Source organism: Pelodiscus sinensis, chromosome 19, assembly GCF_052426305.1.
Source record: "Pelodiscus sinensis isolate ZL-2025 chromosome 19, ASM5242630v1, whole genome shotgun sequence".
NCBI classification, from domain to species: Eukaryota; Metazoa; Chordata; order Testudines; family Trionychidae; genus Pelodiscus; species Pelodiscus sinensis.
In genome coordinates, this window is record NC_143070.1 from 5,760,897 (window position 1) to 5,889,396 (window position 128,500).

Genomic DNA, 128,500 nt, shown 5'->3' on the forward strand with positions numbered 1-128,500 from the left:
CAGAGAAGAGCAACAAGAATGATTAAAGGTCTAGAGAACATGAGCTAGGAGGGAAGACTGAAAGAACTGGGCTTGTTTAGTTTGGAAAGGAAAAGACTGAGAGGGGACATGAGAGCAGTTTTCAAGGATCTAAAAGGGTGTCACAAGGAGGAGAGAGAAAAATTGTTCTCCTCGGCCTCTGATGATAGAACAGGAAGCAATGGGCTTAAACTGCAGCACAGGAGGTTTAGGTTGGACATTCGGAAAAACTTCCTATTGAGATGGTTAAACACTGGAATTAACTGCGTCCCCAGCCCCACTCCAAAGCAAAGATTTACCCAAAGCATGGACATTTTCATTTTATTTTCCAAATAACAAAAATTAATGAAGGATCCAAGCAACGCTGGGTCAATAGTCTGGTTGTTCTAGGTGTTAACGGTTTCCTTCTGATCTCTGGATGAAGAGAATACAGCCCTAGACAGGGACAGCGTTAAACTCTAACAAGATATAAGTCAACACAGACTACAGGGTGGACCTCTCTGGTCCGGCACCCTTGGACCTCATTGGTTCCAGATGAGGAATTTTCCTGGACCAGGGTAGGTCATTTTTGCCCCCCTTCATCCGCACTGCTGGCCCATCCCCTACACTGCTCTGCCACCGGGCTTCCCTGTTAACTTCGCCCACTCCTGCAGTCCAGCTGAGGACGCTGTGGGCCGTCCTTCCTTCCCCCGCCCCCCAAATCCATCAAACCAGGTACCAGGCCTCCCAATCCCTTGCAGCGTTCTGGAACATCTGTGGTTCGGCACTTTCAGTTTATAGACGTGCAACCTGTATTACTCTCTTCTTCCCATTTTTTCACAACAAGGCTGTGTCTACACTGGGCCCTTATTCCGGAAAAGCAGCTGCTTTTCCGGAATAAGCTGCGAGCTGTCTACACTGGCCGCTTGCTTTTCTGGAAAAGCACTGACGATCTACTGTAAGAAATCAGCTGCTTTTCCGGAAAAACTATGCTGCTCCCGCTCGGGCAAAAGTCCTTTTTCGGGAAAACTGTTCTGGAAAAGGGCCAGTGTAGACAGCACAGTAGTCTTTTCCGCAAAAAAGCCCCGATTGCAAAAATGACAATCGGGGCTTTTTTCCGGAAAAGCGCGTCTACATTGGCCACGGACGCTTTTCTGGAAAAAGGGCTTTTCCGGAAAAGCATCCTGCCAATGGAGATGCTCTTTTTCCGGAAATACTTATAACGGAAAACGGTTCTGTTTTAAGCATTTCCGGAAAAGGGTGCCAGTGTAGATGTAGCCCAAAAGTTTACATTTTAAAGCTCTAGCTTATCTAATGTGGACTGGAACCTAATTACCATTTACACACATTTCTAACATGTCTCTAAGGATGAATCAGAGTCAATCAGTCTGCAAATTGCTGACCCCTTTCTTGGGAATTGTCACGGAATTTTTGATCCTTGGTGGATTCTTCCATGTACAAGGAGGTCTGACTTCTGTATGAAACATTTCCCACAGTCCATGCATTTATGGGGTTTCCGTCCCGTGTGGATTCTCTGATGCCTAACAAGGTCTGACCTCCGCATGAAACTTTTTCTACACTTAAAGCACTTATGGGGTCTTCTTCTTGTGTGCAATATCTGATGGCTAACAAGCTCCGACCTCCATATGAAACTTTTCCCACAGACTAAGCACTTATGGGGTCTCTCTCCTGTGTGGTTTGCCTGATGTTTGTCAAGGGCGGACTTTACCCTGAAATTTTTCTCACAGTACAAGCACTTGTGGGGTCGCTCCCCTGTGTGGAGTGTCTGATGATTTATAAGAGCTGATCTCTGTGTGAAACTTTTCCCGCAGTCTAAGCACTTATGGGGTTTCTCTCCTGTGTGGATTCTCTGATGTCTAACAAGGTCTGAGCGTGACATGAAACTTTTCCCACAGTCTAAACATTTGTGGAATCTTTCTCCTGTGTGGACTGCCAGATGTCTAACTAGTTCAGACCTCCACATAAAACTCTTCCCGCAGTCCAAGCACTTATGGAGTCTCTCCCCAGTGTGCATGCTTTGATGATTTTTAAGACCTGATTTCTGTGTGAAACATTTTCCACATTGCAAACACTTATGGGGTCTCTCTGCTGTATGGATTACCTGATGTTTATTGAGGTCTGAACTCTGTATGTGACTTTTCCCACAGTCCACATACTTGTGTGGTCTCTCTGCAGTATGGGTGTTTTGATGATTTATTAGACATGATCCCTGTATGGAACTCTTTGCACAGTCCAAGTATTTATGGGTGCTCGCTCTACTGTGGATTCTCTGATGTCTAACAAGGTCTGACCTCTGCATGAAACTTTTTCCACATTCCAAACACTTATGGGGTTTCTCCCCTGTGTGGGTTCTCTGATGTCTAACAAGGTCTGACTTCTGCATGAAACTTTTCCCACATTCCACGCACTTGTGGGGTCTCTCTCCTGTGTGGACTGCCTGATGTGAAACAAGGACTGACCTCTGTATGAAACTTTTCCCACAGACTAAGCATTTGTGGGGTCTCTCTTCAGTGTGCATTGCCTGATGTTTGTCATGGGCTATCTTTTCCTTGAAATGTTTCTCACAGTACAAGCACTTGTAGGGTCTCTCTCCTGTGTGGATTACCTGATGTCTAACAAGGTCTGACCTCCATCTGAAACTTTTCCCACAGTCCAAGCACTTATAGGGTCTCTCTCCTGTGTGGACTCTCTGATGTAAAACAAGGACTGACCTCCGAACGAAATTTTTCCCACACACTAAGCATCTGTGGGGTTTCTCTCCCGTGTGGATTGCCTGATGTTTCTGAAGAGCTGACTTTTCCTTGAAAGTTTTCTCACAGTGCAAGCATTTGTAAGGTCTCTCTCCTGTGTGGATTACCAGATGCCTAACAAGATCTGACCTCCATCTGAAACTTTTCCCACAGTCCACGCACTGATAGGGTCTCTCTCCTCCATGGATTGCTTGATGTCTAACAAGGTCTGACCTCCATCGGAAACTTTTCCCACACTCTAAGCACTTATAGGGTCTCTCTCTTATGGGGCTTTTCTGATGTGTAAGTGCTGTCGACTTCCAATTGAAACTGTTTTCACAGTCCAGGCATTGGCAGGGTTTGTCTCCTATGTGGCTTTTCCCATGGCTATTGAAGTCTGAGCAGTTATTGAAGCTTTCTTCATGGTCCAAGCATTGAAGGGGTTTCTCTCCGGAAGGGATTGTCCCGGGTGTCACAAGCTGTAATCTTAGAATGAAGCCTTTCCCACACTGCAGACACTGGAAGGGTTTCTCTCCCTTGGCATTTATGTGCTGGGCCGTGGGATCCTTGTCTCCTCCCTCACATTTAATAGATTCATCCACTTGCCTCTCTGAGTAGTTTCCCGGCAGCCTCTCTGAGCTGGGCCAGTTCAAAAAGGCTTCTCCTTGTTCCCAGCAGAGAGAAAAATTCCCTTTAGCTCGTCCCACAGAGGTCCCCTGTGATTCCATTTCCACTAGAACTTCCTGATGGGCATTCTCTTCCTCCTTCACACTCAGTGTCTCATCACCTGCTGGGAGAGAGAGACAATCCAGGCAGGAGTCACTGAGCTGGGGAGAAAGAGGAACAGCACCCAGGGAAAACCCAACACACTGAAATTGCACAGGACGAGCAATGGGATTCCGTCTTCACTTCCCACAGAAGCACACACAGGGAAGGAAACTCCTGCCTCTGTGCATGCTATCTGCTGATTACAGCCTTACACTGAGTATGGGGAAGCAGATTTCACGGAACATACTTACACCACATTTGGGGGATTTTCAAGTTTTCCCTTCATTCCCCAGCGGGTTTCTGTGTCAGTCCTCACCTGTGCGGGTGCCTCCTGGGATCTCTCCTTCCTCGTCGAGCACCCAGGGCTCTTCCCCTCGTTCCAGCCGGGCGATCAGCTCAGGTTTGGGAACGGGAAACTCTGCGCAGGGGGTGAAAGCAGAGCAGATCAGGAAACACGAAGGGTGGGGAGAACATCTGTCCCAAGGGACATTCCGTGAGTGGAAGCTATCCCCGGGCTCTGCTGGGGAATGCAAATTTCAAGAGGACGGGAACATGGTCACTGAGTCCTCTAGGGAGAGGCAAATAGCTTTGGAGAGACGTGGGATTTTTACACCCTCGCTAGGCGTTCCCAGGATCTGGCCAGTATGTGGGGGCTCACATAGCTCTGCAGTTAAACCCCTGCTTGTTTATAAATCTGCAGAGCCCAGAGCTCTTCCCACAGGTGGAGGTAGTCCCAAGAAGCGAGGTATGTAAGGATTCTGTGTGTGGCAGAATAATGACTCACTTCTGCCCCTTGAAAGCAGGAAGGGTGGGGAGGTGTGAGGAGACGGAGACCTCTCCCCCTGCACTGGCTAACAAGGGGTTAAAACAGGCCTTGGAGAGGGCTGTGGCAGGAACCAATTGGGAGAAGGCTTGAGGCAGCCAATCAGGGCCTGGCTGAGGGATATAAAACTGGGGGCACTCAAGTCTCTCTTGGACTCCAGAGGGAGAAGGACTTGCTGCCTAGAGAGAGAAATAGTGAGATGGAGCAGCCAGGGAGCCAGCAGGGTTCCACCTGAGCTACCTCACTGGCCATGCAGCTCAGAGAGGAGTGAGGACCCCAGAGTGTGGACACAGCCAGGGGGTAGGACCCATGGGAGGGAGAATCATAGAATACTAGCACTGGAAGGGACCTCAAGAGGTCATCGAGTCCAGTCCTCTGCCCTCACGGCAGGACTCAGCACTGTCTAGACCATCCCTGATAGATATTTATTTAACCTGCTCTTAAATATCTCCAGAGATGGAGATTCCACAACCTCCCTGGGTAATTTATTCCAATGTTTAACCACCCTGAGATTAGGACTTTTTCCTAATGTCCAACCGAAACCTCCCTTGCTGCAGTTTAAGCCCATTGCTTCTTGTTCTATCCTCAGAGGCCAAGATGAACAAGTTTTCTCCCTCGTCCTTGTGACACCCTGTTAGATACCTGAAAACTGCTCTCATGTCCCCTCTCAGTCTTCTCTTTTCCAAACTAAACAAGCCCAATTCTTTCAGTCTTCCTTCATAAGTTATGTTCTCTAGACCTTTCATCATTCTTGTTGCTCTTCTCTGGACCTTCTCCAATTTCTCCACATCTTTCTTGAAATGCGGCGCCCAGAACTGAACACAATACTCCAACTGAGGCCTAATCAGTGCAGGGTAGAGTGGAAGAATGACTTCTTGTGTCTTGCTCACAACACTCCTGTTAATGCATCCTAGAATCATGTTGGCTTTTTTTACAACAGTGTCACACTGTTGACTCATATTTAGCTTGTGATCCACTATAACCACTACATCTCTTTCTGCCATGCTCCTTCCTAGACAGTCGCTTCCCATTCTGTATGTGTGAAACTGATTGTTCCTTCCTAAGTGGAGCACTTTGCATTTGTCCTTATTAAGCTTCATCCTGTGTACCTCAGACCATTTCTTCAATTTGTCCATATCATTTTGAATTATGACCCTATCCTCCAAAGCAGTCGCAACCCCTCCCAGCTTGGTATCATCTGCAAACTTACTGGCTGTGTCTAGACTGGCAAGTTTTTCCAGAAAATCAGCCGCTTTTCCGGAAAAACTTGCCAGCTGTCTACACTGGCCGCTTGAATTTCTGGAAAAGCACCGAAGATCTACTGTAAAATCATCAGTGCTTTTCTGGAAAAACTATGCTGCTCCCGTTCGGGCAAAAGTCCTTTTCCGAACGACTTTTGCGCAAAAGGGCCAGTGTAGACAGCACAGTAGTGTTTTCCGCAAAAAAGCCCCAATCGCGAAAATGGCAATCGAGGCTTTTTTGCGGAAAAGCGCGTCTAGATTGGCCACGGACACTTTTCTGCTAAAAGTGCTTTTCCAGAAAAGCATCCTGCCAATCTAGACGTGCTTTTCCGAAAATGCTTTTAACGGAAAACATTTCCGTTAAAAGCATTTCCGGAAAATCATGCCAGTGTAGACGTAGCGAATAAGTGTACTCTCTATGCCGATATCTAAATCATTGATGACGATATTAAACAGAACCGATCCCAAAACAGACGGCTTCAGAACCCCACTTGTTATGCCTTTCCAGCAGGATTGTGAACTGTTAATAACTACTCTCTGGAGGCTGCCTTCTGGGAGGGATTTAGGGCCTGGCATGGTGGAGAGGGGAAGGTTTGGAAATAGCAGATGGGACATGGCTGGAGAAGGGCTCCCCAGAGCTGGAAAGAGCTAATTCTTGGGCCGGCTGCAGCGCTGGGTGTGCTTGTATTACACGTGTGCTCAGCACGTCCATTAGGCTTTGACACCGTGTCCCATTGGAAAGGGAACAGAGATGCAAGTCTCTCTCGCAGGGCAGCTGTGCCCTGGGTAACCCAGTCCCCTCATTTCTCTGAGCAGGGAAGAACCTGACCCGTGTCGGACACGCAGACCCCACGGCTCCTAATCCCCGAGGGGCCAGGACGCCCTTACCCAGCGAGGTCACCGCCTCGTAGTTCTCCTGCATGACGTCCCTGTAGAGGGCTCTCTGAGCGGGGCCCAGCAGCGCCCCCTGCCCCGGGGTGAAATACACAGCCACCTCCTCGAAAGTCACCCGCATCTGCAACAACAAGAGTCCCTCACCCACTGCCTGCGGCCCCAGCCACCATCCTGCTAATCATGCGGGGGAGGCTCCTAGAAAAGCAGGATCCCCATCACCCTGCTCAGAGCAGCCAGGAGGTGGGAGAAGGGGAGAGCTTCTTGTGCCCCCAGCAGACAGGGCATGGCAGGGTCTTCTCATTCCCCACACCCCTCCTAGCCACAGGCTGATGGGAAGCTGAGCTCACAGCCAGGGACAGGAATCCCGACAGCTTCCCTTGGTATTTCACAGCAGCCTCTGCCCAGTGGGGTCAGGTTCCAGCCCTGGGCATCTGGAAAATATTCCCAACTCTGCCCAGGTTGACTGTGTCCTGTTTGAGAACATGGGAACGTCCCTTCCTTCCCTGCTGCCAATGGGCCTGCTCAGAAACTCAGCGGGTTTTCCCCCACCTGCCCAGAAGTTCCCTGACATTCCCCTACCTGAGCTGGCTCCATCACAGCCATTGCCTGGCCCTGACCCCTGGCCGATGGGACGCTCTGGAGTGAAATGTGGACGTGATTCCTCAGCCTGTTGGGATGAGAGGGGTGATTGGGGAGGTTACAGAAGGGGCTGGAGTCCCAGTCACAGCCCTGTTTCCCCTTCCCAAAACTAGCATCTCTGAGCCAAATGCCAGAAAAAGAGCAGAATCAAAGGAACCACTAAGGAGGATTCTGCCTGATACTGTCGTGTGACCCTCTAGCCCCCTCTCATCACCCAGCTCTTGTCCCCCGCACCAACCCCCTGCCCTGAAGGAGCTGGGCATCATTGAGTAAGTCTGCTTGTGTTACATGTTTTAATTTGCTCTCCATGATGCCCCTATAGATGGGAGCAAACCGGCGCAGTCCCTGGGGATGGAGCTGGAGTAGCAGCCACACAAGCAGAACCAGAGTTTTCAGCCCTTGTACAATAATGGGCCATTGAACATGGGAGACAGCAGCACAGTCGGTGTCTGTAAGAAAAGGGGGGGGGGGAGTCGCCATGGGGCAACTCACCTGCATTAGGTATCCCGCTGCGACAACACAAAGGGTGAGGCCAGGCCTGTGTCCCCCTGCCTGAGCAACGCCAGGCAGAAGCCGAAAATGATTTGACTTTGGCAGCGCAGATCAGCACCTTGGGCAGAACGAAGAGCAGCCCTGAAATGCATCACAATACAGCGTCCATCAGAGGCTGGGAACTTAGCACGGGCAAGGAGAAGTGGAAACAGAGCAGCTGACAAATGAAGTCCCCGAAAAGCAGGAGGTACATGTGGGTGTGTGCAATGGGGGTGGCTCATGGGTGACCCTGTAACCCAGTGGTCACCAACCAGTCGATCGGGATCGACTGGTAGATCTTGGAGCCTCTGACAGGTGATCCTGACTGGTTTGGCCAAGAGGCTGTCAAGTGCAGGGGTGGATATAGGGCGGGGCAAGCGGGGCGGCCACCCTAGGCCCCGCGCTTCAAGAAGCCCCGCACATGTGCTGTGGTGCCACCGTGCATGCGCAAAATGGTCATCTGCCCCTGATCAAGTGCCAGCATTTCAGCTGCCCTCCCCACTAACGCTCATCTCCTGCCCTTTGCCTTGGAACTGCCCCTCCCCTGGGGAGCTTCCTGCTTTCTGGACAGGGCACGGGAGGGGTGCTGATGTCAGGGTGCCTCCTGCCACTTTGTAGCCTTTCTCCACAAAGCAGAGAGGGGGCACAAGAGGACTTGGGATGGAGGGAGTTTGCTGGCTGCTTTAGGGAGCGGGCCAGGGCAGGGGTAAGCATGCCTTAGCCCCACTGCATCACCAACCAGGAGCCACCTGAGGTAAGCAGGGCCCAGATGGAGCCCACATCCCAAACTTCTACCCCAATCATGAACCCCCCTCAAACAGCCCAAGCCCAGAGCACGCCTGCAGCCCAACTGCCTGTCCCAAGAGCAGCTCAGAGCTCTCACAGTCCAGATCCCTGAATCCAAGACCAGAGCCTGCAGCCCAAACCTCTACCCCAGCCTGATGAAAGTGAGTGAGGCTAGGCAAGAGAGGGAGGATGGAGTGAGCAGGGGCGGGGCCTTGGAGAAGGGGTGGAAAGGAGGCGGGGCCACGGTATTTATATTTGAGGTAGCTCTTAGATCGCACGTAACACTCAAAAAGTGACCTTGTGCTTAAAATGCTGGCGATCACTGCTGCAACCAACCCGTCTAGAGCTACGGATCCTTTGGACGGGAAAAGCCTGAGGCTAGAAGGCCGGGAAGGCAGGACACACTGGGACAGAGAAATTCCTTTTCTTTGTTTTTTTATTAGAATTCTAGAATTGCGGGGGAGGATGACGGCACAATGACGTCCCTCCGCGCAGTGACAATGCGCCTTAGAATGGAGAGCTCCGAGTCAGAACAATGGGAGCCAAGACCCTGGGCAAGCGGGGAAGCCCCTCTGCCCCCCTCCCTCTAGTTTTGCAACCCCAGCAGCTGGCTCAGCCCATGGGGGAACTTTCACCCCTTTTGCCCCCCTACTCCTGGGTTTTACCCTCTGCGCTGCCTGGCAGGGTCTGTGCCCCGGCTCACCCCACACTCTGTACAGGCGGGCGGCAGCTGCCCCGGGCGGGGACTCGCAGCCAGCTCCGCTGGGAGCAGCCCGGGGCCAACCCCTCCCCCTGCAGCCCGGGGGCACCGGGGCGCCGCTCCCGGGGGGTCTCTCTTACCTGCCCCCCAAGCGCTGCCCGCCCTGGGGCAGGGGCTGGGCCGGGCCGGGCTGGGGGCGCTGCCCGGGGAGAGGCTCCTGGGGAGGGAGCAGCGGGACTGGCCCGGCCGGAGATTCCCCCTCCCGGCTGCAGCCCGGGCTCCGGGGCCCCGCAGCAGCCCCCGCCGGGGCTCGGGGATCCGGCCCGGAGCCTGGCCCCAGAGTCCCCGCGAGCAGCGGCGGCGAGTCGCTTCCTGCGGCCGGGCCGGAGCCAGCGATCGCTCCCCCCGCGCCTGCTGCTGCTGCTGGGTCCTAGCGAGACACCCGCCATCCGCGCCGCGCCGCCCAGCGGCCCCAGCCCCAATCTCACTCCCCAGAGATGTTGGGATGTAGCCCGAGCCCGTTGAGGCTGCTGGCTGGGGACCCCTCTCCGGTGAGCTCTGCTCAGGTTCTTTCAGCCTCACCCTGGCTGAGTCCCAGGAGACGGGATGGGACAGGCCCCTGTCAAACAGGGATCCCCAAACTTATCATGCCCAAGATCTTTGGCTTTTAAGGGGTGCCCAGAATCTACCCTGCTCGATCCCTGAGGCCCCAGCTGTTCCCCAATGCCCCCCCTGTCACTGGCTCTGCTCCCCTTCACTGTTACTGGGCTGGGGCAGGGGGTGGCGTTTAGCAGGGGGATTAGGTGCTGACTTTAGGAAGGGGTTCAGGTTTGGAACTTGGCGTACAAGTGGGGGGTTGGGGTTCAGGAAGGGGTATGTAGCGCTGGTTCTGGCAGGAGGGGTCCGTGGTGCAGGAGAGGGTTTCGGCAGGAAGGTGAGTATGAGATCCTGACTCCAAGATAGGGTTCAGGGTTGGGATGGTATTTTGGGGTGCTGGCTCTGGGAGGAGGGTCAGGGTTGGGGCAGGAGTGCAGGAGGGGCTGCTGGATCTGGGAGGGGGCAGGAGTCCAGGAGGGGGTTGGGGGTGCAGGAAGGGGTTCTGGATCTGGGAGGGGGCAGGGATGCAGGAGGGGGTGCTGGTTCTGTGAGAAGATGCTTGGGTGCAGAGGGGGTGCTGGACCTGGGTGGGGAGTAGGGGGGGATGCTGGCTCTGGGAGGGGGCAGGAGTCCAGGAGGGGGGGAAGGAGTCCAGGAGGGGGTTGGGGGTGCAGGAAGGGGTTCTGGATCTGGGAGGGGGCAGGGATGCAGGAGGGGGTGCTGGTTCTGTGAGAAGATGCTTGGGTGCAGAGGGGGTGCTGGACCTGGGTGGGGAGTAGGGGGGGGATGCTGGCTCTGGGAGGGGGCAGGAGTCCAGGAGGGGGGGAAGGAGTCCAGGAGGGGGTTGGGGGTGCAGGAAGGGGTTCTGGATCTGGGAGGGGGCAGGGATGCAGGAGGGGGTGCTGGTTCTGTGAGAAGATGCTTGGGTGCAGAGGGGGTGCTGGACCTGGGTGGGGAGTAGGGGGGGATGCTGGCTCTGGGAGGGTATGTGATGGCACGTCAGGGACCCCCCCGATCCTGCACCCCATCTGCAACATGATGAGACTCCACCAGCCAGTAGAATAAAGAGGGTTTATTGCTTCTGCAAGGTACAGCACAGCCCGGGTTCTATGTGGGCATCAAAGTGAGGGGCCAGGTAGCTTCAGACCCCATGGGGTAGGGGTCTATAGCCCCCCCTTCCCCAAGTACTCCACTTAGTCTCTTCTCTTCCAGCCAAGACTGACCAGCACCCGGCCCCAAGCTGCTGCAATGAGAGAAGGCTGGGGTACTCCTCACTTCCCGGCACAGCCTGCATACCGAGCCCCATATCCCCAACCCCACACCAGACCAATGATGTACACAAAGCATGGACATTTGCATTTTATTTTCCAAAAAAACAATTAATTAAGGACCCGAGCAACGGTGGGACAATATTCTAGTTATCTACATGTTAACTATTTCCTTTTAATCTCTGAATGAAGAGAATGCAGCCCTAGACAGGAACAGTTTGAATACAGTGTTAAACTCTAACAAGATGTAAGTAAACATAGGCTATTACAAGTACTATGTTCCTCCAGTTCTTTAACAATAAAAGTTTATATTTCAAAGGTCTAGCTTATCTAATGTGGACTGGAACCTAATTACCGTTTACACACACATCTAACATGTCTCTAACGGATGAGTCGGGATAAATCAGTTGGCAAGTTGTTTAACCCTTTCTTGGCTAGTGTCACAGGATTTTAGATCCTGTATGAATTCTTCCATGTAAAATGAGGTGTGCCTTCTGTATGAAACTTTTTCCACAGTCCAAGCATGTATAGGGTCTCTCCCCAGTGTGGAGTCTCTGATGATTTATAAGAGTAGATCTCTGTATGAAACATTTCCCACAGTCCATGCATTTATGGGGTTTCTCTCCTGTGTGGATTCTCTGATGCCTAACAAGGTCTGACCTCCATACGAAACACTTTTCACATTTTAAGCACTGATGGGGTCTCGCTCTTGAGTGCAATTTCTGATGTTTAACAAGGTCTGACCTCCATATGAAACTTTTTCCACAGTCTAAGCACTTGTGGGGTCTCTCTCCTGTGTGGACTGTCTGATGTGAAATAAGGGCTGACTTGACCCTGAATTTTTTCTCACAGTACAAGCACTGGTGGGGTCTCTCTCCTGTGTGGATTGTCTGATGAGTAACAAGATCTGACCTCCGCATAAACCTTTTCCCACAGTCTAAGCATTTGTGGGGTCTCTCTCCTGTGTGTCTTGCCAGATGTCTAACAAGGTCTGACCTTCGTGCAAACTTTTTCCCACAGTCCAAGCATTTATGGGGTTTCTCCCCATTGTGGATAGTTTGATGATTTCTAAGAGATGATCTCAGCGTGAAACATTTTCCACATTCCAAACACTTGTAGGGTCTCTCTGCTGTGTGCATTCCCTGATGCTTAATAAGGGTTGAACTCTGTGTGTAACTTTTCTCACCGTCCACATATTTGTGGGGTCTCTCCCCCATGTGGACCTTTTGATGATTCATAAGAGTTGATCTCTGTATGAAACTTTTTCCACAGTCCAAGCACTTGTGGGGTCTCTCTCCAGTGTGGAGTCTCTGATGATTTATCAGAATTGATTTCTGTATGAAACATTTCCCACAGTCTAAGCATTTATGGGGTCTCTCGCCCGTATGGACTGGCTGATGTCTAACAAGGTCCGCCCTCCATTTGAAACCTTTCCCACAGTTTAAGCATTTATGGGGTCTCTCTCCTGTGTGGACTGCCTGATGTCTAATAATGTCTGACCTCCATTTGAAACTTTTCCCACAGTCTAAGCACTTATAGGGTCTCTCTCCTGTGTGGCTCATCTGGTGTGTAACTGGTGTCAACGTCCAATTCAAACAGTTCCCGCAATCCAGGCATCGATAGGGATCCTCTCCTGTGTGGCTTCTCCCTTGGTGATTAAGGTCTGAGCAGTGACTGAAGCTTTCTCCACGGTCCAAGCATTGAAGGGGTTTCTCTCCAGAAGGGATTGTCCCAAGTGTCACAAGGTGTGAGCTCAGAATGAAGCCTTTCCCACACTGCAGGCACTGGAAGGGTTTCTCTCCCGTGGCATTTATGTGCTGGGCCGTGGGATCCTTGTCTCCTCCCTCACATTTAATAGATTCCTCCACTTGCCTCTCTGAGTAGTTTCCCAGCAGCCTCTCTGAGCGGGGCCAGTTCAAAAAGGCTTCTCCTTGTTCCCAGCAGAGAGAAAAATTCCCTTTATCTCGTCCCACAGAGGACCCCTGTGATTCCATTTCCCCTGGAACTTCCTGATGGGCATTCTCTTCCTCCTTTACACTCGCTGTCTCATCACCTGCTGGGAGAGAGAGACAATCCAGGCAGGAGTCACTGAGCTAGGGAGAAAGAGGAACAGCACCCAGGGAAAACCCAACACACTGACATTGCACAGGATGAGCAATGGGATTCCGTCTTCATTCCCCACACAACTACACACGAGGAGGGAAAACGGGAATGAAACTCCTGCCCTCTGAGTGATATCTGCTGGTGACAGCCCTGCTCTGTGTGAGAGGAGGGAGCACTCAGGACACTTGCTTGCGCCACATTTTTGGGATTCTCAAGTTTCCCCTTCATTCCCCAGTGGGTTTCTGTGTGAGTCCTCACCTGTGCAGGTGCCTCTCCGGATCTCTCTTTCCTCCCCAGCCTGGAGGTCGGGCACCCAGGGCTCTTCCCCTCTTTCCAGCCTGGCGATCAGCTCAGGTTTGGGAACGGGAAACCCTGCGCAGGGGGTGAAATCAGAGCAGATCAGGGTGCATGGAGGGTGGGGAAAGCGTTTGTCCCAAGGGACATTCCGTGAGTGGAACCTGTCCCCGGTCTCTGCTGGGGAATGTGCAATCCAAGAGGACGGGAACATGGTCACTAAGCCCCCGGGAAGGGGCAAATGGCTTTGGAGAAAAGTGGAATTTTTACATCCTCACTAGGAGTTCCCAGGATCGGGGCAGTCTGGGGCCCTTGCTGACACTCACAGCTCTGCAGTTACACCCCTGCCTGTTTCTAAACCTGGAGAGCCCAGGTTCCCTTCATGGCTGGAGCTACTTCCAAGAATGGAGGTAAATAAGGATTCTCTGTGTGAATGAGAACCAACACAGACTGGACAATGAATGACTTAGGGGTGTTACATTTTGATTAGTCAATAAGGGGTGGGGCAGGGCACTCACTCTCCCAGCTGGGCCTCTGATATTTAAATGTAGTAGGTGCCGCCCAGGGCTCTTACTACATTTAAAAGGCAGGGGTGCAACAGGGAACCCAGGATGAGTGGGTTCTGCTTGAGTCCCTGCTTGCCCGGGGTTCCCTACTGCACTGCCTCTGCCTTTGAAATGTAGGAGAGCTCTTTGAAATGTAGGGCTCTTACTACATTTCAAAGGGAGAGATACAGCAGTGGGACCGGTGCGAGCAGGGACTGCTTACGTCTCCCTTGTGCTGTTTCCCACTGTGCCTCTGCCTTCCCTTTCGCTCGGAAACAGTACTAGGGGGAACTGGCTTTTAAGCCAGTTCCCCCCAGCACTGGTTCTTGCTTCCCCCTCCTTGCTGCCTCTGATACAGAGGCAGCAAGGGGGGGGGGGGAGGAAAGCGACTAGTCAACTAGATGCTTATATCCCTAGAATGACTTCTGCCCCTTTGAAGGATGGAAGGGGGGAAGATGTGACAGGGTGGGACCAGTGAACTGGCTAAGAAGGAGTTAAAACAGGCCTGGAAGAGAGATGGAGCCAATTGGGCGAAGGCTTGAGGCAGCCAATCAGGGCCTGGCTGGGGGATATAAAACTGAAGGAAGTGGGTGCTCACTCTCTTTCCAACTCCAGAGGGAGAAGGACTTGCTGCCTAGAGAGATAAACAGGAAGATGGAGCAGCTAGCTTCCAGGCTCAGGCCCTGAGCTACTACTGCACTGGCCCTACAGCTCAGAGGGAGGTGAGTGAGGACCCGAGAGTGGACACAGCCATGGGGCAGTACCTGTGGAAAGGGAGGCTGCCATCTGGGAGTGATGCAGGGCCTGGAATTGTGGAGAGGGGAAAGTCAGGAAATAGTAAGTGGGACACTGCGAAAGGAGGAGGTTCCAGAGCTGCAAGAGCTAATTCTTGGACCGGCCAGCAGGAGGTGCTGCAGCGCTGTGTGTGATTGCATTATACGTGGGCTCAGCACATTCATTAGGGTTTGACACCCTGGTCTCACTGCACAGGGCATGGAGATGCAAGTCGCTCTCCCCCGGCAGCTGTGCCCAGGGAACCCATTCCTGTCCAGGCCACCTGAGCAGGGAAGAACCTGACCCGTGTCGGACACGCAGACCCCACGGCTCCTAATCCCCGAGGGGCCAGGACGCCCTTACCCAGCGAGGTCACTGCCTCGTAGTTCTCCTGCATGACGTCCCTGTAGAGGGCTCTCTGAGCGGGTCCCAGCAGCGCCCCCTGCCCCTGGGTGAAATACACAGCCACCTCCTCGAAGGTCACCCGCATCTGCAACAACAAGAGTCCCCTGCTCAGCCCCTGCGGCTCCAGCCACAATCCTGCTAGTCATGGGGGAGCAGTCCTAGAAAAGTACAAGCTCCCTACACCCTGCTCAGAGCAGCCAGGGGGCTGCAGGTTTGAGAGAAGGGGAGAGCTCCTTGTGTCCACAGCAGACAGAGCGGTGCTGGGTTTTCTCATTCCCCATCCACTTGACAGGCTGAGAGGGGAAGCCGAGCTCTGAGTCGGGGACAGGAATCCCGACGGCCTCCCTTTGTATTTCACAGCAGCCTCTGCCCAGTGGGGTCAGACTCCGGCATGGGGAGTCTGAAAAATGTTCCCAGCCCTGCCCAGGATGGTTGTGTCCTGCTTGGAAAAAATGGGAACGTCCCCTCCTTCCCTGTCGCCACGAAACCTGCATAGAAACTCTGCAGGTTTGTCACATTCTGTCCCCTCCTTGCCTCTCCCTCCCCCTGCCCAGCAGCTCCCTGAAACCCCCTACCTGAGCGGGCTCCATCCCGGCCCTGGCCCCTGGCAGACGGGCGCTCTGGAGCGATCTCTCGACGTGTCTCCTCAGCCTGTCGGGGCGAGAGAGGTGCCTGGGGTTACAGAAGGGCCTGGAGTCCATTTCACACCCTGACTTCCCCCATCCCCAGGCTCCTTAGACTAGAATCAAAGCAAGGAGATGGGGGCGGGGGGGTCCTGCTATTGTAGAGTGATCCCCTCCAGCTTGCCTTCTCCCCCAGGTGTGCTGCATTTAGCAGCATGAGCCATTGGTCTTTCCTCCCTCAGCACCTCCCATTGTACCCAGAAGAGTCAGGCTTCCCAGGGGCTGCAGGGATAGATCGAGGCAGGGCTGGGAGCTGGGAACCTTCCTCCTCACTTGTCACTCCTCCTGCCCCTTCCAGTCTCTCCGTTTCCATCCTCCTCCCACTCCCTAAGACAGTGGTTCTCAACTCGTTTCAGTCCACGGACCACCAGGCCAATCAAACAATTTTCGTGGACCACCTCCTTTTTGAGGCATGATAAAAAAGAGCAGACAATGAACATTTTTGGTTTGAAATCCATTTTTTACTAACAGATTTTTTTTTATGCCTGCCCATGCCGTGTGACTTTGGACAATGTTCCTGTGGACCACCGAAAAACTCACCATGGACCACCAGGTGAGCACCACGGCCCTGGGAGAAGCGGGGGCTTTCCCATTGCCAGGGGCCTCTGTTCTCACTGGGCAGGTCCAACCACTGCCAGCAGGAGTGCGAACCTGGCGGTGTTTGAAAAGGGAGTTCTGGGACTCTCAGCCACACTGGGAGAGCCCCCCCTCCCCAACACACCTCGGGTGGACTCACTTGCAGACCCTTAGTGCAGAAGTTTAGGCAGGGCCAGTCTGCTCATTCCCTGGCGACGTCTACACTGGTATGATTTTCCAGAAATGCTTTTAACTGTCATTCATGTTAAAATTCGACACTCTCCGAGAAGGAATGAACAAACAGTCAAACTATCTTACCCATTACCAAGATAGCTTCCCCAATTATCACCTCTAATACCATTAGCTCACAAACATCCCACTCTCCCCAACTCTAATATCATCAATTCACAGACACTTACCTTCCTTCCTTCCCCCTCCCCCCCCCCGCATCCCCCTCCTGTTCTGAAATGTGATTTGTCCTTTTCATATGTGTTCATTTTTTTAATTGTATCCTTTGGTATATATGGTTGTGACTATTTTCTTCCACTATTTGATCTGAGGAAGTGGGTCTGGCCCACGAAAGCTCATCATCTAATAAATCATCTTGTTAGTCTTTAAAGTGCTACATTGTCCTGCATTTTGCTTTAATGGAAAAGTTTTCCGTTAAAAGCATTTTTGGAAAAGCACGTCTAGATTGGCAGGACGCTTTTCTGGAAAAGCACTTTTTTGCGGAAAAGCGTCCATGGCTAATCTAGACGTACTTTTCCGCAAAAAAGCCCCGATCGCCATTTTCTCGATCAGGGCTTTTTTGCAGAAAACAAATCTTTGCTGTCTACACTGGCCCTTTTGCGCAAAAGTTTTTCGGAAAAAGACTTTTGCCTGAACAGGAGCAGCATAGTATTTCTGCAAAAGCACTGACAATCTTACATGAGATCGTCAGTGCTTTTGCAGAAATTCAAGCGGCCAGTGTAGACAGCTGGCAAGTTTTTCCGCAAAAGCAGATGATTTTGCGGAAAAACTTGCAAGTCTAGACACAGCCCCTGTGTGTTAAATGTTTTAATTTGCTTTCCATCATTCCCCCATGCATGGGAGCAAACCGGGGCAGTCCTTGGGAACAGAGCTGGAAGAGCAGCCACCCAAGCAGAACCAGAGTTTTTAGCCCATGTACAAAAATGGGTCTTTTACCATACAAGTCAGCAGTACAGTCGCTGTCTATAAGAAAATGGGGGGTTTCACCATGGGGCAACTAACCTGCCTTTTGCTGTCCCACTACGACAACATAAAGGGTGAAGCTAGGTCTGTGCCCCCCTGCCTGGCCAATGCAAAGGCGAAATCAAGTAACTCGTTTTCAAAATGATTTCACTCTGGCCATGCAGATCAGTGCATTTGCCAGAGGGAAGAACAGCCCCAAAACGTATTGCCAGAAAGAAAGTAGCATGCAGAAAAGGCTGGGAACGGAATACAGGCAACGAGAAGTGGAAACAGATCCATTGAAAAATGAAATCATAGAAAATTAGTGCGCACAGTGTGGGGGGGGTAGGAGGTTTACTCATGTTACAAGATTATACAATCATTCTATATCTACAGATTCTTTGGAAGGTAAAAGTATGGATGCTGGTGCACCCCAAAGGCTGAGTCACATAAAGAAATAAAGACAAGGGTTTTTTGGTTTTGTTTGATTTAAATTCTAGATTTTTGGGGTGTGTGAGTTATGGGGGTTTAAACTTTTGGGGTTCACACAGAATCACAGAACTGGAAGGGACCTCAAGAGGTCATCAACTCCAGTCCCTGACCCTCATGGCAGGACCAAGCACTGTCTAGAGATCATCCCTGACAGCTCTCTGTCTAATATGCTCTTAAATATCTCCCATGATGGAGATTCCGCAACCTCTCTGGGCAATTTATTCCAGTGTTTCACCACCCGGATAGGTAGGAAGTTTTTCCTAGTGTCCAACCTAAACCTCCCTTGCTGCAGTTTAAGCCCATTGCTCCTTGTCCTATCCTCAGAGGCTAAGGAGAACAATTTGTCTCCCTCCTCCTTGTGACACCCTTTTAGATACTTGAAAACTGCTCTCCTGTCCCCTCTCAATCTTCTCCTTTCCAAACTAAACAAGCCCAGTTCTTTCAGATGCCTAGCTCATGTTTTCTAGACATTTCATCATTTTTGTTGCTCTACTTTGGACTTTCTCCAATTTCTCCACATCTTTCTTGAAATGCGGTGCCCAGAACTGGACACAATACTCTAGCTGAGGCCTAATCAGTGCAGAGTGGAGCAGAAAAATGACTTCGCGTGTCTTGCTCACAACACTCCTGTTAATTGTGTATTTCTGCTTATTGTAGGGTAAAAATTTCTGAGGTAGGCTATGATATTCTGTTAAGAACCCCTATTCTAAATTTCAAGTCTGGAACAGGCACATGAACACCTATGCCAAAGGCACAGTACATGAAGGTTACCCTTCCCCACCCCCCTGCTTAGCTCATCAGAAGAAGGTCATCATAAAGATAACTACCCAGACAATTACATCCCAGGGAAAGGCCCTACGGGACATAACACATTCAACGGAACTAGGAATAAATGCGCAATTGTCATGTACCCTTACTGCATCTGCTTTAATCCCCCAGGTGCAACACCAATGGGTCACATCTGTGCAAAGATACCTTCCTGACACTAACAGACACATCGCCACTTAATATATAATTGACAATTGATGTCTGCTTTGTTGAAGTACTTGTTTAACTTGATGTAAGTGTTCTTTAAGCTATGGGCGGAAAACACTATGCACTACCATTTTGCTTCACGGTTAGCACCGATCCAGAGGGGTCTGGGATCTCTCCCCCACAGTTACTTCCTCTGCCCATCAGCATCTTATATAATCCATTGTAACCTATTGTCTGGCAGTGTCCACCAAGCCTAACAAGCGAAGGGACACGCCACCCACGCTGTGTGTAATACACCCTCCTGCTTGCTTCCAACACTTATTACAATAAATAAATACCATAGAAATTGCCTTTTGAGGATCATTTCATGCCAGACACTACTATGCCCCTAGGGACAGATATTTAGGATTTATAACAGGGTTTCCCAACCTAGGGGTCTGGACCCAAATACGGGACAGCATGACAGTTCAAAGGGGTTGCCAGCTGTCTCCACAGGTGGCTCTTAAGGAGCCATTCACATATTTTTTTGAATTGCCCTGGGTCACCAAGTCTTCCTGAATTGCTGCAGAGACAGACCAAATAACTGGCTGCAGCAAGCCCCATGGGTGGCTGAAAGGAAATTGTAGAAGATCTGAGGGAAGCCCAGGAAGTCACTCAGCACTGCACGCCTATGACAGCAGCGCCACAGAAACAGAAATGGTCCCAGCACAACCGTGTGGGGGGGGGGGAAGGGGGGGGAGGGTATTGAAGCCACGGGCTACGATGTCTATTTTTCAATCAAAACTATGAATTCTCCGGCACCCAGACGTCCCTCCACGCAATGATAATGAGGATTAGGAAGAGTCCAGCGTCAAAACAATGGGAACTGAAATTCTGGGAAAGGGGGGAGGAAAAGCCCCCTGCCCCCCTCCCTCTAGTTTTGCCACCACTGCAGCTGGCTCAGCCAATCGAAGGTAACTTTTATCCGCTCTGCCCCCTATTCCTGCGATCCCCTCTGCCGTGTCTAGCAGGGGCCGTACCCAGCTCCCCATCCAGGCTGGGGGGCTGGCGGCAGCTGCCTTGGGCCCAGGCGGGGACTCGCAGCCAGCTGGGCTGAGAGCAGCCTGGGGCCAAACCTTCCCCCTGCAGCCCAGGGGCACCGGGGCGCCGCTCCCGGGGGGTCTCTCTTACCTGCCCCCCAAGCGCTGCCCGCCCTGGGGCAGGGGCTGGGCCGGGCAGGGCCGGGCTGGGGGCGCTGCCCGGGGAGAGGCTCCTGGGGAGGGAGCAGCGGGACTGGCCCGGCCGGAGATTCCCCCTCCCGGCTGCAGCCCGGGCTCCGGGGCCCCGCAGCAGCCCCCGCCGGGGCTCGGGGATCCGGCCCGGAGCCTGGCCCCAGAGTCCCCGCGAGCAGCGGCGGCGAGTCGCTTCCTGCGGCCGGGCCGGAGCCAGCGATCGCTCCCCCCGCGCCTGCTGCTGCTGCTGCTGCTGGGTCCTAGCGAGACACCCGCCATCCGCGCTGCGCTGCGCTGCGCCTGGCTCCGCGCTTCCATCAATGCGGGCGCACCTGGGCGGGCAGAACCTGCGCCAGGCCTGGACCTTCCAGGCAGCGGGGCGGGGGCAGACCTGGGGGTTTTGCCTGGAAGCCGGGGGTGGGCAGGTCTGGACCCACAAGGGAGGGGCAGGCGAGGGGAGCAAAGCGGGTAGCTCGGCCCACACCTGGCAGCCGGGGGGGGGGGGGGGGGGGACGCCGACTAAGACCCGGCTCTGGCCAGCTGCTCCCTGCGCCCGGCTGTGCCCAGAGCGGGTCCCCGTCGGAGTGTCTCGGCTCCCAGCGCCCCCGTGTCTCTGGTGGCCTCGGGGGTCTCCCCATAGAAACCCCCCTTCTGCCCCTCCCGGGATCTGGGTGTTTGCTTTCCGTCCCCCCACGGACCCTCCGGCTTCTCTGCAGGCTGCGCCCAGGGGAGGAGCAGCCGCCAGGGGGCAGGGTGTGGGGCAGGAGGGGGGGCGCAAGCAAGTTAGTGTCTCGCTAGGACCCAGCAGCAGCAGCAGCAGCAGGCGCGGGGGGAGCGATCGCTGGCTCCGGCCCGGCCGCAGGAAGCGACTCGCCGCCGCTGCTCGCGGGGACTCTGGGGCCAGGCTCCGGGCCGGATCCCCGAGCCCCGGCGGGGGCTGCTGCGGGGCCCCGGAGCCCGGGCTGCAGCCGGGAGGGGGAATCTCCGGCCGGGCCAGTCCCGCTGCTCCCTCCCCAGGAGCCTCTCCCCGGGCAGCGCCCCCAGCCCGGCCAGGCCCTGCCCGGCCCAGCCCCTGCCCCAGGGCGGGCAGCGCTTGGGGGGCAGGTAAGAGAGACCCCCCGGGAGCGGCGCCCCGGTGCCCCCGGGCTGCAGGGGGAGGGGTTGGCCCCGGGCTGGGCGGGGCAGCTGCAGTGGTTGTAAAAATAGGGTTGTAGAGGGGTTTTCCATGCCCCCTTTCCCAGGCTCTTAGCTCCCATTTCCCTCCAGGCCCGGTGCATGGCGGGGCCCTCATAGGGTCGCTCGCCCCGCCTGTGTCATGTTAAAGGAGCCACGGGCCAGTGCTACCCCCTCCCGCAGACAAAAATGCTCCTCCCCGTGTTAGTGTTTGAAACAATCCGGATCTCAGCTCCTTTGTCAGCATCCCCCACCCCAGCGTTTCATCCACGTGCCCTGTTCTGGTCCCAGGCAGTGTTTGCCTCCTCTTGTCACCCCATTGTTATTTCGTCTGCCCAGCGGCCCCCTGTCTTTTCTCATGCCCCCTTTGTGTGTATAACCCAAATATTCGCTCATGGCCACTTAGATACTTTTTAAATAGGGAACCAGTGGCCGAAATCCTTGTAAACACCTGTCCCTATGGGCTTTAGAGCAACTTGGATGAACTGCTTCTGAGAAGGAATTTTTTGTGGTATTTTGTCGTATGCCCCGATAGATGGAGAACCACAAGAATTCAAACCCCATGAGTTACGCACCCCAAAGCCTGGAACTGAAATAAAAGAAAAAAGATTTTTTTTTCTTTTTATTAGTTTTTGGGGCTGAGCCTTTCGGGCATCCTAACTTCATACTTGTACTGCTCTCCCTTCCAAAGGAGCAAAATGCAGGACAATGTAGCACTTTAAAGACTAACAAGATGGTTTATTAGATGATGAGCTTTCGTGGGCCAGACCCACTTCCTCAGATCAAAGGAAGTGGGTCTGGCCCACGAAAGCTCATCATCTAATAAACCATCTTGTTAGTCTTTAAAGTGCTACATTGTCCTGCATTTTGCTTCAACTACCCCAGACTAACACGGCTACATTTCTATCACTATCCTTCCAAAGGAGGCATAGAACCGCAGTGGTTGTACAGTCCTGTAACACGCGATGTCATTTGGCACTTCTGGGACCATGCGTTTGATTGCCCTCCACCACTTGCAATTGAAAATTGATTTTAAAACCATGTTTCTCCAAGTAGCTCCCCATTCGGCACATGCTGAGGGGCACACTTGACTTTTCTAGGACTTCCTGTGTGTTGAAAAGCTTCAGAGGGATAGCCGAGTTAGTCGGTCACTGGAAAAACTTGAAACCCCCCCCCCACAAATGGTCTAGGTCAGGCATGTCCAAAGTTCGGCTCGCGGGCCAATTGCGGCCCGTGTTCCGGTTTAATACGGCCCCCCAGGTAATTTGGCAATATCTATCTTTTATGGCCCCCAACGAATCCATATGTATTGAGATGAATACATTGTAAAATCTCAGTTAATGTCAGTTGGTCTAAATCAGTTATAAATATATTTGGACACAACATGTATACTTGGTGTTATGTTCCTGTTCATATTTTTTGAACTTAAAAGTTGACAGACAACCTTTATTACCAATAATATGTCATGTACTTTACAATGTTCCTGACATATATTTCAGCTTCCTGGATTTTTTTTTTCATCTGGCCTTCAGATATGAAAGGCAGAGTGATTTAACACCTGTTTAGATTTGTCATCCATGTGACGAAATGAAAAGTATGCCGTTTGCAATAAACTTTGCATAAAATAGTTAATTTGCATTTAATTTTAATGGTTCAAAGAATGTCAGGCAAAACGGTCGGCCCTCACGCATGTTCACTTCATCAAATCTGGCCCTCTTTGAAAAAAGTTTGGACACCCCTGGTCTAGGTTAAGGTGCTGCTAGCTAGACCATTCATTTATGTTGTTTTTTTTTACCGTGTTGTTTATACTAGCTTGCCTATTTTCAGTTCACTGCCTTTTATGGACGCTAACTTTACCTGATCCAGAATGCGGCTGCTCGAGTTTTAACTAATGCTTGTTATATGGAGCATGTTATGCCAGTGCTCCGATAGCTGCACTGGCTTCCAGTATGTTTCTAGGCACATTTTAAGGTCTTGGTTATGACCTATAAAGCCTTAAACGGGTTGAGTCTGGGGTATCTGAAGGACCGTCTTCTCCCACGTGAACCTGCCCCAGGGATTGAGATCAGCTTGGGAGACTGCTCCCTGTTCCTCTACTTTTAGAGATAAGATTAACATCTACATAGACCAGGGCCTTCTCAGCTTTTGCTCCCAGGCTGTGGAATTCTCTTCCCTGGGATATTTTGTGTGTGTGTGTGTCCCTCCTCTTATGATGTCTTAGCAGGTTTCTCTTCCCTGGGATATTTTTTGTGTGTGTGTGTGTGTGTGTGTGTGTCCCTCCTCTTGCGGTGTGTGTGTGTCCCTCCCTCCTCTTACGATGTCTTAGCAGGTTTTATGTCCCCCTGGGATCTCGATTTTTAATTTGTGTGTGTATATATATATATATGTTGCATTTTAAAAATTGTGTAAGCTGCCTCGAATATTTTAAATAAAGAGGAGGAGTAAAAATATTGTAACTAACTAACTAATATCTTTTTTGCTGTGATAAGAACCTAAGCATGGCCAGACTGGGTTGGATCTAAGGTCCATCTAGCCCTGTGTCCTGTCTTCTGATCAAACCCAGGTGCCCAAGTGGAAGTGAACAGAATAGGGAATCGTCAAGCAATCTGTCCCCTGTTGCCCATTCCTAGCTTTTGACAAAAGATGCATTTCAGGAATGTTCTTCATTGTGATATACGCACTGATTGTACGGCCAGAGTCAGAGTTTTTAAAATGGATTGCTCTGATCTCCGCAGCGATCAGGTGCGTGGACTGAGGAGGAGGGGAGGAGCAGAGCACATGGTTCTGATCTCACCTCATTTACATTTTGGTGGAATTCAAGTGCTTTGCCTCCGTTCTGCTTTTGCAGGGGGGCAGCGAATGTGGGTTGGTGACCCCATGGAAAACCCTCCCCTCCCATTTTCTTAGCGATCCAGGCTGTGCTGCCGAACTCTCTTTTAAAACAACCTATGAGTGTTTATGGCCTGGCAATTCTGGTTGTGTGGCTGCTGCTTCAGCTCCTTGGCCAGGCGCTGCATCTGAGCACCTGCCCCCAGCTGGGTGGGTTTCATGGGAAACAAAATAAACCAAAGGAGTTAGCAGAGACGACGACTCTGCCTCGCTTCACCCACTTGTACACACGGGGTGTTAAAATACGTGGAACTCAGTAACTGCGTCACTGCTGGAAAATGTCAGTGGTTACGTGGGAGGCGTGTCCTGGCTCCACCCTGCGGTGGGGTGGCAGGTGGCTTAGCCAGCTCCCCACATATACCCGGAGCCTGCGTGTAAGCAATGACATGGTTACACTTTCCCATCACACACATCCGCTCCCCTTTTCATTTTCTTCTTCACGGCTTCTGTGCCTGGTCTGATGCTTAGGGTGTGAAATTACTGTGTATAAATTCCCGGGCTATAGCCCCCCTGTGTGGATGCTCTCAAAGAGGAGTAAGGGGGCTGTAGTCATCACGCCCGTCTCCTGAGTGTTCAGGGCTGCCTGGAGCCCTGCTCTCATTTCTGGATACGTTTCAGATTTCGGCCAGACCAGCGTCACTGCTGGTTCTGATGGAGGGGCGGGGCGCGGATGCGCCAATGGAATCGGACTCTGCCTGCCTGTCCCAGGAGGATGCTGGGGGAGTCCAGGCAGCTCGTTCATCAGGTGTTGCCACCAGAGCAAGGAGAAGACAGTCACACCGCAAAATAGAGCAAGCCGCAAAACAGGCTCCTTTGATTCTGCTCTTTCTCTGGCATTTGGTTGAGAGATTCTGTTCCTGGAAGGGTGGAGGGAAGCTGGGTGGGAACTGGATCCAGCTCCTTCTATAACCTCCCCCATCACCCCTCTCGCCCTGACAGGCTGAGGAATCGCATCCAGATTTTGCTCCAGATTTTCCTGTCTTCCAGGGCAATGGCCGGGATGGAGCCAGCTCAGGTAGGGGATTTCCAGGGAGCTGCTGGGCAGGGGGAGACGGCAAGGCTAAAAGGAGACAGGGTGGGATAAACCGGCTCATTTTCTGAGCAGGCCTGTTAGTCACATGGGAGGAGAGCATGTTAGAAGATTTGTGCATTGCTTTGGGATGTGCTCATTTATTAAGGTTACTCTTTGCGGGGAGGGGAAGGGGTTCTGTAATTGTATCAGTGTGCCGCTTGTGGTCTTACATGGAGCTCTGCTTCTCCCTTCTCTCCAATGGAGCACGTTCTCCAGGGCTCCTGAGCTCTTCCTACCCTAGAACCAGGTAGACACACACACCCATGAACAGAGCACGTCTGAGACAACCGGGTTAATCAGCACTCCCTTATATGAGTCTGGACTCAGCCGAAACAGCCATTTCAAGCTGCCTCCCTCTCGTGCCCCCAGCATAGGGATGTTAGCAACCAATCGACTAGTCGGCTAACCCATAAGCAGGAGTTTATCGATGAGCACTGTCGATTAGTTGCATCCCCCCAGCGGCCCCTGTGCATTGCACAACTGAGAGTAGCCAGCGCACGAAGGCGCAGAGTCGGTCCCTGTTCTACGCGTTTCTTTTCCTTCATCACCACACACGGACACCAGCTGCCGTTCTGCATTGCACAGCCTAGGGAAGCCACATGTGACGGCGCTGAGTCAGTCCCTGCGTCACACGTTTCTTTTCATTCATCATCCATCACCTGTGGAACTCCTTGCCAGGGGATGCGGTGAAGGCTAGAACTTTAGCAGGGTTCAAAAAAGAGCTAGATAGATTCATGGAGGTGAGGTCCATCAATGGCTATTAGCCAGGATGGGTAGGAATAGTGTCCCTAGCCTCTGTTTCTCTGGAAGTGGGTGACGGAAGGGATCACATGAGGATTCCCTGTTGTGATCCTTCCCTCTGGGGCATCTGGCATCAGCCGCTGTGGGCAGACAGGACAATTCTTATGAGGTTTACCACGTGCACGCACGCACACCAGCTGCTGCTCTGCATTGCACGGCCTACGGGAGCTGCGTGCGAAGTTGCTACCTCGGTCCCTGCTCCACTCTTTCCGTGTGTGTCTGTCTGTCTGTCTGGTGATGAATGAAAAGAAACGCATGGAGCAGGGACAGACTCAGCGCCTTTGCGTGTGGCTTCCCTAGGCCGTACAATGAAGAGCAGCCACTGGGGAGGTTTATGCTCTGAACTGGCGCTAGCCAGATTGAGCACTAGAACTGCCTACCCTTATCGACTAGTCAACAGATAATCTGCCAACCAATCGATTAGGAACGCAATCGCATTTTAACACCCCTAGATCAGCACATCCCTCTCCCTCCTTTCCCCTTACAATTGTTCTGGTCGTAACCCACCTGCTTTTTGGGTGCTTTAGCTTAGGTACAAGGAGCAAAGCGAATGGGGAGGAAGAGCTCTCACCTTCCCCCTCCACCTCCTGAAAGTCTCCAAGTCCCTCTGAAGGGTGTGGGTGGGAAGCTTTGAGCTTTTTTTTTTTCTTTCCCACCACTAGTGGGATTGTGGCTGGGGCTGCAGTGGCTGAGTGCAGGACTCTTATTTCAGATGTGGGTCACCTTTGAGGAGGTGGCTGTGTATTTCACCCAGGGGCAGGGGGCGCTGTTGGATGCTCGTCAGAAAGCCCTCTACCGGGACGTCATGCTGGAGAACTACGAGGCGGTGACCTCGCTGGGTAAGGGAGTCCTGGCCCCTCGGGGATTAGGAGCCGCGGGGTCTGCGTGTCTGACACGGGTCTGGTTCTTCCTTGATCAGGTCGCCTGGACAGGCCTGGGTGTCACGGGGCACAGCTGTGTGACACACACTTGTATCTCCATTCCCTCTCCAATGGGATGTGGATGAGAAAAACTAATGCGCAAGCTAAACTATCTCACCTCTCCATCTTTCAACGAAGCATAAGTCCTACATTGTCCTGCCTGGGTTGTTTGACATTCAGAAACCAAATCCCTGCTCACCTCCCTCCTTAGGACGAGCTCCAGTCGTGGGAAGGGATCTGGGCTTTGCAGATATAGAAAGAGGTGCAGGGGTTAAACTGCAGAGGTGGGAGTGTGTCACCAAGGCCCCAGAGTGAGGACATACCATTTCTCCTCACCTCCCTGGTCACCTCCCTAGTGACCATGTTCCCGTCCTCTTGGATTGCACATTCCCCAGCAGAGCCCGGGGACAGGTTCCACGCACGGAATGTCCCTTGGGACAGACGCTCTCCCCACCCTCCTTGCGCCCTGATCTGCTCTGATTTCACCCCCTGCACAGGGTTCCCCGTTCCCAAACCTGAACTGATCGCCCGGCTGGAACGAGGGGAAGAGCCCTGGGTGCCCGACCCCCAGGCCGGGGAGGAAAGAGAGATCCCAAGAGGCACCTGCACAGGTGAGGACTGATACAGAAACCCACCAATGAATGAATGCACAAGCTGAGAATTCCTAAAATGTTGTTTTACTAATTGTCCTCGGTTCTTCCTCCTCTCCCTCTGGACAGTGAGTGTTTGGATGGGAGGTGGAGGTACCATTCAGTCACTCGGGCTATGTCTACACTGGCGCGATCCTGTGCCAGAATTATGCAAATGAGGCTAAGCGTGGACTATCGCCGAGCCTCATTTGCATATCTAATGAGCCGCCATTTTTGCAGAAAAGGCTCTTGCGCCAGAAGGAGCTGTCTACACTGCCCCTTCTTGCACAATGCTGTTACGCTCATTATTTTCAGGAATAATGGCATTGCGCAAGAGGGTTTTTCTTGTAGACAGTGTAGACAGCTCCTTCTGGCGCAAGAGCCTTTTCCGCAAAAATGGCACCTCATTAGATATGCAAATGAGGCTCGGCGATATGCCACACTTAGCCTCATTTGCATACTTCTGGCGCAAGATCGCGCCAGTGTAGACATAGCCTCAGTGTTCACAACTTTATTGTCTCGGATTTTCCCTGGGGGCTGTTCTTCTTTGCCCCAACATACTGACTCCTGCCTGGATTGTTTCTCTCTCCCACCAGGTGACGACGCACTGAGGGATAACGAGGCCTGGGATTGGCATGAGGATGTCCCTGGGGAAATGGAACCACGGGGGAGCTTTGTGGGAAGAGCAGAAAGGAATTTTTTCCAGTGCTTGGAACAGGGAGAAGCCTGCGGAAATTGGCAGGAGTCGGAGAGGCTGCTGGGAACCCACTCGAAGGAGCAAATAGTTGAGTCTATTATATGTGTGGAAGGATACAATAGTCCCGCATCCCAGCAGTCAAACTCCAAGGAAGAGAAGCCGTACCTCTGCCTCCAGGATGGGAAAGGCTTAATTCTCAGTTTGCACTTTGTAACACCTCAAACAATCCACGCGGGAGACGAAACCCTTCAATACCTGGACTGTGGGGAAAGTGTCAGTAACGCCTCAGACTTCAGTAACCCTGGGAGAAGCCACATGGGTGAGACAGCAATTCAATACCCTGAGTATGGGAACTGTTTGAATTGGAAGCTCGTACTAAATACACATCAGATGAGCCACACAGGAGAGAGACCATGTACGTGCTTGGACTGTCAGGGAAATTTCAGAAACCATCCAGCCTTTATGAAACATCCGGCAGTCCTCCCAAGAGAGAGACCCCACAAATGTTTGGTCTGTGGAAAGAGTTTCATACAGAAGTCAGATCTTGTTAGACATCTGAGAATCCACACAGGAGAGCGACCCCATCAATGCTTAACTTGTGGGAAATGTTTTATTCGGAAGTCACACCTTGTAGCCCATGAGGCAATCCACACAGGAGAGCGACCCTATAAGTGCTTGATTTGTGGGAAAAGTTTCATACGAAGGTTTCAGCTGATTATACATCAGGCCATCCACACAGGAGAGAGACCCCATAAGTGCTTAGATTGTGGGAAACTTTTCAAACGGAGGCCAGATCTCACTAAACATCAGGCAATCCACACAGGAAAGAGACCCCATAAGTGCCCAGACTGTGAGAAATGTTTCATACGCAGGTCAGATCTCACTAAACATCAGGCAACCCACACGGGAGAGAGACCCCATAAGTGCTTAGACTGCGGAAAGAGTTTCATACATACATCAGATCTTGCTAAACATCAGGCAATCCACACAGGAGAGAGACCCCATAAGTGCTTAGACTGTGGAAAGAGATTCATATGGAGGTCAGAGCTTGTAAAACATGAGGCAGTCCACACAGGAGAGAGACGTCATAAGTGTGTGCACTGTGGAAAATGTTTTATTTGGAGGTCACACCTTGCAGCACATCAGAGAATCCACACGGGAGAGAGACCCCATAAGTGCCTAGAGTGTGGGAAAAGTTTCATACGGAGGTCAGACCTTGCTAAGCATGAGGCAATTCACACAGGACAGAGACCTCAAAAGTCCTTGGACTGTGAGGAAAATTTCAAAAGCGGATCAGATCTTATTAATCACCAGACCATCCACTCAGGAGAAAGTTCCCATAAGTGCTTGGACTGTGGGAAATCCTTCAAAAGGAGATCAAGCCTTCTTAAACATCAGGCAATTCACACTGGAAAGAGACCCCATAAGTGCTTTGACTGTGGAAAGAGTTTCATATGGAGGTCAGACCTTGTCAACCATCAGGCCATCCATATAGGAGAGAAACCCCATAAGTGCATGAACTGTGTGAAAAGTTTCATAGAGTTGTCAGAACTTGTTAAACATCAGGCCGTTCACACAGGAGAGCGACCCCATAAATGCTTGGAATGTGGGAAAAGTTTTATACGGAAGTCAGACCTTGTGAAGCATCAGGCAATCCACACAGGAGAGCGACCCCATAAGTGCTTGGACTGCGGGAAAAGTTTCATAGAGAAGGCAAAGCTTGTTAGACATCAGGCCATCCACACAGAAGAGAAACCCCACATGTGCTTGGACTGCGGGAAAAGTTTTGCACAGAGATCATACCTTATTAAACATGAGAGAATCCACACAATAGCAAAATTTCTGTAACACATTAAGAGAGTTAAGCAGCTTTCAGGCTAATTGACTCAGATTCAACTTTTAGAAATGTTAGATAAGCGTGTAAATAGTAATTAGGGTCAGTATTCCAAGTCAGATAAGTGAGAGGCTGCAAAAACTCATAGCAATACTCTTGGTACGGTACCTGAACCTTGCATCTTAGATCTTCTTAAGCTTTATTTGGAATGGAGGCATTTGAATCGACAGCCACATCTGGACCATCCTGACAATGAATATTTGGACACTGGATGAATCACTGGATGAAATGATTCTGAAAAGAATCCTTTCTCAATTCCAAAGCACCATCTCTGCTACGAAGCTAACCTAAGGACTCTATTCACGTCCGTATGAGTAGTGATCTTTTAACCAAATCTCCTTCTCTTTTCTTCTTGTAAGGAAATTGAGTTAATGAGAATCAGCTATGAGCATGTAAGAGTTGAAGAATTCATGAACTTGTGGGAGGTAAGAGGGCCGATCCTTTGGAACTGGTCGAACATTTTGTTCCAGATTTTCAGGAAACCCCATGAACCAGATTTTCAGGAAACCCCATCACATTTTACTGGGAAGCCAGTAAGGTTTTATAGAATCTCTTTGTTGCTGTCTTGCCGAAATGAAGTACAGTAATTCCTCATTTAACACGGTAGATAAGTTTCAGAAAATGATCGTATTAAGTGAAAATGTGTAATGCGGGAGCAATTTTCCCATTGAAAATAATGGAAAAGGTGGGGGTTGCGTTTCAAGCGTTGGGGAATGGGGAAACCCAGCCGCCAGCCTGCAAGCTGGGTTGGAGGAGAGGGAGCAAGGCGTCCGGTGAGAGGGGGTGTCCAGGGAATGGAACCCTCCGCTGCTTTGAAGGGAGGCGGTGGAAGCCCCGCGCAGCCGCCGGCAACCGGCCGGCTGGGGAAACCGTGTTATTTCGGGGACGGTCCTGTTGTTCAAAAAACGTTCCACCCAAAAAATCGTGCTATCGCGAAAACATGTTAAGCGGGCACGTGTTAAGTGAGTAATTACTGTGCAGGCAGGACCACAGATGTTTTTGGACCAGAGAGTCCCGCAGCGGCCAGGACTGGCAGTGGGGCCAGTGGCCTGAGGACAGGGGGTCTGGCTGGCAATCGAGCCTGGCATCTGAGACCAGCAGAAGAAGGGGCATGGAGCCTGGCAAGGAGTCTGGAAGCCAGGATTGGTGACCAGGGCTGGTGGCCTTGGCCAGCACAAAGTCCTGTGGCCAGGAGGAGAACCTGGCCCCTCCGTGAGCCAGGGTCTGTGAGCGCAGCGGCTGGATGTGACCCCCTCTGGTCCAGCAAACCCCCTTGTTCAGGACCGGTTAGGTTTTAAAGGTGCTGGACCAGGGAGGTCCAACCTGTGTCCACCCAGTTTGGAAAATTGTCGGCCCCCTGATTTGCAGTTTGCTAATTGAGCAATTGTAGTGTGGGAAAAAGTGTGGAAGATGGAGGCCGGGGGGGACCAGGGAGTCCAGAGTAAAGGTGGGTCCTTGTTCAAGCATCTTCCTCATTTCTCTGGAAAAGTGGGAGAAGTTAGGGAGCCGTCACACCTCATTAAACATCAGAGAATCCAAAAGTGAGGGACCCAAGCAACAGCTTGAGCGCCGGGAAAGACTCAATCCGCCCTCACACATCAGTGACCCACACTGTGGAGACGTGAAATATGGAGGACGATTCGTCTGGGGTGCCCGTAATATCAACCATCCCGAACGCTGCACGCGGGATGTAACTTCTGAGCTGTTCCCGGTATGGAAAACGCTCCAAGTGGAGCTCACACCATGTGAGACATCAGAGACTCCCCCTCCCTTCCCTTTGCGGGCAGTGTTACCCTTCCATAGGAACGAGAACACATTTGGACCGGACCACACCTTTATTCCATTCACCTGCTCACATCTCCTGCCAGCCCCTAGGCTATCCCGCCCCCCCCACTGACCTGGGGCTGTTCCCTTCAGGGAGAGTGTCCCTGAGGTTGGTCATTCCTTCCCTTCCCTTCCCTTCCCTTCCCTTCCCTTCCCTTCCCTTCCCTTCCCTTCCCTTCCCTTCCCTCATCCTCCACAGGCCTGTGTTCTGGGGGGATGAAATATGGAGGGAGCAGGGGGTTGGTTTCTGGGGAGGAAACAGGGTTGAATAGTGGGGGCTGCGAATCGGGGAATTGGGTGTGGGGGCTATTGAGTGGGGATCATGGGATAAGAGGTGAGGGAGAGCAGAGGGGCAGAGAGGTGCTGCCTCTCCTCATTCACCCACTCTACCCCCTCAGCATTCAGACAGCACCACTGAGGCTGTGTGATTCCCACAGGTCCTGTTCCCTCTGCCCATACCGCATCAGTCTCCACAGTTCCCTCTGGCTGCGTCTAGACTGGCATGATGTTCTGCAAATGCTTTTAACGGAAAAGTTTTCCGTTAAAAGCATTTGCGGAAAAGAGTGTTTAGATTGGCACGGACGCTTTTCCTCAAAAGCACTTTTGCGGAAAAGCGTCCATGGCCAATCTAGATGCGCTTTTGCGCAAAAAAGCCCCGATCGCCATTTTCGCAATCGGGGCTTTTTTGCGCAGAACAAATCTCTGCTCTCTACACTGGCCCTTTTGCGCAAAACTTTTGCGCAAAAGGACTTTTGCGCGAATGGGAGCAGCGTAGTATTTCCGCAAGAAGCGCTGATTTCTTACATGAGATTGTCAGTGTTCTTGTGGAAATTCAAGCGGCCAGTGTAGACAGTTGGCAAGTTTTTCCGCAAAAGCAGGTGCTTTTGCGGAAAAACTTGCCAGGCTAGACACAGCTTCTGTGTTTAGGCCATGTGGTCAGGATTAGCTGGGCCCATCTCTTTACCCTGTCACCAGATTTCCTGCTGTAAAGTGTGTGACTGACAGACCATGTTCCAGCGCATGCCAGAGCTGTAGGCCACATGTGGGTTAGGAGCAGGGTTCCCTCTAAGTTGGGTAGCCCTGAGCCTCTGACTGCGAGGGGCTGATTAATCTTCTGTGAAGCTGTGTTTCCCCTCAACTTAGAGAGACAACTGGTTAGGAGATGTCAGTGACTAGTAGTTTGTGTTTAAACTTCATGAAAACTAATGAGATGTTACTAGCATTGTTTTCCCTGAACCATATCTTCTTATAATGTAGTTCCCTGCGTCTCCATTGTGTATAGCCCTGTAACTAAATATCCCCTCAATGGAGGAAGCCACCCCGTGGCATGCAAATGAAGAACTTTTAATAGAAAATCGCTCACTTCAAAGCCAGCAGGCATTGTGCCGGGTGACCAGATGTCAGAGACTCAAAATGCATCCCTCCCGCTCTGTCATCAGAAGAAAAGCCCACATGAGTAGTGACCCCGTCAGCCTGTTTTCTCTGAGACAAGGCCATGAGTGTGGTTTGAAAGAGGATTCTTCATCTCCGGGCTGTTTGGACTCTCTCAGGAAGGTATAACAGGGACAAAGAAAGACCCCCAGGGACAATATGGGTACCATGAAATGACTTCTTGGAAACTGACCGTTAAATAATTCCACCATTTGGAATTACAAACTGTGACTCATCTGTGCATATATTTTACCTGTTGTACCCTCTCTAGAACTCTCACGTCCTTTTCTTCGCTGATTAACTTTTAGTCGATTTGGCTACTTGCATCGGCGTGGGTGTGGGATCTAGGGTACTCACTGATGTAGGATAAGTAACTGCTCTCTTGGGACTGGGAGTCATCTGCAGAAGTGGGTTTTGCCCACACAAGCCCACGATGCTACATACATTTTTGTTAGTCTCTAAGCCAGGGCATGTCTGCACTAGGAAATTTCAAAATAGCTACATTCAGAATAATAACTCCTGAAATAACAATGTCAAAATAGTGTTATTCCCTGAGGAAAGCAGGAGTACAGATTTCAGAATAACCCGCCTGTTATTTTGAAACAACAGGCTTGGGAGTGTGGACGCTCTGCTTATTTCAAAATAAGGGGGGAGCTATTCCGAAATAACTCTCTAGTGTAGACCAGGGTTGAGGAGCCACAGTACTCCCCATTGTTTTTAAAGTTACAGACTAACAAGGCTCCCCCTCTTACATTTTTTATTTAAGAAGTTGTCAGCCGATGGTCAGGGCAGTGCGTGGTGTGTGTGTTATACACCCAAGTCTTCAACTGCTGGGACACAAGGTCCTGTCGCAGCAGGCGGCCTTAGGGGAGGCTGACGGGCGCCCCTACGGATCTGTCCCCTGGAGGCAACACGATCCAAACTCCCAGCTCTGCTTGCATCTGCTCCCTATGACTGTCGGGAGTTCTTTTAAATTGTGCTTGGTTCTGTTACAGCAACTGAAGGAGTCCGGTTAAAGCTTAAACAGTTACAGGTTTATTAAAGAAGCTTATAAATCATATGGTTACAATGGCTATTTCTTAACTGCTAGCAAATACAGATCTTAAAATGGTTACAAAGAAAATAAAGATAGAAAATAGAAATAATGGTACCAAGTGACAGCTTTCTTTAAAGAGCTCTAAGTCTATGTGTATACTTAAGACAAAGGACTCATCCAGGTACAATTTTTACCCCCTTCTGTGCCTCTCGACTCCAGTGTATCAGGCCAGGGCCAGTCCCTGAATTCCTAGGAACGACGAATACGAGGTGGGCGTCCCCGTGGAACCTCGGGAGGCCAATCACCTAACCCGACCAGCAGATAGATGGTAGATTGACGCTCAGAGTAAGTGTGCTGCTGGACCCATCTTTATACCCATAGGAGCCCCTATCCTCTTTCTTATCTAAGATGCTAAATTATGTTGGTCCGTCTTTGTGATGTCAGTTCTTACAAGGGAGTTTCAACTTAATTTACACTTGCAAGAGAGAGAACTAAATTGTGAGTACTGGACATTCTTTACTGGGCGGGAGATTCCTTCTCTCCCCCCTCTCCCCCCCGGACGAGTGTGTGTTCGTATCAACATAGGTTTCAGTCAAGAAAGTTCTCGCAGCCTCCAGGTCAACAATTGGCATATCTCTGTTTACAGCCATCCAGGGTCACAGCAGCCAGCATATCCGGGCCTTCTGTCAAGGCTTCAAAGACTGCTAATTTTACTGCTCTGTCTATGCCCTGTATGCTCCAGGCATCTCAGTGAGAGGCAAGCAAGATGTTACAGTGGAGGGTTCCTGCATGGCTACAGAAATACTAATCATCTTTAACTCAAAATAGAAATGTGAGACCAACTGCTTCACGCTACAAAACGACCAATATTCAAAACTTGAGTTTTACTATTATTGTCCATTGGTTTTTCCTAGGTTGATGGGACCCTCGGATAACCAGAATTTTTAGATAACTAGAATGCTCTAATCCCCAAGCATGCCGGATAACGCAGGTTTTACTGTAATGGTCTTCTGTTGCTATGTGTTTTAGTAGTTAAATTCCTGGACTGTCTTTGCTCATGAAAAGTGCTGTCATATGGGTGGAAATAGGGTAACTATTGCATGTTATTAATATCAGCAGAACTGACTTAAATGGGGCCTGCATGTTGTGTAATCATGCCTTAATCTTTGTATTCATGCCCATCAGTGTGAAAGAAGCTATTTGCATGTCTATGCCACCACACTTGGGGTACGTCTAGACTACAGGCTTTTGTCGACAGAAGTTTTGTCGACAGATACTGTCGACAAAGCTTCTGTCGACAAAGAGCGTCTAGACTACATTCAGTTCTGTCGACAAAGCAAGCTGCTTTGTCGACAAAACCCTGTAGTCTAGACACAACCCTAGATGCAATAACACCTTCTGTCGACAGAACTCTGTCGACAAAAGGCGTTATGCCTCGTAAAATGAGGTTTACCAGCGTTGACAAAACTGCTGAGTTCTATCGACGTTATGTCGACAGAACTCAGCGGTAGTATAGACGCAGGTATAGTTTTGTCGACAAAAGTCCACTTTTGTCGACAAAACTCTGTAGTCTAGACACACCCTTAAGTTGCAGCTCTCGGCATGTGCTGTGAGTATCATTGTGGCCCCCAGGGCTTCCAAAGTTGAGTAGCCCTGGTCTACACTGATGTGTGAGCACAATGTCTGTATTTCAGTTGCTTTGGTTTGGTTTGGTTTTATATGGCAAAAATGAGAAAGCAAACAATTTCTCAGTAACAGCGGGCAAAGCTTTGACACGTGTGTGTTATGTCAGATTTTGGTGAGCAAATTGGCTTGAAATGAAGTGACCGTTGGTGCTAGGCAAGATAAATCGGACTCCTCAAAGGGGCACAGGTGGCTGTAAAGTGGCAAGCTGCTCATTTAGTGCAGTGCATCATTGTGCAAAAGCTTTTAGAGCAGATGGAGAGCAAGTGGGAGAAACAGCGGCCGAGACGGCTAAGAAGTCTAACCCATCAGCATCACTGTCTCGTGTTGTAAGGGAGCCTGAGGCACCGCAGAGTCAGGAAGTTAAAGCAAGAGATTTTGATTGGCTGCCCAGTGCTCCACATGCTAAGCAGAAGGCGTGTCTGATAACTGTCATGTGAAGGAGAGCCCAAGATGTGTTTCTGTAACATAGGGACGTGGCGCATAGTCTAATATGCAGATTTCTAAATCTGGCCGAGTGCACTTTAATGAGACGAGCACTTCGTTAAGATTATTTCTGTTCTCTAGTTTTCTAAGGGGTGGATGAAAACATTCCCCATGAGAAGAAAGCGTGTGCACGTTAGCGTGGGTGTGTACCCCAGGGATCGTTTTTGTCGTTTGTAACTGGAGACGTGGTTGGTCTCGCTAACCACGAGGATGTGAGCCGACAGTGTCACTTTAATGCAGCGGCTGTCTGTTACTGACGACTGTTGGAGGGAGAGAGCACAGGCGGAGCGATTCGCTCTTACAAACAAGTTTAAAAATAGTTTTGTGGTCTAGAGGGGGGCAACGATTTCACTTTTTTTTTTTTTTTTAATTCCTAGCTTCAGTTGCACTGCTCTGATCCCAGTCCTGATGTCTTCATACCTTCCCTGAGTTGGTGCATCTTCTGGCCCTGGCTCGTTTCCATGTGCTCCTCACATTGTACATAGCCAGCGCCTTGAGTCTGCCTCATGCTTTGTGCCCCATCTGCTCCCTATTAGCCCTGGGCGGGTGCCACATGAGCATGGGGATGATCTTTTCCTAGGCAGAGTGGGGTGGCCCACCTCGCCGCTCGCGCACTTAGCCCCCTCCGTTGTCCTCCCCAGCCGGTGCCTCTATTTCTGCCTAGGAGTCTGTTCTCTCTCTCTGCCTTCAAGCCACCCAGCTCGATTTAAAGCTCACCCCTACTGACAGGACAACCCTATAGTCCCCTAAGTGACCCAAGGGTCGAAGTCCAATGCTCATCCTCTTTTGTCAGGGCAGCACAGTTCAAAAGTCCCACAGTAACCCCAAGGTAGAAGTCTGTTGAAGAGTTAGCAGACAGGGGAAAGGTTCATATTCCCCCAGCGGGGGAGGAGAGGGTCCAGGATCTCTCACTCCACTGGACCCTAGCCCAGGGCCCTGTTAGTGACTTGCTCTCACCACTGAGTCAGCAAGGAAATCCAAACCACAACACGCTGACTCCTCAACAGCGGCTCACTCACCTGGTAGCCGTTGCTACTCCTGGGCTGCCTCCTACTCCCCCGGGTCTCAGCTCACTGCTGAGTCTAGGGCTGTGTCTAGACTACATGCCTCTGTCGTCAGAGGCATGTAGATTAGACACATAGGCAAAGGCAAATGAAGCCGCGATTTAAATGATCGCGGCTTCATTTAAATTTACATGGCTGCCGCGCTGAGCCGACAAACAGCTGATCAGCTGTTTGTCCTCGTGGGATGAGGTTTACCGGGGCTGCCGACAAAGGGCTTTGATGTCGGCAGGGGAGCGTCCAGACTAGCACGCTGAGCCGACAAACAGCTGATCAGCTGTTTGTCGGCTCAGCGCGGCAGCCATGTAAATTTAAATGAAGCCGCGATCATTTAAATCGCGGCTTCATTTGCCTTTGCCTATGTGTCTAATCTACATGCCTCTGACGACAGAGGCATGTAGTCTAGACACAGCCTCTGTTTCACCACCTCCCTCTGCGTCCTGGCTACTTCCCCTTATTTCCAAATCCAGCAAGGTCTCTAGAGGCGTCTGGTCTCCCGCCCATGTGGTAGCATCCCAGCCTTTAGGTAGTCACTGGGGCTTGCTGGGAGCTGGCTCCACACGTCTTCTCTCTCTGGCTGCCAGTGCCAACGGAGTTGAGCTGCTCCCTTTTATAGTAGTGCAGCCCGAGCATGCCCAGTATGGTACAGGGGGTGTGGCCTCCTCTGCTTTCAGGGCTGAGTTAACCCCTTCCTCCTCAGTGCGGGGGGTGGGGTGGTACACCCCATCACAAGGGGGCAGAGAATTAGGGATGTAAGCGACTAGCCGACTACCTGGTATGTATACGCTTATGGGATAGTCGAGTAAGAACTCGACTAGTCGCTTTCCCCCTCCCCTTGCTGCCTCTATCAGAGAGAGACAGCATGAGCTGGTCCTGAGGGGAGCCAGGTTTGAAGTTGGCTCCCCCCCCAGCACTGTCTCCGTGGGGGGGGGGAACAGGGGAAGCAGAGGGCAGTGGGAAAATGGCGTGAGTGGGGATTGAAACAGTCCTGCTTGTAACATCCTGACTGATACTCCTCCCCCCTTTGAAATGTACAAGAGCTGCCTGCGGGTTTTGTACATTTCAAGGGGAGAGGCACAGCTGGATAGCAAGCACCTCCCTTATCGACTAATCGAGTAATTCCATCAACTACTCAATTAATTGATTAATCAAAATTTAACATCCCCACAGAGAATAGCCACAGCACAGTGTTAATTAACCCTTGTTTTAGTATTCTTTCTTCCATAACATGTAGCTAAGATATTGGTTAGTAACTGGTGGGTGCCCCGGTGACACACATCCGATCGAGAGGGCACGATGTCAGTATTGGTGCGCAAGACAAAACTCATTCCACTCGTGGATGGAAAATCTTAGAAGGAACAGTGATCCCAACCCCACCTGAAATGTTTCCCCCCTTACTTTCCTTGTCTAATCTTGTATATAATTATATAGAGGACTTACAAATTTCCAGTTGAGGGCTGATAGGTCCTTTATCCCAGGATCAGGCCCAGTATTTCAGTCAGTGAATGGCTGGGAACCCTGATGCGCACGGTTTCAATGCTCACACTATCAGAACTCTTGTATATTTACAAATGAGGTTTTTTAATACACTTAACACAGTCACAAACACTCAAGCTTATAAATCTCTTCCAATGTACTGGGAAAATTACTTCTCTGCTTTTTTCCAAGTTTAGTCCAAATCCTCTGTAGATGGGATGATTTGTCTTTCTCTTTTTTTTATTATAATGCTGCTAAAACTTTTGCTACTAATACAACTGAATAATGAGGGGAGTAGTGAAGAGGTTTTGCTGCGTCAGAAAAAAACGGGTACATTTATCTTCCTGATATTTTAGTTTTAAAGGATCCTCTGAGGCTACATCTAGACTATGTGGTTTTTGCGGGATAACAGAGGTATCCCGCAAAAATCCCGCCACATCCAAGGAATGTGTTTGCTCTTCCACTTTTTTCGCAGAAGAGCAAATGCACTTTTTCGGGGAGTCCTGTATACCTCGTTTCACAAGGCATAAGGGCGCTGCCAAAAGAGGAGGCTTTTCCACCATTTGGCTCCAACTAAACGGGGCCAAATGGCGGAAAAGCCTCTTCCAAAAAAAAAAAAAAAAGTAGAAAAAGCTACGCAAAATGCGGAGCACATTTTATGTAGCTTTTTCTGCAAAAATGCCACTGTCTAGATGTAGCCTGAGAGTTCGCATTGGCTACGTCTAGACTGGCATGATTTTCCGCAAATGTTTTTAACGGAAAAGTTTTCAGTTAAAAGCATTTTCGGAAAAGAGTGTCTAGATTGGCACAGACGCTTTTCCACAAAAGCGCTTTTTGCGGAAAAGCGTCCGTGGCCAATCTAGACGCGCTTTTGCGCAAAAAAACCCCGATCGCCATTTTCACGATCGGGGCTTTTTTGCGGAAAACAAATCTGAGCTGTCTACACTGGCCCTTTTGCACAAAAGTTTTGTGCAAAAGGACTTTTGCCTGAACGGGAGCAGCATAGTATTTCTGCAAGAAGCACTGATTTCTTACAGTAGGAAGTCAGTGCTTTTGCAGAAATTCAAGCGGCCAGTGTAGACAGCTGGCAAGTTTTTCCGGAAAAGCGGCTGATTTTCTGGAAAAACTGGCCAGTCTAGACACAGCCATTATGAATATGAAAGCATTTTATTATCTGCCCTGGACTGTGGGGTTTTCTCTCTTCAGAAGGCTGTTAGGTCACATAGTTGATATTATTTTAGTTTAACAGGATGTAACTCATATTTATTGAGGACTTTGGGCGACAAATGCTCATTTGCCAGAAGAGCCCTTTTAAAATGTTGATTGTAATCTGTAGCTCACACATTGTTGTGAGATTCTGAATGACGACAGCGGTCAATATCTCTCAGCCCAACCGCACATAGTGAGACTTAAAAAACAACAAATAGTCTTGTAGTGCTTTGGAGGCTAACACAACACGCAGGTGGGGGCAAGAGCTTTCGTGGGCACATGATTCACGCTGCCGGAGGCAGAGACTGAAAGAAGGAATAAAGTTACGGCCTGAGTCCTGCAGCGATACAATTCAGGGGTGGGGGGATGTGAAGGGACGAGATCTGAGAAAGTGCAGGGTTTGCTCCTCAGAGCCAGACAGCTGAGGCTCAGATGTTGAATTTGAATCACCAGGACCTGGGACAACTGCCCCTTTTGCCCTCCACCACTAGTCCCTGGGACGAGGTCAGGGCCCCTCACTGAAACTTCGTAGTGGGGGGTTGATTGGCCCTTCCCCAGTACCAAAAGAAAGGGAAAGGGCCAGTGAGAAATCAAGAGCCTGAGACTGGCAATGGGGACGGTCCAACTCTTCAGGTCAGGCAGGCAGAGCAATGAGGGAACCAGGACCTGAGGGTCCCATCCTTTGTGTGAGTTGGGCCAGGGCAGAGGCGCTGAGGACAGGGCTGGGCTGGGCTGGGGGCAAAGCAGCACCAGGCAGAAAGCAGAGAGGTGCAGCCCAGGGAGGTGGGCTGGAGGCAGAGAAGAGCTGGGGTTGGAGCAGTGGGGAGCAGCAGGATGGAGGGAGGGGGAGCCTGAGCAGAAGGCCCAATGCAGGGAGATGCCCCCAGCCTCGGACTTGGAGGGGATCAGTGGGGGTTGATGCCAGGAGGAAGGGTCCTGTCACATGCAGCCACCCCCAGAGCCACTGTCCAGCCCGTAGCACCTCTGCAGCACAGCCTGGCCTGGCGGCAACTGTAAAGAACAGCCTGTGACTTTCCCTTCCGTTGCAGAGATGCTGTTTGTGGGTCCCACGTGTCTGCCGAGCGAGGCCAGGTGTTTCCTTTCGCCTGCCCCACTTTCCCTTTTGTCAATGCTCCTGGCTGTTTAATACATGGTCCCTGTGCTCTCAACTCTGTGCAGTGGGCCGGGAAGCAGCCAGGGCACAGAGGGTACCTGGAGTCGGACACGCTCGCCCCTGCCCTGAGTGCTCCCAACAGTTTCAGCGGGGGAGGGGGTTGAGTCCCTGGGGAATCCTGGGCCCAGCATCATAGAATCATAGAATAATAGGACTGGAAGGGACCTCGAGAGGTCATCGAGTCCAGCCCCCCGCCCTCAAGGCAGGACCAAGCTCCGTCTACACCATCCCTGACAGATGTCTATCTAACCTGTTCTTAAATATCTCCAGAGAGGGAGATTCCACCACCTCCCTTGGCAATTTATTCCAATATTTGACCACCCTGACAGGTAGGAATTTTTTCACCCGGATCTGGGGGACCAGAGTGGAAGGGGAGACCCCCAAGGTCAGGCAGGCATTGGGGAAATGGAGTAGGGGGGGACTTCACTCCTCGGCTGTTCCCTTCCCCAGGGGCAGTTCCTAAGCCAGGAAAGGTCCCTGCATTAGCCAGATCCTGGGCCTTTGGGCGCCTTTATTGGTTTCTCCCGAGGGGTCTGTGAGCGGGGCAGAGCCAGGCCCAGGGGCGCAGCGCAGCGCGGACGGCGGGTGTCTCGCTAGGACCCAGCAGCAGCAGCAGCAGGCGCGGGGGGAGCGATCGCTGGCTCCGGCCCGGCCGCAGGAAGCGACTCGCCGCCGCTGCTCGCGGGGACTCTGGGGCCAGGCTCCGGGCCGGATCCCCGAGCCCCGGCGGGGGCTGCTGCGGGGCCCCGGAGCCCGGGCTGCAGCCGGGAGGGGGAATCTCCGGCCGGGCCAGTCCCGCTGCTCCCTCCCCAGGAGCCTCTCCCCGGGCAGCGCCCCCAGCCCGGCCAGGCCCTGCCCGGCCCAGCCCCTGCCCCAGGGCGGGCAGCGCTTGGGGGGCAGGTAAGAGAGACCCCCCGGGAGCGGCGCCCCGGTGCCCCCGGGCTGCAGGGGGAGGGGTTGGCCCCGGGCTGCTCCCGGCGGAGCTGGCTGCGAGTCCCCGCCCGGGCCCGGGGCAGCTGCCGCCAGCCTGGGCGGGGGGGCAGGGTGAGATGGGGCCGGGGCGATGCAGGGCATCAGGAGAGACAATAGGGGCGGATGGGAACTGGGCTGCAATAGAGGGAGGCTGGGGGGAAGGGAAGGGAGGTCTGGCGGCAGGGGAGGCTGGGGGAGTCTGGCTGGGGAAGAGGGAGACAGTGGGAGGGTCTGGGAGGAGAGGGGGTGGCATAGGGGCAGCTCCTCCACCCCATGGGGCAGGAGAGGGGGAAGGGACCAGCGGGCAAGTCTTTTACCCCAATAGCCTGTGAAGCTTTGGGGGTGGGGTGGGCCCAAAGCAGCAGTTCCCAGCCACTTCTGACGCCTCCCCCATCGCCCCTCTCGCCCGACAGGCCGAGGAGACACGTCGAGAGTTCGCTCCAGAGCGCCCGTCTGCCAGGGGCCGGGCAATGGCCGGGATGGAGCCCGCTCAGGTAGGGGGTTCAGGGAGCTACTGGGCGGGGGGAGGGAGGAGACAGGGTGGGATAAACCTGCTGAGTTTCTGAGCAGGCCGATTGGCGGTGCAGGAGTGTTACCAGATTTGCCTGTGTCTTTGGGGTGTGCTCACTTATTAGGGTTGCTCTTGGGTCGAATTTTACAACCCCCCCACCACCGCCCAGTTGTCACCCAATTGGGGTCCCATGCAGGCCTCTGCTGCTTCCTTCTGCCAGTGCCCTCCAATGGCGCTCTCCTGCAGGGCTCTTCCTGCCCTAGGCTCAGATGGACCCGCACACAGTAAGAGAACATGGCTGAGATGACCGAGTTCATCCGCAAGCTGATCGCTCCCTGGACTCTGCCGGCTGGCGTAAACCACAGTTTCAAGTTGCCATCCTCCAAATTCAGCACGTCCCTCTCCCCACTTTCCCGCTTCAGTTCTTCCGCTAGTAACCCGCTCCAGGAGCAAACCCCACAGGGTTTTGGGGCACTGCCGGGCTCTTCCGTTTAGGGACAAGGAGCGTTTCTGCAGGGCAAACGGGGAAGCCAAAAAGACGCAGAAGGGGGAGGGCAGAGAGAGGAACATAGCGGCCATACCGGGTCAGACCAAAGGTCCATCCAGCCCAGTATCCTGTCTGCCAACAGTGACCAATGCCAGATTCCCCAGAGGGAGAGAATGCAACAGAGAAACATCACGTGATCCCTCTCCTGTCACCCACTTCCAGAGAAACAGAGGCTAGGGACACCATACCTACCCATCCTGGCTAATAGCCACTGATGGACCTAATCTCCATGAAACAATCTAGCTCTTTTGTGAACCCTGTTAAAGTCCTAGTCTTCACAGCATCCTCCAGCAAGGAGTTCCATAGGTTGATTGGGTGCTGAGTGAAGAAAAACTTCCTTTTGTTTCAAACCTGCTGCCTATTAATTTCATTTGGCAACCCCTACTTCTTATATTCTGGGAATACATAAATAATTTTTCCTTATTCACTTTTTCCACACCTGTCATGATTTTATAGACCTCTATCATATCCTTCCTAAGTCTCCTCTCTTCTAAGCTGAAAGCAAAGGAACCAGCTTATCCAGAAACCTTATTTATTTCAAGGTAGTAACCATACAAGGGGAACCAAACTAAGAAATCACAATATTTCCTTTAAATTTGATGACAAGAGATAGGGCTAGCAAACCATAACTGATCCCATTCAGCAGGTGCCTATAGGAACAGCCATGCTGGGTCTGACCAAAAATCCATCTAGCCTAGGGTCCTGTCTGCCGACAGCAGCCAATTCCAGGTGCCCCACAGGGAGTGAACAGAACAGGAAATCATAGAGTGATCCCCTACCTCCCCACCCCAAATCCTAGTTGTTGCTATGGGGGGTAGGTGGGATATTGCAATGCTGAGATTTCCAGAGCTTGCTTTCTTTCCCATCACTAGTGCGATTGTGGCTAGGGCTGAGCGGGGGATTCTTATTGTTGCAGATGCGGGTGACTTTCGAGGAGGTGGCTGTGTATTTCACCCAGGGGCAGGGGGTGTTGCTGGATGCTCGGCAGAAAGCCCTCTACCGGGATGTCATGCTGGAGAACTACGAGGCGGTGACCTCGCTGGGTAAGGGAGTCTTGAGCCCTGGTTATTAGAAAGTGTAGGGCCTGCATTTCTGACTCTGGTCAGATTTTCCCCTGTTTTGTTAGGGTACGTCTTCACTGCAGTGTTATTTCAGAATAAGTGATGTTATTTCAAAATAACAAAGTGCACGTCTACACAGCAAGCCATTATTTTGAAATAAGATCTAACTGGAGGACTTCTGACTCCTGTAACCCTCATTTCATGAGGAGTAAGGGAAGTCGGAGGAAGAGTGCTCTTCCTTCGACTTCCTGCCGTGTAAACCAGCCTTTCTCAACCTTTTTTTATAAAGTACCCCCAAAATTTTAAGTATCCCCAGTACCTACAGTTTTCAGACACACAACATTTTTTTCTACCATTGCAACACATTTGTTTAAACAACTTAATTCTAGCCGGGCGGGCAATGACATTTTTGGGTGTAGAAAGTACAAAAATAATAAAAGCACTGTAAAACTTACAACAAAAATTCAGTTTTCTCCAAATTTCAGTTATGTTGACGTATCCCCCAGACTTCACTCGAGTACACGTAAGGGTACTCGTACCATTGGTTGAGAAACTCTGGTGTAGACAGCGCCAAAAGTCGAATTAAGCCATTTCGACTTCAGCTACGCAATTGGGGGAGCTGAAGTTGCGTAGCTTAGTTTGACTTTTGCCCTGCTGCGGTGACGTACCCTTAGATGTCAGGGGAATGGATTCCATGATGCAGAGCTATGGTCTGAGAGAGAGTTGCGTTTCCATTCCCTCTCCAATAGGACCTGGGTGTCAAAACCTAATGGACATGCAAAACTACACCTGCCCCTCTAATTTTCTAAGGGGCAGAAGTCATGCATTGGCCCATCAGTGTTGTTTTTCTCTTGACATGCAAAATCCTTGTTCACGTCCCTGGGTGACACTAGCTCCAGCCATGGGAGGGCTCTGAGCTCTGTAGGTTTAGAAATAGGCAGGGGTTGAACTGCAGAGTGGTGAGAATCAGCAAAGCTCCCAGAGTGCTCAGATCCTGGGAACTCCTAATAAGAGTGCAACAATTGTCATGTCTGCTGTTCCCAAAACAGCTCAGTGACCATGTTCCCGTCCTCTTGGGTTGCACATTCCCCAGCAGAGCCCAGGGACAGGTTCCACTCACGGAATGTCCCTTGGGACAGACGCTCTCCCCACCCTCCATGCGCCCTGAACTGCTCTGATTTCACCCCCTGCGCAGGCTTTCCTGTTCCCAAACCTGAGCTGATCGCCCGGCTGGAACGAGAGGAAGAGCCCTGGGTGCCCAACCTCCAGGCCGGGGAGGAAAGAGAGATCCAGAGAGGCACCCGCACAGGTGAGGACTGACACAGAAACCAGCTGGGGAATGAAAAAAAAGTTGAACATTTCTAAAAAGTGGTGTCACTAATTGCCATTCAGTTCTTCCTCCTCTCACCCAGGAAAGGGCTTTCCTTCTCTGTGCATGTTTGGGTAAGAGGTGGAGGTACAATCCAGTGACTGAGTCCAAGTCTATATTGGATAGTTACAGCTCAGTAAATCAGCTCCCAGAACTCTCAGCCCTTATATCTCCACACTGTCAAGGCACTTAGGGCATGTCTACTGTACGGAAAAGATCGACCCTCTGGAAGTCGATCTGCTAGCGTTCGATTCAGTGGTCTAGTGTAGACCCCCCCAAATCGAATGCTGAGCGCAGCCCCGCTGGCATCCCGTACTTCTCCTTCTGCCTCCTGTAGTGTAGATGGCTCAGCTTAAGGTAAGCTGAATGCGTCTATGGAAAATGCGTACCTTAAGCCAACCTGCCTGGTCTAATGTAGACCTAGGCTTAGTGTACACTAGCTCCACAGTTCTATACGCTAAAAAAGCCACCACAACTAGAAGGGTAGAGCTTTCTGCACTCTGGATACAGTGCTGGTGGGTGAGTGTAAACACTTGGATTGTTTACTGTCTTAAAACTGGCCTTCGGAAATGGCCCATAATCCCTCAAGTCCCCTCTGCGCTTTGTTTGGAACTCACTGGGCTGTCTGCCCTGCAGACACGTGCCTATCCCCTTTCAGAGTGGCTGTGTCTAGACTGCATCCCTGTTCCGTTAAAGGGATGCAAATTAGACACATCGCAATTTAAATCCCCCCCGTTTTATTTGCATAAACATGGCTGCCGCTTTTTTCCGGCTCGGAGCTTTGCCGGAAAAAAGCGCCAGTCTAGACGGGGATCTTTCGGAAAATAAAGCCTTTTCCGAAAGATCTTCCCGTCTAGACTGGCGCTTTTTTCCGGCAAAGCTCCGAGCCAGAAAAAAGCGGCAGCCATGTTTATGCAAATGAAGCGGGGGGGGATTTAAATCCCCGCTTCATTTGCAATTGCGATGTGTCTAATTTGCATCCCTTTTACGGAAAAGGGATGCAGTCTAGACACAGCCAGCGTGTGTGAGTGTGAGACAGGGAGAGACACAGCGATAGATTGTTGTGCAATGACCTGGGGAGGGCAGCAAGAGGGGCTGAGGTGTCAGGGTTTCCCCATTCTCCTGCCTCAGGAGGGGTTGTTTCGTGCTGCTGTCTGAACTTACAGGCATCCCTCAAAACACACTGTCTCCCCACTGCCCCACGCACTCCCTACCCCAGGCTATGTCTACACTGCAGGCGTCTTGTGCAAGAGCGCGTCCACACTGCAAAAGCGCATCGGAAAAGCGAGGCGCTTTTGCACAAGAGAGCGTCCAGACTGCACGGACGTTCTCTTGCAAAAAAGCCCTGATTGCCATTCATAGAATGGCCACCAGGGCACCTGTGCTTCTTCCAATTGGCTGGTTTTGTGCCAAAAAAAAACAAACCCTGCTGCCCATCTGCACGTACCTTTTTGCGCAAGAGCTCTTGCGCAAAAAGAAATGATTCTTCATAGAAAGAGGAAGACCTACACCACAAAACCCCTTCTGTTCTGTCGATTCACTGTACATTTTCTTGTGCACTGTACATTTTCATTTGTGATTTAAATCCCCCCTGCTTCAAAATTTGTTCCTCTTGGTTACTGAGGACAGGACAAGGAGTAATGGGCTTAAAGTGCAGCAGGGGAGGTTTAGATTGGACATTAGGAAAAAAATTCCTAACTGTCAGGGTGGTCAAATATTGGAATAAATTGCCAAGGGAGGTGGTGGAATCTCCCTCTCTGGAGATATTTAAGAACAGGTTAGATAGACATCTGTCAGGGATGGTGTAGACGGAGCTTGGTCCTGCCTTGAGGGCAGGGGGGCTGGACTCAATGACCTCTCGAGGTCCCTTCCAGTCCTAGTATTCTATGATTCTACGTCAACACTGCAGGCTTCTCTTCCGCAAAAAGTTCTTGCGTAAGAGCGCATCCACACTGCCATGGGCTTTTGAGCAAGAAAGCTCTGAGGGCCATTCACAGAATGGCCCTCAGAGCACCTGTGTTTTTTCTGATAGGGGTTTCTTGCACAAGAAACCCCTGTTGTCTGTCCACACACATCTTTTTGCACAAGAGCTCGTGCGCAAAAAGGCTTATTCCTCATAGAAAGAGGAATGACTCTTGCTCCAAATGCCTTGTCTTCTGACGATCTACTGTACTTTTTCTTGCGCAAAAGCACGCTTGTAGCGTGGATGCTTCTCAAGGCTTTGCGCAAAAACTCTGCAGTGTAGACAAAGCCTAGGACTTTATTTCGACATAACCCCCTTTAGGTTGAATTTATAAGCAGGAACAGCCACACTACCCTGCCCGTTATTTTTAAATAACGGTAAGCAGGAGCATCCACACTACCCTGCCTGTTATTTTGAAATAACAGGCTGCTTTATTCGAAATCTGTACGCCTGATTTTCCTCAGGAGTAACGCTAATTCTAAAATAGCTATTTTGAAATAGCAGAAGTGTGGACGCTCCGGTGCCACTATTTTGAAAAAACGACTCCCCAGAGTAATTCGAACTCATTACTCCCCAGTGCTTCCTGGGCCTCTAAGTTCAAGGTAGCGCATCCAGATTAATGGAGCCTGCCTCGGGCTAATTTCAATGCTTCCCCATACTGTGGACACGCTATTTCAAAGGGAGTTAAGTAGAATTTAGGAATTTCGAAATAGTTTTCCTAGTGTTAACATGGAACTTAGTGTGTTGGGTTTTCCCTTTCTTCCTAGCACAGTGAGTGACTCCTGCCTGGATTCTCTCTCTCCCAGCAGGTGATGAGAGGAGTGAGAATGAAGAGGGGAATCAACAGCAGGAAGTTCCTGGGGAGATGGAAGTGCAGGCGACTTTTGTGGGAAGAGCTGAAGGGAATGTTTCCCAGTGCTTGGAACAGGGAGAGGCCTGGGGAAACTGGCACAGGTCGGAGACGCTGCTGGGAAACCTCCCATGTGAACAAATGGATGAACCTGTTAAATGCGGGGAAGGACACAAGGATCCCGCAGCCCAGCAGACAAACTCCAAGGAAGAGAAACTCTACCACTGCCTTCAGGATGGGAAAGGCATCATTCTGAGATCGTACCTTGTGACACCCCAGACAATCCACACTGGAGACAGAGTCCTTCGTTGCTTGGACCTAGGGGAAAGCACGAATGACCACTCAGGGTTCAATAACCATGGGAGAAGCCACACGGAAGAGAAACCAATTCAGTGCCTTGAGTGCGGGAACTGTTTGAATTGGAAGCTTGTGCTAGATCCACATCAGATGAGCCACACCGGAGAGAGATCGTGTAAGTGCTTGGACTGTCAGAAAAATGTCAGAAACAGAGCACCCCTTCTGAAACATCCGGCAGTCCTCCCAGGAGAGAGACCCCACAAGTGCATAGACTGCGGAAAGAGTTTCATATGGAGGTCAGAGCTTGTTAAACATCAGAAAATCCACACGGGAGAGAGACCCCATCAGTGTTTAAACTGTGGGAAATGTTTTATTCGGAAGTCACACCTTGTAGCCCATCAGGCCATCCACACAGGAGTGAGACCCCATAAGTGCTTGGTCTGTGGAAGAAGTTTCATAAGGAGGTCTGAGCTTGCTAAACATCAGGCCATCCACACAGGAGAGAGACCCCATAAGTGCTTGGACTGTGGGAAAAGTTTCATACGGAGGATCGACCTTGTTGAACATCAGACATTCCACACAGGAGAGAGATCTCATAAGTGCATGGACTGTGGGAAATCCTTCAAAAGGAGATCAAGTCTTCTTAAACATCAGGCAGTCCACACAGGAAAGAGACCCCATAAGTGCTTGGACTGTGGAAAGACTTTCCTGTGGAAGTCAGACCTTGTTCAGCACCAGGCATTCCATACAGGAGAGAGCCCGCATAAGTGTTTGGACTGTGGGAAAAGTTTCACACGGAGGTCTAACCTTGTTATTCATAGGGCAAGTCACACAGGAGAGAGACCCCATAAGTGCTTACATTGTGGGAAATGTTTCATTCGGAAGTCCCACCTTCTAAGACATGAAGTAACCCACACAGGAGAGAGACCTCACAAGTAAGAACGTAAGGGCCATGCTCTCCCTGTGCTTTATGAAAATGGGGGTTATGAATATGCATAACTCCGAGACGCTTTATGCAAAACCGATCATGTGACCTGTCATTTTAAAGATTGTCACCCGCTGAATGTGTGTATCCTATTGCTGTGCATTTATCACTCTCATATGTGAAGTTAGAAATATGAAGTGTGTTTATAATTCCGAAGGTGCAAATGGGGATCATTACTGATGCGCCGAATCGTAATGACTCAGTATTCAAATCAATGGCCTATCCGTAGTCTTGTTTGGCCTGCACGACTGTGGTTGGTCCCAGACAGACATGTGGCCACCCCATGCCGAAACCCATTTTCAGTCCTGAGCACAAAGAATCATAGAACACAAGAACTGGAAGGGACCTTGAAAGGTTGAGTCCAGTCCTTTGCCCTCATGGCAGGACCCAGAACCGTCTAGATCAGTGTTTCTCAACCCGTGGTACGAGGACCCTTAGCGCTATTCGAGAAAAGTCGGGGGGTATATGTCAACACCACTGAAATTTGGAGAAAACTGAATTTCTGTTGTAAGTTTTCCAGCGCTTTATTATTTTTCTACTTTTTACACCCAAAAATGTCCAGCTATGATTCAGTTGTTTAAACAAATGTGTTGCAATGGTAGAAAAAAATTTCACGTGTCTAAAAACTGTAAGTACTGGGGGGTACTTATATTTTTTTTTTTGAAAAGGGGGTACTTTATATCAAAAAGGTTGAGAAACACTGGTCTAGATTACCCCAATAATCTGTCCAACCTGCTCTTAAATATCTCCAGGGATGGAGATTCCAAAACCTCCCTAGGCAATAAGAATTTGCCCCTTGGGCAAAAGGGATATGAAAGGGGAAAAGCACACAATAAGGCAGATGCCAAGAGACACCCTCCTTCCCTTTCCTCTTACCAACTCAGATGCCTGCTGGAAACCTCTAAGATTGAACGGAGGAAGGATCGGGCCCAAGCTAGGAGGCCGCTTTGCTTGTGGAAGAGATAATTAGGGCAAAGGTGGGGAACCTCCGGCCCCACAAAAAATTCAGTCTGGCCCCCGGGAGAGGAGGGGGGGTCCATGCATAGACACCTCTCCTGCAGCACTGGCCAGATGCTTCCGGCTCCTCGTCCTGTACATAGGAGAGGAGGCGAGCGCAGGAGAGAAGGCCAAAGGAAGCTACGTGGCATCATATTCCAGAGCCCCTTCCCTGCACCAAGGGGCGGTGCGGAAACAATAGGAGCCTGTTCCCGGCCTGGAGCGGCTGCAGCAGGGAGTTACGCTGGGCTGCTGCTTCCTGCACCAGCCAGGTGCTGCCAGTAACTCCTCCTCCTGTGGATAAGGAGGTGTGCAGGACCCAGAAGGAAAGGCGGGGGAGGAGGGAGCCACTTGCAGGAAGGGAAGGGAAGCCCCCGAGCCCCTTCCCCCTTCTCACTTTTATGTGCTTCCCCCCCCCACACCCGCTTGATTTTTCTGTGGGTTAGTAGCCCCTGACCCAAAAAAGGTTTCCCATCCTGGCTACGTCTAAACTGGCATGATTTTCCACAAATGCTTTTAACGGAAAAGTTTTCTGTTAAAAGCATTTGCGGAAAAGAGCGTCTAGATCGGCACGGACGCTTTTCTGCAAAAGCACTTTTTTGCGGAAAAGCGTCCGTGGCCAATCTAGATGCGCTTTTCCGCGAAAAAGCCCCAATCGCCATTTTTGCAATCGGGGCTTTTTTGTGGAAAACAAATCTGAGTTTTCTACACTGGCCCTTTTGCGCAAAAGCTTTGCGCAAAAGGGACTTTTGCCCGAACAGGAGCAGCATAGTATTTCCGCAAGAAGCACTGATTTCAGACAGTAGGAAGTCAGTTGTTGTTGTGGAAATTCAAGCGGCCAGTGTAGACAGCTGGCAAGTTTTTCCGCAAAAGCAGCTGATTTTGCGGAAAAACTTGCCAGTCTAGACACAGCCCCTTGGTTTAGGATAAGAATTTGCATGAAACACATTTCTTAGTGTATAAGGATTAGCTGACTTTTTAAAATTTTGTTTTAACCTAGTAATTTACCTTGATCTGCCTTTTCACTTACAACCACTTACTTACATTCTATTTTGTGTGTTTAATAAAACAATTGGTTATTATCAAGCCCACTATAAATCATTGTCACCGGGGGCAGGAATCATAGAATAATAGGACTGGAAGGGACCTCGAGAGGTCATCGAGTCCAGCCCCCCGCCCTCAAGGCAGGATCAAGCTCCGACTACACCATCCCTGACAGATGTCTATCTAACCTGTTCTTAAATATCTCCAGAGAGGGACATTCCACCACCTCCCTTGGCAATTTATTCCAATATTTGACGACCCTGACAGTTAGGAATTTTTTCCTAATGTCCAATCTAAACCTCCCCTGCTGCACTTTAAGCCCATTACTCCTTGTCCTGTCCTCAGAAACCAAGAGGAACAAATTTTCGCCTTCCTCCTTGTGACACCCTTTTAGATATTTGAAAACCGCCATCATGTCCCCCCTTAATCTTCTTTTTTCCAAACTAAACAAGCCCAGTTCATGAAGCCTGGCTTCATAGGTCATGTTCTCTAAACCTTTAATCATTCTTGTCGCTCTTCTCTGTACCCTTTCCAATTTCTCCACATCTTTCTTGAAATGTGGCACCCAGAACTGGACACAGTACTCCAGCTGAGGCCTAACGAGCGCAGAGTAGAGCGGCAGAATGACTTCACGAGTTTTGCTGATACAGAGGCAGCAAGGGGAGGGGAATGCAAATAGTCAACTCAACTAACCAATAAGCCTAGACTTATCGGGTAATTGACTATTTGACTATTCTTTTACATCCCTACTTGGAAGTGCCAGATGGCATCAAATGTTACAGGACTGTACAACCATTCCAGATATATGGATCCTTTGGAAGAGGCAGGAATAAAAGTACGAAGCTGGCTCAGACACAAAAAGGTAATAAAAGAAAAATATTCAGGCTACGTCTACACTGCAGCTTTTGTTGGCAGAGGCAATGCAAATGAAGTGCCCATTAGCATTTCTCGCGTTCTCATTTGCATAGTCTCTTCCGATCCGTTTTGCCGAAGAGGTTTTTGTGCAAAAAAATGAAGTGTAGATGGGGCCATTTTGTGCAAAAAACCCCTCTTTTTGAAACAAGAACCCTTATTCCTCGAAAAAGCAGGTAGACACGCTCTTACGCAAAAGGGATTTTTGCCCTGTCTATACTGCATTTTTTTTCCGGATCGGAAGAGACTATGCAAATGAGTGCGCAAGAAATGCTAATGAGCGTTTCATTTGCATTGTCTCTGCCAACAAAGGCTGCCGTGTAGATGTAGCCTCAGTCAGACAGTCGTTTAAATTCTTGCGTTTTGGTTTCATAACTCATGGGGTTTGAATTTGTGGGGTTGTCAATCTACCTTGGTCTTGTATATCTATCCTCAGTTTAAAAAAAATAACCAAAACCACATAGAAATGCTCTTTTGAGAAGCATTTGATACCAGACACTCTGAGGTCTTCAGGACAGATTTTTAAAAGTGGCTCCCAACATTTTCCAGCATTCAGAGCCCTTTTCAATCTATTAAAATTTTAGCGACCCCACCAAACAATATAGCTTTGCCTTCAGCCTGCACGTTCCTCAACTCATGCTGGTTCTCAAGCTGCATCCCTCCCACACGATTGAGACCCCAGATATGGTCTGATGCAGGTGAGACATTGAATTAACTCAATTCCTCTGCTGGACAATTGCTGGAGAAGTTTGTTCAGCACTCACTGGTCAGGACAGCTACTGCCCTGGTCATTGTCTCTGGAGAGCAAACACTGGGGAGCTTCCCAAACTTATAGCCTGTGTTACTGACAGATGCACCATTCTCATAACCCCAATGCAGAGAAGGATAGACATATTTAGATGGAACAGTGACTTTCAGCAGATCATAACTTTTCCCCTGATACTTCACACGGCCTCCTTCAAATACAATACCACACTTCCCTATAGTCCTCATTGATAGATGTTACAAGATGCTCCCTCAAGGTCTAGAATATCACAACCACATTTCACTGTTCCTGTTCATACTTTTTTTTTTTACCATCTGTTCAATTCTAGCCAAAAAGGGAGAAAATGTATACACACTAGGGGCCAGATCTATATTAAACCAGGCAGATTGGCTTAAGGTACACCATCCAGCTATGCAAAATGCGTAGCTGGATTTGTCTCACCTTAAGCTGAGCCACGGTGGCATCCACCCAGCAGAAGGCTGGCAGGAGCACATGGCCTCATTGGCTTCCCTTACTCCTCGCAGGAGGAGGAGTACCCGACACCAGCAGGGGCTGCCCTCAGCAATCGATTTAGTGGGTCTATACTAGACCTGCTAAATCAAATGCTAGAAGATTGATCTCTGGAGCACTGATCTTCTTGTAAGTATAGATGTGCCCTAAATGCTTTTCAACAGGACCTGGAGTAACATGAGAAAATCTAGAAATGAGAGAATGTGCCCCAAAATGGGGAAATCAGGGAATAAGACAAGCCTGGGCAAATATGTCCCGCACGCCGAATCCAGCCTGCCAAGCCACCAGATCCGGCCCATGGAGGCAGTGGGAAGCCCCAGGCAGGTTCCCCTGCTTGCCCTGCAGGCCTACATGCCGCTCAGAAATGTGGCTGTGGGGTACTTCCTCTTTATGAGTCTGGAGGGGAGAGGGGAAGATTCAGGGGTTGCTCCCACCACCAGCTCAATCCGATTGGCCGATTTCTGGACAGAAACTAGCCAATGGGAGCTGCCTGTTTGAATAACAGGAAGTCACGAAGCACAACGCTTCTACTCAGTTACTTCCTACTCAAGTACATGGCTGAGCAGGCAGAAACATTTTAAGCTCTGCAAGCCTTTAGCTCTGCCGGCAGGCTGGTTGGCTGATGGCTGGTAAGTTTCCTGGCCTAGGTCACAACTCCTTCACCCAAACTCCCTCCCAGACTCCAGTCTCCCTTCTGCATCCCAATCCCTTACGCCAAGCTCCCTTCTGCACCCAACCTCCATCCCAGACCCAACACCTCCTCCATTAATATCATGGAAGAGTGAGGTCCTCAACCACTTTCCAAATTCTTGGAGTGGCCCCTCATCAAAAATTATCGCCCACCCCGGACTAAGATCATTCTGCTAATGGGTGGGGGGGAGGAGACAAAATGACCCAAGTGAGTTTGTCATGCTGGCTGGAGTGATTCACAATTTTGAGTGTCATCCTCCGGGAAGACTGGCCAAGTTGGGGCTGTGTTCAGGAATTAGATTCCACCATGCCAGTGACAAATGTGATTGGCTGGGTCACTATCCCAGTTTGACTCCCGACTCGCAGACAGCCCCCCTTAGAGTCTTCAGTCTGTCTCGCCACCCAGCCAAATTGGACTTTCTGATGAAAAATCACTGAAACCAAATCATCACATCACATCGCTCCCAGTCCCAAGCGACCAGTCGCTTACTATACATCAGCTGATACCATAGAGCCCAAACCCAAGACAATACAGGCAGCCAAACCTGAAGTAAACAAACTAAGGTATCCCGTAGATAGCCCAGAAAAACTCTTACGCATCCAGGGACACGTTTGCTCTTCTGCTTTTTTTCCCAGAAGAGCAAATGCGCTCTTTCGGAAGCCCCTATATTCCTCATTCCACAAGGAATAAGGGGGCTTCCAAAAGAGGGTTTTTTTCCAACATTTGGCCCAGTCCAGACAGGCCAAATATCAGAAAAGCTTCCTCCGACAAAAGGATTGAAAAAAGCTACGCAAAATGCACTCCACATTTTGCATAGCTTTTTTTTTTGGGGGGGGGGGTGAAGCGGCAGTGTAGCCGTACCCTAAATGTTCGTCAGCTAAGAAAAGTGAGAGTTAGTGAGAGGTTAAAGTGGGTAAAATAGACACACAGGTGAGTCGCAGTTTGTAATTCCAAATGATGAGAGTGATGTTATAAAGTTCCAGTTTCCCCATAGACTTTATATAGTCACCAGATTATCACTGGGGTCCTCTGCTTTGTACCTGATACACTTCCCTGTACGAGTCCAGACAGGCCTGAAATAAAAGGTCTTTCTTTGAATACATAGTCACGGCTTTTCCTCACAGAAAACTGGCTGAGAGGCAGTCCGTGGCAATGTGGGCTTTTCTTCTGATGGCAGAGAGGAAGGAATGCAATTTGAATCTTTCACCTCCGATCCTCACCCGCAAGGCCTACTTGCTCTGAAATGAGCTCTTTTCTGCTCAAGTTCTGCATTTGCATTTGACCAGGCTTTTTCTTCATTTGAGGGGATATTGCATGACAGGGGTATACGCAATGGAGATGTTTGCAAATACATTACGGCTGTGTCTAGACTGGCAAGTTTTTCCGCAAAAATCAGATGATTTTGCGGAAAAACTTGCCAGCTGTCTACACTGGCCGCTTGAATTTCCGCAAGAACACTGACGATCTCATGTAAAATCATCAGTGCTTTCCCGGAAATACTATGCTGCTCCTGTTTGGGCAAAAGTCTTTTTCCGAAAGACTTTTGCGCAAAAGGGCCAGTGTAGACAGCATAGTACTGTTTTCCGCAAAAAAGCCCCGATGGCGAAAATGGCGATCGGGGCTTTCTTGCGGAAAACCGTGTCTAGATTGGCCACGGCGCTTTTCTGCAAAAAGTGCTTTTGCGGAAAAGCATCCTGCCAATCTAGACGTGCTTTTCCGAAAATGCTTTTAATGGAAAACTTTTCCGTTAAAAGCATTTCCGGAAAATCATGCCAGTGTAGACGTAGCCTACAAGATAGAGGTAAGTGAAAACAATGCTAGTTGTCATGAAGTTTAAATATCAACTACACACGCACATAGAATCATAGAATACTAGAACTGGAAGGGACCTCGAGAGGTCATCGAGTCCAGTCCCCTACATATTTAACAATCATTTGATCTCTAGCATGAGGTGGCATATGGTTTGCCAGGCCCACTCGGTTTACATCAGGAAACCTGGTGAAGGGTTAAGGAGCCAGCTAATTCCAACCATGGTCTTCGGTCCACCCTCTCTGGGGCACCTGGTGCTGGCCTCTGTCCGCAGACAGGCTACTGGGCTAGATGGACCTTTGGTCTGACCCAGTACGGCCGTTCTTATGACCACATGGCCAAGCGCAGAAAGAACCTGAGAGGCTGATGCTGCAGAGACAGAGGTGGGATCTCTATGTCCCCCCCAAAAGGTCCTGTGGCAATCAGCCCTTCTCAGTGGTGGGGTCTGAATGCAGAGGGAGGCAAGGAGACGAAGCAGAAAAGGTGAGTCAGGAGAGGCAGCACCTTCATAACTCTGTGCTCTCCCTCGCCTCTTCTCCCATGTGCCCCAAACACTTGATAGCCCCAGGTTCCATCTCCCAAACTCCACCAGAACCATCCATTCAATCACCAATTTCCTCCACATAACCCATCTTCCTGGTCTCTCAATATTTCATCCCTGTCATGGCTCATTCCCCACTCTGGCACGATAAATGCAGGAATGGGAGCCAGGAAAAGTACCCCAAAACCTTATCTACCAGGCTTTGGTATAAAACTTCCCCCCAAAATCTTAACAACCTAGATTTTGGGGATAAAATCCGCTGCCACCACCCAAATATTAATAAAGCAACCAGGGAGAGACTACTTGGGAAATCTCACCCCTAAAGTACAATCCAAGATGCAAACATTAACCAATACCAGGTTAGTAAAAAGAAATGGGAAAGAACTTTTATTATCAACACAATATTCCTGTTGCAAGCATAATGACTAGATGGAACAGTAACAAAATAATATACCCATGGAGGAGAAATTTACCATGGGCCAGGAACTTAGTTACAAAGGAGAACAAAACCCATTTTTAAATGCACAGACACTAGATCCCATGTCCCAAACCATAAAACAATAAAACCTAATGGATTTATCTAAACTTTATCCTACTTACAGACTGTGAAGAGTATTTTCTTAGGGGGAGACAGCCTGTCCCTTTCAATAGCTGGAGAGAAACTGCCCCAGAGACAAAGGAGGAAAAAAAACCCCAAAATTCCTTTGTCCTAGTTTGAGATTCCTACCTACATTCCTATTGGCTAACTCTACCTGAGTTCAGTAAAGTTAACCCCTTAGTCCCCAGGCTGCTGGCTAACCCTCATGTTCATGACAATCCCCCAGAACCTCAGGCTGTGGGGGGAATCTCCCTCTGAAGGGAACATCACCTGGTCAGTGGGGGAACCCAGCCCAGGGGCTGGAGGAAAATGGGGGATGGGGACAGTTGTCTAGAATAAAGGTGGGGCCTGGGCCAACTTTCCTTTTCCTCATATCCAAGGCAGGGGGATCCCGGCAGGGAAGGAAAGGGAGAGGGGGGAATTTCAGCTGATCAGAGGGAGCATCTGGAGGAGTTTCTTTCCCTTCCCTCATCTGTGGCCCATCAGCTCAGCAGCCAGGGAGGAGGGACTGATGGGGCTTCGTCTCTTCTGCCCGGGGTTTGCTGAGACCAGACAGAGCCAGAGGGTCACTGACCAGCTGCTACTGGGTCCTCACCTCAGCCCCAGGCAGCTGGGACCCTGGATCCCCATGTCCTTGATGTGTGTGGGAACAAGGGGATGGGTCTGTCACTGTGGCCCCAAAGATTGGCCTTGTTGTGGAGGGAGTCTCTGATGTCTATCAAGGTGTGAGCTCCACTTGGAGCATTTTCCACCCTGAAAAGAGCTGGGAGGGGGAGGAGTGTCTTCCCTATGTAGATTTGTTGATGTCTGATATTATGGAAGCTCATAATGAACCACATTTGAGGTCTCTCCGGTGTGTTGATCACTGAAGTGTGAGCTTAGAATGAATCTTTTCCTGCAGTCAAGTTATCTGTAGGATTGCTTTCCCCTCTGTGGGTTCTCCGATGTTTAGAAAGGTTGGAGCTCTTACTAAATCTTTTCGCGCAGACAAGGCATTGATGAGGTTTATCACCCGTGTGGATTCTCTGATGTAAAATGAGGTTTGATCTGTGCATGAAACTTTTCCCACAGTCAAGGCATTTATAGGGTCTTTCTCCTGTGTGGCTTGCCTGGTGTCTAGTAAGGGATGATCTGTGTGGGAAACTTTTCCCACAATCCAAGCACTTATGGGGTCTCTCTCCTGTGTGGGTTGCCTGATGTGTCATAAGGGCTGACCTCCTTGTGAATGTTTTCCCACACTCCAAGCACTTATGGGGTCTCTCTCCTGTGTGGATTGTCTGATGTCTATTGCGGGCTGATCGGTGTGTGAAACTTTTCCCACAGTCCAAGCACTTGTGGGGTTTCTCACCTGTGTGGATTCTATGATGTGTGACAAGGCCTGATTTCTGTGTGAAGCTTTTCCCACAATCAGGGCATGTATAGGGTCTCTCTCCCCTCTGGATTCTCCAGTGCTCAGTAAGGTCTGACTTGTGGCTGAAAATTTCTCCACAGTCCCGGCATTTATTGGGTCTCTCTCTTGTGTGGATTTGCTGATGTTTAGTAAGGTTTGAGCGGTTATTGAAGCTTTTCCCACAGTCTGCGCATTTGTAGGGCTTCTCTCCTGTGTGGATTGTTTCATGAGAGATAAGGTCCGTTTTCTGAATGAAACTTTTCCCACAGTGCAGGCACTGATGAGGTTTCTCACCTGTATGAATTCTCTGGTGTCTAATAAGATGGGAGCTCTCGATGAAACTTTTCCCACAGTCAACACAGTTATAAGGTCTTTCCCCGGTGTGGATCCTCCAATGTCCAATGAGGTGTGAGCTACGGCTAAAACTTTTCCCACAGTCCAGGCATTTATGGGGTTTTGTTCCAGAATGGATTATCTGATGTGCAATAAGGTGTGATCTCAGAACGAATTGTTCCCTGCACTGCAGACACTGGAAGGCTTCCTCTTCTTTGGGGTTTGTCCGCTGTTCTGAGGTTTGTTTGAGATGCTTCCATCCTTTCCAACACTTGGTAAGTTTATCCATTTTCTTCCTTGGGTCATTTCCCAGAAGCATGTCTGACCTGTGTCGATTTGTCCAGGCGTCTCCCTTTTCCACGCACTGGGAAATATTCCCGTCAGCTCCTCTCCTCTGTCCTTCCACTTTCCCAGAAACTTCCTGATGTTGATTCCTCTCCTGGTTCTCACTCACTATCTCATCAGTTGCTGGGGGAAAGAGAGGGAAAACCAAACACAATAGATCAGGAGTGGGCAATAATTTTTGACGGGGGAGGCAACTCCAAGAATTTGGTAAGTGGTCAAGGGTCGCACTCCTCCATGATATTAAGGGTTTGGCATGGAGGTTGGGTGCAGAAGAGAGCTTGGGGTAAGGGATTGAGATACAGGATCTGGGAGGGAGTTTGGGTGAAGGAGGGGGTTGTGACTTGGGGTGCAGGGTTTGGGAGGGGATATGGGTGCGGGGGGGCAGAGGATTTGGGTTATGTGAAGTAGGGATGCAGGAAGAGAGGGGAGAGAGTTGGGGGGAGGGAGCAGCTGGAGTGTCAGAGGCAGGCTCTGGCCGGGAGACTTCCTGGGTGACCCCTGGCCAGCAGCCCTGCAGATTTCTCAGGTAAGCTCTCTCTGCCTCACTCCCACACCAGCTGCAGGGGCCATGTGGGTCTGTGAGTAGTCGCGAGAGTGAAGGGAGGCCAATGGGACTGTGCTGGGGGCAGGGGCTGCACGCAAAGCCTCTCCCCACTCCCCTGGGCTCACAGCTGTTCAAAGACTAACAGCACCGCAGCCGCTTTTCTGAGCGGCATACGGGGGGTGGGGTAGGCAGGAAGCCTGCCTGAGGCTCCATGCTGCACCCACAGGTCAGATCCAGGGGCTTGGTGGGCGCCCAGCCCTGCAATAGAGTTTTGCAGACTTGAGCCATTGGTTTCTGCCATCCCCCTCCCACCCTAAGAGTCATTTGGCAGTGACGTTTGGAAGGAAACTCCTGCTTCAGCTAACCGGAAGGCTGGAAAGCATAGGTGGCATGTGTGGGGGGGGGGGGGAGAGTGAGGATGTTGTCCCCCAAAACTGCAAGCCTCAGTGGCAGGCAGCCTGAGCATGAAATGTGCTCAGTTCCGGAGAGAAGGTAGAATTTGTGCCTCTGAGGAGAGCAGTTGTGATTAAGATAAGGCATGGCTGCTTGAATGTATCCGGAAGTTAAATGATCTCTTCCAAGCGTGGTGAACTGCAAAAAAGAAGAAGCCTAAATAATAGAAAGCAATTGAAGGATTTTCTACAAGGGGAGGGTAACAAAGTTGCTGATATCTTTTTTTGAGACGACAACTGCTCTTTTTCAACAAAGGAAATGCGGTAGAGCTAATAATCTACCTGGATGTCAGGAAAAGGGATGTTCAAAAGTAGGTAAATGAGTAACCATGGGACGGCTGAAAATCTCAGCGGTTACATAGTTACTCGCATCTGCAGGGCAGCAGCCGGCTCCCTGGGAGCTGGCGTGCACCAGCTCCTGCGTGCTATCCCGCTCTAAGGAATCCAGCTTCCGCCCTGCGCTGCTGCCTCTGATACAGAAGCAGCAGCACGGGGCAGCAGCCAGCTCCCCAGAGGTGGGGCTGGAGCCTCTGTGTAACTGTGAACAGTAACCAATAACCCGAAGCTTATCCATTAACCATTTAACCAGTTACACTTTTACATCCCTAGTCAGGAAGGCATCAGATACAGATTCACATGAGAAATGAGAAATTAAACTGCCCAAACCAAGGGGAACTGAAGTATCCTACAAGAAGATCTGGATTAGGGATGTTAAGAGTTTAACTGAGAAGATGATGCTCATTGGTTAAACTGTGCCCCACTCCTCGGGAGGTGGCTTCACTGCAGTTACGCTGTTACCCAGGAGCGGCCCTAGACAAACTGCCGGCAACTGGTGCCCTAGGCGAAATGTGCAATCGGCGCCCCCGCCTCCAAAGCCTTCAATGGCTGTTTATCTTGGCACCTTAGGCAACCGCCTAGTTCGCCTGTATTGACGGGCCGCCACTGATGTTAAACGTCATTTAACATCCCTAATCTGGATGACCTCATAAAGGGTACGTCTAGACTACAGGCTTTTGTCGACAGAAGCTTTGTCGACAGATACTGTCGACAAAGCTTCTGTCGACAAAGAGCGTCTAGACTACATTCAGTTCTGTCGACAAAGCAAGCTGCTTTGTCGACAAAAGCCTGTAGTCTAGACGTACCTCTAGATGCAATAACACCTTCTGTCGACAGAACTCTGTCGACAAAAGGCGTTATGCCTCGTAAAATGAGGTTTACCAGCGTCGACAAAACTGCTGAGTTCTGTCGACGTTATGTTGACAGAACTCAGCGGTAGTGTAGACGCAGGTATAGTTTTGTCGACAAAAGTCCACTTTTGTCGACAAAACTCTGTAGTCTAGACACACCCAAACAGGAGTAATAGGAAGGGGATGACAGTTAATAGTGCAAGGCTATGCATTTAGGGACTGAAATCAAGAATTTTAGAGGGGTAGCCGTGTTTGTCTGTAATTTTAAAAATGAGTGGCCCTGAGGCACCTTAGAGACTGACTAAAATATATAGAATCTTGAGCTTCCATGGGTAAAATCCATTTCCTCAGATGAGTTGGAGTGGAAATAACAGAAACCAAAAGATATATATATAACAGAAGAAGAAATACCTGTCTGCTGTAGAACCTATGTGGATGAGGATAATTAAGTGGGCTGGATGTATTCCATTCATAGCATTTGATGTGGAAATGCGGATGTTAAAGGGAGGAGAAATTGGCTATAATTTTAGCCCTAAAATGGGAACTTAACAATTGGAAGTGAGAGGAGGAGGAGAAAGACTTGGGTGTATTGATTGATCATGGAATGACTATTAGCCATCCATGTGATGCAGTCATGAAATGGCTAATACAATCTTGAACATCGGGCAAGGTTTTTCCAGTTGAGACAGGGAAGTGTTAGTGCCATTGTACACAGTCCTGGTGAGATGTCATCTAGAGTAGCATGTGCAGATCTGGTCTCCCGGGGTACGTCTACACTGCTACACTATTTCGGGATGCAGGAGTATCCCAAAATAGCTATCCCACATCTTCACATCAAGCCCATTATTTTGGGCTGGCTATTCCGACATCCCTGTAAACCTCATTCTACGAGGAGTAAGGGACGTTTCAGAATAGAGCTTTATTTCCAAATTAAATGACAAAATAAGCTACTTCGAAATAGCATCGAAATAAGATACGCAATTTGCATAGCTCAAACTGGGTACCGTACTTCGAGCTATGATGCAGTGGAGATGCACCCCAATGGTGAAGAAAGATGAATCTAAACTGGAACAGGTGCCGAGAAGCTACTAAGATGATCTGAGGAATGGGAAACCTATCTTATGAGGAGAGATTCAAAGAGGCTGGCTTGTTTAGTGTAACCTAGGGCTACTTAACACATGGTCCATAGCTTGTTTGTTTGAAGCCCACAGTGCGGTTTGGGTTTATGAGCGGCTCAACACATGGCCTGTGACTGGGAGCCAAAACAAAAAAGTAGTCAATATAACGGTCTTCTGTTGAGATGTGTTTGAGTAGTTAAATCCCTGGACTGTCATTGCGCGCCCGCTGCCCGGTGCACAGGAATGGCTCGAGTCGGCCCTGAATACATCAGAGGCATAAACACCTTGGAGGGAGAGGAGTTGTAAATGAGGTGAGGGTTTCTAACCAAAGGGAGAAAATTCTGGAGTAATCTCCCAAGAGAAAAAGTGTGTGGGGAGGAACCCGATGAGTTTATGGAGATGGTTACAATAGGTTTGCTTACAAAGGCATCTACGGGAGACAGCCGGTAGCAAAAATCCCCAATGGCTAGAGACGGGACGCTAGATGGGGAGGGCTCTGAGTCACTACACAGAATTCTCTCCCCGTATCGGCCTGGTGGGTCTTCCCCGCATCCTCAGGGATTAAGTAGTCTTCTTATTTGGGATCAGGAAGGTTTTTTTCCCCAGGGCAGATTGGCAGAGAACACGTGGGGGAGGAGGTCACTTATCCTCTAAGTCAGTGTTGAATTCTCTGCAACCTGAAGTCTTTAAACCAGAGGTGGGCCAATACTGGCCCGTGGGCCGGATTCCGTCCGCCAAGGTTAGCCCCTGTGGACCTCTGCACTACTGTACTTACCTGCGCCTCCACAAGTACAGGGGAATTGCAGCTTTGCTGGCTGCAGATCACTGTTCCCGGCTCATGGGAACGGCGATCCCCCATATCTGCGGAGGTGCAGATAAAATAGAGCAGCAGTGGTCCACCAAGTGTTAACCCTGGTGAACCACAGCCCTTTTATTGCCCACCTCTGCTTTAAACCATGATTTAAGGATGGCAGCAACTCAGCCAGAGTTAGGGTTGCCAGATACCTTCACAAAAAATCCTGAACATGGCAGGGGAAAAAAATTGCTGGAGCAAAACAAAATAAAAAACAACGGGAGACCAAACTTGTTAAGCAAAAAAAAAAAAAGTCACTACACCTTTAAATTTCCACTTTCCTTGCTCCCCGCCACCCTCGCCAGATGCAGCAGGGGGAAAATCTCCCCGCCAGCCTTCCAAGTGAGGAAAACAGAAAATATCAGAGATTTTACATGTCTGGTATTTTCTGGGTTTTTTTTTACTGGACAGAAGGCGCAATTTACGAACTGTCCAGGCAAACACCGGACACATGGCAATCCTAACCAGAGTTTAGGGGTCTATTACAGCAGTGGGTAGGCAAGGCAGGTCAGACGAGGAAGGTGATTAGGAGGTTCCCTTCTGACTTTAGTAAGAGTGTCAGAAAAAGAATGACGATTACCATTTTAAACTCCACCAGTATTTATACAGCAGGGCAGAGCCCCACTGCAGATCCCAGGCCAAGGTAGGCTATGGGGGGACGGAACAGGACTCCATGCTCTCAGAAGGGGCGGGGCCTCAGGCAGAAGAGGCGGGGCTGAGGGCAGTGAGCCCTTAGCACTCCCCTTTCCGCAGTGTGCTCCCTCCAGCCCGCAGAGCAGCATTCCAGAAGCAATATAAAGGGGCCAGATTCCGCTGGTTTCCCGCCGTGTCGTTTTTTTCCCCTACTGGTGTCGTACAGTGACATGCACGTAAAAACAAGAGCACGTGACGTGAGGGGTGTGCCGATTGCACGCGGCGTGGACTGCAAGAGCCGTGCACTCCCTCCACATCCCATCAAAGCGCTGCTACGGTTCCGTTGGCACACCAAAAAAAATCTGGGCACGCTCGCGCAGGTAGCAAAACGATCCTGTGTTGGGAGGCCGTCTTGGTTACGGCCATCTTGCGGCCCCCCAAGATGAAGGAGGGTCACTCATGCAGCCCACGCACTAGCCTTGGTTTACCATTAATTAGCTGTCAGATATTTCTAAGTTACAGGAAACCCCTGCCTTACCATGGTCCGATTTGCGACCCCCTCCCCTCCCGCCCTTACAACCATTTTTGTAAGTGCAGAAGGGGCTGAAAATCCACAACCTACGTCCTCGGCCCACATTTACGACAGTGCATGGTGCCTCTTGTAAATGCAGGTTCGAGTTACGACACCCCCAACTTGTAACGCTTCCCCAGCAACTGATCACGTCGCAACTCAGGGGCCACCTGTACTATTTGCAAAACCAGCAATTTCCAGTTGCCTAAACTGCCTTGGAATCACAGTCAAAGTTACTTCCCCCCCCCCATTTTGAAAAGACATGGAATTCCCCCCCCACCTCCCAATATAGAAGTCAAACAACTCCTGTGGAGGAAAGATGTGAGTGATATCTGCTAACTACAGCTGACACAGAGGGCACGGCAAGACTGCGGAGGTATCCCAATAAAACTCCTCCGTGTCCAGCTTTTCTTTGCAGAAGAGCAAACGCACTCTTTCGGAAGCCCCTGTATTTCTCGTTCCACGAGGAAGAAGGGGGCTTTTGAAAGAGGGGGTTTTCCAGAAATTTGGCCCAGTCTAGATGGGCCAAATTTCAGAAAAGCCTCTTCCGACAAAAGTATCGGAAAAAGATACGCAAAATGCGCTCCCCATGTTGCGTATCTTTTTCCGATAGATCCTCGCAGTCTAGATGTATCCTGAGTGAAATGAGGCAGAAGGAAAGGGCGCTCACTCCCACCACATTTTTGGGGTTCTCAACTTTTTCCTTCACTTGCCAGAAAGTTTGGGTGTCGGTTTTGCTGACTCCTTACCTGTGCAGGTGCCTTTCGGGATCTCTCTTTCCTCCCCGGCCTGGAGGTCGGGCACCCAGGGCTCTTCCCCTCGTTCCAGCCGGGCGATCAGCTCAGGTTTGGGAACGGGAAACCCTGCAGAGGGGGTGAAATCAGAGCAGATCAGGGCGCAGGGAGGGCTGGTGGAGTAGTTGTCCCAAAGGACATTCTGTGTGTGGAATTCGTGCCTGTGCTTGGGGAGGGGTGGGGGGGATCATGAAATGCAAGAGGACAGGAGCGTGGTCACGGAGCCCCCCTCGGGAGAAGCAGACCTCTGGGAAGGTGGGGAGAATTATGACGCCCTCACTAGAACTTTACTAGTCTATGTATTCTAGGCATCCTGCTAATGCACACACAGCTCAAGTTAAATCCCTGCCTATTTCCAAACTTGCAAAGCCTTCCCCACGGCTGGAGCTCATCGCAAGGGGTGCGTCTACACCACACCGCTATTCCGGAATAACGAGCGTTATTCTGAAATAACGATGCGAGCGTTTACACAGCCATTCCGCTATTTTGAAATAAAATCGAAATAACAGACGGCTCATTCTGACTTTTGTAAACCTCATTCCCTGAGGAATAACTCCTCTTCCGAAATAGCTGCAGGGTGGACGCTTCACTGCTGCTATTTCGAAATATCTCCTCCCCAAGGCCATTCTAGGTAATTTCTCCCCACTGCTTCCTGGGGCTCTAAATTGAGATAGCACATCCACATTAGGGAAGCCTGCCTTGAACTAATTTTGAGGCTTCCTAGTAGTATAGATGCTCTATTTTGAAATAAGCTAGTTCAGAGTATTTCTTCCAGAATAGCTTATTCCGAAATAAGCATGAAGTGTAAACGTACCCAAGGAGGGACGTAAATAGCAATGTTGTGTGGAGCAGAGAAACAACACAGACCGGACAATACATGTCTTTCACCCCCTTGAAAGCTGGAGGAGTGAGGATGCTGTAGCATCTCCATTAGGTTTTTCACACCCGGGTCCCCTTGTAGAGGGTACGGAAATGCAAGTCTCCCTCACACAGTAGCTGTGGATTATAAAACCCATTCTCCTCTGGTCTAGCTCGGTGTTTCTCTACCCTTTTTTTATAAATCATCCCTTTTTCAACAAAAAAGAATTACAAGTACCCCCAGCACTTACAATTTTCAGACACACCATTTTTTTCCCCACCATTGCAACACATTTGTTTAACCAACTTAATTGTAGCCAGCCGGGCAATGAAATTTTGGGGTGTAAAGTACAAAAATAATCAAGCGCTGTCAAACTTAAAACACAAATTCAGTTTTCTCCAAATTTCAGTTGTGTTGACGTATCCCCCAGACTTCTCTCGAGTACCCCTAAGGGTCGTACCTCTGGTTGAGATACACTGGTCTAGCTGACTCAGAAGTGACTGGATTCAGAAATGCAGGCCCTACACGTGCTAATCCCCGAGGGGCCAGGACGCCCTTACCCAGCGAGGTCACCGCCTCGTAGTTCTCCTGCATGACGTCCCTGTAGAGGGCTCTCTGAGCGGGGCCCAGCAGCGCCCCCTGCCCCTGGGTGAAATACACAGCCACCTCCTCGAAGGTCACCCGCATCTGCAACAACAAGAGTCCCTCACCCACTGCCTGCAGCCCCAGCCACAATCCTGCTACTCATGGGGGAGGAGACCCAGAACAGCAGAATCCCCCTTCACACACATACACCCTGCTCAGAGCAGCCAGGATGTCTGAGGGGTAGGAGAGCTCCTTGTGCCCCCAGCAGGCAGGGCAGCGCAGGGCAGGGCAGAGCAGGGCAGGGCAGGGCAGGTCTTTCTTATTCCCCACGTGCCCGCCAGCCACAGACTGAGATGGGAAGCCGAGCTCTGAGCTGGGGACAGGAATCCCGACGGCCTTCCTTGGTATTTCACCGCAGCCTTTGGGTCAGACTCCGGCCCTGGTAGTCGGGGTGGTTTTCTCAGCTCTGCCCAGGGACAGGGGCGGCCCTAGACTAGCTGCCAGCAACTGGCGCCCTAGGCGAACCCTGCAATCGGTACCCCCACCTCCAAACCCCTCAATGATATTGCACCACCACTGGACATGTGCTAGAGGGCTCCTCACACCCTGTCCCCTCCCTGCCTCACCCCGTGTGTTTCCCCCCAGCCTTGATAACAACCCACCCTGTAGCTCTGGAAAATCCCTTACCTGAGTGGGCTCTATCCTGGCCATTGCACAGCCCTGTCCCCTGGCAGACAGGTGCTCTGGAGCAAAACGTGGACTTGACTCCTCAGTCTGTCGGGGGGAGAGGGACAGTCTCAGAAAAGGCTGTCACACCCCTATCCCCTCTTCCTTGCAGACAGATGCTCTGAACCCCAAGGCTCTCTACTACCACTTAGGTTGGACTAGGGTTGCCAGGTGTCTGGTTTTCACCCGGACAGTCTGTTATTTCTGGCCCCTCTCTGGGTTTAAAAATAAATAAATACCGGACATGTACAATTTTGTTCTCCCAGTTTTTGTTTTGGGGTTTTTGGGGGGGTTTTTTTCAGTCAACAAGTTTGGTCTCCTTTTTTTTTTTTTTCCTGTCATGTTTGGGATTTTGGGTGAAAGCATCCGGCAAGCCTAGGTCAGGCCCCTCCCAGAACTGAAGCCCTGGGGGGAACACTTTTAAACCCTCCCCGTCCCAGAGCCTTAGAGGCGAATGCTGGTAAAAGAGGGGGGATTCCTCCCGGCACTGCCCCCAAAGGCAGCGGGTCCCGTCCCCCCATGCTCAGAGCAGCCCGGTGATTCAAGAGAGACAGGGCCTGGCCTTTCCTCTCTCAGCGCCCCCTCCTCCTTGTTCCCAGCAGGGTTACCTGTGCGGGGATGGATCCAGACAGGGCTGGGAGCTGCCCCACTTACTGCCCCTCCCAGTTCCTCCAGGCATCAGCTCATGAGCCTGGGGCTGCACTAGGGGGCTGGTTCCAGCCACTGTGGAAAGTCCCCTGCTGGGCTGGGCCCAGAGGGGCTGGGACAAGGTTTCTCCCCTGCTGGCTAAGAAGTAGCATCTCAATCTGGGACCCCAGGTCAAAATGGATCCAGGGCGTTGCCCCTCAGGGCTGTGATAACAGGAGCAGGGAGAGACACATGCCCGGAGCCCTCTGCTGGCAGCAGCTCCTGTCTGAGCCTCCCTGCCCTGCCCTGCAGCCCCCAGGGACAGGCAAGCAGAGGCTGGAGCATCTACATACACACACCCTGCCTGAACCAGCAGTGACTCCGGTTTGACACTGGTGCGGATGAGATCTGAATCCCACCCAGCAATCGGAGCAGAGCCTCACACAGCCCCCGGAACAGGCAGCCAGAGGCTGATCCTACTGGCCCATCTACACACACCCCTGCCTGAACCAGCAGTGACTCCAGTTTGACACTGGTGTGGCTGAGATCTGAATCCCACCCAGCAATCGGAGCAGGGCCTCACACAGCCCCCGGAACAGGCAGCCAGAGGCTGATCCTATTGGCCCATCTACACACACCCCTGCCTGAACCAGCAGTGACTCCGGTTTGACACTGGTGCGGCTAAGATCTGAACCCTGCCCAGCAATCGCAGCAAGGCCCTGGGCAGCCCCCGAACACTCCAGGGGCAGACCCCAAATTTCTATTTTTTTACTTTTTATTTTTTTAATCCAGTAAGAAGGGGAGGGGGCTGCCCGCGGAGATTTGCTGTGTAGCTTCCCAGCCCTGGGGGAGGGGGTTGTTCATCCGCCAGCTCACCCCGCTGCCTGTCTGACCTTTCCCAGGGGGAAAAGTTCCCCCCCCCCCAGGCTACTGGGCAGGGCAGCCCCTCACCTCTCCTGCCCCACGGGAGGGGGGTGCCTTGTGTCTCCCCCACCCCTCTGCTTCCTCCCTGCAACCTGGTTCCCCCTCCTCCAGCCAGTCTCTTCTTGCTTTGAGCATCTGCCCCAGCCCCCCAGCCCATTTCTCCCCCCCCCCAGTGCTGCCCCCCACCTTCCCTTTAATTCCTCTGCAGCCTGATTCCCCCTGCACCGCCCCATCCTCCCTGCCTGTCCCCAGTCCTGCCCCCCGCACCTCTGCAGCCTCCAATCCCGGCGGCAGCCCCCGCCGGGGCTCGGGGATCCGGCCCGGAGCCTGGCCCCAGAGTCCCCGCGAGCAGCGGGGCGAGTCGCTTCCTGCGGCCGGGCCGGAGCCAGCGATCGCTCCCCCGCGCCTGCTGCTGCTGCTGCTGCTGGGTCCTAGCGAGACACTAACTTCCCTGAGCCCCCCTCCTGCCCCACACCCTGCCCCCTGGCGGCTGCTCCTCCCCTGGGCGCGGCGCTCGGGGAGCAGAAAGGGGGGCTTCTATGGGGACCGGGGATTGTCCCAGGGAGACCCCGAGACCACCAGGGACACGGGGGCGCTGGGAGCCGGGACACTCTGGGGACAGCTGGGCGCAGGGAGCAGCTGGCCAGAGCGGGTCCTGACTGCCCCCCACCCCTACCCGGCTGCCAGGTCTGGGCCGAGCTACCTGCTCTGCCCCCCTCGCCCCATGGCGCTGCCGGAGTTTGGCCCCTGCGCTCTGCCCCTCCCTTGTGGGTCCCCTTCTCTTGTGGGTCCAGATCAGCCCCCCTCCCCACCCAGAGATGCCCTCTGCTGCCTGGATCCCTGCCTGCAGCTCCTTGCCCCTCACCTGCCTGTGAGCAGTAAAGCTCCCTCTGCCCACTCCGGTCCTCCCCCCCCCATTATAAAGGGGGGGAGTGCTGGGGGCCAAAACAGAGTGAGCAGCCGTGTGACCTGAGGCCAGAGCATCCTAGGATAGTTGGCAGTGGCAGCCTCAGGCCCCGCCTCTTGGGGTGGGGGGCATGACCCCCGGGGCCCAGAAGCTGCTGGGAGGATTTTCTGGGGGGGCCTGTTGCCCCCCCCCCCCCCCCCCACTCACTGAACATAAGAACATAAGAACGGCCGTACTGGGTGAGACCAAAGGTCCATCTAGCCCAGTAGCTTGTCTGCCGACAGTGGCCAACACCAGGTGCCCCAGAGAGGGTGGACCGAAGACAATGATCAAGCGATTTGTCTCCTCCCATCCTTCTCCAGCCTCTGACAAACAGAGGCCAGGGACACCATTTTATCCCCTAGCTAATAGCCTTTTATGGACCTAACCCCCAGGAAATTATCTAGCTTCTCTTTAAACTCTGTTATAGTCCTAGCCTTCACAGCCTCCTCTGGCAAGGAGTTCCACAGGTTGACTACACGCTGGGTGACGAAGAACTTTCTTTTATTAGTTTTAAACCCGCTACCCATTAATTTCATTTGGTGTCCTCTAGTTCTTCTATTTAGGGAACTAATAAATAACTTTTCTTTATCGGCCCTCTCCACACCACTCATGATTTTATAGACCTCTATCATATCCCCCCTCAGTCTCCTCTTTTCTAAACTGAAAAGTCCCAGTCGCTTTAACCTCTCCTCATATGGGACCCGTTCCAAACCCCTAATCATTTTAGTTGCCCTTTTCTGAACCCTTTCCAAGGCCAAAATATCTTTTTGGAGGTGAGGAGACCACATCTGTACACAGTATTCCAGATGTGGGCGTACCATAGTTTTATACAGGGGCAGTAAGATATTCTGGGTCTTATTTTCTATCCCTTTTTAATAATTCCTAACATCCTATTTGCCTTTTTGAGCGCCGCTGCACACTGCGTGGAAGTTTTCAGAGAACTGTCCACGCTAACTCCAAGATCTCTTTCCTGAGTTGTCGTAGCCAAATTAGCCCCCATCATACTGTACGGATAGTTGGGGTTATTTTTCCAGAGGTGGGAGCAGGCTTCACAGGGACAGTGGAAAGCACCCCAACCCCAGGGCATGTCTATTCCAGTAGAGCCCAGAGGTCTGGGAAAGGATGGCAGGGCGGGTGCATGTGGGGGGGACACCCCCTACTGCTGCCCCACGCCAGGCCCCTCTTGGCCCCACAGATTTGTGTCGCTCAGGGGAGGGGGCTTTGGGCAAGGGGGCAGAGCGGGACAAGGTTTGGGGGAAGTGGTGGGGCAGGGCCTGCAGTGGAGGGAGGAGTTCTCCAAGCCCAACACCCCCCTAGCGACAGCCCTGCCTTGGGCACGAACTTACGGCCTCATTCACGGAACGTCAGCCCAGGCACGGGCCAGCTCGCAGCACCTCTCGCTCCATGCCGGCCGCGTGCCTCCCGCCCTGCCTGAAATGGGGACCAACCTAAGCCAGACCTGAGTGGGCAGTGGGGCAGCCAACACAGCTCCTTCTTACCGCTGTTGTGGGTCAGCCCCTACTCCCTCACAGTGAACAGAGCCCCAGCCTCCCTCCTAGGTTGTCTGTGCCTGGGTTGTCTGTGTCTGGACCCCTCCAGGGCTAGGGGCGGCTGGGGAGTCTGTTGTTGTGCCCAGAGGGCCCTGCGCCGACAGAGGAGGCTGGCTCCATCTCTCTTTTTCATCCAGGCTGTGGGAAGAGGCACTGGTAAGTGAGGGGAAATCTGTATGTATAGGGATACAGGGGTGAAGCCAGAGTGGGGCAGGGGAGGCAGTTGCTACCAGGTGTCACGCCAGTGGGGCGCCAATTTAGTCCCGCTCCACTCCCTCCATCATCCCTCGACTTGCCTGCTCCTCCGCCACCCACCGTCACCGGCTGGGGTCTCCTCTCCGCCCCCAGCCCCACCCTCCTCCATCTCTGCTGGCGGGTTAGTGAGTGTAGGGGCCCGGCCCCAAACTGGAGGGGGTGGGGGAAGATGCAGTACAAACTCCCCCCACCCTCCCAGGGTCGGGCTCAGCAATGGCGGTGGGGGGAGGCCGCAAATTTTGCTTTTGCCCCTGGGCGCATAACACCCTCGCGATGCCTCTGTAGGGACGCTAGGAAGGGGTGGTTCTGTGTGGTGCGCTGGGTGACTAGGATGCAGGTGGGGTTTGGAGCATGGCACCGTGTATTTGTTTCGGAAGGTGTGACAGGTTTTGTCCAGGCGTGAGCCCGGGGCCTCTCCAGCGAGCAGGACCCCGGCCCAGCGAGCCCCCTGTCTCGGCTGTACGGACCCTAAGACTGGGCGCGAGCAACCGTCCAGACCTGACCTTAGTGCGGACGTGCTCAGCAAGCCCCTCAATTCCCGGCTGCTAGTTCCGCGAGCCTCAGTTTACCTTCGCCGACTCTGTCAGCTTGTTGTTCATGTCTCCCTTACTTCTCCTTCACTTCTCCTTTACTTCTCCTGCCTGGCTTGCCAGAGGCCTTCCCAGGCTAGGACCCGGGCCCGCCCTCTCCACTGGGTCCCAGCCCGGGGCCCTAAGGGTTCGGGCAAACACCCTCACCCGGCTGACGGGGTCCCACCCCGTAACACGTCAGCCCACGGCCTCCCCGGGCTGCTTCCTAGCCACCCTCCCGTTTGCTGCCTCCTCCTCCGGTGCGCCGTCCCTTACCTGGGTGTTCCGCTGGTGTTCTCCCGGTCTCTCCCCTGGCGAGGGGGTCGGCCGTTGCCACCGCGGAGGGAGGAACCGCCTCGACTGCTTCCCCCTCCTCTGGCTCCCTTGGAAACTGCTTTTGAGCCTCCCGCCGGAGGCTGCATCCTCGGACCCGCCCCCCACACCCGGCGTCCTGCCGGTGGGACTTCCGGGTGGAGGCCCCGCCCCCGCGGCTCAGGCCAGCGGCGCATTCGCCCGGCCCCCCTGCGTCAGCCCCCACCGCCCAGTCCCCGTGCCCCGGGGACTCGCAGGGCTGCCCTTCCGGGCTGGCTGCCCCCAGCGTAGCCCTCCCCGCGGCGATCGCCGGCCCATCACAGAAGGGTTGTGGGGGGCTTGGCATAGTGGGTTGGGGGTGTGGGCATAGCGCAGGGATGGGCAATCCTTTTCGAGGGGGGGCCACTCCATGAATTTTAGAAGCGGATGTGGGCTAAGGAGACTTCACATGCTCCCCTGCCCACGGACCCCAATTGGCCTGGGAGAGGGGGAGCGAGTGCGTGAAGTCTTTGCCGCCCTGCCATGGGCGCACAATGCCTAGAAAGAACCGCCAGCTGTTTTGAACAGCTGGCTGTTCCCTCGGGTGCCATGCGCCCCTGGCAGCATGGAGGAGACTTTGCGGGCTCCCCCGTCCCCAGGTCTCGATTGGCCTTAGGGCAGGGGAGCAGCAGAGCAGCTACAGGCCGGATTAAAGGTCTTGGTGGGCTGAATCCGGCCCATGGAGGCTGTCTGGCCCTCCGGAGTACAGGGTCTGGGAGGGAGTCATAATCTAGGGTAGGAGTGCAAGAGGGAGTGCAGGGATTTGGATTGTGACCAGGGATAGCAGATTGGGGAGCAGAGTCTGGGAGGGGGTTGTGGGGTGGAGGGATAGAAGGGGGTGCAGGGATTTGGATTGTGACCAGGGATAATGGATTGGGGAGCAGGGTCTGGGAGGGGGTTGTGACCTGAGGAAGGGCACAGGAGGGGATGCAGTGTCAGGGAAGAGATATGGAGGCTGGAATAGGGGTGCAGAAGGTTTGGGTTACATGGGGTAGGGGTGAAGGAGGGGGACAGAGGGTTGGGGGAGGGAGGGCTGGCTCCTAGCCAGCAGCCCAGCAGGTTCCTTAACCAGGGTTCCTGCCTTCCATGCCCCTGTACAGCTCACAGCATCTACAGGGGCCATGTGAGCCCGGGGGATGAGCAAGGAGGGACCCCCCACCCTCCCTTCTTTTTCTAAATTGTGAGAGTCCCCCTTTTCTCTCCACTCCGCTCACCTGAGGAAATGGGTTTTCCCCACGAAAGCTCATAACTCTATAGATAGGTACCTGAAATCTTAGGGAGCTTCTACACAGCAGCATTATTTCTGGAATAACAATGTAAGCATCTACACAGCAATTCCGTTGTTTCGAATTTCCAGCTTATTCCGACTTCTGTAAACCTCATGCCACGAGGAATAAGGCCTCTTCCAAAACAGCTATTTCGGAATAGCAGTCGTGTGGACGCTCCACTGCTTCTATTTCGAAATAGCTCCTTCCCAGGGCCATTCAAACTAATTACTCCCCAGTGCTTCCTGGGTAGGGGTGCCACATTAAGGGAGCCTGCCTCAGACTAATTTTGAGGCTTCCCTGTAGCATAGACGCGCTATTTAAAAATAAGCCATTTTGGAATATTTCTTCTGCATCAGCTTATTTCGAAATAAGGGTGCAGTGTAGACAGACCCTTAGTTAACTTTCTCCTGTTGGTCTTCACTAATCAATGCTGTGATGTAACATTGGTGCGGATCCTCCCATGAGCTGGCCTTGTCCCTTTAGGGCCGGCTTACCTGGGCATTTCTGAGTTTGTTTGCTGCTCACGGTGCGGTTTCGGGTTACATGGGGCTCAACACATGGCCTGCGGGTGGGATCCTTTGAACATGGCCTCCACTGGGAACATGCTCCCCAAGAGCGAGGCGTTTCCCAGGCGGGGTGAGCATCGAAAGTCACAAGCGGGTGGACTGGCTGGAACAGACGGGTACAGGGTGTCAACATTTCTAGCCCCCAAGGACGAGGTGCCAGGAGCCGCAGGACATTGCGGGAAGTGCTTTGTATTCATGCCCGTCAGTGTGAACGAAGCTATTTGCATATATTTGCATGTATAATGCAATTGCATTTAAGTTGCGTCCCTCGACATGCACTGAGAGTATCATTGTGGCCTCTCAGGGCTTCCAAAGTTGAGTAGCCGTGCTGTGTGCTGAGCCCGGGGGGTAACAAGGAGAGTCACAGTCTTGGGCCCCCTGAGAAAAAATCACAGCTAGGCTACGTCTACACTGGCATGATTTTCCGAAAATGCTTTTAATGGAAAAGTTTTCCGTTAAAAGCATTTTCGGAAAAGCACGTCTAGATTGGCAGGATGCTTTTCCGCAAAAACACTTTTTGCGGAAAAGCATCCGTGGCCAATCTAGACGCGGTTTTCCGCAAAAAAGCCTCGATCGCCATTTTCGCGATCGGGGCTTTTTTGCAGAAAACACTACTGTGCTGTCTACACTGGCCCTTTTGCGCAAAAGTCTTTCGGAAAAAGACTTCTGCCCAAATGGGAGCAGCATAGTATTTCTGGAAAATCACTGACGATCTTACATGAGATCATCAGTGCTTTTCCGGAAATTCAAACGGCCAGTGTAAACAGCTGGCAAGTTTTTCCGGAAAAGCGGCTGATTTTCCGGAAAAACTTGCCAGTCTAGACACAACCCTAGAGTCTACAGCGTATGGAGCTCAGGCGCAGCAAAACAACACCTTTACAGGGCTTCCAAGCAGTGGCTGTGTCCATTATAGATCATCTCTCCCTGACCCCTTATTACCCAAGACAAGGGACATTGGAAGTTCAAGAAACTTGAATTCTACTTTATTCAAAGCAAGACATGAAAGCTAAATGCCCCTTCCCCTCCCACCCAACGCCCAAGATGGTGCATTTCAGCCACCGCCCAGCACTTTGCTGCTCCAGCTACATACACGCACCCGGGAAAAAGGAACACGCAAGTGAAACAATTGCTCACAATCCACGAGAGAGGTATTTGCCTGATGTCTCCCACTCAGCCATGGGGAGATGCCGACCCCTCTCCACCGCATTCCTCTTGACGCTTCATGGGTAGCACTTTATAGTATGACTTCACCCAGCGTTGGTAGGACACTGCCTGGCTCTCTGGGACACACGCAACGAGTTCTCAGCTCTCTGGTTCTCCGCAGCAAACGGCGACAACTCACCCTTGCGTTATGAGAACTGGGTGATGAATATGCACGACTCAAAGATGCTTTATGCAAAGACAGATCATGTAACCTATCAGTTTTACACTTACAATCCCCTAAATCTGCATAGTCTCACATTGAACATGTATCATTCCTGCATGTGAAGTTAGACAGATGAGGCGTGACGCTGGTTATAGTGCTAAATGTGTTACTGGAGGACACTAGTGATACGTCAGATATTTAATGACTCAAAACTCAAAACCAAAAACTTCTGGATCATAGAATCCTAGGGCTGGAAGAGACCTCAGGAGCACTCGAATCCAACCTCCTGACCAAAGCAGGACCAACTCCCAACTAAATTATCCCAGCCAGGGCTTTGTCATGCTGGGACTTAAAAACCTCTAGGGATGGAGATTCCACCCCCTCCCTAGGGAACCCATCCCAGTGCTTCACCACCCTCCTAGGGAAATCGTTTTTCTTAATAGCAAACCTAGACCTCCCCCGCTGTAACTTGAGACCATTGCTCCCCGTTCTACCATCCGTCACTACTGAGAACAGCCTCTCTCCGTCCTCTTTGGACCCTCCCTTCAGATAGTTCAAGGCTGCTACCCAATCCCCCCCCCCAGCGCACTTGTCTTTTCTTGTGCAAACTAAATAAGCCCAAATCCCGCTGCCAATTCTCGTAAGTCATGTGCTCCAGCACCCTAATTGTTTTTGTTGCCCTCTGCTGGACTTTCTCCCATGTGTCCACATCCTTTCTGTAATGCTCAACAACTTTGGTCCCTAGTTTTTTTGCTCAACCTATTTTTTTCCTGTCATGTTCGGTATTTTTTGTGAAGCTATCTGGCAACCCTAGGAAACATTGGGGAGTAACTAGTTCAAATTACTCTGGGGAGTAATTGTTTCAAAAGAGTGGCACTGGAGCATCCACACCACAGCTATTTCGAAATAACTATTTCGGCATTACTGTTACTCCTGGGCTGCGTCTAGACTGGCAAGTTTTTCCGCAAAAGCAGCCGGCTGTCTACACTGGCCGCTTGATTTTGCGCAAAAGCACTGACGTTCTACTGTCCGAAATCAGTGCTTCTTGCGCAAATGCTTTGACATTCCCGTTCAGGCAAAAGTCCTTTTCCGGAAATGTTTTTGCGCAAGAGGGCCAGCGTAGACAGCTAAAAACTGTTTAGCACAAAAAAGCCCCAATGGCGAAAATGGGAAAAAGGGCTTTCTTGCGCAAAACTGCATCTAGACTGGCACGGACGCTCTTCCGCAAAAGATGCTTTTGCGGAAAAGCGTCTGTGCTAATCTAGACGCTCTTTTCCGCAAATGCTTTTAACGGAAAAACTTTTCCGTTAAAAGCATTTGCGGAAAATCATGCCAGTCTAGACGCAGCCGCTATGAAAAGCAGGAGTACAGATTTCGAGTTCCACGGCCTATTATTTTGAAGTAACAGGCTTGGTAGTGTGGATGCTACACTTATAAATTCAACCTTGAGGGGGCTATTTCAAAATAAAGCTCTAGTGAAGACCGGGGCCAGGGGACAGACTTATGGGGGACTTCTGTGATTCATGCTGTAGAAGCCGCAGAAACCACTTTATGTTTAGCTAGAAGCCATCTTGTATAACAGAAACCATTTCAGCTTTTTGCCTTTGCACGTAGACCAGAGTGAACTTTCTATCACCCCATGTGCCAGGCCAAGACAGATGTGCTATTGGAATGTGTTAATTGGGCTAGTTTAGGCAGGAGAGGTACTCCCTTGTACCTGTCCGCCATCTTGTTGATAAGGCTTTATTTTCCTAGCTTAATTGATGATTTCTGTAATTGGATGCCCTGATGTCAGACTGTTTGGTTAAGGGTATAAAATACTAGGATTGATTGTATTAGCCAGCCTCACTGGGCCCAGCTTTGCTGGGACCATGTTTGGCTCACTTTGCTTTTATTGGCCAATAAAACTGTCTGTTTAGCCGCGTAAACTGATTGAAGTCTTTGCTTCGACAATGCCATCACAGAAACAGTGCCCTTTTCCTATCTGCCCACCCACTGGGTACGTCTAGACTACTGAGTTTTGTCGACAAAAGTGGACTTTTGTTGACAAAACTATACCAGCATCTACACTACCGCTGAGTTCTGTCGACATAACGTCGACAGAACTCAGCAGTTTTGTCGACGCTGGTAAACCTCATTTTACGAGGCATAACACCTTCTGTCGACAGAATTCTGTCGACAGAAGGTGTTATTGCCTGTAGGGTTGCGTCTAGACTACAGGGTTCTGTCGACAAAGCAGCTTGCTTTGTCGACAGAACAATGTGTCTGGACGCTCTTTGTCGACAGAAGTTTTGTCGACAGATACTGTCGACAAAACTTCTGTCGATAAAACGCGGTAGTCTAGACGTACCCACTCTCTCCCGTTCTTGACTGTATCTTACAGGGGTCAGGCAGTAACTTCCTTGCTCATTTCAGTCTCTGCTACACAGAGTGCATATCTAGCACTCGTCCTCAAGTGTTCCTGGTGACAGATAATGCTCATCTTCAATGCCCAACGGACGAGAAAATCTCATGACGGGGGCTTAGGCAAAAGCCAATCTGAAAGGACTATCTGGCAAATGATGGGGGTTTTGAAACCCCCACATGAAATCTGCGCTACGTCCTATCAAACTAAACTCATATCAAAAATATGGGACAGAACAGGGGAAAGAGAGAAAAACCCACAGTGAAGGGTGGGCTTCAAACCTCTTTCCCATGCATCAGAGATATCTCAGAGACCCTAAAGACTCAAAATCTGGAGAACAAATTTACCCATTTTCTTCAGAACAGGCTAAAGCTGCTTTTGGCTGTGTTACTGACAAAAGTCTAAGCAACATCATCATAAAAACAAAAATACCCAACAAACAGTCTGGCAGCACCTTAAATAGTAACAAAACATGTAGATGGTATCATGAGCCGTTGTGGGCACAGCCCACTTCTTCAGATGAAAAGTGGCTTTGTGCCCACGAAAGCTCATGATAACACAGAATCACAGAACACTAGAACTGGAAGGGACCTTGAGAGGTCATCGAGTCCTGTCCCCTGCCCTCATCACAGGACCCAGTACTATCTGGACGATCCCTGATAGATGTTTATCTAACCTGCTCTTAAATATCTCCAGTGATAGAGATTCCACAACCTCCCTAGGCAACTTATTCCAGTGTTTAACCACCCTGACAGGTAGGAAGTTTTTCCTAATGTCCAACCTAAACCTCCATTGCTACAATTTAAACCCATTGCTCCTTGTTCTATCCTCAGAGGCTAAGGAGAACAATTTTTCTCCCTCCTCCTTGTGGACACCCTTTTAGATACCTGAAAACTCCGTTTTCTCCTTTCCAAACTAAACAAGCCCAATTCTTTCAGTCTTCCTTCATAGGTCAAAACATCTACATGTTTTGTTAGTCTCTAAGGTGCTGCAAGACTAATTGTTGTTTTTTAAATTTTTCCAGTTATAGACTAACTTGGCTACCCCTCTGAAACTAAGGAATAAAAACAGAAGTTAACCAAAACCTTCCTATCTACAATTAGTCTTGCAGCACCTTAGAGACTAACAAAACATGTAGATGTTTTGACCTATGAAGGAAGACTGAAAGAATTGGGCTTGTTTCGTTTATGGCTGGATGGGAAAACTGCAGATGCCACTTTGCCAATAGACAGAGGTTGGGATTTGACCTCAAATTATGCTTTGGGATTCCTTTGAATTCTCCCGTCGGGAACATGACATTTTCTTCTCCAACCCTCGGGGACCTGACAGAATGAAAGAAATCAAAGCCCGATTTCTAAGGAGGGTGAGCAAAAGCCACTGTGGGAAATGACACACATGAAAGTGGAGGGGCATAACTGGGGGGGGGGAGGATAAATTCTCTATGGTTTACACAGAGGCTGTTCATCAAAGATGTGTGAGATTGCAAGAGGGAGGCAAGGATTCCCCAGATTCATCCCATCCCCCTCAAATAACAAAGCACCAAAAATAAATACATTTTAAACATAAGAAAATATTCTCTGCTCCAGCTTTTGCAGAGGTTATGGAATCCTTGTGTATAAGGAAGAAACTAAAATGAAATGCTTTGCAGAATCAAAGGGTACGTCTACACTACAGCGCTAGTTCGAACTAACTTAGTTCGAATTAGTTAATTCGAACTAAGCTAGTTCGAACTAACGCGTCTAGAACTAAAAACTAGTTCGAACTAGCGTTTTGCTAGTTCGAACTAGCAAGTCCACATTGAGTGGACTCTGAACAGGGCTTAAGGATGGCCGGAAGCAGTGCCGGCAGGGCATAAAAGGAGGACTTAGAGCATGGAGATGCTGTCTCAGGCTAGCCGAGGGCTGCGCTTAAAGGGTCCCGACCCCCACCCCGGACACACAGTTCTAAGGGGTGCCCCGCTTGCAAAGAAGTTCTGGCTTGGAGTGCCCTGAGTGCCCATACTGGGCACATCACACCACTCGGCCATCAGCCCGGCTGCACTTGCCGCAGGCTGCCATCTGGGGAGAGGGAGTAATTGGGGGGCTGCAGGAGAGCTTCCACCCCCAGAAGCCCGCAGAGCCAGCCCAGTCCTCCCCATCGGGGGCTCGTACCCCATTCCTCCCTCACCTCCTTCCACTTACCCTTCCTTAGCCCCCCTTCTTATTGATGTACAAAATAAAGATAACGTTTCTTCCAACATTGACTCTGTCTTTATTGAAAAAAAACTGGGGGAGACTGGGAAAAGGAGGTGGGAGAGGGGAAGAGAAAGGCTGGGAGAGGGGAGGGCAACTAACATGATCAGGGGTTGGGAACAGGTCCCAGATGAAGAAAGGCTACAGAGACTGGGACTGTTCAGCTTAGAAAAGAGGAGACGGAGGGGGGACAGGATAGAGGTCTCTAAAAGCAGGGGTTGGGTGGAGAGGGTGCATTCAGAAAAGTTCTTCCTGAGTTCCCATAAAGAAGGACTAGAGGACACCAAAGGAAAGGAATGGGTAGCAGGCTTGAAACTAGTAAGAGAAAGTTGTTGTTCTTCACAAAGCAAATAGTTAACCTGTGGAACTCCTTGCTGCAGGAGGCTGTGAAGGCTACAACTAGAACAGAGTTTAAAGGGAAGTGAGATCAAGTCATGGAGGTTGGGTCCATGGAGTCCTATTAGCCAGAGGGTAGGAGTGGTGTCCCTGCCCAAAGTTTGTGGAAGGCTGGAGAGGGATGGCACGAGACAAATGGCTTGGTCATTGTCTTCAGTCCATCCCCTCCAGGGTCCCTAGGGTTGGCCGCTGTTGGCAGACAGGCTACTGGGCTAGATGGACCTTTGGTCTGACCCAGTACGGCCATTGTAAGCTCAGGGCTCAGTGTCGGGGGTCTCAGTGGACCCCCTTGATTTTCATGCACACCTGGTCCTGGGTGGCCAGGCTGGCAGCTCTCCTGCCCTAGACGGCCACTTTCCTGTGCCTAGTGCGGAGATCGTGGACGAGGTCCACGTTGTCTGCACTAGCCCAGGAAGGTGCCCGCCTCTTGCGGTCCAGGGCAAGCTCCCGGGAGCCGCCAGCCTGGTCCCGGCAAGAGGGGGTGGGCTGGAGGGCATCGGGTGGGTGGCTCTGTGCCGTGCCAGGTGCAGGGTCTGCTAGCTGGGTGCTGGCAGGCTTGCACCTGGCACGGGCACCGTAGCCAGCCCGTGCCCCTTTAAGGGGTCCGGGGCCGGGAGGGGGGCATAGAGTTTCCCTGGTGTTGGCCAGAGTGGCCACCAGGGAAACCTGGGGAGGGCTAGCCTCCCACTAGTTCGAACTAAAGGGCTACACAGCCCTTAGTTCGAACTAGCTAGTTCGAACTAGGCGTTAGTCCTCGTAAAATGAGGTTTACCTAGTTCGAACTAAGCGCTCCGCTAGTTCGATTCAAATTCGAACTAGCGGAGCGCTAGTGTACCACCTATTAAAGTTAGTTCGAACTAACGTCCGTTAGTTCGAACTAACTTTGTAGTGTAGACATACCCATATGGAGTAATGGAAGCACATCTGGGAACGAGATAATCTCACTCCAGAGAGATTAGTGACTGGAACAATCACTTTGCTAAGGGGGGGAGGTTGTAAAAAGTGCTAAAGGTCAACAAAACTAGAGAAAAGGGAGGAGGAACAGAGGAGAGAGACTAATTAATCCTAACCCCTTTTCCTGCCCTAGATAGATGCTCAAAGGCTATTATCCCTCCCAATTGATGCCTTCTCTGAAAGGCAGATTTGTCTAAGGTCACCCCACAAGCTGTTGGCAGAGCTGAGAATACAGAGCTTAGGTTTCCTGCCTCCCAGGCCGGTGCTCTATCCACTAGGTAACGCTGCTTCCCTCTCATCGGCAGATGCTGTTGGAAGAGAGGTGGGAAGTCTCAGCTTCCAAGAAAAGGCCCTGTGGGGATCAGCCCTTCGAGGTGGGGCTGTGGGAATGCCGAGGGGGCAGGGAGAAGGGGCAGAGGGGGAGAGTGACGAGAGGAGGCACCTTTCTACGCCTCTGCTCTCCTCCACTCCTTATCCCGATTCCCAAACACTCGATAGCCTCAGCTTCCAGCTCCATCAGCCCCCACTATTCAATCCCCAGTGTCCTCCCCCTAACTTGTTGGCCTGGTCCCTTAATGTCTGACCCTTCCCCCCCTCTTCCCCCCAGAGCACAGCACCCTGGGGAATTCAGAGAGAGGAGGAGTTACTAGCTCCAGGGACAGCCCCCTGCAGGGAACAGCTCTAGGTCAGTGGGGGAGCCCAGCCTAGGTGCTGGTGGAAGATGGGGAGGGGGGACAGGTGACTAGAGTGAAGGTGGAGCCTGGCCCAAATGTCCTTCTCTTCATCTCCATGGCAGGGGGAATCCTGGTGGGGAAGAGAAGGGAACTTCAGCCAGGCAGAGGGAGCATCTAGAGGAGTTTCTCTTTCTCCCTTCCCCAACCTGTAGCCCAGCAGCTAGGGCAGCAGCAGAGAGATGGGGCTGATGGGGGCTTCCCCTCCTCTGCCTGAGATTTGCTGAGACCAGGCAGAGCCAGAGGGTCACTGACCGGCTGCTGCTGGATCCTCACCCCAGCACACGGGCAGTTGGGTCTTTGGGAGCAAACCGTCAACCTGTGGAACTCCTTGCCAGAGGATGTTGTGAAGATCAGGACTTTAACAGGGTTCAAAAAAGAGCTAGATAAATTCATGGAGGATAGGTCCATCAATACTTATTAACCAGGATAGGTAGAAACGGTGTCCCTAGCCTCTATTTGTCAGAGGCTGGAAATGGGTGACAGGGCAGGGATCACTTGATGAGTCCCTGTTGTGTATCCCTCTGGGATATCTGGCATTGGCCACTGTCAGAAGACAGGATACTGAGCTAAATGGACCTTTGGCCTGATCTAGTACGTTCTTGTGAGCAAAATGCCCCTGATGTGTATGGGAATGAGGAAAACTGTTTGTTCCTGAGGCCAGCCCTAGTCAGGGCCCTGAGAGAATTTTCTTGCTGTATGGAAGATTTTTCTGATGTTCAGCATGGTGTGAGTTCCACTTGGAACATTTTCCACTGAGAAAAATCTCTGAGGTTTCTTCTATGTGCAGATTTGCGGTTGCCTGAGCCTCTGGAAGCACCAAATGAAGCTTCCCACATACAAGGTTCTTCTATTGTGGATGTCACTGATTTGTGAAGTCAGATTTCATCTTTTCCTTCAGTCGGGCTATTCCTAAGGGGTGGGCTTACTTTTGTGGATTCTGTGATGTTTGGTAAGTTCTGAGCGCTCACTGAAGCCTTCCCCACACTCAAGGCATTTATAAAAGTCTCATTCTCCTCTGTGAATTTTCCCATGTTTAGTAAGATAGGAGCGCTGATTGAAAGTTTTCCCACAGACCAAGCATTTATGGGGTTTGTCTCCTGTGTGGGTTTTCTGATGTATGTTAAGGGCTGACTTCATATTGAAACATTTCCCACACTCCGGGCACTTAAAGGGTCTCTCTCCTGTGTGAATTCTCCCATGTTGAATAAGGCAAGACCGCTGATTAAAAGTTTTCCCACACTCCAGGCATTTATAGGGTCTTTCTCCTGTGTGGATTCTCTCATGTTCAGTAAGGCAAGAGCGCTGATTAAAAGTTTTTCCACACTCCAGGCATTTATAGGGTCTTTCTCCTGTGTGGGTTCGCCGATGTGCAATAAGATTTGAGCTCTGGCTAAAACTTTTCTCACACTCGGGGCATTTATAAGGTTTTTCTCCTGTGTGGATTCTCCCATGTTTAGTAAGGGATGAACGTTGGATAAAACCTTTCCCACAGTCAAGGCACTGATAGGGTCTTTCTCCTGTGTGGATTCGCCCATGTTGAAAAAGGGACGAATTTTTCCTGAAACTTTTCCCGCACTGAAGACATTTATAGGGTCTCTCTTCTCTGTGGGTTCTCTCATGTGCAATGAGGTTTGAACTTTGTATAAAACTTTTCCCACATTCACGACATTTATAGCATTTCACTCCTGTGTGTAGTCTTCGATGAGAAATAAGGTTTGAGATGCGACTAAAATTTTTCCCACAGTCTAAGCATTTATAGGGCTTCTCTCCTGTGTGGGTTCTCTGATGCGCCATCAATTGTGACTTTTCATTAAAACTTTTCCCACACTCTGTGCATTTATATGGTCTCTCCCCTGTGTGGATTCTCCCATGTTTAGTAAGATTTGAGCGCTGCCTGAAAGTTTTCCCACAGTCTAAGCATTTATAGGGTTTCTCTCCTGTGTGGGTCTTCTGATGTGTATTAAGGGCTGATTTCAAATTGAAACTTTTCCCACACACAGGGCATTTAAAGGGTCTTTCTCCAGTGTGAATTATCCCATGTTTCGTGAGGCAGGAGCGCTGACTGAAAGTTTTCCCACACACAAGGCATTTATGCAGTCTTTCTCCTGTGTGGGTCCGCTGGTGTTCAATAAGGTGTGAGCTCTGTATAAAACTTTTCCCACACTCAAGGCATTTATAGGGCCTCTCTCCTGTATGCACTCTCTGGTGTATAAGAAGATATGAATTCTTGCTGAAGCTTTTCCCGCACTCTAAGCATTTGTAGGGCTTCTCTCTAGTGTGAGTTCTCTGATGTGCCATCAGCTGTGACCTCTTGATAAATTCTTTTGCACACTCCAGGCATTGATAGGGTCTCCCTTCTGTGTGCAGCCTCTGATGAGTAATAAAGTGTGACTTCTCCGGAAAGTTTTGCCCACAGTCAAGGCATTTGTATAGTTTCTCTTCATTGTGACTTGGCTGCTGGACTGTGGTTTCTTTGGGATTCTTGCATCCTTCGCCACATGGAATGGCTTCATCCCGTTTCTTTCTGGGATAATTTCCTAGCTCTGACCTGTGTCCATCTTCCCAGGGATTTCTCTGTTCCAAGTTCAAAAACATCTCCTGCGGTTCCACTTTCCAAGGGCCTTCCTGCTGCTGATTCTCCTTGATCTCTCTCCCTGTCCTATCACCTGCTGAGAGAGAGAATTCAGACAGGAGTCACTGCCTGTGATGGGGAGAAAGGACAGAAAGGGGACTAGCAAAGAAGAAAGACACCACACAGTTACTGTTGGGGGAGATGGAGACTTTGGATTCTGCCTCCACATGCCACCCAAACACGCCCGGGGAAGGCAAATCAGGGAGGACATTCCTGACAGCTCACAGGATGGGTGGGAAGCCAGAGCTGATCTTTCCCAACATGCTATGACACCTGCTGACTGCAACCCTGACCTGGGCGAGACAGGGCTGTCACTCACAGCCCATTTTGGGAGTCCTAGCTTTTTCCTTCATTCGCCAGATAGTTCTCTCCCTGTTTCCCTCTTTCCTCACCTGTGCGGGTGCCTCGCAGGCTCTCGCTTTCCCCGATGGCCTGGAGATCCGAGACCCATGGCTCTTCCCCTCGTTCCAGCCGGGCGACCAGCTCAGGTTTGGGAACGGGGAATCCTGTGCATGGGGTGAAATCAGATACGGTTAGGATGCCTAGTGCTTGGGTGGAGTATTTATCACGAGGAACATTCCCTGAGCGTTACCTGACCCTACATGGGACTGTGGTAATTCAGATCCTCAGGAGCAAGAGACAACCGGGGGTCGAGAGGGTGCGGTTGTTATGATGTCACTAGGAGGTCTTAGGAGAGTTGCATTCCAGGGAACTTGTCGTCACACACACAGATGTGATGAGAGCTCCTTCCTATTTCCAAGCCAGCGGGTCCTAGAGCCCTCCCCACTGGCTGGAACGAGTCCCAAAATGGCAGGTGAACAGTGTGTGAAGGAGAAATAATTTAGGCAAAGCAATGCCCAGCTTCTGGCCCCTTGGAAGTGGAGCAACAGAGATGAATTGACATGTCTGTTAGGTTTCTGACTCCCCTGATGACACCCGCCCCCTCCAATCTAACCAGCCAGGGAAGAGTCTCACCCGATTCAGACACACAGACCCCAGGACTTCTGATAACCAAGGGGCCAGAACTCCCTTACCAAGCGAAGTCACCATCTCATAGATCTCCTGCATGACGTCCCTGTAGAGGGCTCTCTGAGCGGGGCCCAGCAGCGCTCCCTGCCCCTGAGTGAAATACACAGCCACCTCCTCGAAGGTCACCCGCATCTGCAACAACAAAAGTCCGTCACTCAGCATCTGCTTCCCCCCCCTGCTGTTCATGGGGGAGGGATCCCAGAAAAGCATAACTCCCCACCCCCATCCAAATCACCGCAGACAGGTGGCCTCAGGGGGTGAGCAGAAAGTGAGCATTCCTTGTTCCCCCCCCACAAAAGACAGAAAAAGGCAGAGTCTTGTCATTACCCCCACACCTGCCAGCCACAAATTTAGTGGACATCCCAGCCATTCAGTTAACTAAATTACCAGTAAGGATTCAAACCACAGACAGTGGGTCCTGGAGAGCCCCCATGAATGCTAGGGAAACAGGAGAGCCAATAAAAATAGAGTGTGGGGTTTTGAATTCGAAGCAGGCTTTCTGTGACCAGAGCAGAGTTAGACAGACATGAGTTAAGCAGGAAAACAGGCATGGAGAAGTCAGCAACATCTATGCCTAGGGAAGAACTAAGCCTTGGAACCACAGATATGTAAGTAGAAAAGGGAATGTTTAGTTAGGCACGATCAGGTTATTTCCTTTATTTTGGGGTTTGTTAGACTTCTCTGTGCTGAGTCCACATAATACTCATCCTCACCCTCCGTTCACTGTAACATTTAAACTGAATCCCAGGGAAGCAATTCACTGTGTTTTAAATGTTTCTTTTTTAGTTGCACTGTTAACTCATAGCAGCCAAGTAATGTTTACCAAGTATGTTTTCTTTGTTTTGTTAATAAAAATCACCTTGATCTGATGCCAGTGTCCTAGAAGGCAGGAGGTATGATGTGCACGTGCCTAAGATGGCAAGGTCAGCTATTAAGAAATTATAGTTGTTTTTTTAAGCTCTCTCCAGAGGGAGGGTTAAAGAGCTTGAGGGTATCCCACAGAAAGAAATTCCCAAATGTGTTTTCCTGGGTTCTCAGAGAAATTTTTGCATTTGGGTGGTAGCAGTGACACTAATCTAGGGTCAGGGAATTTGTGACCTTGGGGAGTTTTTACACAGAAGCCTTGTGGGCTCCCAACTTCTGCACTCGAAGTGGGAACACCTGACTATATATCTTTTCTTATGGTCTCTTATTTTCTTACAGGTTTGCTTATTTATTTTATGAATAGGTTGACAGGTTTCTATTAGCATCTGTTTTGGCTGTAACACGAGACAACGGAAGGACACATTTTGTATGTTGAGCTAAGGCACTTAGCATGTGTATCTTTAGGAACTTTCAGCTACACAGCTGGTGATGAGCTAAAAAGCATACAGCCCATGTACGACTAAGACCTTTAACACCGAAGATGTGGTCAAGCAGGTTGGCATCAGGGCTTTCTTAAGATCCTGCCCTTTAAAACTTTACAGGTAGAACATACCTTGCAACTTGGAAAGAATCAAAATAACTGGTCAGGACAGAAATATGTGATAAATGTAAAGTAATGCACATCAGAAAACATAATCCTAACTATATATACAATATGATGGGGACTAATTTGGCTACAACTACTCAAGAGAGAGATCTTGGAGTCATTGTGGATAGTTCTCTGAAAACATCCACTCCCGTGTGCAGCGGCAGTCAAAAAAGCAAACAGAATGTTAGGAATCATTAAAAAAGGGATAGAGAATAAGACAGAAAATATCTTATTGCCTCTATATAAAACCATGGTATGCCCACATCTTGAATACTGCATACAGATGTGGTTGCCTCATCTCAAAAAAGATATATTGGCATTGGAAAAGGTTCAGAAAAGGGAAACAAAAATGATGAGGGATTTGGAACGGGTCCCATATGAAGAGAGATTAAAAAGACTTGGACTTTTCGGTTTAGAAAAGAGGAGACTACGGGGGGATAGGATAGAAGTCTATAAAATCATGACTGGTGTGGGAAAAGTGAATAAGGAAAAGTTATTGACTTATTCCCACAATATAAGAACTAGGGGTCACCAAATGAAATGAATAGGCAGCAGGTTTAAAACAAACAAAAGGAAGTTTTTCTTCACTCAGTGCACAGTCAACCTGTGGAACTCCTTGCCAGAGGATGTGATGAAGGCTAGGACGTTAACAGGGTTCAAAAATGAGCTAGATAGAGGTTAGGTCCATCAATGGTTATTAGCCAGAATGGGTAGGAATGGTGTCCCTAGCCTCTGTTTCTCTGGAGGTGGGTGACAGGGGAGGGATCACGTGAGGATTACCTGTTGTGTTCCCTCCCTCTGGGGCATCTGGCATTGGCCGCTGTCGGCAGACAGGATACTGGACTGGATGGACCTTTGGTCTGACCCGGTATGGCCGCTCTTATGTTCTTATGTAAATAAGCAACATGATACCTCACCACAATAGGGTCATGGTAACCAATGGACCTCTCTGATAGTAAGTTGAAATCATTGATGTAGTACAGGAAAAAGACAGACACATTACTAAACTAAGGAAATACAAATAAGGAACAGGGGAAAAGATCTCCTCCTGAATATGCATCAAACACGATGGCGCCAGTGTAAACAATGTTCCCTCTATTGTCTTCATCTGTGTGCAGAATAAGTTTTGTTATGTGCACCACGGCATGCCTGAATGTGCACTACCAGTAGAAATACATGCGGCTGGCTGTGGGCGCTCTGCTAATCAGCCAAGTGGCATTTGGATTCCCTCCTGGAGGGATGGGGGGCTGCCCAAGCTCTCAGCTTACAGAGCACATTGCGAGTAACATTTTATAAAAGCAGCCTCGTAGCCTAGGGTCAGTAGAGGATGAAGATGGAGTCCTGGAGAGGTGCTAGAAAGACACCAAGGCTGGGGAAGGGCATGCCGATGAGGAAGATGGTGGCGGGACAGGGCGAGTCCAAGGTAGGGCCGGTGGGTCTCTACTCTGGGGGGGCAGGGTGTGATTCTGGCTGTGCTAAATGTATCAATACACTACACTGGCAACAGGTAATTGTTCCCACATTGTGAGTTGTTGCAACTGTGCGCATCGGCGACCCCAACTGCATAATAATGGGAATAATATTGGGCCTGATCTTGGGACTGGGACCTGTCACACTGGGGATTCTTCAGTAATCTATGTTATTGATACACAAGCTAAAGATCAGGGGGTAACTGAAACGGGAAGCAGAGATTTGAGCCGGGAACGGGGATAGGAATCCCGACAGCTTCTCTTGTTATGTCCCAGCAGGTTCTGGCCGGCGGGCTCAGGCTCCGGCCTGGGGACTCGGGGCAGTTTCCCCAGCTCTGCCCAGGGGGTGTTTCCTGGTTCAGAAATGCGGGAATAGCCTGTTCAGAAGATTAGGCCCAGGTTGGATGTGTGCCAGCAGGTTTCTCACCCCCCGTCCCCTCCCTGCCTCACCCCTTGTGTCTTATCTGTCCCTCCCCTGCACAACAACCCTCTCTCCCCAGCGGCTCCCTGAAATTCCCCTACCTGAGCTGGCTCCATCCCAGCCATGGCCCGGACCTGGCCCCTGGCCGACGGGACGCTCTGGAGCGAAACGTGGACGTGATTCCTCAGCCTGTCAGGGCAAGAGGGGCGACGGGGGAGATTTTATAAGAGGCGTGAGTGCATGTCACCCCCCCACGATAACCCCCCAGGCCCTGCCCCTGCAAACACGCTTGCACCCCTGGTCCCAAAGACCCCATAAACCTCCACGATTCCCATACACTGCCCCATTCTTTTAGTACGTCCCTTCCCCATCCCACCGTCCCCTGCATCTGCCTCCTACATCCCTGTTCCCCCGTCTTCTCTACACCTCCTGCTTCCTCCAGGTGCAGCATGAGAAACGGCTTTCTCTAGGAATTGGTTAGCTCGGGGGCACAGGGTAGGCGCACACACACTGAGCATGCTGCCCTTCCCCCTGCCCTCACTTGGCAATAAGATTCTGAGAACTGCTTCTTTTTACAGGGGCTAAAAAGAGGAGGGGGTGGCCAGGGTATGAGCAAAGGGGGCAGAAATTGACTGGCTGGGGAGGGAGCTACAAGCAGGATTAGGATAGGGGCTGAAGGGTAACACCTTGAAACTGGCAGGGGCAGAGGAGGTAACAGCTTCTACCAGTGAACCGAGACACTAGTGTTTCCAAAAACGGGGTGAGAGGAGGGGGGCTTTTCTATTTGCTCAGAGGGGCTTTGCTATTTCCCCTCTCATAGGCCACACATCTCAGCAAGGGCTTTCCAGGGCTGGAATCTTAAAGGAATACGCCTCCCGATGCCTACTCACTAGGGATGTGAAACAGTCTCCGAGAGGAAGCCATGTTAGTCTGTAATTTAAAAGAAAAAAAAAAAAAGAGGAGTCCTGTTCAGAAGATTAGGCCCAGGTTGGATATATGCCAGCAGGTTTCTCACACCTGCTCTACGCAACAGCATTATTTCAACTAAAATGATTAAGGGTTTGGAACGGGTCCCATATGAGGAGAGGCAGCAGGGGTGTTGTGGGAGGGGGGACGTTTGTGTAACTGTGCTAGTTAAGCAATGAGGCCCAGCTTATCAGTTAATCATGCACACAAGGACACGCTAACACCCCTACTACTCACTGCAGCTCTTCTTTGCTGCTGTCACCTACGGATGAGATTAATTCGGCGACATACTTTATACCTCTCCTCTCAGAAACATGGACTCCCAGCTCCCTGGGAGGTTAAATATTGGTTAATTGAATAGTCGATTAACTTCATGAATTCTTATCAGTTACTCGACTATTCTAGAGTCCCCAGGGGCGGGGCCTGCAGCCAGCGCGCTCCGGGCCCACCCCCAAGGAGTTCCCTGCCACTCCGCACTGTATCAGAGGCAGCAGCACAGGGTGCCAGGAGAGAGCTGGTCCTCAAGGGGAGGCAGTTTAAAAAACAGCTCCCCTTGCAGATCGGCTATCTGTCACCCTGTACTGACACAAAGGCAGGGTGACGGAAGCCCCATGGGGGGGTGGGGAGGTCTGAGCTCCTGGATTCAGTGCGAGCCAGAACTGAGAGCCGGGCTGCCTGCCTCCTCATACACTTTAAATGCAGAGCTGGCTGCAGCAGGGGTAGGTCCTGGACTTGGCATGAGCCAAGACTGAGCCAGGCTGCTGGCCAGCCTGCTAAAGAGTTTACTGGTGGGGATGTGAGGGAATGTGTGTAGTCTATAGCATTAAGCAATTAGCTTTTGCTTACTGCTTAATCGACTACACTCTTACACCCCTAACTGCATCACATCTCACAGCCATTCACCAATCTGTCTTCTCTGCGGCTGGGACTTGCCGTAGGTCATCGTTATTACTGTGCACATGCTAGGGTGGCCAGGCATCCGGTATTGGCCCGGACAATCCGGTATTTGCGGCCTCTGTACAGTAAAAAAAACCTAATACCAGACATGTAAAATATCTGTTTTTCTTGAACTCAAGGATGCTTGGAACTCCCTCCCACCGCAAACCGCATCTGGCGGTGGTGGGGGGAATGGTGAGTATGGGGATTTAAAGGCACAGTGCCTCTTTCTTTTGTGCTGATCCTCCTCACAGAACAGCTTCAGCACTTCCTGGTGCACCCCGCACACCCTGCCCCCACCTGCTCCCTGCACTGCCTGCAGACTCAGCCACTGGGCTATTGACACCATGTTTGCCAGCTGACTGTTGGGCCGGAGGTGTGTCTGCTGCTCTGCTCTGCGCTGCGGGCAGGGGATGGCTGGGTCAGGTCCCTCCCAGTACCGGCTGAGGCAGGTGGCAGATATTATGCTCGCAGGCTGTGATCACTGGGGCCTTGAAATAATGCAAGCAGAGGGAACATGTCGCTTCCTTCTGGAGACTTCTCATGGGACTCGCTGCGGTGGGTTTTTTTCCCTCAACAACTTTGTTCCCCCAGTTTTTTTTGGTTTTGCTCCACCAATTTTTTCACCGCCGGTATTTTTTTTAAGTATCTGGCAACCCTAGCAGATGCATGCGGCTACGCTGGTCAATTTACGTTTTCACAAGCCACACTCCTGCCCATCCCTCTCCTCCAGTTTGCTCCCTCCCCTCCCGCACACACAAACACTTTGTCCCTTTTTAAACCCTGTAAACAGAAGCCTGCAGAATCTTACACCACCTAAGGGCAGAGGCTTCAAGAGGTGTGGCTGAGCGTGCGCCCTTGGCGTGAGCATGCTCAGTGTGCTCTCACCAGTCCCTACAGAAAGCAATTTGACACAGGCTAGAGTGGGGATGGGGGAACTGGTTTAGGGTCGGGGGCCACTGACCCACAGAAAAAGCAGTCGGGGAGATGCTCACAAGTGAGAAACAAAAAAATCAAAACCCCCTCACTGACGTGGCCCCTGTCTGAGAAGGAGAATTCCCCTTGTGCACTAGAGTTTGGGAAGGCCCAAGCGAGTAGATTTTGTGTGCTCCAGCTTCATGGGGAAATGGGGGGAGGGTTGGTGCACCAGCATGGGCTCCCCAATGCTGGGGGGGGGGGGGGGTTTCTCAGACTCGGGAGAGTCAGATCCAGGCAAGCTGGAGGCCGCATCTGGCCTTCCCCATCCCTGAACCAAGGTGTGGGACATTGCTATTTAACATGGTAGCTCTTTACAATACCAGTTTTCTACAATCCATCACCTAGTAATTGCTACAACTCGCACAGTGTTCCTCAATCAGTGGTACGAGTACCCTTAGGGGTACTTGAGAGAAGTCTGGGGGAGGGTACGTCAACACAACTGAAATTGTGTTGTAAGTTTTACAGCGCTTTCTTATTTTTGTACTTTTAACACCCAAACATGCCATCGCCCGCCCAGCTACCATTAAGTTGTTTAAACAAATGTGTTACCATGGTAGAAAAAAAAATTGCGTGTCTGAAAACTGTAGGTAGTGGGGGTACTTATAACTTTTTTTTAAAGGGGGTACTTAATTAAAAAAAGGTTGAGAAACACTGAACTAGCATATTCCTAGCGTGGAAGAAAACATTGTCCTCACTCTGCGTCCCTTATTCCCTTTTCCTGCCTCCACACTAGAGAGAGCTGTTTCCTCACACTGAAATGGACCCTGAGCGCCAGACAGGAGCTGGCACCTGGAGCTGTAGCCTCTTTTAATGAGACCAGGCAGGAACTTGGACCCACTGCCTGGTGGGGCTGGGCAGCATCCACCCCCCCACCCCAGCTCCCAGCATCCCCCGCCCTCAGCATATGATGAAGGTCCAGAGCCACTGCCCCAAAGATACCCACAGCGCCACACTCCCATCCCCTGCCCCCTCCAGCCCCCTGTAGGCAGCAGCAGAGCCCACCCCTGGCCAGGCCAGAGGGGCAAATCTTGAACTTCTTTTAGCCAACAGCTGGGAGGCCAATGAGGCTGGGAACGGCGGCTTTGGGCAGATGCCTCCGCCAGCCCCCAAAGCTTCACTGGCTCTTGGGGGGGTAAAAGACTTGCCCGCTGACGGCAGCCCCTCCCCCTCTCCTGCCCCACAGGGTGGGGGAGCTGCACTTGTGCCACTGTCTCTCCTCCGAGACCCCTCCCTGTTTCTCCCCCTTCCCGGCTCCCACAGCCTCCCCCCCCCCCCCATAACCTCCCTCTATTGCAGCCCCGTTCCCATCCGCCCCTATTGTCTCTCCTGATGCCCTGCATCGCCCCGGCCCCATCTCACCCTGCCCCCCCGCCCAGGCGGGCGGCAGCTGCCCCGGGCCCGGGCGGGGACTCGCAGCCAGCTCCGCCGGGAGCAGCCCGGGGCCAACCCCTCCCCCTGCAGCCCGGGGGCACCGGGGCGCCGCTCCCGGGGGGTCTCTCTTACCTGCCCCCCAAGCGCTGCCCGCCCTGGGGCAGGGGCTGGGCCGGGCCGGGCTGGGGGCGCTGCCCGGGGAGAGGCTCCTGGGGAGGGAGCAGCGGGACTGGCCCGGCCGGAGATTCCCCCTCCCGGCTGCAGCCCGGGCTCCGGGGCCCCGCAGCAGCCCCCGCCGGGGCTCGGGGATCCGGCCCGGAGCCTGGCCCCAGAGTCCCCGCGAGCAGCGGCGGCGAGTCGCTTCCTGCGGCCGGGCCGGAGCCAGCGATCGCTCCCCCCGCGCCTGCTGCTGCTGCTGCTGGGTCCTAGCGAGACACCCGCCATCCGCGCTGCGCTGCGCCCCTGGGCCTGGCTCTGCCCCGCTCACAGACCCCTCGGGAGCAGCCAGACTGGGGGGATGTTTGGTGGCCGCAGAGTGGGGCCCTTTTCCCTAAAATACTTTATTAACTGTAGGACAAACCCCTACCTATGTGCACAGGGAAGAGGGGGAACCTATCCCAGGGTTGTGGGGAACTTTCCTAACTTACCTACCCCCCCTCCTAGGGGAACTGAATGGCAGAAGGTTCCCACTCCCTTTAACCAGAGACCTCCCTGACCTCAAGGACTCCCCTTCCACTCTGGTGTCCCCCCCTCCCTCCAACCTCCAGGCTCGTCCCCAGATTCCTGAGTGACATCTCAGGATAGGGGCAAGGATGCCCCCACGGTGGGACAATCTCTCCCCTGGCTGCTTCCCCGCCCAGAGTTCAGAATAATGTATTAAGCAGCAAGTAATTTAAAAAAAAAAAAAAAAAAGAAGAAAGGAAAAACATGGGAAAGGGGACAGGAAAACACATCACCCGGATCACAGTCTGTCCCTCATATACCCTGCGTCTCCTGGCCAGACCCTGGCTGAGCTGCAGGTCTGAGCCGTGCTCCGGTGGTGGCCCCACATCCTCAGTCTCTACGGTGGTAGGACCCTTGTTCCCAGCACCAGCCCCCTTCCTGTTGGGATCGTGTCCTCCCTGCCAATCTGGCCTGCAAGGCCTCTTGGCTGGGGGGTATCTCCCCAGGGTCCCCTAGCTTCCCCCATCTCTGGGCTCCTCCAGCACTGCTCTCTCCTTAGTGTCCCCAGCCCAACCAGCCACAGCTAGCAGAGGACCAACCCTCCCACTCCCCATCTCCCTCATGGGCCGGCCTGCCTGTCAGTCAGGCTGACCTAAAACATTGGCCCCGCCCCATGATCAGCCTGAGGATCCTGATTTCTCATTGACTCTTCCCCCCTTTGTTTTGGTACTGGGAGAAGGCCAACCAACCCAGCCCCCATTAAGATTCAGGAAGGGGCCAGCAATCCCCGTTCACATATACACGTGGCAATTGGAATGCATTGATTGCTAGCTAATACCTGGCTGCTGGGGAAAGTGCTGTTTCTATGCCGGGCCATCCCAAGGGTGGAACAGGCCTGGGCAACCATAAGAACAGCCACAGTCAGACCAAAGGCCCATCTAGCCCAGTGTCCTGTCTGCTGATAGTGGCCAATGCCAGTTGCCCCAGAGGAAGGGATCTCAACAGGGAATCCTCATGTGATCCCTCTCCTGTCACCCACCTCCAGAGAAACAGAGGCTAGGGACACCATTCCTACCCATTCCTGGCTAATAGCCATTGATGGACCTAACCTCCATGAATCTATCTAGCTCTTTTTTGAACCCTGTTAAAGTCCTAGTCTTCCCCACATCCTCTGGCAAGGAGTTCCACAGGTTGACTGGGTACTGAGTGAAGAAAAACTTCCTTTTGTTTGATTTAAACCTGCTGCCTATTCATTTCATTTGGTCACCCCTAGTTCTTATATTGTGGGAATAAGTAAATCACTTTTCCTTATTCACTTTTTCCACACCAGTGATGATTTTATAGACCTCTATATCCTATGCCCCCTTAATCTCCTCTTTTCTAAATCCCAGTCTTTTGAACCTCTCTTCATACGGGACTTGTACCAAACCCCTAATCATTTTTGTTACCCTTTTCTGAACCTTTTCCAGTGCCAATATATCTTTTTTGAGATGAGGCAACCACATCTGTACACAGGATTCAAGATGTGGGCGTACCATGGTTTGGTGTACTGTGTCTCCCACCCCCAGGTGTAGGGCCCTGGGAAACTATCCTGCCATGGATCTGCCCCACCCCTACCTCTCTCTCTTCCCCTCTCCCCTGAACAATGCAGGATGACGGGGGCATGGTACAGCAGATGCCCTCCCACACACACACCACACAGGCACTAGGAGCCAGAGCAGCCCAGCAGCCTGCTCTGCCCTCCTGACCCGCCGCATCGTGTTTCTCCGTGGCGCACACTTCCAGCTAGAATCCCTCCCCTCCCATTCAGCCATGCTCCTATTGTCTTTCAAGCGATCTTGCTGCAATGAGTAGAGATGGGGAAGGGGAGATGGGCAGAGGTACTCCCCCCCCCGCCCCCTTATACTTCATACTGAAAAAGTCTTTGCTGGGTCAGGGGAACAGGCAACCCCGTGGGGTAAGTGAGCTCCAAAGTGAGCATCCACAGCAGATAGAACCATGCCCCTGCCTTGGCAGCTGATGGATAAAAAGAAGTTTGGAAGCTTAGTTTGGAAAAAAGAAGATTAAGGGGGGACATGATAGTGGTTTTCAAATATCTAAAAGGGTGTCACAAGGAGGAAGGCGAAAATGTGTTCCTCTTGGTTTCTGAGGACAGGACAAGGAGTAATGGGCTTAAAGTGCAGCAGGGGAGGTTTAGATTGGACATTAGGAAAAAATTCCTAACTGTCAGGGTGGTCAAATATTGGAATAAATTGCCAAGGGAGGTGGTGGAATCTCCCTCTCTGGAGATATTTAAGAACAGGTTAGATAGACATCTGTCAGGGATGGTGTAGACGGAGCTTGGTCCTGCCTTGAGGGCGGGGGGCTGGACTCGATGACCTCTCGAGGTCCCTTCCAGTCCTATTATTCTATGATTCTATGATTGCTGCCCGATCCCACCCACCCAAGGCCTGGTCCCGCAGGTAGGCACTGACGCAGGGTGGTCACTGCATCCTCAGGCTGTACCGGCACCCGTCCCCTGTGACAGTGGCCAACGCTGCTCTCACCCCATGAGTACCCCACAAAGCACTTCCTCCAGCATCCACAACTCTATCCCCCAATTAGAGGCAACCAGTGGGGGGGAACCGTAGTTCCTGCTAAGGTGCGCGCCTGCACGGCCGAGCACAAAAGAATTCTTTCCCCACCCACTTCCTCTGGGGAGCCATGCGGCAGGCGGCTGCTCCGGTGGGTGGGGCTGACTAAGGCGGCACAGTGAGGGAGCTGCTGGAGTGGGGAGGTCGGGACTTGCCCATGGCCGGGGGTCTGGGGCCTGTTCTGGTGGCTGGGGCCGGAAACGGGACCTGCTACATGGTTGGCGGAAGGTGGGGGAGGCTGCTCCCGTGGCTGGAAACGGGACATGCTGCCTGGCGGGGGAAGAGGGGTGGTTTCTGCTCCGGCAGCCGGGAACTAGCGTGGGTGTTAATAAACTGGGTGCTGCGGTGGCACACATCCAGACCAGCGCACATGGCCTCCATATTGGTGCACAAGCCAAAACTCACTCCGCTCATGGTTGGAAAATCTTAGAGGGAACACAAGTGGGGACCCAGGGGGCCACCAGACATGTGAGCCCCCCAGCCCTGAGAAGGGCTGGGACAAGCCCCCTCCACTGCAGGCCCCACCCTCCCCCTGCCTCCTCCCCCTACCTCACCTCTTCCCTTAACCAAGGCGGCCTGGGGAAAATACCAAAGTCGGAGGCTTGGGCCAGCAGCAGGGACCCACTGCCCCACACACCCCTGCACTTGCCAGCAGAGGCTGGGGGAAGCGGAATAAGGGGCCCCCGCTGCTTTGTACCCCCAGCCACTGTGTCACTCTGCTCTCACAGGGGAGTGCAGGGGCGGTCTATTTCTCCTCCCCCCCCCACCCGCACCCCGCCGCCAAAGGATCCAGAGTCCCACAGCACCCCTGGCTGGCCTGTCCTTCCAGTCTGAAATGTACCATGCATGAATTAGTAAAGTAACACCACTTTAAAGAAAAAAAGGATCCGTTTTCAAATAGCTACAAAACGCCAGTTATGTCGTTAAGCAAATCCTTTCCTTTTTGAGCCATTAACGCCTCCAGTGTAAACCTGGGGCAGCCCAACCCCCCCACCCCGCCTGTCCTCTATTTCTCTCATCTAGCCCCCTCCCCCCCATCCCACGCCATCGGATGGCCGTGGGGGAGGGGGACCTGTCTGGGACGCAGCGTCTCCTGTGTCTTTCTTGGACAGCGGGTGCAAGCAGCAGGCAGGGTGGTCTCGGGCTGCTGACCCCTTGCCCCTTCACCTCCCCTGCACGGGCTGCCTTGCTAAGAAAAGCTCCCCCAAAAGCTCCTCTTACCCCCCCCAGCAGCTGCCCCTTTTCCACCCTCCATAGGGCCCTTCTCCCCATAGCCCTCCTTCACCCAAGCAGATGCCCCCTTTCTCCCCTTCCCCCAAGCAGCTGTGCCCCTTGGCGCCCCCCCCCCATAGGGTCCAGCTCTCCCATCCCCTCCCCATCCAATTACCTGACAGCAGTGGGGGGGCTTGCCTGAGACACAGCATCTCCTGTGTCTTTCTCAGACCACGCCAGCAAAGGCAGCCAGAGTGGCTTTTGCCTGCTGGCCCCTTGCCCTTCTTCCCCTTTCTCTTTCTCCCCCTCACAAGGGCAAGGAGAGCACTTGATCCTCTGCCCCTCCCCCACACATTGCCTATGCCAGCCAGCTTTTGAACAAGCGCGCGCCCCTTGCCAGAACACCACTGGCTCTTTCTGGAGCAGCCTGTAGCGCCTTACTTTCACCTCTGTCCAGGCAGATGGACCGGCTCTCTCTAGGAATCCAGGACCTTGGAAGAAGATCCTCTGCTTACCAGAGACAGCACGGCCATCGTTGGGAACAATAACGCCACACGGAAAGAAAAGCCCATTGTATTCCAACAGAAAGCCAAGGAGCTATCGCTAACAGATGGCCAGAGGGCTCAGAATGGGAATATTCTCCTCTCCAGGCTGCAGTGATCAAACGATGGAATCCAATGTGCAGCTGGAACACGGGACAAACAAGAGGACCGGCCAAAACACATGCTAGACCAGCTCCCGAAATTCGTTCCTGAGAAAAGCCATACTGGCTGCCAGGAGGAGAATAAGATTTAGATCACGTGGCCAAGGCTGCCAGGCATCTCTTCGAAACGAGCAGGATAAATCGCTGTCAGCAAAGGCTGCAATCCTCTTCCTTCAAGAAGTTTGCAGAACGAGTTACAGCAGTTAAGCCCAAGATGGAACCAACCTGAGCTGGCCCAAAGGCTGTTGGAGCTGGCTCTGGCCTTTGGAAAAGACACAAACAAAGGCCAGAGAGGCAGTGCCTTTTGGTTTAAAATCCCTGGCCTACACAAGGTTGCAGACACAGAGTCCTCAGTGACCTTCGGCACTATCTCAAATACTATAGACGAGAAGAAATATCCCCAAGTCTTCATGAGGACCTGCGAGACATCCCTCAAGTAGCCAAAATAACCATGACTCAACTAAAGAAAAAAATAAACAGCTTGGCTACGTCTACACTGGCATGATTTTCCGAAAATGCTTTTAACAGAAAAGTTTTCCATTAAAAGCATTTTTGGAAAAGCACGTCTAGATTGGCAGGATGCTTTTCCGCAAAAGCACTTTTTACGGAAAAGCGTCCGTGGCCAATCTAGACGTGGTTTTCCGCAAAAAAGCCCCCATCGCCATTTTCGCGATCGGGGCTTTTTTGCGGAAAACACTACGTGCTGTCTACACTGGCCCTTTTGCACAAAAGTCTTTCGGAAAAAGACTTTTGCCCGAACGGGAGCAGCACAGTATTTCCGGAAAAGCACTGATGATTTTACAGGAGATCGTCAGTGCTTTTCCGGAAATTCAAGCGGCCAGTGTAGACAGCTGGCAAGATTTTCCATAAAATCAGATGATTTTGCGGAAAAACTTGCCAGTCTAGACACAGCCCTTGAGAAGTGGACTGAAGCCATGTAACAAAAAGAATCAAAAATTTTAAGTTAAACTTTCACGCTAAGGAGATTTCACTACAGTACGTGTATGAGCTCAAAAATAGTATTTATCACGTTTAGAGTGGAAATATTTGCAATAAAATATAAAGTGAGCCCTGTACAGTTTCTGTTCTTTCCTGCCATAGAAATCAATTTATTTGAACACGTAGGAAAACTGCCAGATATTTTTGAGAATTTTTTTTTTATTGTATAACAATGCGATTCATTGAGTTTTCTAACTACGATCAGTTTTTGGAGTTAATCCCGCCATTAAACTGCAATTAATCAACAGCACTACTATCTTCTTCCAATTTTTTAACAATCTGAGTTTATAACTTCAAAGTTCTAATCTACCTTGCATGCAATGGCTCCAAACACACACTTCTCTAACATGTCTCTAAAGGTTGAATCTGAGTCAATTAACCTCCAAGTTTCTCAACCGTTTTTGACCCCAAGTCACAAAAGCTGAGATCCTGTGCGAATTCCCCCATTTTTAATGACATGTGATCTCTGTAAGCAACTTTTGCCACGGTCCAAGCATTTATGGGGTCTCTCCCAAGTATGGATTCTCTGAGGTAAAACAAGGGCTGATCTGGTTTTGTAACTTTTCTTACACTCCAAATACTTATGACGTGCGGATTTCCTGATGTGTTACAGAATACATGATCTCTCCGTGAACTTTTCTCACAGTCCAGGCACTTAGGGAGTCTCAAACTTGTGTGACTTCTCTGATATAAACACAAAACACTGATCGCTTTCTAAAATTTCCCACATTTTCATCACTTACAGGGTCCTTCTCCAGTATGGACAGGGTCTTTCTCCAGTGTGGACAGCTGAGAAGTGCTGACCTGTTTCTGAAACCTTTCCCACAGCCCAAGCACCCATAGGGTGAAACGCCAATGTGGACTGACTGATATTTAACGAGATAAGACTTTTCCCACAGTCCAAGCACGAATGGGGTTTCTCTTGTGTATGGATTCCCTGATGCTTATGATGGGCACTTGACCTCCATATGACATTTTCCTCACAGTCCAATTGCTCATGGGGTCTCTCTTCTATGTGGAACCCCTGATGTGTGATCAGATTTAATCTTTGTGTAAAACTTTTCCCTAAATCCAAAACTTATGCAGTATCCGTTATGTGTGGAGTGCTTGATGTTTATGTAGCTCTGTCATCCATATGAAAACCTTTCCACCGTCCAAGCACTTATGGTGGTCTTTTTCCAGTGTGGACTCCCTGGTGAGTAATAAGGATTGACCTCTGTGTGAAACTTTCTCCACATTCCAGACATTTATGGGGTCTCTCTCCTGTGTGGACGGCCTGATGTTTAACAAGGGATGACCTCCATATGAATCTTTTCCCACAGACTAAGCACTGATGGGGTCTCTCTCCTGTGTGGACTGCCTGATGATGAAGGAGGGCTGAGCGCAACATAAAACGTTTTCCACAGTCTGAGCACTTGTGGGGTCTCTCTGCTGTGTGCACCGCCTGATGTTTAACAAGGACCGATCTCCATGTGAAACGTTTTGCACAAACTAAGCATTTATGCTGTCTCTCTCCTGTGTGCACTACTTGATGAAAAACAAGGTTGAATCTACGTGCGAAACTTTTTCCACAGACCAAGCACTTATGGGGTCTCTCTCCGGTGTGGACGGCCTGATGCGAAACCAGGGCTGACCTCCTTTTGAAACTTTTTCCACAGTCTAAGCACTTATGGGGTTTCTCTTCTGTGTGCATTTTATGATGTGACACAAGGGCTGACCTCCATATGAAACTTTTTCCACAGTCTAAGCACTTATGGGGTTTCTCCTCCCCTGTGTGGACTGCCTGATGTGAAACAAGAGCTGACCTCCTCTTGAAACTTTTTCCACAGTCTAAGCACGTATGGGGTCTGTCTCCTGAGTGGACTGCCTGATGTTTCATAAGATCTGAACTCCGTATGAAACTTTTCTCACAGTCTAAGCATTTATGGGATCTCTCCCCTGAGTGGACTGCCTGATGTTTAATAAGATCTGATCTCCGTATGAAACTTTTCCCACAGTCTAAGCACTTATGGGATCTCTCTCCAGTGTGGATTTTCTGATGTTGAACAAGGACTGACTTTCTTTTGAAACTTTTTCCACAGTCTAAGCACTTGTGGGGTCTGTCTCCTGTGTGGATTTTCTCATGTTGAACAAGGGCTGACTTCCTTGTGAAACTTTTTCCACACTCTAAACACTTATGGGGTCTGACTCCTGTGTGGACTGTCTGATGTTTCATGAGGTCAGACCTCTGTATGAAACTTTTCTCACAGTCTAAGCACTTATGGGGTCTCTCTCCTGTGTGAACTGCTTGATGCGATACAAGGGAAGACTTCCTTGTAAAAGTTTTCCCACAGTCCAAACATTTATGAGGTCTGTCTCCTGAGTGGATTTTCTCATGTGCAACAAGAGCTGACCTCCATATGAAACTTTTCCCACACTCTAAACATTTATAGGGTCTGACTCCTGTGTGGATGGCCTGATGTCTAATGAGGCCTGACCTCTGTATGAAACTTTTTCCACAGTCTAAGCATTTATGGGATCTCTCTCCTGTGTGGACTGGCTGATTACTAATAAGATCTGATCTACAAATGAAACTTGTTGCAAAGTCTAAGCCTTTATAGGGTCTCTCTCCTGTGTGGCTTGTCTCATGTGTCATCAGTGCTGACTTCCAATTCATACAGTTCCCTCCCTCAAGGCACTGAGAGCCTCTCTCTCCCATTTGGCTTCTCCCGTGAGCATTAAGATCGGAGCAGTTACTGATGCTTTCCCCGCGGTCCAAGCATTCAAGGGGTTTCTCTCCAGTAGCTACTGTCTGAATGGTCATAAGCTCTGGGCTCAGAATCAATCTGTTCCCATAAACGAGCCATTTATGGTGTTTCTTTTCCATTGAGTTTGTCTGCTGGAATGTGGGATGCTTGTGTCCTTCCTCACATTTAACAGATTCATCCATTTGCTCACTTGGGTTATTTCCCAGCAGCCTCTCCGGCCTGGGCCAATTTCCCCAGGCTTCTCCCTGTTCCAAGCACTGGGAAACATTCCCTTCAGCTCTTCCCACAAAGGTCGCCTGCGGTTCCATTTCCCCCGGAACTTCCTGCTGTCGATTCCCTTCTTCATTCTCACTCGTCTCATCACCTGCTGGGAGAGGGAGAAAATCCAGGCAGGAGTCACTGAGTTGGGAGAAAGAGGAGCAGCACCAAGGAAAATCTCAATAAACTGAAATTGCATGGACCGAATATTTGGATTGTCCCTCTGCTTCCCACACAGACACTCACAGGGAAGGAAACTCCTGCAGGTAATAGGACTGGTGGAAAACCGTGAGTAATATCGACTGACTACACCCTCCCCTGCATGGGAGGAGGAAGATCCAAGGGCAATCCCTGATCTCTTGTTTTTGGAATTCTCATTTTTTTCCCCTTCATTCCCCAACTGGTTTCTGTCAATCCTCACCTGTGCGGGTGCCTCTGAGGATCTCTCTTTCCTCCCCGGCCTGGAGGTCGGGCTCCCAGAGCTCTTCCCCTCGTTCCAGCCGGGCGATCAGCTCAGGTTTGGGAACAGGAAACCCTGCGCAGGGGGTGAAATCAGAGCAGATCAGGGTGCAGGGAGGGTGGGGAGAGCGTCTGTCCCAAGGGACATTCCGTGAGTGGAACCTGTCCCCGGGCTCTGCTGGGGAATGTGCAATCCCAGAGGACGGGAACATGGTCACTGAGCCCCCTGGGAAGAGGCAGACGTGTGGGGAGGTGAGAGGAATTGTGACGCCCTCACTAGGAGTTCCCAGGATCTGGGCAGTCTGGGGCCCTTGCTGACACTCACAGCTCTGCAGTTACACTCCTGCCTATTTCTAAACCTGCAGAGCCCAGAGCCCTCTCCATGGCTGGAGCTCGTCCCAAGGAGGGAGGGGAACAGGGATTCTGGGTGCGAGTGAGGAACAACACAGACAGGGGGATACATGGCCCCTCCGCCTTGAAATCTAGAGGGGCCGGGTGGGGATGATTTAGCACGTGCATTAGGGTTTGACATCCTGGTCTCACTACACAGGATGGGGAGATGCAAATCGCTCTCCCCTGGCGGCTGTGCCCTGTCCAGGCCACCTGAGCAGGGAAGAACCTGACCCGTGTCGGACACGCAGATCCCACGGCTCCTAATCCCCGAGGGGCCAGGACGCCCTTACCCAGCGAGGTCACCGCCTCGTAGTTCTCCTGCATGACGTCCCTGTAGAGGGCTCTCTGAGCGGGTCCCAGCAGCGCCCCCTGCCCCTGGGTGAAATACACAGCCACCTCCTCGAAGGTCACCCGCATCTGCAACAACAAGAGACCCTCACCCACTGCCTGCGGCCCCAGCCACCATCCCAGTCGTTACGGGGAAAAATAACTTTGAGAGGGCGGGAGAAATAGAATCCCATCCCCAGCCTGTTTAGAGCAGCCAGGAGACTTCAGGGGATGGGCAGAGAGATCCTCCTCCCCCTCAGCTGACGAAGAAGGGCAGGGCCTTTGCACTGACCACACACCTACTAGACTAGGGGTGGGTAATAATTTTCGCAGGGGAGGTCCACATAATAAATTTTGGCATATGGTCATAGGCTGGCTCCACTTCTCCCTTGGAACGGCCGGAGGCTGGAATGCAGGGGGCAGGTCTGGAGACTAGCCTCCCACCAGACTGAGGTGGGAAGCTTTCAATAAAAAACAGAGCAAAGAGCTCCCGGCTCCAGGCTGTGCTGGTCCCACACTGCCTGGCAGATACCCGGGGTTGCTGTAGCTGTTTAAAGGACTCACAACTCCGGCCCCTGCCAGGGTCGCAGCGCAACTGGGAGCCGTGACCCATTTAAAAAGGATTCTGCTGCCAGGACATTCGGTGGCACGGACAGCAAGATAGGAACAGTTAGGCGGGCTGGATCCAGCTGCATCTTCCCCAGTCCTGTACTAGCCAGAGGCTGACGCGGAAGCCGAGCTCTGAGCCACAGGCAGGGACAGGAATCCCGGCAGCTTCCCTTTGTGTTTCCCAGCAACCTCTGGCTGGGGGCTCAGGTCCCAGCGTTGGGAGTCTGGGCCATTTTCACAGCCCTGCCCAGGGGGGCTGGGGCCTGGGTTAGAAATGGGGGCGCGGTCACACCCTGCCCATCGGCCTGCTCAGAAACTCAGCAGCTTCATCCCACCCTGTCTCCTCCCTCCCCCGCCCAGCAGCCCCCTTAACCCCCTACCTGAGCAGGCTCCATCCCGGCCATTGCCCGGCCCCGGCCCCTGGCAGACGGGCGCTCTGGAGCGAACTCTCGACGTGTCTCCTCGGCGGGTCGGGCGAGAGGGTCGATGGGGGAGGTGCCAGAAGGGGCCCGAGTCCCTGTCGCCCCCAGAGTCTCCCCAGGCCCTGTCCCCGCAGACACGCGCTGGGACTCTCTGGCTCTGCCCTGTGGGAAGAAACCCAGTGAGCTTGTTACCCCCCCGGCCCGGCCCCACCCATCAGAACCAGGCTGGATTAAAAAGGGTGATTTTTGTAAGAAAAAAAACATGAAAAATCGGACTTTTCACATTTAAATCCGTTTTCACTTTAAAAAACCCACCCATTGAACCCTCAATGCCTCCTTTAAAAACAACACCATGAATTGTCATCACAAGCTGGCTCCGCACCCAGTTACTGCCCTGCCCTTTCCTCCCCCTCTCGGCCCAAGTTGGGGGCGGGCGGCAACTGCCCCGGGCCCGGGCGGGGACTCGCAGCCAGCTCCGCCGGGAGCAGCCCGGGGCCAACCCCTCCCCCTGCAGCCCGGGGGCACCGGGGCGCCGCTCCCGGGGGGTCTCTCTTACCTGCCCCCCAAGCGCTGCCCGCCCTGGGGCAGGGGCTGGGCCGGGCCGGGCTGGGGGCGCTGCCCGGGGAGAGGCTCCTGGGGAGGGAGCAGCGGGACTGGCCCGGCCGGAGATTCCCCCTCCCGGCTGCAGCCCGGGCTCCGGGGCCCCGCAGCAGCCCCCGCCGGGGCTCGGGGATCCGGCCCGGAGCCTGGCCCCAGAGTCCCCGCGAGCAGCGGCGGCGAGTCGCTTCCTGCGGCCGGGCCGGAGCCAGCGATCGCTCCCCCCGCGCCTGCTGCTGCTGCTGCTGCTGCTGGGTCCTAGCGAGACACCCGCCTCCTTGAGCTTTGCCTTGCTGGGCCTGAGTCTGTTGTGGGGGCCTCAGAGGGGAGAAGACTGGGCCCAGGATTCACCCACAGGCTTGCGGAGGTCACTGGGACAGGGGCTAAGATGTCCCCACCGGCTCCTTCTGTGCCATCCCCCAGCTCAGATTCAGTCCAAAGTATGAAACAGCTAATGGAGAAATGGGGGGAAACCGAAGTACAAACAGCATCTCTGGGATATAAGAGCCATTTCCTCACACCCAGCCCTTGGGCCTGGCCCTGGTGGTGCTGCCGGTCAGACCTGTGCTGTGGTGGGGGTCCCCCTGTCTCCCACCAGCCCTTTATTCTGCCCTGTGCTTCTCTTTTTCCCGTGGGGTTTCATGAGACCCAATCCCAGTTCCGGCTCAGCCCGTTTTCCTGGCACCTCCAAACCTTACGTCCTAAGGGGGAGCCAGGTATCCAATGTGGTGGTCCTGGCTTTTACCGTTTAAAGAGGTGTTCTTGAGGGGATAGAGGGACAGAGAAAAGTCGCTGAAATGTACAGCAGACTAGCAGAAGTCCCTGGGCATTGCTCAGGTCCCTAAAGGTGGTCATGTTTGAGGTTTGTTGTTGTAAATGGAAAGGAAAATGGACATGCTGGCTGTATCTAGACTGGCAAGTTTTTCCGCAAAATCATGATTTTGCGGGAAAACTTGCCAGCTGTCTACACTGGCCGCTTGAATTGCCGGAAAAGCACTGACGATCTCATGTAAAATCATCAGTGCTTTTCCGGAAATACTATGCTGCTCCCGTTCGGGCAAAAGTCTTTTTCCGAAAGACTTTTGCGCAAAAGGGCCAGTGTAGACAGCACAGTACTGTTTTCCGCCAAAAAGCCTCGATCGCGAAAATGGCGATGGGGGCTTTTTTGCGGAAAACCGCGTCTAGATTGGCCACGGACGCTTTTCCGCAAAAAGTGCTTTTACGGAAAAGCATCCTGCCAATCTAGACGCGATTTTTCTGAAAATGCTTTTAACGAAAAACTTTTCCGTTTAAAGCATTTTTGGAAAATCATGCCAGTGTAGACATAGCCGCTTTGTTTACATTGTTGTTTGGCAAAGGGATGGGTTAAGGGGGCTCAAAGCAGAGGAGGGGAGGGGGAAGGGTTTGGATTAGGTGTGGAGTTGGGGTGCCGGAGTGAGGGCGGAGTGCGGGACACAGGGCAGGGGGCAGATAGTAGGCCCATGGGGGGCAGCGAGCATGGTGCCGCTGTGCCAGCAGTTCATCCCAGGGGTCCATGGCAGTGAGCTGCGGCATGCAGATCTTCCAGCTTGATGGGGGGGGGAGCAGTTTCTAATGCCCACCCCATGGCCTGCAGCCTGTCTAGGGAGGCAGGAGGTTGGGGGCCAGTCCCAGCTTCTAATCCTTCCTGCCCCCCGTTTCCTGCACTTGGTTGGGGGGGGTGTCAAGGCTCCGAGGGCTGGCCCTGGCCTCCTGTGCCTCCTCCCAGCCTGCAGGCTGTCTGCACTGGGTGTGTGTAAAGGGTCTGGGACCTGGACCAGGTCTGCAGCACTATCCGCCCCCCCCCCCCTTACAGTCTGCAGGCTGTAGGGGAGGGGGAGGCTCCAGTGGCCACTCTGTCCTGCAGCCCAACCATGGGCCAAGTGTTGGGAGGGGGCAAAGAGTTTGGGGCAAGGTGGCAGAGCCTCAGTCTTGCTGGCCTGTCCCTTGGTGGTACAGCTGCCCCCAGTGGCTGCTCTTGTATTGCTTCCCTCCAAACAGCACCTCCTCCCCTTGCGTGTTATGGAAAACCCACCCCTTTCCCAGGGCTTCCGGTTCTCCTATAAACTAGCCCCGTGTTTCCCACTCAGTGGTACAAGTACCCTTAGGGGTACTCAAGAGAAGTCTGGGGGATACATCAACACAACTGAAATTTGGAGAAAACTGAATTTTGGATTTAAGTTTTACAGTGTTTTATTATTTTTGTACTTTTCACACCCACAAATTTCATCATCCACCCGGCTACGATTGTTTAAACAAACGTGTTGCAATGGTAGAAAAAAAAATTGTGTGTCTGGAAACTGTATGTACTGGGGGTACTTATAATTTTTTTTTTTTGAAAGAGGGGGTAATGTATAAAAAAACGTTGAGAAACACTGAACTAGCCAGTGTACCTAGCATTGCTCGGGTCTTTAACTGAAATTGGTGTTTTTGGGGGGAGGGGAAGGGAATAAGTGAAAAATGTCCATGCTTTATCTCAGTGGTCCCCAGCCTTTCGGGGCTGCCGGGCGCCCGGAGGCAGGGCTGCTCACATGCCGGGCGTCTGGGGGCGGGGCCGCTCACGTGCTACGTGCCCAGGGGCGGGGCCGTTCATGCGCCCGGGGCCAGCACCGCGCATCTGCCGTGCGCCCAGGGCAGGGGCCGCCCATGAGCCGTGCGCCCAGGGCCGGCACCACGCGTGTGCCACGCGCCCGTGGGCAGGGCCGCCCACGCGCCCGGGGCCGGCACCGTGTGCCGGGGGTGGGGTCGGCCCAGATCATGGCACCTGCGGGCACCGCGTTGGGGACCACTGCTTTATCTCAATAATTGCATTTGTTAAAAACGAAGAAAAAATGGAAAGCTGGAGTGAGGGTGAGGGTCTGGGCTGCTAAGGGCTGGAAGGTGTGCAGAGCTAACGGCGGGGGAAGGAGGTGGGGGGGCAGAAGAGGACCGTGGCAGAGCTCCCCGGCCAGTGGCTCAGAGGGGCTAGGGCTGCGTTTCCCCAGGTGACTCCTCCCGGGAGAGGACTAATCCCCGCTGTGCACTTGTTGGGTGCTCCCTCCTGGCCTGTCTAGCCTGACAAAATGGCTTGTTTTCTCCTTCCAGTGGATCTCGTATTCTGGTATTACTGAGTCCCATGGATTATCCTCATTCCACCAAGTCTGTGCGATGCCCATTCTGTGGCCAGCCTCATTGAATACTGTGGTGTAGTGGGGGTGCTGTCTGCTCTGTAACCCGGGATCCCCCTGCTCTGTGATGTGCGATTCCCACTGACTCACCCAAATGTGTATTAACCCAGACACCTAGGCTCAGCCTGAGGAGATAACAGGGGATTCCCAGGAGGAGAGAGGCGGAGACCAACACCAGATTTCGGGGGAAGGGGCAGTTGTTGGCTGGGAAACATGAAGGAAGCAGCCTTAGCTGAAGGCTGAGGGTCTACCGATGACAATGGACGCCCTAATCCAAGAGGTCTGAGGCATCCTGGCCCTGACTCCTGAAACCACATCACGTCTATGCTGTGCTGTATCCTGGAGGAGCAATAAACCCTTTCTATACTACTGGTTGGCGGAGTCTCATCTTGCTGCAGACGGGGTGCAGGATCGGGGAGGGGGGTACCCGACGTGCCACCACAAATACAATCCACTCTTGTGACCCTGACCTGGCAATCGAACATCAGCATGTTCAAAACTGGTCACTCTTTAGCCGCCTGCCATTGCAAAAATCAGACTGCGGGGGGAAAGAGGAGGGACTCTTTTACATCTGTGCCGCATCAGAGCTCATCCGTAGTTTATCCTCTTCTATCGCGACCCCTTCCTGCTTCTCCATGTGGGAACTAACGATACGGCCAAGAATGACCTTGAGCAGGTCACTGCAGATGATGTAGCGCTGGGAAGAAGGATCAAGGAATTTGAAGCGCAAGTGGTGTTGTCGTCCAGCTGCCCTGTTGAAGGAAAAGGTCCAGGTTGGGATCGTCAAATCGAGGAAGTAAATGAGTGGTTGTGCAGGTGGTGTTGGAGAGAGGGTTTTGGTTACTTTGAGCATGGGACTCTGTTCGGGGCCCAAGGACTGCTAGGAAGAGATGGGATCCACCTAACCAAGGCTATGTCTACACTGCAGAAATGTGTCGGCAGAGGCAATGCAAATGAAGCGCTCATTAGCATTTCTCGTGCTCTCATTTGCATAGTCTCTTCCAAGCCGTTTCGCAGAAGAGGTTTTTGTGCAAAACAATGCAATGTAGATGGGGCCAGTTGGCAGAAAAAAACCTTTTGCGCAAGAACCCTTAGTCCTCAAAAAAGCAGGGAGACAGGGGAGAGGGATTGCGCATTGGCCTGCTAAACCCACGGTTGTGAGTTCAATCCTTGTGGCGGCCATTTAGGGATTTGGGGCAAAAATTTGTCAGGGATGGTATTTGGTCCTGCTGTGAAGGCAGGGGTCTGGACTCAATGACCTTTCAACTAGTCCCTTCCAGTTCTAGGAAATAGGCAATTTCCATTAATTTATTTATAATTTATCTTGAGCAAAAGGGTTTTTTGCCCTGTCTACGCTGCGTTTTTTTTGCTCAAAAACCTCTTCCACAAAACAGATCGGAAGCGACTATGCAAATGAGAGCACGAGAAATGCTAATGAGGAAGGAGAGGAAACCTAGTGAGGAGGGCTTTGAACTAGGTTCATTAGGGGACAGTGACCTAAGCCCAGAAGTGGGATACTGGGAAGAAACACAAGGAGGAAGGAGCAACAAAGGAGGACCCCTGATTCAAATGAAGAAGGTAAGGCAATCAACTGGCTATCTAAGGTGATTGTACACAAATGCAAGAAGCCTGGGAAACAAACAGGAAGAATTAGAAGCCCTGGCCCAGTGAAAGAATATGATTTGAGTTGGTGGGATGACTCACATGACCGGAGCACTGTCATGGAAGGTATAAACTCTTCAGGAAGAACAGGCGGGGGAGAAAAGGAGGAGTTGCACTGTAAGGCTATGTCTAGACTGCAAGCCTCTTTTGAAAGAGGCTCTTTTGAAAGCATCTTTCGAAAGAGCCTCTTTCGAAAGAGAGCATCTAGACTGCACAGAGAAATTTCGAAAAAGCGGCTTGCTTTTTCGAAAGAAAGCATCCAGTGAGTCTGGATGCTCTCTTTTGAAGAAGCCCTATTTACATTGAAGAACGCCTTCTTTCGAAAGAGGAACTTTCGAAAGAAGGCGTTCTTCCTCGTGAATTGAGGTTTACCGCCATCGAAAGAAAAGCCGCGTTCTTTCGAATTAATTTCGAAAGAACGCGGCTTGAGTCTGGACGCAGGGGAAGTTTTTTCGGGAAAAGGCTACTTTTCCCGAAAAAACCCCTGAGTCTGGACACAGCCTAAGAGAGCACTATGATTGCTCAGAGCGCCAGTATACAGAGGGAGAAAAGCTTGTTGAGAGTCTATGGCAGGCATATCCAAAGTCCGGCCCGCGGGCCAATTGCGGCCCGTGTTCCGGTTTAATACGGCCCCACAGGTAATTTGGCAATATCTATCTTTTATGGCCCCCACCGAATCCATATGTATTGAGATGAATACATTGTAAAATCTCAGTTAATGTCAGTTGGTCTAAATCAGTTATAAATATATTTGGACACAACATATATACTTGGTGTTATGTTCCTGTTCATATTTTTTGAACTTAAAAGTTGACAGACAACCTTTATTACCAATAATATGTAATGTACTTTACAATGTTCCTGACATATATTTCAGCTTCCTGGATTTTTTTTTCCATCTGGCCTTCAGATATGAAAGGCAGAGTGATTTAACACCTGTTTAGATTTGTCATCCATGTGACGAAATGAAAAGTATGCCGTTTGCAATAAACTTTGCATAAAATAGTTAATTTGCATTTAATTTTAATGGTTCAAAGAATGTCAGGCAAAATGGTCGGCCCTCACGCATGTTCACTTCATCAAATCTGGCCCTCTTTGAAAAAAGTTTGGACACCCCTGGTCTATGGGTTAGGTTTAGAGGCGGAAGCAACAGGGGTGATGTTGTGCTTGGTGTCTGCTATAGACCACCAAATCAGGTGGATGAGGTAGATGAGGCTTTCTTCAGACAACTAAGAGAAGCTTCCAGATCACAGGCCCTGGTTCTCATGGGGAACTTTAATCGCCCTGACATCTGTTGGGAGACCAATACAGCAGTACACAGACAATCCGGGAAGTTTTTGGAGAATGTTGGGGATAACTTCCTGGTACACGTGCTGAGGGAACCGACCAGGGGCCATGCGCAGCTTAACCTGCTGCTCACAAACAAGGAGGAATCTGAGGAAGTGGGTCTGGCCCACGAAAGCTCATCATCTAATAAACCATCTTGTTAGTCTTTAAAGTGCTACATTGTCCTGCATTTTGCTTGAACTAGTAGAGGAAGTAGATGTGAGTGGCAATCTGGGAAGCAGTGATCATGAGATGGCTGATTTCAGGATCCTGCCCAAAGGAAGAAAGGAGAGTAGCAAAATACACACACTGGCCTTCAGAAAAGCAGACTTTGACTCCCTCAGAGAACTGATGGGCAGGATCCGCTGGGATGCTTACATGAAGGGGAAAGGAGACCAGGAGAACTAGCAGTATTTCAAAGAAGCCTTATTAAAGGCATAGGAAGAAACCATCCCAATGCACAGTAAGAAAAGCAAATATGGTAGGTGACCAGACTGGCTTACCGGGAAAATCCTTGGTGAGCTTAAACACAAAACGGAAGCTTATAAGAAGAGGAAACTTGGACAGATGACTAGGGAGGAGTATAAATATATTGCTCGAGAATGCAGAAGAGTAATCAGGAAGGCAAAAGCGCAATTGGAATTGCAGCTAGCAAGGGATGTGAAGGGTAACAAGAAAGGTTTCTACAGGCATGTTAGCAATTTCTTTTTTTTATAATGGAACAAAATACAGGACTATGTAGCACTTTAAAGACTAACAAGATGGTTTATTAGATGATGAGCTTTCGTGGGCCAGACCCACTTCCTCAGATCAAAAACTGAGGAAGTGGGTCTGGCCCACGAAAGCTCATCATCTAATAAACCATCTTGTTAGTCTTTAAAGTGCTACATAGTCCTGTATTTTGTTTCAGCTACACCAGACTAACATGGCTACATTTCTATCACTATTTTATAATGGAGATTGCCTATCTCCTAGAACTGGAAGGGACCTTGAAGGGTCATTGAGTCCAGTCCCCTGCCTTCACAGCAGGACCAAGTACCATCCCTGATGAATTTTTGCCCCAAATCCCTACATGGCCTCCATAAAGATTGAACTCACAGCTCTGGGTTTGGCAGGCCAATGCTCAAACCACTGAGCTATCTCTCCGCCCCCTGCATAAGAGGGTGATCAGAGAGGGTGTGGGGCCCTTACTGGATGAGGGAGGTAACCTAGTGACAGATGACCTGGGAAAAACTAAAATACTCAACGCTTTTTTTGCCCGTCTTCACAGACAAGGTCAGCTCCGATTACTGCATTAGGCAACACCGTATGGAAAGGAGGTGGGCAGCCCTCGGTGGAGAAAGAACAGGTTAAGCGCCTTTTGGTTTAAAAACCCCAGTCTACATAAGGTTGCAGACACAGAGTTCACCAGTGACCTTTGGCACTAACGCTCTACTAGAGTTGAGAAGAAATATCCCCAAATCTTCGGTCTTTATGGAGAGCTGAGAGACAGCCCTCAAGCAGCCAAAGCAAGCATGACTGAGCTAGAGAAAGAAACACCTTGAGGAATAGATGGAGGCTGTCTAAGAAAAATCATCAACATTTTTTATTTCCACTTTCATGATAAAAAGATAGCACTATAGTACGTGTAAGAGGTGAACTCAAACATACCCTGATGGTGAGAAGGGCTGATCAGTTTCTAAAACATTTTCCACTGCCCAAGAACCCACGGGATCAAACTCCAGCGTGGGCTCACTGATATTCAAACAGATCTGATCTCGGGATGAAACTTCACTCTGGCTACGTCTACACTGGCATGATTTTCCGGAAATGCTTTTAACGGAACAGTTTTCCGTTAAAAGCATTTTCGGAAAAGCGTGTCTAGATTGGCAGGGTGCTTTTCCACAAAAGCACTTTTTGCGAAAAAGCGTCCGTGGCCAATCTAGACGCGCTTTTCCGCAAAAAAGCCCCGATCGCCATTTTCGCGATCGGGGCTTTTTTGCGGAAAACAAATCTCTGCTGTCTACACTGGTCTTTTTGCGCAAAAGTTTTCGGAAAAAGACTTTTGCCCGAACGGGAGCAGCGTAGTATTTCCACAAAAGCACTGACAATCTTACATGAGATCGTCAGTGCTTTTGCGGAAATTCAAGCGGCCACTGTAGACAGCTGGCAAGTTTTTCCGGAAAAGCGGCTGCTTTTCTGGAAAAACTGGCCAGTCTAGACACAGCCTCAGTCCAGTTACTCATGGGGGTCTCTCGTATGTAGAGCCTCTCATGTGCTAAGATTTTATCTTTGTGTGAAACTTTTCCCGCAGTCCAAACATTTAGGGGGTCTCCCTCCTTTGTGGAGTGCTTGATCTTTGCGAAGCTCTGACCTCCGTATGAAACTTTTTCCATAATCTAAGCACTTGTGGGTTCTGTCTCCTGAGTGGATTGCATGCTATTTAACGTCGGACCTCCGTATAATTTTAATATTAAAGCTTATGGTTTCTGTGTTTTGTGTCGATTGCCTAAGGTTTAATAAGGTCTCACCACTCCATGAAAGTCTCCATGAAGGTCTCACCACTCCATGAAGTCTTGCGCAAAAGGGACTTTTGCCTGAACGGGAGCAGCATAGTATTTCCGCAAAAAGCACTGATTTCTGACAGTAGGAAGTCAGTGCTTTTGCGGAAATTCAAGCGGACAGTGTAGACTGCTGGCAAGTTTTTCCGGAAAAGCGGCTGATTTTCCGGAAAAACTGGCCAGTCTATACACAGCCTTATGGTTTCTGTGTCCTGTGTGGATTGCCCGATGTTTCATGAGGTCTGACTTATATAGGAACTTTTTTCCACAGTCTAAGCACTTATGGGTTGTCTCACCTGCATGGACTGCCTGATGAAAAATAAGGTCATATTTCCGTTTGAAACTTTTTCCACAGGCTGAGCACTTATAGGGTCTCTCTCCTGTATGGGTTGTCTGATGTGAAATTAGGGCTGACCTCCGTATGAAAGTTTTTTCACAGTGTAAACACTGATGGTCTCTCTCCCCACGGTGGATTGCCTGATGGTTAAGAAGGTCTGGCCTCCGAATAAAAGCTTTTCCACAGTCTGAGCACTTATGGGGTCTCTCTCCTGTGTGAATTTTCTGATGTGAAACAAGACCTGACCTCCATTTGAAACTTTTCCCACAGTCTAAGCACTTATGGGGCCTGTCTCCTGAATGGATTGCCTGATGTTTAATGAGGCCTGACCTCTGTATGAAACTTTTCCCACAGTCTAAGCATTTATGGGGTCTCTCCCCTGTGTGGATTTTTTGATGTGTAACAAGGGCTGACCTATGTATAAAAGTTTTTTCACATTCCAAGCACTTATGGGATCTCTCCCCTGTGTGGATTTTCTGGTGTGATATAAGGGCTGACCTCCATATGAATCGTTGTCCACAGTTTAAACACTTGTGGGGTCTGTCTCCTGTGTGGATTGCCTGATGTTTAAAGAGACCTGACATCTGTATGAAACATTTACCACACTCCAAGCATTTATGGGATCTCTCCCCTGTGTGGATTTTCTGATGCGAAATAAGTGCTGATCTCCATAGAAAACTTTTCTCACATTCTAAACACTTATGGGGTCTGTCCCCTGCGTGATTTGCCTGATGTTTAAAGAGCCCTGATCTTTCTCTGAAACTTTTTCCACAGTCTAAGCACTTGTGGGGTTTCTCTCCTGTGTGGATTTTCTGATGTGAAACAAGGGCTGACTTCTGTATGAATTTTTTTCCACAGTCTAAGCACTTATGTGGTCTCTCTTCTCTGTGGATTGCCTGATGTTTAAAGAGCCCTGACCTTTCTCTGAAACATTTTTCACAGTCTAAGCACTTATGGGGTCTCTCTCCTGTGTGGATTTTCTGATGTGAAGCAAGGGCTGACCTCTGTATGAATCCTTTACCACAGTCTAAGCATTTATAGGGTCTTTCTCCTGTGTGGATTTTCTGATGTGAAACAAGGGTTGACCTCCGTATGAAACTTTTTCCACAGTCGAAACACTTATGGGGTCTGTCTCCTTTGTGGATTTTCTGATGTGAAACAAGGCCTGACTTCCATTTGAAACATTTCCCACAGTCTAAGCACATATGGGGTCTGTCCCCTGTGTGAATTACCTGATGTTTAGTGAGGCCTGACCTCTGTATGAAACTTTTTCCACAGTCTAAACATTTATGAGGTCTCTCTCCCGTGTGGCCCTTCTGGTGTGAAACAAGGGCTGACTTTTGTATGAAGCTTTTCCCACAATCTAAGCACTTATAAGGTCTCTCTCCTGTGTGGCTTGTCGCATGCATAATCACTGCTGACTTCCAGTTTGAACAGTTCCCTCCATTAAGGCATTGATAGGCTTTCTCCCCCACTTGGCTTCTCCTGGGACTATGAAGATCTGAGCTGTTATTGATGCTTTCCCCATGGTCCAAGCACTGAAGTGATTTCTCTTCAGTATCTACTGTCTGCACTGTAATAAGCTCTGGGATCATGATAAATCCCTTCCCATAACTGAGCCATTCATGGTGTTTCTCTTCCTTGGGGTTTGTCTGCTGGGTGGTGGGATCCTTGTGTCCTTCCCCATATTTAACAGATTCGTCCATTTGCTCACTTGGGTGGCTTCCCAGCAGCCTCTCCGGCCTGTGCCAATTTCTCCATCCTTCTCCCTGTTCCAAACCCTGGGAAATATTCCTTTCAGCTCTTCCCACAAAGGTCGTTTGCGGTTCCATTTCCCTAGGAACCTCCTGCTGTTGATTCCCCTCTTCATTCTCACTCCCTGTCTTGCCACCTGCTGGGAGACAGACAATCCAGGCAGGAATCACTGAGTTGGAGAGAAAGAGGAGCAGCACCAAGGGAAAACCCAACACACTGAAATTGCACAGACCAAGCAACTGGATTGTCTCTCCACTTCCCACAAAAACACCCACAGGAAAGGAAACTCCTGCAGCTAACAGCACTGGTGGGAAACTGTGAGCAATATCAGCTGGACTACACCCTGCCCTGCGTGACAGGAGGAAGAACAAAGGGCAATTACTGATACCTCATGGTTGGAATTCTGAACTTTTTCCTTCATTTGCTGGATGCTGTGACAGTCCTCACCTGTGTGGGTGCCTCTCAGGATCTCTCTTTCCTCCCCGGCATGGCGGTCGGGTACCCAGGGCTCTTCCCCTCGTTCTAACCGGGCGATCAGTTCAGGTTTGGGAACGGGAAACCCTGCGCAGGGGGTGAAATCAGAGCAGATCAGGATACAGGGAGGGTGGGGAGAGCGTCTGTCCCAAGGGACATTCCGTGAGTGGAACCTGTCCCCGGGCTCTGCTGGGGAATGTGCAACCCAAGAGGACGGGAACATGGTCACTGAGCCCCCTGGGGAGAGGCAGACATGTGGGGAGGTGAGAGGAATTGTGACGCCCTCCCTAGGAGTTCCCAGGATCTGGGCAGTCTGGGGCCCTTGCTGACACTCACAGCTCTGCAGTTACACCCCTGCCTATTTCTAAATCTGCAGAGCCTTCCCCACGGCTGGAGCCAGTTCCGAGAAGGAAGATAAATCAGGATTGTGTGTGTGAATGGCAATCAATGCACACAGGATTGAAACCTGGAGGGGAAGAGAGACTTTAGCATGTCCATTATTTTTTAACCGATTGGAAAGGGTACAAAGACACAAGTCGCTCTCGCCCGGCAGCGGTGCCCATGGAACCCATTCCTGTCCAGGCCACCTGAGCAGGGAAGAACCTGACCCGTGTCGGACACGCAGACCCCACGGCTCCTAATCCCCGAGGGGCCAGGACGCCCTTACCCAGCGAGGTCACCGCCTCGTAGTTCTCCTGCATGACGTCCCTGTAGAGGGCTCTCTGAGCGGGGCCCAGCAGCGCCCCCTGCCCCGGGGTGAAATACACAGCCACCTCCTCGAAGGTCACCCGCATCTGCAACAACAAGAGTCCCTCACCCACTGCCTGCGGCCCCAGCCACAATCCCAGAGGTGGAAGTAATTTATATTTTTTTATAGGTACTGTCCTATCACAACAACTCAGGGATACCCCTGCCCCATACAATACAGCTCTTGCATGGGTTGATTCTAGACTCCCCGCCCTCCCAGCCAGCCCTTATAACCTACCAGGCTGTCTCCTTCTAGTGCGGCAGCCTGCAGGAAGCCCTAGAAACCCCTCGCTTCTCCCACCGCAGCTAAGTGCCCCAGCTGGCCAGTTTCTTGCCAGAACAACACACCAGGGCACAGGACTTACTTTCAGCTCTGATCCCAGTTGTCACTGGTTAAAAACTCTGGGAGGCAGGAGTAGAATCCCACCCCCAGCCTGTTTAGAGCAGCCAGGAGGCTTCAGGGGATGGGCAGAGAGATCCTCCTCCCCCTCAGCAGACAGAGGGCAGGGCCTTCTCTCTGGCCACACACCTGCTAGCCAGAGGCTGAGGCGGAAGCCGAGCTCTGAGCCACAGGCAGGGACAGGAATCCCGGCAGCTTCCCTTTGTGTTTCCGAGCAACCTCTGGCTGGGGGCTCAGATCACAGCATTGGGAGTCTGGGACATTCTCCCAGCCCTGCCCAGGGGAGCCGGGTTAGAAATAGGGGCACGGTCACACCCTGCCTATGCGCCTGCTCAGAAACCCAGCAGCTTTATCCCACCCTGTCTCCTCCCTCCCCCCGCTCAGCAGCTCCCTGAACCCCCTACCTGAGCAGGCTCCATCCCGGCCATTGTCCAGCCCCGGCCCCTGGCAGACGGGCGCTCTGGAACGAACTCTCGACGTGTCTCCTCAGCCTGTTCGGGCGAGAGGGGCGATGGGGGAGGTGTCAGAAGGGGCTTGAGTCTCTGTCGCCCTCTGAGTCCCCCCGGACCCTGCCCCTACAGTCACGTGCTGGGACTCTCGGGCTCTGCAGGCTTTTCCCTCTCTGAGGTCCTGCAGGGAGCGAAGTTCTGGAATCAATCATCTTCGTCATGTGTGGTGACACTGGCCAAGTTGAAGACTCCGACAGAGAGGGGAACCTTGTCTGAAAATGGCCAGTTTTGCATGGTGAGCCATGAAAAGCTCCCTTGGAATATCCTGTCACAAATCCAAATGTCTTTCTTACTGCCAAGTAGGCCATTTTGATGGGGAACCAAGTAATTTCCCCTATTTCCCTAAGATTATAATTAAAGTTTTAGACATCGTTAGCTCATAAAGGCTATGTCTACACTGCAGCGCTCCTTCAGGATATTTCCGGTATCCCGAAATAGCTGTTCCACATCTTGACGGTGCGCCCGTTATTATTCGAAACATCTTTAAAAACAGCAGCCACGCACTATTCCGACATCCTGGTAAACCTCGTTCCATGAGGATTAAGGGACATTTCAGAGGAGCAGTTTCCTTTGAAATGTGGTGCTGTCTCGGCAGCGTCAAATGATGAAAAAAGCTCTTTCAAAATACACTCGAAATAAGCTACACAAATTGCGTAGCTTATTTCCAGCTCAGGGTGCAGTGTAGACACACCCAAAGTTACACCCATTTCATAGAAATGACTAACACTATTAATTAGGGATCTGAGTGGTTAATCGGTTAACTGCTTAACAGTTAATCAGAGGGGGCAGGGGCAGCCCGCTTTCCTGCCCCAGGCCAGACCACAGGACCCATCTCGGGCTGGGGCGCTCCAGCCTGGACAGAGCAGACCCCTTTCCCAGGACGACAGGGCTGGTTGGAGCAACCGGCCGCAGCAGGCCTCTGCAAAGAGCCTGCCCACGGGGTTGGGGAACAAAGAGGCAGGGGGAGGCCAGGTGACCTGTTTGGCAGGGAGCTCACGGTGCGAAAAGGGCACTGGACGCTCCGAACTCAGACCCAGGGGACGTCTGGCCCTGGGGAAAGAGAGCCCTAATGGGACACATATCACACCCAAGTTTGGCCTGGCTCCATTCAGAGCGGGCCCAGGGCACCGGGCCTGGGACTCTGTGACCCAGGGATGTCGGACACCCCCATGTCCCGGCCAAGCGCTGGTTGCCTCTCCTAGCAGGTGAGTGGAGGGGTGGGGAGGAGGAGCCAGGTGACTTGCCTCTAATGAAAACATCCCCGGCCGCTTTGGAAACAAATACAGAGAATATCTAGTAGCTGCCCCCCCTCTCTTTCTGGATGCTTTGGAACAAGCTGGGCCCCACAGGCAGCCCAGACACACCAGGCCAGTGTGGGATGCCCTTGGCACACGTTTGTATTGCACAGACTGGGCCTGGCACAGACTCCCTGCCCCGCCCGTTGGCATGTGGGGCAGCGGTGACAGCCCCTGAGGCCTTTGTGGGTCACACTATCCTGCCAGCACTGTCTGCTCCAGCCTTGAGCCTCCTCCGCACCCCAAACGCCTCATCCCCAGCCCCACGCCACAGCCTGCATCCTCAACCCAAGCCCTGACCCCCTCCCACACGCTGAAGCCCCTGGCCCCAACCCCTAAGTGTGTGGTCTCAAGTCTGTTCTGTGCACCAATAGGGACGTGATGAGCCCCACCCCTCTCCTCCACGCTGGTGCACAGAACAAAATTCATTCCTCACAGGGTCAGGCGCCACCAGAGGGGACACTGCAGAGCTGCCCTGCACCTGGAAGGCCTCGGCCCCGGGAAAAGGGAGTTAAGAGCCTGCCAGGGTGGGGAGGAAACCCCCCTCTGCCCCCTCCCCCGTGTCTGCAACCACCACAGCTGGCTCAACCCAGCCGGGGCAACTTTTCTGCCCCGCCCCCAATTCCTGTGTCCCGCCCCCCGCCGTGCCCGGGCCCCGTTCTTAGCCCAGCGCATCTGCTGCCCCGGGCGGGGACTCGCAGCCAGCTCCGCCGGGAGCAGCCCGGGGCCAACCCCTCCCCCTGCAGCCCGGGGGCACCGGGGCGCCGCTCCCGGGGGGTCTCTCTTACCTGCCCCCCAAGCGCTGCCCGCCCTGGGGCAGGGGCTGGGCCGGGCCGGGCTGGGGGCGCTGCCCGGGGAGAGGCTCCTGGGGAGGGAGCAGCGGGACTGGCCCGGCCGGAGATTCCCCCTCCCGGCTGCAGCCCGGGCTCCGGGGCCCCGCAGCAGCCCCCGCCGGGGCTCGGGGATCCGGCCCGGAGCCTGGCCCCAGAGTCCCCGCGAGCAGCGGCGGCGAGTCGCTTCCTGCGGCCGGGCCGGAGCCAGCGATCGCTCCCCCCGCGCCTGCTGCTCCTGCTGCTGGGTCCTAGCGAGACACCCGCCATCCGCGCTGCGCTGCGCCCCTGGGCCTGGCTCTGCCCCGCTCACAGACCCCGCGGGAGCAGCCAGCCCGAAGGGGGGGCTCATAGGGGCAAGGCGGGGCCCAGCATTCCAGGGGGCTCCAAGCCCTGGCTTGCTGGGGTCACTAGGACAGGGACTAAGAGGACCCCACCCCCACCGGCTCCTTCTGTGCCAGCCCCTTCCCTGCCCAGAGCTCAGATTCAATGCAATGTATGAAACAGCAGCGCATGGAGAAATAAGGAAAAACAGGGAAGGTTCAAGGAAAACACTCAGCCCCAGGCTGTGGGCTACAGGGAAGCACAAACCGCATCTCTGGCATGTAAGGTGGTTCACAGCTCATGTGTTCACAGTCCACATGTCCTAGCCCTGGTGATGCTGCAGGACACATGTTGCCGTGGGGGCCCCAGACCCTCAGGGCCTGGGTGGCAGGGCCCTTCTTCCCAGCTTCACCTCCCCCAAAGGGTTTATGATTTAACCCAAGTCTGGCCTGCAATTGAATCTACTGGAAAGGTTTGTATTCAGCCCTAGAAGATTTACCTGACATTGCTCAGGTCCTTAGCTGAGTTAATTTTTGTTGCTTGGAATATATAATCAAAATGTCCCTGCTTCATGTAAATCATCGCTCTGGATGGGGTTCGGTGTGCAGATTGCCCCAGGGACAGAGTACCGCAGCAGCTTGGGGACAGGTGAGAAGCATCTCTCCATGGCTGCAGCAGCTCCAGCAAAGCGTGCGCTTTCCTTTCCACTCCTCGACAAACGGGAACAGCTCACAATGTCCCCATACAAATTTGGGGGTGGGGCACCTGGAGGCTGAGGGGGGGTGGGAGGCTAGGATCTGGGTCTGTCCCAGATGCATATGGGAGGGTGCCATACAGGTGATCCTGTCTTTTTTTCTGTATGGCTGTATGAAAAACACTCCCATTCCAGGCACAACCTACTGTCCTGGTGCAATCGAACCCTTACTTTGCTTTAAGTTAGGATACGAGGAAGCCGTCTTAGTTCTTACCGTTTAGGAGCAGTTCTTGAACAAACAAAGATGACAAACTCTCTCCAATATACAGTAGACTTCCCAACTGGAAAGAAGGAAGACCAGCACCATATAGCATAGGACTATAGGACTATAATAGAGTTTAAAGAGAAGCTGGATAAATTCATGGAGGTTAGGTCCATAAAAGGCTATTAGCCAGGGGATAAAATGGTGTCCTTGGCCTCTGTTTGTCAGAGGCTGGAGAAGGATGGCAGGAGTCAAATCGCTTGATCATTGTCTTCGGTCCACCCTCTCTGGGGCACCTGGTGCTGGCCACTGTCGGTAGACAGGATACTGGGCTAGATGGACCTTTGGTCTGACCCAGTACAGCCGTTCTTATGTTGTTATGTTCTATATAAGCACTGGAACTCCCAAGTTACCAGATTAGTGGCAAGTTTATTTGCTTTGATTTCAGTGGGGGTTTTTTGTTTTGTTTGTTTGTTTGTTTGGGGTTTTTTTTGTCATGCTTCAAAAGCAGGCAGCTTTCCAGAGACATGTGTGAGAGGCCAGGCCTAGACCTAAACCACATAAGCACCCTAGGCAAGGAGCGTTCCAGGGGCCTCCAAATTCATTTGTTAAACTTTTATTACTCTAACACGTTTCCCAATTGTATTTGGCCACCGAACCCTTTTAAACTTGAAATAATTTTGCAGAACCCCTAATAACAGTCTTATATATGGAGCTGAAAAAACAGACCACAAATAAGTAAGGATAATAATAAACAAATGCTAAACAAGGTCATGAGATCAACACAAATGAAAATTGTTTTCATAAATGGTTAAATATTAATTATTGTTTTTAAAATCATGAAATGTGACTAATGGAATTTTCTCGCAGAACCCCTATTTTCACTTTGTGGAATCCCGGGGTTCCACCGAACACCATTTGGGAAACACTGCTCTAACAACATGAACAGACCCCTGCATCCTGCAGCCCCAAACCTGGCACTGGAGGGGTACCTGGATCACCTGCCCCTCAGTTTAGCCCTGTGATGGACTGTTCAAAAAGCAAATAGAAAATTCCATTACCAGTGGCAAAGTGCAGCAAAACAGGAATTCGAAGTCTTGAGTCCAGACATCACCTCTCTTTTTTGTTGTGTATATTCCCAAGCACTTTACACTTCATACCACGCACAAAGCACCTCACCCCCAACTCTAAAGGCAGAGAAGTATTAGACAACCCTCTCCTCCCTCCCCCCACCACGTTACAAGATAATAGAGAGTCGGGACAACGTCATTTCTGGTGTAACTATCTGGATAGACCCCCCCAGTCCTCCAGGGCATAGAGCTGAGCTAGAATGCTGGGTGGATGGGAATCCTTGGGATCATAGAGGATTGGATCGATCCATATAGAGAAGCGCATTTTTTCATTCCGAGTAGGCTCCCCCGCCCCCTCACTGTCTCACCCTCACTCCTCCGTCTTCATGTCCAGCTGCAAGAAATCCCTCAAGCCACCCAAATAATCATGACCCAGCTAGACAAAGAAATAAACAGCTTAGGGCGTGGACTGAAGCGGTGTAACAAAAATTATCAACATTTTGTAAATGATACTTTCATGAAAAGGAAATCGCCCTATAGTACATGTGGGAGGTGAAGTCACAAATACCATTTCTTTTCTTTATCATGCTTACAGTGGAAATATTTGTAATGAAAAAAATATAAAGCGAGTCCTGTACACTTCCTATTCTTTGCTGTGTTAGGATTCAATATATTTGAACACGCAGAAAAATGTACATTTATTGAGAAATTTCAACTGGTATTCTAATGTTTAACAATGTGACTCACAGAGATTCAGTTTTCTAACTACATCCAGTGTTGGAGTTAATCATGCAACTTAACGGTGATTAATCGTAAGTACTATGTTCTTCCTTTTTTCTTTACGAGTTCCTATTTCAAAGTTCTAATTAGCAAACATGCAGTAGCTTCTAATATATGCTTGTCTAACATGTCTCTAAGGCTACATCTACCCTGTGAACTATTTCAAAATAACTAGTGCTATTCTGAAATAACTTAGTCCATGTCTACACAGCAGGCAGTTATTTTGAAATAGTGTCAAAATACGGTGAAGCTGGAGGACTTCTTATTCCAACTTCTATAACTCTCAGGCTGTGTCTAGACTGGCATGATTTTGTGCAAAAGTGGCTGCTTTTGCGCAAAATCTTGCCGCTTGTCTACACTGGCCGCGAGTATTTGCGCAAGAACTCTGACGTTGTAATGTACAAAATCAGTGCTTCTTGCGCAAATACTCTGATGCTCCCGCTCAGGTATAAGCCCTCTTGCGCAAGTATTCTTGCGCAAGTATTCTTGCGCAAGAGGCCAGTGTAGACAGCAACGTTAATTTCTTGCGCAAGAAAGCCCAATGGCTAAAATGGCCATCGGAGCTTTCTTGCGCAAGAGAGCGTCTACACTGGCACGGATGCTTTTGCACAAAAGCACTTATTTTGCGCAAAAGCACATGCCAGTGTAGATGCTCTCTTGCGCAAATACTTTTAATGGAAAAACTTTTCCGTTAAAAGTATTTGCACAAAATCATGCCAGTCTAGACGCAGCCTCATTGTACGAGAAAGGGAAATCAGAGGAAGAGTGCTCTGTTTCAAAATAAGTGCTGTGTAGACGCTCCCAATTTCTAAATAAGCTACGCAATTGACATAGCTCACTTTGCGTCGCTTATTTCGAGTTAAGCCTCACAGTGTAGACGTACCCTAAAGGTTTAATCTAGGTCAATTAGCCTCCAAGGTTCTCAACCCTTTTTGACCATGAGTCACAAAAGTTGAGCTCCTGTGTGAATTCCCCCATGTTTAATGAAGTGTGACCTCTGTGTGCAACTTTTGCAATAGTCCAAGCATCTATGGGGTCTCTCCCAAGCATGGATGTAAAACAAGGGCTGATCTAATTTTGTAACTTTTCTTGCAGTCCAAGTACTTCTGAGTGGATTACCTCACGTGTTACAATATTTGCTGAGTGAAACTTTTTCTCAGTCCAGGCATTTAGGGAGTCTCACACTGATTCGTTTCTGAAATTTATCCCAGTCTGATCACTTACAGAGTTTCTTATTGTGGATAGCCTGACGTTGAGAAGGGCTGATCACTTTCTGAAACCTTTCCCACAGCCCAAACTGTCTCAGAGTTAAAATCCTGTATGGACTGACAGATATTTAACGAGGTCTGACCTCTGTATGAAACTTTCCTCAAACTTCAATCACCCATTGGGTCTCTCTCCTAAGGAGAACCTCTGATGTGTTAACATTTAATCTTTGTGTGAAACTTTTCCCACAGTCCAAAACTTTATGGGGTCTCCCTCCTCTGTGAACTGCTCAATGTTTATGACCCTATGATCTCCATATGAAAGATTTTCCACAGTCTAAGGATTTATAGGATCTCTCTCCTCTGTGTGGATAGCCTGATGTTTAACAAGGTTGGACTTCCGTATAAAACTTTTTTCACAGTCCAAGCACTTATGGGGTCGGACCCCTGTGTGGACTGCCTGATGTTTTTTGAGGTCCGACCTCTGTATGAAACGTTTTCCACAGTCTAAACAATTGTGCGGTCTCTCTCCGGTGTGGATTGCCTGATGTGAAACAAGAGCGGACTTCCACAGGAAACTTTTTCCACAGTCTAAGCAGTTATGAGGTCTCTTTCCATTGTGGATTGTTTGATGAATAAGAAGGGTTGACCTATGTGTGAAACTTTCCCCACATTGCAAGCATGTATTGGATCTCTCTCCTGTGTGGACTGCCTGATGTTGAACAAGCTGTGACCTAATCGTAAACCCTTTTCTACAGACTAAACACTTATGGGGTCTGTCTCCTGAGTGGACTGCCTGATGTTTATTGAGATCTGCCCTCCGTAGGAAACATTTTCCACAGTCTAAGCACTGATGGGGTTTCTCTCCTGTGTGGATTTTCTGATGCATAACAAAGGCTGACCTCTGTACGAAACTTTTTCCACAGTCGGAGCACTTGTGAGGTCTCTCTCCTGTGTGGATGGCCTGATGTTTAACAACATCTGACCTATGTATGAAACTTTTCCCACAGTCCAGGCACTTATAGGGTCTCTTTCCTGTGTGGATTGCCTGGTGTTTAACAAGAGCAGACCTATGTATGAAACTTTTTCCACACTCTAAGCAGTGATGAGGTCTCTCTCCTTTGTGGCTTGCCTGATGACTAAGAAGGGACGAGTTCCACTTGAAGCTTCTTCCACAGTAGGAGCACGTGTGGGGTCTCTCCCCTGTGTGGATAGCCTGATGTTTAACAACATCTGACCTATGTATGAAACTTTTCCCACAGTCCAGGCACTTATGGGGTTTCTCTCCTGTGTGGATTGCTTGGTGTTTAACAAGAGAAGACCGTCGTATGAAACTTTTTCCACAGTCTGAGCACTTGTGAGGTCTCTCTCCTCTGTGGATTTTCTGATGTTGAACGAGGTTTGACCTACACATAAAGCTCTTTCCGCAGTCCAAGCATTTATGGGGTCTCTCTTCTAGGTGGACTGCCTGATGAATAATAAGGTCTGACCTCTGAATGAATATTTTTCCACAGTCTAAGCACTGACTGGGTTTCCCTTCTCTTGTGTGGATTTTCTGATGTGAAACAAGGGCTGACTTCCATCTGAAACTTTTCCCACAGTCTAAGCACTTATGGGGCCTGTCTCCTGAGTGGATTGCCTTATGTTTATTGAGGTCTGATCTCTGGATGAAACATTTTCCACAGTCTAAGCATGTATGGGGTCGTTCTCCTGTGTGGATTTTCTGATGCATAAAAAGGGCTGACTTCTGTAAGAAACTTTTTCCACAGTCCAAGCACTTCTGGGGTCTTTCTCCTGTGTGGATTTTCTGATGTAAAACAAGGGCAGATCTTCTTTTAAAACTTTTCCCACAGTCTAAACACTTATGTGGTCTCTTTCCTGTGTGGACGGCCTGATGTTTAGTGAGACATGACCTCTTTACGAAACTCTTCCCACAGTCTAAGCACTTATAGGGTCTCTCTCCTATGTGGCTTGTCTCATGTATCATCAGTTTCTTTTCCTTGAGTCCTTCCCCACATTTAACAGATTCATCCATTTGCTCACTTATGTGGTTTCCCAGCAGCCTCTCGGGCCTGTGCCAATTTCCCCAGGCTTCTCTCTGTTCCAAGCACTGG

The 128,500-nt window shown here is 51.1% G+C and overlaps 9 protein-coding genes across 21 annotated transcripts in view; 2 read left to right on the forward strand and 7 right to left on the reverse strand.

Annotated features, from left to right (window-relative positions):
• Positions 1-323: 323 nt before the first annotated feature.
• LOC102445850 (uncharacterized) lies at positions 324-21,040 on the reverse strand. Of its 6 annotated transcripts, none has more exons than XM_089770775.1 (6): positions 20,203-21,040; positions 7,605-7,745; positions 7,053-7,140; positions 6,468-6,594; positions 3,832-3,933; positions 324-3,537 (listed from the first exon to the last, which is right to left on the reverse strand). In XM_089770775.1, the coding sequence occupies exons 3-6, from the start codon at positions 7,074-7,076 to the stop codon at positions 1,418-1,420; spliced, it is 2,373 nt and encodes a 790-aa protein (XP_089626901.1). In that variant the 5' UTR covers positions 7,077-7,140; positions 7,605-7,745; positions 20,203-21,040; the 3' UTR covers positions 324-1,417. The 6 variants fall into 6 exon arrangements, with proteins under 6 accessions (XP_089626901.1, XP_075770006.2, XP_089626900.1 ...); XM_075913891.2 differs by lacking the exon at positions 20,203-21,040 and adding an exon at positions 9,270-9,535 and having other exon boundaries at positions 324-3,534; XM_089770774.1 differs by lacking the exon at positions 20,203-21,040 and adding an exon at positions 9,270-9,535.
• Positions 11,071-16,783, reverse strand: LOC112547588 (uncharacterized). Of its 2 annotated transcripts, none has more exons than XM_025190171.3 (4): positions 15,691-16,783; positions 15,074-15,200; positions 13,356-13,469; positions 11,071-13,047 (listed from the first exon to the last, which is right to left on the reverse strand). In XM_025190171.3, exons 1-4 carry the CDS (start codon positions 15,814-15,816, stop codon positions 11,435-11,437), a joined length of 1,980 nt encoding a protein of 659 aa, XP_025045956.3. In that variant the 5' UTR covers positions 15,817-16,783; the 3' UTR covers positions 11,071-11,434. The 2 variants fall into 2 exon arrangements, with proteins under 2 accessions (XP_025045956.3, XP_089626918.1); XM_089770792.1 differs by having other exon boundaries at positions 11,071-13,050; positions 15,691-16,781.
• Positions 21,041-21,232: 192 nt separating the features above from the next.
• LOC102462223 (uncharacterized) lies at positions 21,233-37,138 on the forward strand. The gene is made up of 5 exons (XM_075913894.2): positions 21,233-21,347; positions 25,245-25,320; positions 26,891-27,017; positions 27,596-27,709; positions 28,324-37,138. The coding sequence occupies exons 2-5, from the start codon at positions 25,297-25,299 to the stop codon at positions 30,270-30,272; spliced, it is 2,214 nt and encodes a 737-aa protein (XP_075770009.2). The 5' UTR covers positions 21,233-21,347; positions 25,245-25,296; the 3' UTR covers positions 30,273-37,138.
• Positions 37,139-43,145: 6,007 nt separating this feature from the next.
• Positions 43,146-52,331, forward strand: LOC142818202 (uncharacterized). 2 transcript variants are annotated; one of them, XM_089770803.1, is made up of 4 exons: positions 43,146-43,164; positions 44,645-44,771; positions 45,985-46,098; positions 48,928-52,331. In XM_089770803.1, exons 1-4 carry the CDS (start codon positions 43,150-43,152, stop codon positions 50,205-50,207), a joined length of 1,536 nt encoding a protein of 511 aa, XP_089626929.1. In that variant the 5' UTR covers positions 43,146-43,149; the 3' UTR covers positions 50,208-52,331. The 2 variants fall into 2 exon arrangements, with proteins under 2 accessions (XP_089626929.1, XP_089626930.1); XM_089770804.1 differs by having other exon boundaries at positions 48,931-52,331.
• A 1,138-nt stretch (positions 52,332-53,469) lies between these two features.
• LOC142818217 (uncharacterized) lies at positions 53,470-70,431 on the reverse strand. The gene is made up of 5 exons (XM_075913993.2): positions 70,329-70,431; positions 68,472-68,558; positions 67,760-67,886; positions 66,296-66,409; positions 53,470-60,311 (listed from the first exon to the last, which is right to left on the reverse strand). Exons 2-5 carry the CDS (start codon positions 68,493-68,495, stop codon positions 58,999-59,001), a joined length of 1,578 nt encoding a protein of 525 aa, XP_075770108.2. The 5' UTR covers positions 68,496-68,558; positions 70,329-70,431; the 3' UTR covers positions 53,470-58,998.
• Positions 70,432-82,861: 12,430 nt separating this feature from the next.
• LOC149522075 (uncharacterized) lies at positions 82,862-95,488 on the reverse strand. Its single transcript, XM_089770793.1, has 5 exons — positions 95,102-95,488; positions 90,820-90,907; positions 87,321-87,447; positions 86,679-86,792; positions 82,862-86,323 (listed from the first exon to the last, which is right to left on the reverse strand). Exons 2-5 carry the CDS (start codon positions 90,841-90,843, stop codon positions 84,660-84,662), a joined length of 1,929 nt encoding a protein of 642 aa, XP_089626919.1. The 5' UTR covers positions 90,844-90,907; positions 95,102-95,488; the 3' UTR covers positions 82,862-84,659.
• Positions 95,489-101,636: 6,148 nt separating this feature from the next.
• LOC102464025 (uncharacterized) lies at positions 101,637-107,253 on the reverse strand. The gene is made up of 4 exons (XM_089770755.1): positions 106,353-107,253; positions 105,327-105,453; positions 104,606-104,719; positions 101,637-104,293 (listed from the first exon to the last, which is right to left on the reverse strand). The coding sequence occupies exons 1-4, from the start codon at positions 106,656-106,658 to the stop codon at positions 102,342-102,344; spliced, it is 2,499 nt and encodes an 832-aa protein (XP_089626881.1). The 5' UTR covers positions 106,659-107,253; the 3' UTR covers positions 101,637-102,341.
• Positions 107,254-108,310: 1,057 nt separating this feature from the next.
• LOC106731280 (zinc finger protein 707-like) lies at positions 108,311-122,471 on the reverse strand. 6 transcript variants are annotated; one of them, XR_016347304.1, is made up of 5 exons: positions 119,822-119,860; positions 118,938-119,064; positions 118,244-118,357; positions 115,699-117,935; positions 115,355-115,667 (listed from the first exon to the last, which is right to left on the reverse strand). XR_016347304.1 is itself a non-coding variant. In XM_089770734.1 (5 exons), exons 2-5 carry the CDS (start codon positions 119,843-119,845, stop codon positions 115,798-115,800), a joined length of 2,403 nt encoding a protein of 800 aa, XP_089626860.1. In that variant the 5' UTR covers positions 119,846-120,047; positions 122,010-122,456; the 3' UTR covers positions 115,355-115,797. The 6 variants fall into 6 exon arrangements, 5 of the variants coding, with proteins under 5 accessions (XP_089626862.1, XP_089626860.1, XP_075769987.2 ...); XM_089770734.1 differs by adding an exon at positions 122,010-122,456 and having other exon boundaries at positions 115,355-117,935; positions 119,822-120,047; XM_089770736.1 differs by lacking the exons at positions 115,355-115,667; positions 115,699-117,935 and adding an exon at positions 108,311-110,928 and having other exon boundaries at positions 119,822-121,508.
• Positions 122,472-123,918: 1,447 nt separating this feature from the next.
• Positions 123,919-128,500, reverse strand: part of LOC102444494 (uncharacterized) — a 6,315-nt gene continuing 1,733 nt past the window's right edge. The window contains exons 4-5 of the mRNA XM_089770884.1: positions 126,750-128,500; positions 123,919-126,225 (exon numbers count right to left, since the gene is read on the reverse strand). The exon at positions 126,750-128,500 is cut by the window's right edge and continues 109 nt beyond it. Coding sequence (XP_089627010.1) covers positions 126,125-126,225; positions 126,750-128,500 — 1,852 coding nt within the window. The 3' untranslated portion in view covers positions 123,919-126,124. The remainder of the gene's footprint in view (positions 126,226-126,749) is intronic.

What these genes read in the sequence shown, in the direction of transcription:
- LOC106731280 (XM_089770734.1), bottom strand. Translation starts at nt 119,845, where the DNA reads ATGGCCGGGATGGAGCCTGCTCAG. An exon ending in CGAGGCGGTGACCTCGCTGG is followed by an intron (nt 118,358 to 118,937) that starts GTAAGGGCGTCC and finishes CCCCCTGCGCAG; the next exon opens with GGTTTCCCGTTCCCAAACCT. An exon ending in CCTGAGAGGCACCCACACAG is followed by an intron (nt 117,936 to 118,243) that starts GTGAGGACTGTC and finishes TCTGTCTCCCAG; the next exon opens with CAGGTGGCAAGACAGGGAGT.
- LOC102445850 (XM_089770775.1), bottom strand. Translation starts at nt 7,076, where the DNA reads ATGGCTGTGATGGAGCCAGCTCAG. An exon ending in CGAGGCGGTGACCTCGCTGG is followed by an intron (nt 3,934 to 6,467) that starts GTAAGGGCGTCC and finishes CCCCCTGCGCAG; the next exon opens with AGTTTCCCGTTCCCAAACCT. An exon ending in CCCAGGAGGCACCCGCACAG is followed by an intron (nt 3,538 to 3,831) that starts GTGAGGACTGAC and finishes TCTCTCTCCCAG; the next exon opens with CAGGTGATGAGACACTGAGT.
- LOC112547588 (XM_089770792.1), bottom strand. Translation starts at nt 15,816, where the DNA reads ATGGACTCCAGGCCCTTCTGTAACCCCAGGCACCTCTCTCGCCCCGAC. An exon ending in CCGGGATGGAGCCCGCTCAG is followed by an intron (nt 15,201 to 15,690) that starts GTAGGGGGTTTC and finishes TTGTTGTTGCAG; the next exon opens with ATGCGGGTGACCTTCGAGGA. An exon ending in CCGGAGAGGCACCTGCACAG is followed by an intron (nt 13,051 to 13,355) that starts GTGAGGACTCAC and finishes TCTCTCTCCCAG; the next exon opens with CAGGTGATGAGACAGCGAGT.
- LOC102462223 (XM_075913894.2), top strand. Translation starts at nt 25,297, where the DNA reads ATGGCCGGGATGGAGCCAGCTCAG. An exon ending in CGAGGCGGTGACCTCGCTGG is followed by an intron (nt 27,018 to 27,595) that starts GTAAGGGAGTCC and finishes CCCCCTGCACAG; the next exon opens with GGTTCCCCGTTCCCAAACCT. An exon ending in CCCAAGAGGCACCTGCACAG is followed by an intron (nt 27,710 to 28,323) that starts GTGAGGACTGAT and finishes CTCTCCCACCAG; the next exon opens with GTGACGACGCACTGAGGGAT.
- LOC149522075 (XM_089770793.1), bottom strand. Translation starts at nt 90,843, where the DNA reads ATGGCTGGGATGGAGCCAGCTCAG. An exon ending in TGAGATGGTGACTTCGCTTG is followed by an intron (nt 86,793 to 87,320) that starts GTAAGGGAGTTC and finishes CCCCATGCACAG; the next exon opens with GATTCCCCGTTCCCAAACCT. An exon ending in CCTGCGAGGCACCCGCACAG is followed by an intron (nt 86,324 to 86,678) that starts GTGAGGAAAGAG and finishes TCTCTCTCTCAG; the next exon opens with CAGGTGATAGGACAGGGAGA.
- LOC142818217 (XM_075913993.2), bottom strand. Translation starts at nt 68,495, where the DNA reads ATGGCCAGGATAGAGCCCACTCAG. An exon ending in CCAGGATAGAGCCCACTCAG is followed by an intron (nt 67,887 to 68,471) that starts GTAAGGGATTTT and finishes TTGTTGTTGCAG; the next exon opens with ATGCGGGTGACCTTCGAGGA. An exon ending in CCCGAAAGGCACCTGCACAG is followed by an intron (nt 60,312 to 66,295) that starts GTAAGGAGTCAG and finishes TCTTTCCCCCAG; the next exon opens with CAACTGATGAGATAGTGAGT.
- LOC142818202 (XM_089770803.1), top strand. An exon ending in CGAGGCGGTGACCTCGCTGG is followed by an intron (nt 44,772 to 45,984) that starts GTAAGGGAGTCT and finishes CCCCCTGCGCAG; the next exon opens with GCTTTCCTGTTCCCAAACCT. An exon ending in CCAGAGAGGCACCCGCACAG is followed by an intron (nt 46,099 to 48,927) that starts GTGAGGACTGAC and finishes TCTCTCTCCCAG; the next exon opens with CAGGTGATGAGAGGAGTGAG.
- LOC102464025 (XM_089770755.1), bottom strand. Translation starts at nt 106,658, where the DNA reads ATGTTTTTTTTCTTACAAAAATCACCCTTTTTAATCCAGCCTGGTTCT. An exon ending in CCGGGATGGAGCCTGCTCAG is followed by an intron (nt 105,454 to 106,352) that starts GTAGGGGGTTAA and finishes TTGTTGTTGCAG; the next exon opens with ATGCGGGTGACCTTCGAGGA. An exon ending in CCTCAGAGGCACCCGCACAG is followed by an intron (nt 104,294 to 104,605) that starts GTGAGGATTGAC and finishes TCCCTCTCCCAG; the next exon opens with CAGGTGATGAGACGAGTGAG.